This window comes from Heterodontus francisci, chromosome 2, assembly GCF_036365525.1.
Source record: "Heterodontus francisci isolate sHetFra1 chromosome 2, sHetFra1.hap1, whole genome shotgun sequence".
Classification (NCBI taxonomy): domain Eukaryota; kingdom Metazoa; phylum Chordata; class Chondrichthyes; order Heterodontiformes; family Heterodontidae; genus Heterodontus; species Heterodontus francisci.
The window spans coordinates 8,116,377-8,238,272 of NC_090372.1; the positions used below are offsets into that span (position 1 = coordinate 8,116,377).

At 44.0% G+C, this 121,896-nt stretch overlaps 1 protein-coding gene across 4 annotated transcripts; it reads left to right on the plus strand.

The window, feature by feature from the left end:
* The first annotated feature begins 58,993 nt into the window (after positions 1 to 58,993).
* Positions 58,994 to 121,604, plus strand: LOC137381430 (zinc finger CCHC domain-containing protein 2-like). Of its 4 annotated transcripts, none has more exons than XM_068054019.1 (14): positions 58,994 to 59,797; positions 70,694 to 70,799; positions 76,649 to 76,725; positions 78,585 to 78,656; positions 82,047 to 82,159; positions 94,418 to 94,512; positions 95,645 to 95,728; positions 96,901 to 96,955; positions 97,824 to 97,956; positions 103,117 to 103,181; positions 107,290 to 107,390; positions 112,265 to 112,390; positions 114,768 to 116,171; positions 119,299 to 121,604. In XM_068054019.1, the coding sequence occupies exons 1-14, from the start codon at positions 59,177 to 59,179 to the stop codon at positions 119,349 to 119,351; spliced, it is 3,105 nt and encodes a 1,034-aa protein (XP_067910120.1). In that variant the 5' UTR covers positions 58,994 to 59,176; the 3' UTR covers positions 119,352 to 121,604. The 4 variants fall into 4 exon arrangements, with proteins under 4 accessions (XP_067910120.1, XP_067910128.1, XP_067910145.1 ...); XM_068054027.1 differs by having other exon boundaries at positions 107,293 to 107,390; XM_068054044.1 differs by lacking the exon at positions 112,265 to 112,390.
* Positions 121,605 to 121,896: the final 292 nt, after the last annotated feature.

Consider the following 121,896-nt stretch of genomic DNA (forward strand, 5'->3'; position numbering starts at 1 on the left):
CTTAGACTTTGTCTTTTCACCACAGGTGCCACCATGTAATGAGTTCTTTATGTTGTCTGATACAATGTAAATGAGATGCATGGAGTCCAGTTTACTGAAGATCTCAAACAGGTTTATTAATAGCTAAACTATTATATATAGTACAGAGCAAACTATTTACAGAACCTTCGCCTAGGTGTCACAGTTGCAGAGTGACTATGGTTTGTAGTCACACGACTACATCCTGGTACTTAGCTCATTAGCACACTGAGTTCTTAAAGGGACATCACTCTTAAAGGCAATCATACAAAAATCTGAAAGGAGGAAAGTGAAGTGGAGAGGCGGAGAGGTGTTGGAAGGGCATTCCGAGCTTTGGGCCAAGGAAACCAATGGTGGAGCGATTAAAGTCAGGGATGCAGAAGAGGCCAGAATTAGAGAAGTGCGGATATCTTGGAAGGTTGTGGAGCTGGAGAAGATTACAGAGATAGAGAGAGGCCATGGAGGGATTTGAAAACAAGAATAAAAATCAAGATTTTTTTTATTCTCACATGGGATGTGGGCATTGCTGCCAAAGCCAGCCTTGTTGCCCATCCTTAATTGCTCTTGACAACTGAGTGGCTTGCTAGGCCAATTCAGAGGGCAGTTAAGAGTCAACCACATGACTGTAGGTCTGGAGTCACATGTCGGCCAGAACTGGTCAGGACAGCAGATTTCCCTCCCTAAAGGACATTAGTGAATCAAATGGGTTTTTACAACAATTGATGATCGTTACATGGCACCATTACTGAGGCTAGCTTACAATTCCAGATATTTTTATTAATTAAATGAATCCGTGGCCCCAGGCCATTAACCCGGGCCTCTGAATTACTTGTCCAGTGACATTACCACTATGCCACCACCTCCATTTACACTGCTTGACCGGGAACCAATGTAGGTCAGCAAGCATAGGGGAATGGGACTCGGTGCGAGTTAAGACATGGGCAGCAGAGTTTTGGATGACCTCAAGCTTACGGAGAATAACATGTGGGAGATCAGCCAAGAGTGCGTTGGAACATTTATGGCTAGAGGTAACAAAGGCATGAATGAGGGTTTCAGCAGCAAGTAAGCTGAGACGGGCAAAGTCAGACAATGTTATGGAGGAGGAAATAGGCGGTCTTAGGGATGGCACGAATAAGAGGTCAGAAGTTCATTTTGGGGTCAAAATGTTACACCAATGTTGTGAACAAACTGGCTTAATCTCAGACTGTTGCCAGGGAGAGGGATGGAGTCCTTAGCTTAAAAAATGGAGTTTGGAGCGAGGACCGAAAACAATGGCTTCAGTCATCCCAATATTTAAGCAGAGGAAATCAGAGCTCACCAGCTCTGTGCTAGAGCAATATTGCATGGCCTAGAGAGCAATACAATTAGGATAAAGGTAGATCCGGAGTGGTGGTGGGGAGGAGGGGCGGTTATGATTGTGTTGAGGAAAGGTGTGAACCTAGGGCATTGGCAGCCCACATTATTTTCGTAGAGCCTGGAGGAACACTTTTGCTTCTCCTGGCCCCAAAAATATAATTTATGCATTTACTTTTTTGGGCCTCTTCTGCCGTTCTGGCAAGTTTTACTCAGCATAGCAACACACTATCCAGTAAAATGTTAAAAAGGCATTAGAGAGGGATGTACATAGATTAATGTGGCTCCGGTCCAATTCAGGTGAGTGATGGAGCAAGAACAAGGATGGTATGTCTACCATCTGCATTTTATCTCTTACACAGCCCTGTCTCCCCCCAGCTGAGGGTATCAAAATCTCCTGAGCCCTCACACATGGCAAGATTCTTCACATTCCAGGAGCATACATTGGCATGTTGTACACTTTGGAAGCAAAAGTAGCTGTAGCTAGTTAATTAGGTAGCTAGCTTAAACTGGTTTCTGAGCTCGAGCAAAGCTGGACATCATTGTTTTCAGAGAGTATAAAGTCAGAGGACTCTCAGCGTTGCTTGTCTACATTGAGCACTGCTGGTGGGCACAGAGTGTGAAGAAGGGAGTTTGGTAAGGAGGGGAACTATAAATTAATTAAGAAAAATAAATTTAATTAAATTAACACAATAAAGATGGCAGAACATGTGATAGGTCTCGGCTGCCGTATGTGGGAGCTCCTGGATGCCATGGCAATCCATGACAACCATTTTTGTAGTAAGTGACTGTGGCTTGAGGAGCTTCGACTCAGTCAGTGAGCTGGAGGCTGAGCTGTAGACACTGCGATGCATCAGGGAGGGGGAAAAGTTACCTGGACACTTAGTTCCAGAAGGCAGTCACACCCCTCAGGATAGGGTCATCTGTTTTAGTCAGTGGTCAGGGACAGGAGGGTGTGATTGCGAGTCAGACAGGTTACGGGATCGAGAAGGTGGGAAGGGAGGAGGCTCAGCCTTCCAACTGAGCAAACAAGTTCGAGGTTCTTGCAGCTTGTAGGGACAAGAACAAGGGCTATCGTGTGGATGAGCAGACTGACCATGGCACCATAGTACAGGAAGTCGTTCATGCAGGGGAAGCAAAAAGGAATGTAGTGGAAGTAGGGGACAGTATAGTGAGGGGGGTTGACAATGTTCTCTGCAGCAAAGAGCGAGAGTCCAGAAGGCTGTGTTGCCTGTCAGGGTTTGGGACATCTGCTCAGAGCTGAACAGGAATGTACAGTGGGAGGGGAAGGATCCAATCATTGTGGTCCATGTAGGTACCAACAACATAAGCAGGACAAGGAAAGAGGTTCTGCATAGTTAATATGAGGAACTAGGCACCAAATTCAGCTGCAGAACCTCAAAGGTAATAATCTCTGGATTATTACCTGAGTCACGTGCAAATTGGAATAGGGCAAATAATATTAGAGAAATCAATGCATGGCTCAAAGACTGGTGTGGCAGAAGTGGGTTCCAGTTCACGGGGCACTGACACCAGTACTGGGGAAAGTGGGGCTGTACCGTTGGGACGGTCTACAGGTGAACCATGCTGGGACCAGTGTTCTAGCAAGCCGTATAACTAGGGAAATAGAGAGAGTTTTAAACTAAATAGTGGGGGCAAGAGATCAAATTTGGAAAGATGTGGTAAATCAAAGAGTAGAGACAACGCAAGAGAGAAAGATATTAATATGGAAAAGATAAACAGACAGGAAGGGACAGTGATTACAAATCTAAGAGTAAATCAACAGACAAGGCTAGAGGTTACAAAAATAATAAAAGGACAAAACTAAAGGCTCTGTATCTGAATGCACATAGCATTCAAAACAAAACAGATGAACTGATAGCGCAAATAGAAATAAGTAAGTACGATCTTATAGCCAGTACAGAGACATGGCTGCAGGATGACATAGATTGGTACCTGAATATTGAAGGGTACATGATAATAAGGAAGGACAGGAAGCTAGGAAAAGGTAGTGGGGTGGCTCTGTTAATTAATGTATTAGCACAATAGAGAGGGATGATCTATGTTCAGGAAACCAGGATGTAGAAGCGGTTTGGGTCGAGATGAGAAATGATAAAGGCAAGAAGTCACTTGTGGGAGTGGTGTGCAGGCCCCCTAACAGTCTAACAGTAACCACATGGTAGGATGGGGTATAAAGAAAGAAATAATGGGTGCTTGTCAGAGAGGTATGGCAATAATCATGGGGGATTTTAATCTACATATAGACTGGAAAAATCAGATGGGCAAAAGTATATGAGGAGTTCATAAAATATTTTTGGAATAGTTTCTGAGAACAGCATGTTCTGGAGCCAACCAGAGGGCAGGCTATACTAGACCTGGATTGTGCAATGAGATAGGAGTAATTAATAACCTCATAGTGAAGGCACCCCTAGGGAGCAGTGATCATAATATGATTGCATTTTACATTCAGTTTGAGGGACAGAAGAGTGGGTCTAAGACTAGTATTTTAAATGTAAATAAGGGCAATTATGAAGGCATGAAAGCAGAGCTAGCAAAAGTGAACTGGCAGGGTAGGTCAATAGAGATGCAGTGGCAGACATATAAGGGGATATTTCAGAATACACAAAATAAATACATTCCAACAAGAAAGAAAAATTCCAAGGAGAAGATCCACTATCTGTGGTTAAATAAAAAAGTTAAATATAATATCAAACTTAAAGAAAAAACATATAATTATGCAAAGATGGGGTGGTGGGTCAGAAAATTGGACAGAATATAAAAAGCAGCAAAGAATGACTAAAATATTAATAAGAAGGTGAAAATTAGAGTACAAGAGAAAGATGGCTAGAAATATGAAAACAGATAGTAAGAGTTTCTGTAGATATTTTAAAGATATAAGAATTAACAAAGTGAGCATTGGCCCTATAAAAAGTGAGTCTGGGGAATTAATAAGGGAAAATAAGGAGATGGCAGATGAACTGAACAGGTATTTTGCATTAGGCTTCACCATAGAGGATACAAGCAACATCCCAGATATAGCTGTAAATCAGGAAATGGAAGGGAGAGAGGAACTCAAGAAAATTACAATCACCAGGGAAGTGGGACTGAGCAAATTGTTGGAGCTGCGGGCTGACAAGTCCCTGGTTCCTGATGAACTTCATGCTAGCGTCCTAAAAGAAGTGGCTAGTGAGATAGTTAATGCGTTGGTTTCAATTTTCCAACATCCCTATATTCGGGGAAGGTTCTATTAGATTGCAAAATAGCCAATGTAATTCCTTTATTCTAAAAGGGAGGGAGACAGAAAGCAGGAAGCTACAGGCCAGTTAGCTTAACATCTGTCATAGTGAAAATGTTAGAAGCTATTATTAAAGATGTTATAGCAAGGCGCTTAGAAACATTCAAGGTAATCAGGCAGAGTCAACATGGTTTTGTGAAAGGGAAATCATGTTTAACAGATTTATTGAAGTTCTTTGAAGAAGTAACAAGTGCTGTGGATAAAGGGGAACTGGTGGATGTGTTGTACTTAGATTTCCAGAAGGCATTTGATAAGGTGCCACATCAAAAGTTATTGCAGAAAATAAAAGCTCATAGTATAGGGAGTAACATTTTGGCATGGATAGAAGATTGGCTAGCTAACAGGAAACAGAGAGTAGGTATAAATGGGTCATTTTCTGGTTGGCAAGATGTAACAAGTGGTGTGACACAGGGATCATGCTGAGGCCTCAACTTTTTACAATTTATATAAATGATTTGGATGAAGGGACCGAAGGTACGGTTGCTAAGTTTTGCTGTTGACACAAAGATAGGTAGGAAAGTAAGTTGTGAAGAGAACGTAAGGAGGCTACAAAGGGATATAGATAGGGTAAGTGAGTGGGCAAATATCTGGCAAATGGCGTATAATGTAGGAAAATGTGAAATTGTCCATTTTGGCAGGAAGAATAAAAAAGAAAGCATATTATCTAAATGGTGAGAGATTGCAGAGCTCTGAGATGCAGAGGGATCTGGGTAAACTAGTGCATGAATCACAAAAGGTTAGTATGCAGGTACAGAACGTAATTAGGAAAGCTAATAGAATGTTATCGTTTATTGAGGGGAATTGAATACAAAAGTAGGGAGGTTATGCTTCAGCTATACAGGGCATTGGTGAGACCACATCTGGAGTAATGTGTACAGTATTGGTTTCCTGATTTAACCATGGATGTAAATGCGTTGGAAGCAGTTCAAAGAAGACTTTCTAGACTAATACCTGGAATGGGCAGGTTTCTTATGAGGAAAGGTTGGACAGGTTAGACTCGTATCCGCTGGAGTTTAGAAGAGTAAAAGGCAACTTGATTGAAACATATAAGATTCTGAGGGGTCTTGACAGGGTAGATGTGGAAAGGATGTTTCCTCTTGTGGGAAAATCTAGAACTAGGGGGTCACTGTTTAAAAACAAGGGGTCGCCCATTTAAAACAGAGATGAGGAGAAATTTTTTCTCTCAGAGGGTCGTGAGTCTTTGGAACTCACTTCCTCAAAAGGCAGTGGAAGCAGAATCTTTGAATATTTTTAAAACAGAGGTAGATACATTCTTGATAAGCAAGGGGGTGAAAGGTTATTGGGGTAGGTGCAAATGTGGAGTTGAGGTTACACTCAGATCAGCCATGATCTTGTTGAATGGCAGAGCAGGCTCGAGGGGCCGAGTGGCCTACTCCTGCTCCTAATTTGTCTGTTTGTATGAAAAAATATGATTTCAACAGACGGAAAACCAAGGGCAGTGGTCCACAAGCTTCTAAAGTGCACTTGCAACAATCAAGGCACCTCGCTGTGAGCATGGACATGGAAAATCTATCCTGAAACATCTTCTCCAGTCACTTGACCAACTGCCAACTATGATGTTCTAACTACAATATCATGATCTCACGTGTATTGTGGGAGGATATAATAGAGGAAATTGTTTGCAGTTCAAAATACCTCTATAAATGGATTAGCAGAATAATGCATGTCGTGCCTTAGTGCTTATTCCCAATTGTCCCTAACTCTACATATCATGTTTGCAAATGACATTAGATGACAGTCCTGTGACATCAGTAACTTCCATCAATTTACAGTTACAGTGACACAACAATCTTTCACTATGGCATCGACAAACAAATAAGTATTTATTCAAATAGCAGGTGTTGTGGATACTGGAACCTACATGATGTAATTGGAATGTGTTTTTGTGATGTAACTGCTGTTTCTCTACAGTTGCAAAAATGCTTGGCAACCACTTGGTCACTGAAGAGTGAGGCACCTGGAAAACACACCACAGCAATGTGAATGTCACCTGTTTAACAAAGGTAGTTACTTACCAATATCATTTTGATATGTTCCCTTTGATTAATAGCAGTGCTTTGTCACTACAGACTTTTTGTTAACTACAATAATATACTTAATTGAGGAACCACAAGACCTATGGTACAGGCTAAGGGAATGAAGAGTGTTTTCTTTGAGAGGAAAACCAAGTGATTATAGTTCAGGTTTTTAATACAACAATGGAGGTTCAGCAAGTAGAAACCAGCAATGCTCATATGTCATGCATCAGCTTCCTGCATACAACACTCTTTCCCATGTCTGTAAGCACATTAGCCTCGATCTTTAATAGAGGTCCTTAAAATTTATGAAGGGCTTTGATAGGATAGGCATAGAGAAGATGTTCCCACTCATTGTGGTATCCAAAGCGAGGGGACAGAAATATAAGTCACTAACAAATTCAATAGGAGCAATCTCTTTACCCAGAGAATGATTAGAATGTAGAACTCGCTACCACAGGGAGTAGTTGAAGTGACTAGCATAAGATGCATTTAAGGGGATAAGTATATACCTTAAATGAAAAAAAAAAGCACAAAATACTTCAGGAAGGATATGAAAGTCCTTGAGAGAGTACAAAGGAGATTTACACATCCTATTGTCCTCAATTTGTTTTAAGACTGTGAACAGACCTTCCAGTGCTACTTGCATCCTCTGTTTGTAGCTTGAGTCTTTGGGGAAGGGAATTTTGATATTAGACTGGGTATAGCAGCTTAAAGGGACATTGTTATCATTTTGAAAGTGGGAGCAATGCCTTCACAAACTGAGACCAGAAGAAGTATGTCTGTTTTGCCACAGATCGCCAAACCCCTGGTTTACAGATTCTGTAGAGGTTTTATTTGCCGAAATCAGGGAAAGGAAGAAGTTATTTAGCAATGAAGCCAAAGAAATGGTATAATAGCAACAAGATGATTTTGGTAGTTAGTACGACTTCCCTCAATCCTGTGTGGCAAAACAACAGTGGAAGGTGTTTAACTTCTTTAATGGGAACACCAAGGTAAAAGTGATCAGCCACGCCTCTTAACAATACAATACAGAAAGCATGGTTTATGTTACTGTCCATTTGGCCCTCACTGTGTCGAACATCATCTACAACTGAAATCTGCATGAGGTACTGCAGCACTCTTCACATCTCCTTCCTTCTCCTGCCTTCACTCACATCCTAACGGGAAGGCAAGCATGAAAAGCCTATGTAGCAGTAGCTTTCCTATATCTGCTTTCACCCACATGAGGGACTGATTACCAATACCAGGTCGCCATTCCAAAGACACCAATTGCAGAACATTCAAGCCATGCACCTTCTTCTCGGGAGTAAATGGCCCACTAGCAATACCAAATGGTGAAACCCTGAACTCTAGCCTCTTACCCCAGACAAGGAAGAAGCCCTGGAATTTATCAGCAGCCATATGGGAGACGCCATGGGAGACAGGAAAGCAGGTGAGAAGTGGCAGTTGTACTGCTCACCTATCCCTGCGTTCTCTTCTTTTTGTGCCCTAGTACATCCATTCCAGCAACAAACAGAGGAATAGTAGCAACAGAAACCTGGCCATTCAACTTTAGCAATGCCTAGTCCATTGTAGTCTCGAACAAGGCCCTTGCTGTCCATAACCTTATTGTGGATGGCTGTATTGGCTTCAGGGCTTTGTCAAAAATTTGCCTTGGCCCTTACTGAAGCCTCCCTGCCTAGCTGTACTCTCTACCATCTTTCATCACCCAAACTAACACAGTGGTGAGCACATTGCCCTAATTATCCCATGCTCAAGTCCGTGGACAGAGTGAGAGTTTTTTTAACATCTCATTAATGTTTTAAGGAGATTTGAAGACTGAGGTCTTGATGATAAGCAGCACACTAGAATACATCAAGTTCATGAGCTTTTTCTTTCATCTAAAAAGTGAAGAGGAACAATAAAATATGAAAGTTATCCCCCCAGAAATCTCCAATAAATCATTTACAGTTTAATTAAGAACTCCTATTGGCAGAGGTTTTGGTTGACAAAACAAATGGTTCTCAATTTTTTTTCCAGAATTGAGAGCAGATTCAGTAATGAGTGCAACGAACAACAACTTGAATTTACCTAGTGCCTTTTATGTTGTAAAACAGGGTTGTCCAACCATTTCACGTGGGGGGGGGGCACATTACAATTTTTGTCTTACACAGGGGACCGATGAGAAAATTTCAGAAAGATAAAGGCATTAAAAATTTATCTTATTATTAATCAAAACAACAACAAATGTGCATTTTTGTGAAGAAGCTTTAAATGAGAAGATTAATTTATTGACTTACTATCTCATCACTATGTTGGACACTGATTTAGTGATCGTCCCCCACCCCCTCTCTCTGGCAGTTTTTTGCTTGCACATCAATGTTTGCCTGCACACTTCTTGTAGCAAGACGGAGTATTCCAGATAGATGTCTGTATGTCAGGAGTGATCTTGATCACTCTCTCTCCCTCTTCGCTCTCCCTGTGTCCCCCCTCTCAGTGTCATCCTCACACTGTGTCCCCCCTCTCTGTTCCCCTCTCTCTCCCTGTCCCTCCACATATCTCTCTCTCCCCCCTCTCTCTCTCCCCCTCTGTCTCTCCTCCCTCTCTCTCCCTGCCCCCCTTCTCTCTCTGTCCCCCCTCTCTCTCTGTTCCTTACTCCGCTCTCTCTTCCCCCTTTCCCCCTCTCCCCTCTCTCTCTCCTCCCCCTGCTCTCTCCCCTCTCTCCCTCTCTCTGACAATTGCAGGGTGCGGGTGTGCTAAGCACAGCAGCTTTGTGGTTGGTCAATTTTTGTTTTAAAAATCGAAAGTGAGCTTCACAGCTGACTGGTGGTGACGTTGGGAACAGAGCTTTCCCAACTTTGGGCAGATTTGGGGTTTTTTAGGGGGCTTTTAAAAGAAAGTCGGCACCCACCAGAAAACCATGAAAATGTCCGAATTTGGGAAAGCGCTGTTCCCGATGTCAGCACCTGTCAGCTGTGAAAGTTTTAAAAATCCAGTCTGAAAGAAGAAAACAATGGAAAATTTCTCATCTCTGAAATACATCCACGGGCCGGATGGAAACCTTTGGTGGGCCGGATACTGGCCTGCAGGCCATATGTTGGAAAACCCTGTTGTAAAACTTCCCAAGGTACTTCACAGGAGCGTAATCAGTCAAAAACTGACACCGAGCTAAATAAGGAGACATTCAGACAGGTGACCAAAAGCTTGGTCAAAGAAGTAGATTTTAAGGAGTGTTTTAAAGAAGGAGAGATGGAGAGGTTTAGGGTGGGAACACAGTTTTACAGTGGTAGTGTAGCTGACATTTACTCTCACCTTCTATGCTGTTGATACCCAGAATGTAATCTGACAATTAACAGTCAGTTTGCTATATCCAAATGAATAAGCCAGTTGCACTGGTTAGAGTGTAAGACCACAATATGTATTTCCTGACCATTTTCAGCAGTATTAGAAAAATGGAAAGAACAGGATTTTTATGCGTTGCCCATGCACGTCATTTGTGTCCAGTCCCCCTTGCCTGCCTCTTCCATGAAAGCAACACTGCTGCCTGTTACTGTCCGTGTGTTACTATACCATCTAGTGTTACTGTACAGATAAAATAATCTTGCAAACCACAACAATCTGTACTCAAATCTAGCATCTGTGTTTAAAAATTTGTGAGAAAGAAAAATTCTTTCAGATATTAGATTCAAACTCAAGAAAATAACAAGAGGGTCGTGTATCTATCCTTAAATGGCACTCTAATCAGAGTTCATGTTTTAAATCAATGCTGATTGACGAAAAGGAAGAAAAGAGAGACTTACATTTATATTAGGGAATTAATTAGGGAAGGGCTTTTTCCCAAAAATATACTTTATTCATAAAAATCTGTAAAAAATACATTACAAAACACTTCAAAACAGCACCAAGTTGACATTCCAAAAAGTGCAAAGGAAATCAGTTTTCTTCAATACAGGAATGAATTGCCTCACATCCCTTCAATTCCATTTTACATGCCATGTACATTTTACAGCAAACTCATATTTGGTGTATACAGCCCAAGGGGTTTCCCATGGGTCCAGCCCCTCAGTTCACTTTGGTGGGAGGACCTTACACAGTGGTCTTTCCCCATTGAACCTTTGCCACAGCTGCACCAAGCTTTAGTGTGTCCCTCAGCACGTAGTCCTGGACCTTGGAATGTGCCAGTCTGCAACACTCGCTCATGGACAACTCTTTGTAAAACAAGCATTCAGGCAAAGTAAATATGTTGAGTATTTGTCTGGTCATTCATTCTGCCCTGTCCAAAATGCTACCATATTAAAGTGAAATAAAAACAAGAAATGCTGGAACCACTCAGCAGGTCTGGCAGCATCTGTGGAAAGAGAAGCAGAGTTAACGTTTCGGGTCAGTGACCCTTCTTCGGAAGTGACAAATATTAAAAATGTCACAGGTTATAAGCAAGTGAGGTGGTGGTGGGGCAAGAGATAACAAAGGAGAAGGTGTAGATTGGACAAGGCCACATAGCTGACCAAAAGGTCATGGAGCAAAGGCAAACAATATGTTAATGGTGTGTTGAAAGACAAAGCATTAGTACAGAAAAGGTGTTAACGGACTGAATATTGAACAGCAGCAAGTGCAAACATGAAAAAAAACAGTGGGTAAGCAAACTGAACAAACTAGGATGAAATGAAATAAATGCAAAAAAAGGTTGTAAAAAATGTAAAAAAGAAAAAAAGAAAAAAGAAAAAACAACTAAAGATGAAAGTAAAATGTGGGGCTGTCATGCTCTGAAATTATTGAACTCAATGTTCAGTCCGGCAGCCTGTAGTGTGCCTAATCGGTAGATGAGATGCTGTTCCTCGAGCTTGCGTTGTTGTTCACTGGAACACTGCAGCAATCCCAGGACAGAGATGTGAGCATGAGAGCAGGGGGGAGTGTTGAAATGGCAAGCAACCGGAAGCTCAGGGTCCTGCTTGCAGACTGAGCGGAGATGTTCCGCAAAGCGGTCACCCAGTCTGCGCTTGGTCTCTGGCTTGGTTAAAGTGATGTGCCTGGAACATTTTCTGTGATAGCAAAATAGCTCATCACCTGTGTGATGCAAATTTCCTTGGATTCTGACACATTTTTATTTTATTCCAGTCATCACTTCATAAGCAAGTTGAGATGGGGTTTGCAGTTAGGTATTTTCCCCTGTGGATGAGGATGCATGACAATGGCTAAAGTCTAAAACTCTGGCTGTTGTTACCAATGCTCTATTCCCATTCTAGTAAAGATAATAAAGTGTTGTGGACTAAGTCACCAGACATTGGACTGAAGGAATATTTGGCTGTCCTGCTATCTTGATATTGCTGGTATTTTGGATTGATATACGATATGCTACAATTTTCTCTTCAAAAACAATGTATCCCCCAATGAAGTGCCACACCTTTCATTGGTTCTTTTGCCATCTAGTGTAGAATTCTTACTGTGTGTGAAAAGCTCAAATCATTGTTTTTCACAGCTTAAATTAATGTATCATTAGTCATAATCTTGTGACTATGTTTAACCCCTGTTTTACACTGTTATTTCTTAATAGCCTAACATGATGAATTTGCATATCACCATCAACAATTGTGTGGGTATTGTTTTAGCCAGCCTTTGTTCGGTCTGGATACACCCAAATTGGTAAGTTAATATCATTCAAACATAGAATATGTACAAACTCAAGGAACAACAAAGGAGAAATGCTATTCAAGACAAACAGCACCAAGTTAAAAAAAAAAGTTACTTTTCAGCTGACAGGTGCAGCAGCTTTCTAAATGCTTGCCGCTTCTGTTCAGTCCTTGTAAACTGAAGATGATTGCTCTATTTGTGAAGATGGAGGTTCTGGCCAGAAAGAGCCATGAACTATATGGCTTTTAAGCCACATTACCATTTAGATAATTTGGGCAATCAGGTAAACTTTGGTAACTTGTAATACATTCAATAATGCAGCCAAGTACTACAAAATGGGATTAGACTAGTTAGGTGCTTGATGGCCGACACAGACACGATGGGCCGAAGGGCCTGTTTCTGTGCTGTATAACTCTATGACTCAATGTTTTTGAGACTGCCTCATGCCTTTGCCATTTGCACACATATAATTGCCTAAGAGAAGTCATTGCAGACATTGACAAAATCCTTTTATGGATCCTTGAACTTTGGGGCAATTTTTTTATTCATTCACAGGATGTGGCCATCACTGATGAGGCCAGCATTTATTGCCTATTCCTAATTGCTCTTGAAGAAGTGATGATGAGCTGCCTTCTTAAACTGATGCAGTCTGTGTGGTGAAGGTACTCCGACGGTGCTATCGGGTAGGGAGTTCCAGGATTTTGACCCAGCAATGATGAAGGAATGACAACATATTTCCAAGTCCAGATGGTGTGTGATTTATGGGGGAACTTGGAAGCGGTGGTGTTTCCATGCACCTGCAGCCCTTGTTCTTCTAAATGGCAGAGGTCGCGGGTTTCGGATGTGCTGTCAAAGAAGCCTTAATGAGTTGCTGCAATGCATCTTGTAGATGGTACACAGTGCACTGGTGGTGGAAGGAGTGAATATTTAAGCTGGTGGGTGAGGGCGGGAGGGGTGGGGGCGGGCGGGGAGCAATCAAGTGGGCTGCTTATTTCTGGATGGTGTAGAGCTTCTTGAATTGTTGAAGCTACATTTTTTAAAATTCAATCATGGGATGTGGGTGTCGCTGGCTAGGAGAGCATTTATTGCCCATCTCTAATTGCCCTTGAGAAGGCGGTGGTGAGCTGCCTTCTTGAACCGCTGCAGTCCATGTGGGATAGGTACACCCACAGTGCTGTTAGGAAGGGAGTTCCAGGATTTTGACCCAGCGACAGTGAAGGAACGGTGATATAGTTCCAAGTCGGGACTGTGTGCGACTTGGAGGGGAACTTGCAGGTGGTAGTGTTCCCATGCATTTGCTGCCCTTGTCCTTCTAATTGGTAGCGGTCACGGGTTTGGAAGGTGCTGTATAAGGAGCCTTGGTGAGTTGCTGCAGTGCATTGTAGATGGTACACACTGCTGCCACTGTGCGTCGGTGGTGGAGGGAGAGAATGTTTGTGGATGGGGTGCCAATCAAGTGGGCTGCTTTGTCCTGGATGGTGTCGAGCTTCTTGAGTGTTGTTGGAGCTGCACCCATCCAGGCAAGTGGAGAGAATTCCATCTCACTCCTGACTTGTGCCTTGTAGATGGTGGACAGGCTTTGGGGAGTCAGGAGGTGAGTTACTCGCCACATTCCTAGCCTCTGACCTGCTCTTGTAGGCATGGTATTTATATGGCTACTCCAGTTCAGTTTCTGGTCCTTGGTAGCCCCTAGGATGTTGATATTGGGGGATTCAGCGATAGACATGCCATTGAATGTCTTGCACTTGTATGGCACGAATGTTACATGCATCCAAGCAAGTGTAGAGTACTCCGTCGCTCTACTGACTTGTGCCTTGTAAATGGTGGAAAGACTTTGAGGATTCAGGAGGTGAGTCACTCGCCACAGCATACCCAGCCTCTGACCTGTGGCCATATATTTATATGGCTGCTCCAGTTAAGTTTCTGGTGAATGGTGGCTCACAGAATATTTATTAATGATGGGTAATTCAATGATGGAAATGGCACTGAATGTCAAGGAAAGGCTGGAAATGGTCATTGCCTGGCACCAGTGTGGCATGAATGTTACTTGCCAATTATCACCCCAAGCCTGAATATTGTTCAGGTCTTGTTGCATACGGGTATGGACTGTTTCATTACCTGAGGACTTGTGAATGGAACTGAACACTATTCAATCATCAGTGATCATCCCCACTTCTCACCTAACAATGGAGGGAAAGTCATTGATGAAACAGCTGAAGATATTTAGGACTAGGGTGCTGTCTTGAGGAACTCTTGCAGAAATATCTTGGGGTCAAGATGATTGGCATTGAACAACCATAGTCATCTTCCTTTGTGATAGGTATGACTCCAGGCAGTGGAGAGTTTTCCCTCTGATCCCCATTGACTCCAATTTTACTAAGGCTCCTTGATGCCAAGGGCAGACAATCTCACCTCACTTCTGGAATTCAGCTCCTTTGTCCATGTTTTGACCAAGGTTTGGAGCTGAGTGGTCCTGGCAGAAACCAAATTGAAGGTCAGTAAGCAGGCCATTGGTGAGCAAGTGCTGCTTGATAGTACTGTCACCGACACCTTCCATCACTTTGCTTGATGATTGAGAGTAGAGTACTGGGGTGGTAATCGGAAGGATTGGATTTGTCTTGCTTTTTGTGTACAGGCCATATCTGGGCAATTTCCACTTTGTCGTGTAGTTGTCAATCTTGTAGTTACATTGGAGCAACTTGGCTAGAGACGCAGCTAGTTCTGGAGCACAAGTCTTCAGCACTACAGCTGGGCTGTTATCAGGCCCATAGCCTTTGCTGTATCGAGTGCACTCAGCCATTTTTTGACATCACGTGGAATAAATTGATTTAACTGAAGACCGACTTGTGTGATGCTGGGGACCTCAGGAGGAAGCTGAGATGGATCATCTGCTTAGTACTTCTGGCTGAAGATGGTTGCAACACCTCAGCCTTCTCATGTGGTGGGCTCTGCCAGCATTGAGCCTGTTTCTCCTGTTAATAGTTTAATTGTCCACTGCCATTCATGACTGGATATGGCAGGACTGCAAAGCTTTGATTTGATCTATTGTTTGTGGGATTGCTTACCTCTCCATATAGCATGCTGCTTCTGCCGTTCAGCTTGCATGTCGTCCTGTGGTGTAGCTTCACCAGGTTGGCCCCTCATTTTTAGGTATGTCTGATGCTGCTCCTAGCATGCCCTTCTACATTCCTCATTGAACCAGGATTGGTGCCCTGGCTGGATCGTTCTGGTAGAGTGAGGAATATGCTGGGCCTTGAGGTTACTGATTGTGGTAGAATACAATTCTGCTACTGTTCATGGTTCACAGCGCCTCATGGATGCCAATTTTGAGCTGCACGATCTGTTCTGAACCTTTCCCATTTAGCACGGTGGTAGTGTCACACAACACGATGGAGGCTGTCCTCAGTATGAAAATGGGACTTCATCTCCACAAGGGCTATGTGGTGCTCATACCTACCAAGGACTGTCAAGGACAGATGCATCTGTGAGGACGACATCAAGTAGGGTTTTCCTCCGAGTTGGTTCTCTCACCATCTGTTGCAGGCCCAGTCTGGCAGTTATGTCCTTCAGGACTCAGTCAGTAGTGGTGTTGCTGAGCCACTCTTGGTGATGGACATTGAAATCCCCCACCCAGAGTACATTCTGTGCCCTTGCTACCCTCAGTGCTTCTTCCAAATGGTGCTCAACATGGAGGAGCACTGATTCATCAGCTGAGGGAGGGCAGTAGGTAGTAAATATTCTCCTCATTCTACATTGTTCTTTGACCAGCACCTGATCCAAGCAGTGTCCATCTTCCCTATCATTATCAGTCTTAATTAAAGAAAGTAAGAGTTACATTTATATAGCATCTTTCGCAAATTCAGAATGGTTATAAAGTGCTTTGGGACAATGAAATACCTACATAGTGTTATCACAATTGTAATGTAACTACCTCTTCATGTCAGCCAAGAGCGACGTCTCAATTCATTCCAGCTTCGCTGCCTCAGGAGAATCCTTGGCATCAGGTGGTAGGACCGTATCTCCAATACAGAAGTCCTCGAGGTGGCCAACATCCCCAGCATATACACCCTATTGCGCAAGTGGCGCTTGAGATGGCTTGGCCATGTGAGCCGCATGGAAAATGTACATTGTACAGCGAGCTGGTCACTGGTATCAGACCCACCGGCCGTCCATGTCTCCGCTTTAAAGACGTCTGCAAACGCGACATGAAGTCCTGTGACATTGATCACAAGTCGTGGGAGTCAGTTGCCAGTGATCGCCAGAGCTGGCGGGCAGCCATAAAGGCGGAGCTAAAGAGTGGTGAGTCGATGAGACTTAGCAGTTGGCAGGATAAAAGACAGAAGTGCAAGGGGACAGCCAACTGTGTAACAGCCCCGACAACCAATTTTATCTGCAGCACCTGTGGAAGAGCCTGTCACTCTAGAATTGGCCTTTATAGTCACTCCAGGCGCTGCTTCACAAAACACTGACCACCTCCAGGCGCTTACCCATTGCCTCACGAGACAAGGAGGCGAAAGAAGAAGAAGAATGTAACTGCCTCTTCATAATCCAACTCCTCCTTTCAACTGCTATCTTGTGAGTCTTCAAGAATTATTCCTGTAGCAGAGATTGGTGTTGATGTAACTCCAGTTAAATGAACTGCAGGAGGTGCCATGTTTCAGTTTATAATGGAAGATGTAAATGGGCTAGTAATAGTCTAAAGCTGGCAACTGGCACCGATGGGGAAAAAAGACAGAAAGTTATTAGAATACTGACAGAGCAAATTCCAGTTCCCACCCAAAGTAGATCCACCAACAAATCAGCGGGAGGGGGGCTAGAAAACCGAGGTCTGATTGTCAGGATTCACATGTGAGGACCAGCCCCTTGGGCAAGGTGCCAGAGGGCTTCTGTTCTTGTGGGTCTGTACTCCAACAAGAATCAGCATTTTCAGGAGGGGAAAGGAGAAAAGTAACAAAAAGATACAACTACGTTGGCATTACAGGCAAGAGTTTTATGATTGTTCCATCCAAGAAAGTGAAATGTTTTAGGAAATCAGTCGGAAAACATTAAAGGGCAATGAAACCTAATATGGACAATAACATGGACCTGAAAGAATTGAGTGCAAGACACAAAATGCAGCATCGGCTATATTCATTGAAAAAAGCCAACTATATTGAAAAGCCAATGGACTTGGAAAGATTACTCAGTTCTAATCCCCATTTTATGGTGAAAGATTTTTGCACAGCTCCTGTGTTTTGTTGAGCAATGGGAATTCCCAGGAAATGTCTGTGTTGCCCATGCATAACCAATTAAGCAGCTTCATTGTTAATACACACATGTTGAATATTACTTGTTTGGCTTAGTTGTCCCTTGAAAGGCAGCACTTCTTATTAGCACCCACAACAGAAGAAGCCTGCATTATCTTCCCCCATGAGAATTCTCACTGTATTAACTTGCAGATTGCACCAGCAGTACGAAAAGCGCTGCTTGAATCTGGCCTGCAAGCTCCTTCAACGTGACCCATTGATCCTATGGGAGTTGTGTGTTTGTGTGCAAGGAATGTTTGGCAAAAGGTTGCTTCCTGAATGGTCCATTTAGCAGCCTGAAGCAGCAGCCAAGAGCAGAAAATGAAGGACCAGGCCAAGTAGTTGATAAACACACAGGAGCATAGAGTTCAGGCTACAAAGAACAAAAAACACAAGTGAAGTACAGTTTTTGTGTGTGTTTTGTTGGGGGGGGGGGGGGGTGGTGTGGGGAAGGGGCAGAAGCAGAGAACTTAAATTATTTAATCTATTGTCATGCAGGCCTCCACCTGCCAAGAATGAGGCACATTATTTTCACCACATGGACATTAAATTTCAAATTATTGCTGGGAAGAAGAGAAGGCCTGTTACAAGAGGTTTGCCAGGCCCCTGGCTGGAAAGACATTTTTGCATACTAACAGACAGTGTGTGTAGGCAAAGGACCATTCCCTGAACACACACAATACACAAAGCCAGAAGTGGTTATACCAGTTGGTCACGTGACTACCCTGCTGGCCAACTTGGGGAGTTTTAAATTGTAGAGACAGTGTTTGAACTAGCAAAAAGCAGAAAGCTCTTTGCTCCTGGATTGAAAAGACCTCTCCTGGCTGGCTTGCCACAGCCTCTCCTGTCTGCTCCCATCTCTTTCTCACGGAACTCCAAAACCCACTGAAGACACATGGACCCAAGAGAGAAAGGTCTCCTGCAGTGAACAAGATTTAAGAAGAATACTGGACCCCAACGAAAAGCAAGATCTACCTACAATCAAGGACTCTACAGTGAGCTCGAAGAACTGTAACAACAACTCTTCAGATACTGCCTCAAACCTTTCCACTTTATTTTTTTCCTCTGCTCTTTCTGACCCTATCTGCATGTGTGTATTGCGTATGCATGCTAGCGTGGGCACATTGTGTATTAACCGAATTAGAGTTTAAGTTTAATAAATTTCAATCTTTCTTCTTTAAACCTAAGAAAACGTGTGTGTGTGTGTGTGCGCGCGCGTTGGTTTCTTTGCCTTATAATTGGAAAGCAGTGAACAAGGATTCACCAAAGGGGAACTAAAAACACGATGTGTTTAAAATAAAACCCTGTTACAGTATGACCAGGTGAAGGCTGAAAAGGAACCCTAGACCTCTTTCTCACCTGGTTGTAACAGAAAGCTTGGCTTGGATTTTTAGTGTGGCTCACTCCATGGTTGTAACATGTGGATTTGGCTCCTGTTCTAAAAGGTTGAACACCCCTGGATTGCACATTTGTTCACTTCATGAACAGGATGTTGAGGGATTTTGAGCAAGTGAGCATTCTCATAATACTTTAGATGGAGGACCCAAAAATCCATGGGAACCTCTACTCCCTCCTCCACAAAAATTTGCAAGGTCAGAGCTAAGTATCCTAGTTTCAATAATCCAGACAGCCACAATAGCTGCATCTTGGTTCTCTAATGTGGGGGAAAGAAAGTGGGAATGAAGGCTGGGCAACCATGTGTGAGACTGCCATTATCTCCAGCCCTGCAGCAATCTTTTGAAATGCTCAACAATCACCTCAAGAAGGGGCAAAGCAGCAATGCACTAGACTCAATCAGATGTACCAGCCCTTCTTCTTCTTCTCCTTCTTTGGCCTCAGAAGGAGGAATTTTCCTCCACACAAGATCAGATGTCACGTTGTTCAACCTTGCCCGTCTAAGAGCGAAGACCAAAGTATGGAAAGTCCTCCTCAGGGAACTCCTCTTTGCTGATGATGCTGCATTAACATCTCACACTGAAGAGTGTCTGCAGAGACTCATCGACAGGATTGTGGCTGCCTGCAATGAATTTAGTTTAACGATTAGCCTCAAGAAAACGAACATCATGGGATAGGACATCAGAAATGCTCCATCCATCAATATCGGCGACCACGCTCTGGAAGTGGTTCAAGAGTTCACCTATCTAGGCTCAACTATCACCAGAAACCTGACTCTCGATGCAGAAATCAATAAGCGCATGGGAAAGGCTTCCACTGCTATGTCCAGACTGGCCAAGAGAGTGTGGGAAAATGGCGCACTGACATGGAACACAAAAGTTCGAGTGTATCAAGCCTGTGTCCTCAGTACCTTGCTCTATGGCAGCGAGGCCTGGACAACTTATGTCAGCCAAGAGTGATGTCCAATTCATTCCATCTTCGCTGCCTCCGGAGAATCCTTGGCATCAGGTGGCAGGACCGTATCTCCAACACAGAAGTCCTCGAGGCGGCCAACATCCCCAGCATATACACCCTACTGAGCCAGCGGCACTTGAGATGGCTTGGCCATGTGAGCCGCATGGAAGATGGCAGGATCCCCAAGGACACATTGTACAGCGAGCTGGTCACTGGTAGCAGACGCACTGGCCATCCATGTCTTTAAAGATGTCTGCAAAAGCGACATGAAGTCCTGTGACATTGATCACAAGTCGTGGGAGTCAGTTGCCAGTGATCGGCAGAGCTGGTGGGCAGCCATAAAGGCGGGGCTAAAGTGTGGCGAGTCGAAGAGACTTAGCAGTTGGCAGGAAAAAAGACAGAAGCACAAGGGGAGAGCCAACTGTGTAACAGCCCCGACAACCAATTTTATCTGCAGCACCTGTGGAAGAGTCTGTCACTCTAGAATTGGCCTTTATAGCCATTCCAGGCGCTGCTTCACAAACCACTGACCACCTCCAGGAGCTTACCCATTGTCTTTCGAGACAAGGAGGCCAAAGAAGACTAACCACCTTTCAGAGCGGCAAGAGAATTTGATGGACACCCTACATGATCTCCTGTGCAACATGCCATAATGAAGGGGTATTGGTGGATCAGTGTCATGCTAGCTCATTCACAGCACACATAAAGATGCTGCTTTCAATTCACAAGAGGCTTGATCTGCCTATAGAAATCATCTCCCTGAGTACAGGGCAAAGAATGGCAGTATCTTTATTCTGAGGTGGACAATAGATATAATGTTAAAAAGAGAATGAGAACTGTCAATGGTTTCCGTGCTTGAATTGGTCAGAGGACGCTTTACAATGTGCTTCTGAATTTGTTAGAAAAACCATGATAGCCTGTTGCATGCTACAATATTGTAAAGGAAAGAGGGAATTTCGTTATTGAGGTACCACACATGGAGCTCAACCGAGAGGAGGAAAATGATAAAAAGCAAGCAGATGTAGATGATGATTTGGCGTAGGAAAGAAGCCATGTTTGTTGATTTTGTTGCTCATTGAATCAAACGCTTTGTATGATAGGGCAAGATTGAGAAGCAGCAAGCCACATTATTTATTTCTAATAACATGCGATTGGGCTGATAATGCAGTCCCAGCACACAGGAACCAGTGTTACGGTCAGGTGAGGAGGGGTTCTCAGGCTCCCAAAGAACAAAGAACAGTGCAACACAGGAACAGGCCGTTCGGCCCTCCAAGCCTGCGCCAATCTTGATGCCTGCCTAAACTAAAACCTTCTGCACCTCCAGGGACCGTATCCCTCTATTGCCATCCTATTCATGTATTTGTCAAGATGCCTCTTACACGTCGCTATCGTACCTACTTACACCACCTCCCCCGGCAGCAAGTTCCAGGCACTCACCACCCTCTGTGTAAAGAACTTGCCTCGCCCATCCCCTCTAAACTTTGCCCCTCACAACTTAAACCTATGTACCCTAGTAACTGACTCTTCCACCCTGGGAAAAAGCCTCTGACTATCCAATCTGTCCATGCCGCTCATAACCTTATAAACCTCTATCATGTCGCCCTTCCACCTCCGTCGTTCCAGTGCAAACAATCTGAGTTTATCCAGCCTCTCCTCATAGCCAATGCCCTCCAGACCAAGCAACATCCTGGTAAACCTCTTCTGTACCCTCTCCAAAGCCTCCACATCCTTCTAGTAGTGTGGCGACCAGAATTGCATGCAATATTCTAAGTGTGGCCTAACTAAGGTTCTGTACAGCTGCAGCATGACTTGCCAATTTTTATACTCTATGCCCCGACCGATGAAGGCAAGCATGCCGTATGCATTCATGACTACCTTATCCATCTGCGTTGCCACTTTCAGTGACCTGTGGACCTGTACGCCCAGATCTCTCTGCCTGTCAATACTCCTAAGGGTTCTGCCATTTACTGTATACTTCCCACCTGTATTAGATCTTCCAAAATGCATTACCTCACATTTGTCCGGATTAAACTCCATCTGCCATTTCTCTGCCCAAGTCTCCAACCGATCTATATCCTGCTGTATCCTCTGACAATCCTCATCACTACCCGCAACTCCATCAACCTTTGTGTCGTCCGCAAACTTACTAATCAGACCAGCTACATTTTCCTCCAAATCATTTATATATACTACAAACAGCAAAGGTCCCAGCACTGATCCTGCGGAACACCACTAGTCACATCCCTCCATTCAGAAAAGCACCCTTCCACTGCTACCCTCTGTCTTCTATGACCGAGCCAGTTCTGTATCCATCTTGCCAGCTCACCTCTGATCCCATGTGACTTCACCTTTTGTATCAGTCTGCCATGAGGGACCTTGTCAAAGACTTTACTGAAGTCCATATAGACTGCATCCACCGCCGTTCCTTCATCAATCATCTTCGTCACTTCCTCAAAAAACTCAATCAAGTTAGTGAGACATGACCTCCCCTTCACAAAACCATGCTGCCTCTCGCTAATGAGTTCATTTGTTTCCAAATGGGAGTAAATCCTGTCCCGAAGAATCCTCTCTAGTAATTTCCCTACCACTGATGTAAGGCTCACCGGCCTATAATTTCCTGGATTATCCTTGCTATCCTTCTTAAACAAAGGAACAACATTGGCCATTCTCCAGTCCTCTGGGACCTCACCTGTAGCCAATGAGGATACAAAGATTTCTGTCAAGGCCCCAGCAATTTCTTCTCTTGCCTCCCTCAGTATTCTAGGGTAGATCCCATCAGGTCCTGGGACTTATCTACCTTAATGCTTTGCAAGACACCCAACACCTCCTCCTTTTTGATAACGACATGACCCAGACTATCTACACTCCCTTCCCTAGACTCATCATCTACCAAGTCCTTCTCTTTGGTGAATACTGATGCAAAGTACTCATTTAGTACCTCGCCCATTTCTTCTGGCTCCACACATAGATTCCCTCCTCTGTCCTTGAGTGGGCCAACCCTTTCCCAGGTTAGCCTCTTGCTCTTTATATACCTATAAAAAGCCTTGGGATTCTCTTTAATCCTGTTTGCCAATGACTTTTCATGACCCCTTTTAGCCCTCCTGACTCCTTGCTTAAGTTCCTTCCTACTTTCTTTATGTTCCTCAAGGGCTTTGTCCGTTCCCATCTTCTAGCCCTTACGAATGCTTTCTTTTTCTTTTTGACTAGGCTCACAATATCCCTCATTATCCAAGGTTCCCGAAACTTGCCAAACTTATCCTTCTTCCTCACAGGAACATGCTGGTCCTGGATTCTAATCAACTGACATTTGAAAGACTCCCACATGTCAGATGTTGATTTACCCTCAAACAGCCGCCCCCAATCTAAATTCTTCAGTTCCTGCCTAATATTGTTATAATTAGCCTTCCCCAAATTTAGCACCTTCACCCGAGGACTACAAGTACCTTAAAACTTATGGAATTATGGTCACTGTTCCCGAAATGCTCCCCTACTGAAACTTCGACCACCTGGCCGGGCTCATTCCCCAATACCAGGTCCAGTACGGCCCCTTCCCTAGTTGGACTATCTACATATTGTTTCAAGAAGCTCTCCTGGATGCTCCTTACAAATTCTGCCCCATCCAAGCCCCTAGCACTAAGTGAGTCCCAGTCAATATAGGGGAAGTTCAAATCAATCCTGTTGCCCCTTCCTCTTATTTGACCGCAACAGGATTTATTGCTTTTAAACAGTGGTTGTGCTTACCACCTCCATGAGCATTTTACCTTTTTCTTTTACTGTGATCACGAAAGAACTAATCAGACAGGTTTTCTTGAGTTTAAACAAGAGGTAAGTTTATTATACTTAACACTCTAACCCGATCTAAAAATATGCTACACATTCACACACACATTCACACGAGAATCACATGCACACAAATAGATTACAGGAGGGAAAATAGATTTGGTGGTTGGATTAAAGTCCAGAATAAATGGAACTTAAATACAATCTGTAAAATGGATGATCCGGTAGTCCCCGTCTGAAGCTGTATTCTTGAAGTTCTTGGTTGGTCAAAGTGATTTTGGCTGGCTTGCTTTGCTCAGGGTTTTCCTGAAGGCAAAATCTGTAGCTGGCTCTCTGCTCCTGGTTGCTGGCTGTGTCGGTCTGTAGGCTTGGAGGATCTCCCAGTTGCAGACAATTTTCAAACTTGATGTTTTCTGGGTAGAAAGATAGAGAGAAAGGGAAGCATGCAGCTTTCTGCTGCTGCACACTCTGTTACTGCTTGTCTTCTGTCTGTGTAACAACTCCTAGTTTCTTCAGAGATGACGAGATGGTCACATGGCTCTTTTTTTCTCAAAAATATACTTTATTCATAAAAATCTGTAAAACAAAATACATCACAAAGCAGTTCAAAACAGCCCCAAATTGACATTCCAGAAAGTTCAAGGGAAATCAGTTTTCTTCAATACAGGAGTGAGTTGCTTCACAACCCTTCCATTCCATTTGACATACATTTTACAGCAAATCCATATTTGGTGTATACAGCCCAAGGGGTTTTCCATGGGTCCAGCCCCTCGGTTCACTATGGCGGGAGGACCTTACACAGTGGTCTTTCCCCATTGAGCCTTTGCGGCGGCTGTCCCAAGCTTTAGTACGTCCCTCAGCACGTAGTCATGGACTTTGGAATGTGCCAGTCTGCAACACTTGGTTGTGGACAACTCTTTGCGCTGGAAGATCACTAGTTTCAGGCAGGCCAAAGAGCGTCTTTCACCGAATTGATGGTCCTCCAGCAGCAGTTGATGTTTATCTCGGTTTGTGTCCCTGGGAACAGCCTATAGAGCACTAAGTCCTGCATTACAGAGCTGCCTGGGATGAACCTCGACAAATCCACTGCATTTCTTTCCACACCTGCTTTGCAAAGGCACATTTTAGAAGGAGGTGGGCAACAGTATATTCCCCACCACAGCCATTTCGAGGGCAGCAGGAGAAGGCGATGAGATTCCAGGCATGCAGGAAGGATCTAACGGGGAGGGCCCTTCTCACCACCAGCCAAACTACGTCTTGGTGCTTGTTTGAAAGTTCTGGTGATGAGGCATTCCGCCAAATGACTTTGGCAGTCTGCTCGGGGAACCATCCGACAGGATCTCCTTTTCCCGTTGGGCCTTGAGGACATTCCGTGCAGACCACTGCCTGATGGATTGGTGGTCAAAGGTGTTTCTCTGCACAAACTTTTCCATGAAGGATAGGTGTAACGGCACGGTCCAACTGGATGGAGCGTTCCACAGCATTGTGGCCAGACCCATCCTTCGCAACACCGGAGACAGATAGAATCTCAGCATGTAGTGACACTTGGTGTTTGCATACTGGGTCTCTATGCACAGCTTGATACAGCTGCACACGAAGGTGGTCATTAGGATGAGGGCAACGTTGGGTACGTTTTTTCTGCCCTTATCCGGAGGTTTGGTGTCCCTCTGGACCCAGCCTATTTTGCATCTCCAGATAAAGCGGAAAATGCCTCGGGTGACCGCTACAGTACAGGAGATGGGTATGGGCCAGACCTGCGCCACATACAGCAACAATGTGATCGCCCCGCACCTGATGACCAGGTTCTTACCCACAATGGAGACAGAACGCAATTCCCACATGTTCAGTTTATAGTGTACAAATCCACTGCATTTCTCCTTCCAGGTTTTGGTGCACGCCTTCCAAACCATATCCCCAGCACCTTCAGGTAGTCTGACCTGACGGTGAAAGGGACAAGGGATCGGTTGACCCAGTTTCCAAAGAACATGGCCTCGCTCTTGCCGCGATTTACTTTGGCTCCCGAGGCCAGTTCGAACTGGTCGCAAATGCTCATCAGTCTGCGAATGGACAGCAGATCCGAGCAGAAGACAACGACATCATCCATGTACAGGGAGGCTTTGACCTGAGTGCCTCTGCTACCTGGGATTGTCACTCCTCTTATGACGCATCCTTCCTAATGGACTCAGCAAAAGGTTCAATAAAGCAAACTAACAAGGCTGGACAGAGAGGACAGCCCTGTCTGACTCCAGATTGGATCGGGAAACTTTCTAATTCCCACCCATTGATTGAGACGGCACTGCTGATGTTTGTGTGGAGCAGTTTGATCCAATTGCAGATTCCCTCCCCAAACCCCATTTTGGAGAGCGCATCCATCATGTATGTATGCGATATCCTGTCAAAGGCCTCCTGGTCCAAGCTGATGAGGCAGGTGACCACCCCCCTGTCCCGTACATAGGCGATCATATCCCTGAGTAGCATGAAACTGTCAGAGATCTTCCTGCCAGGTACAGAATAGGTCTGGTCCCAGGTGATCACCAACTCCAGAGCAGTCTTGACCCGACTGGCAATGGCTTTGGACATAATCTTGTAGTCTACATTAAGCAGTGAGATGGGCCGCCAATTTCTGATTTCTGCCCTCTCCCCCTTCCGCTTGTAGATGTGGGTGATGATGCCCTTCCTTATGGATTCTGACATGCTGTCGACCAGAAGCATATTCTCGTACACCTAGCAGGTCTGGGCTGATCCAGTCCCACAAAACCGAATACAACTCAACCAGTAAGCCGTCACTTCCGGGTGTTTTACTCATCTCGAAGGACCTGACGGCCTTTGGCAGCTTATCCAGAGTTAGGGGATTGTCCAGACTGTCCCACATGCTGTCATCTAAGACCTCCGTGATAGATGACAGGAAGGACTAGGAGGCTATGCTGTCTGTGGGCTTCACGTCGTACAGCCCAGCATAAAAGGATTTGCTAATCTTTAGCATGTCAGACTGTGAAGACGTTACCGAGCCATCATCTTCCTTCAGGCTGCTGATCACAGAACTCTCTCTGTGTACCTTTTGGAAGAAGAAACATGAGTACATCTCATCCTGCTCAATGGAGCAGATTTTGGACTGGAAGATGATTTTGGAGGCCTCCATGGCAAAGAGCGAGGCCTGTGGCTCTTCACCCCTTGGAGATCCTCCTTGACCTAGACCTCCATTGACTGGAGCAGATTTTGCATTCTTTTCTGGAATCGGGACATTTCCCTCTCGGTCTCTCTCTTGCCCTCTGAACACCTTAGAGGATAAAGAACCTTGTGATGTTCTCCTTGATCGCCTCTCACCAGTGCACCAGAGACTCAAAGAAGGGTTTCACAGTTCTCCAACCTTTGTAATCCCTTTTGAGTTCCTCAATGTTCTCTGGGGTTAGCAGTGTAACATTCAACTTCCATGTCCCCCTGCCAACCCGCTGGTCATCCTGTGAGTGACAGTCGGCCTGTAGGAAGCAGTGGTCAGAGAAGAACATTGGCTTGATGTCGGTGGGATCTGACCGTGAATGCACAGGACACAAACAGGAAATCAATCCTGGAACGGGCAGACCCATACAGTTTTGACTGGGTGTATCTATGCTGTGCTCTGCCTGCAGGTTTGCTGAAGACGTCATGCAGCTTGGCATCTTTTACTGTTTCCATTAGGAACCTGGACGTAGTGTCCAGTTTGCTGTCATCACTGCCGGATCGTCCAGCTGCATCAATAATGCAATTAAAGTCACCGGCAAGAATGACCGGCCTGGATGTTGCCAGCAGCAGTGGAAGCTGCTGGAGGACAGTCAGTCGCTCGCTGCATTGAACCAGGACGTTCATTGTTTAACTGGAGCGGAGCATTGTTGTACATTACATCCACTAAGAGGAGGCGACCGCCCACCACCTCCTTAACTTCAGAGATGGTGCAGTTGCCTCCCCGCAGCAGAATACCCAGGCTGGAGGAACAAGAATCATTTCCCCCGGACCAGATCGATGGCCCGTGGGACCACCATCGCGACCATCGCCTGTAAGCACTGAGGTGTGGGATTCCACACTCCTGCATAAACAGCAGGTCGGCTTTGACCTTGCCGAGGTAGTCCAAGGTCGAAACACATCGCATAGTGGATTTAATGCTGCTCACATTAATCGAAGCAATCTTTATACCCATTTTAAAGTTGGGTGTTGCTTACCACACCAGGTATCCTTGCTAGTCCCAGTCCTTGGGTATGTTCCTGCATACCCATAGTGTACACAAGCTGTTTTACATTCGTTGGGCTTAGAAACCCCTCCTGGTTACTGATGGGCTTTTGTTCTGCTGGGCTGACATCCGGGGGGTGGGGGGGGGGGGGGGGGTCTTGTAAGCAGCAAGGTTTGAGCTGTCCTCTGCTTGTGATGTCTTACCCTTCTGTCCCTCCTCGAAGACATCACTGCTCCCAGCTTCCCAGAGCTGGAGTGCGCCAGACGCTTCGCTGCTCTCGGTCTCCCGGAGCTGGGTTGCGCTGGGCATCTCGCTAGTTTCGGTGCTTTGGGGTTGGGGCGCGCTGGGCCCGTCACAGCTTCCAGTGCCCTGGAACTGGGGGCCTTGCTCTTCCAGCTCCTTTGAGTTCTGCTGCTTCTTCTACAGGTGCTGTCTTTCGGGCCCTTCCTTGTCCAAGGAGGAGGAGCTGCTGTAGTCTGTCTCAGATGGTAGCCTCCTCTTGCCATTGGTTTGGGTGCTGATCTGTTCCTTTCTTGGAGGCTTCTTCTTTGTGGTTTTCCTTTTTACCACTTGCCACTGACCAGTTTGTCCATCTGCTGCCTCCTCCTCCATTGATTCTGTCTGTAGAGGAGCAGTTTCCAGGCACAGGGTAGGTGTTGTGTTGTTGGGTGCAGCTGCTTCCCCTTTCCTCTCCTTCTCAGATAGACTTCCCTCACTGTGGGGAGTATGGCTTGTCTCCCTCCCAGCGCCAGATACGTTCACCGTTTCTTCTCCTGGCCTTTCCTTGGACCTTGCCGCCTGTTGTGCATAACTGAGGCAGCGATTGGGCCAGGTTTTGTAGAGGTGGCCTGTCCCACCGCACAGGTTGCAGCACTTGCTCTGTTAACAGTCCTTGGTCTAATAGCCTTCCTTCTTGCAGTTCTTGCAGATGACTGTGCTGCGTTTAGCCGCCATTTGAACAGATTCACCACATGTACGACAAGCTCTGGGCTGCCTCGCCTAGACCAAGAAGCCTCTACTTCCCCCGATGGTGAGGTGAGAGTGACTGCCCTTGTCATCAAGGCAGCATTTGACCGAGTATGGCATCAAGGAGACCTAGCAAAACTGGAGTCAATGGAAATCAGGGGAAAACTCTCTGCTGGTTGGAGTCATACCTCGCGCAAAGGAAGATGGTTGTGGTTGTTGGAGGTCAATCATCTGAGCTCCAGGACATCACTGCAGGAGTTCCTCAGGATAGTGTCCTAGGCCCAACCATCTTCAGCTGTTTCATCAATGACCTTCCTTCAATCATAAGGTCAGAGGTGGGGATGTTCGCTGATGATTGCACAATGTTCAGCACCATTCGCGACTCCTCAAATACTGAAGCAGTCCGTGTAGAAATGCAGCAAGACCTGGACAATATCCAGGCTTGGGCTGATCAGTGGCAAGTAACATTTGCGCCACACAAATGCCAGGCAATGACCATCTCCAACAAGAGAGAATCTAACCATCTCCCCTTGACATTCAATGGCATTACCATCGCTGAATCCCCCACTATCAACATCCTAGAGGCTACCATTGACCAGAAACTGAATCATAGCAGCCAAAGACTTGCAGGTTGATAGGTAAATTGGCTATGGTAAATTGCCCCTAGTGTAGGTAGGTGGTAGGAGAATTGTGCGGATGTGGTAGGGAATATGGGATTAATGTAGGATTAGTATAAATGGGTAGTTGTTGGTCGGCACAGACTCGGTGGGCCGAAGGGCCTGTTTCAGTGCTGTATCTATCTATAATCTATGATCTATATAAATACCATGGCTACAAGAGCAGGTCAGAGGCTAGGAATCCTGCGGCGAGTAACTCACCTCCTGACTCCCCAAAGCCTGTCCACCATCTACAAGGCACAAGTCAGCAGTGTGATGGAATACTCTCCACTTGCCTGGATGGGTGCAGCTCCAACAACACTCAAGAAGCTCGACACCATCCAGAACAAAGCAGCCCGCTTGATTGGCACACCATCCACAAACATTCACTTCCTCCACCACCGACGCATAGTGGCAGCAGTGTGTACCATCTACAAGATGCACTGCAGCAACGCACCAAGGCTCCTTAGACAGCACCTTCCAAACCCGCGACCTCTACCACCTCGAAGGACAAGATCAGCAGATGCATGGGAACATCACCACTTGCAAGTTCCCCTCCAAGTCACACACCATCCTGACTTGGAACTATATCACCGTTCCTTCACTGTCGCTGGGTCAAAATTCTGGAACTCCCTTCCTAACAGCACTGTGGGTATACCTACCCCAAATGGACTGCAGCGGTTCAAGAAGGCAGCTTACCACCACCTTCTCAAGGGCAATTAGGGATGGGCAATAAATGCTGGCCTGGCCAGCGACGCTCACATCCCATGAATGAATCAAAAAGAAAATGTGCATTGTCTTTTCCCATGTGCATCTTAATGCCCTAGTTCTTTTCTGTAACCTTTATTAGGGTTGCAAATCCTCCAAACATCTCCTGAAGTCTCCAGGAATTAAAAGTTAATCTTCTTGACACTGCCGCAAGTTACCTAGGAGAAAAATCATGAGGCATTTTTTTTTTAAAGTGTTTCATTTCCTTTTTGTTTTGAGCACTTTTGTTTATCAGTTATAAAAATATTGGAGCTGGCGTTGGAGGGGAAAGGCTGTTTGATGGACAGTCATCAATTACCAAGTGGATAACGAAAAGTAAGTTTGCTTTTCAATTGGCGTGGGAAAGTGGTGCATGGCAAGGGTGGGTGTGTCAGGTGACCAATGGCAAGAGCATGGGTGGGGACTTTGGAGGTCAGGTGATGAAACCTTCCAAAATACGTCCAACCCGTGTTGATAAGCCTACCGCTTATAGAAGTGTTACGTAGCTTACCTTGTGCTCTGCTCCCAAGCAATGTCACTACAATGAAAAAGGCAGATGTTCTGGCAGCCTGGGAGAGCCGTTGTCAAATCTTTGCATTGACAGAAGACAGCAGTGTTACTCACATGCAGTGCAGTTGGCACATACTGCAAGCCAACCTGCATGTTCTGCATGAGGCTAAATCTTCGCAAACATTCCTGATCCCCTGGAATTAAGACCTCTTGCCTTCCACAAAATATATGAAATCTTATCTCAAAGTATCCTACATAATTTCACCAAGGGAACAAAACCCAGCTGTTATATCCATGGCGATAGTAGTCAGCATCATTCGAACATACGAATTAGGAGCAGGAGTAGGCCATTTGATCCCTCAAGCCTGCTCCGCCATTTGATAAGATCATGGATAATGTGATTGTGGCCTCAACTCTACTTTCCAGTCTATTCCCTATACCCTTTGATTGCCTTGTCAATCAAGAATCTATCTAACATCATTTCTAATGTTCAAAACTTTCTGCCACTGAGCTGGGCATGCTGGACCCTGCTCCGTGGTAGCAGACACAAGCCAAATGCTGGACACCATGTTACATTGAACATCTTGCAGCCTAATTTCTACTGAGTCAAGCAATTAACACATATTTTCACGATTCTATAAAATCCTCCTCTTGAAAGGAGGACCTAAGGAACCTAAAATAAAAACAGAAAATGCTGGAAATATTTAACAGGTCTGGCAGCATCTGTGGAGAGAGAATCAGGGTTAACATTCCAGGGGAACCTAAATCTTGAATAAACTTTGTTGGGCCCATGCACATATCAAGCTTCTGTATATTATAAGCAGGCATTATTTCACCACCAACACTGTCCCTTCAGTTCACCCTCATGTCCCTTATAGGTATATATCTAAACTGGTACTTGTTTGGCTCTAGGATGGTGATGTGTACTATTGCTGAGCAATGCCTTTTGCTGTTACGCACATGGCTTCCCAGTGGGTTCTAGTATTTCTGGAAAGAGAAAAATCAGCATCATTTGGATTGGACAGCATTGTCTTCTCTATTTCCCTCATAACATGGTAAGAACATATTAAAAGAACAGAACAGTGCAACAACAATATTTCAGTTCAGTTTTGATTAGCTTTATGGGCAAAATATATGGTGGGGGGGTGGGGGTCAGGGGAAGGAGGAGAATTCCCACATGGTTCTCCTGTAACTTTTGATTCCTCCATTCCCTTATTGGACTCGATGCCCATCATCTTCATTGGGCTTGCTTGGAAGAAGTGTAAACTTTGTGTTGAAAGGGGCCACCACCTTCATTGTTCATTGCTCAGTGTTATTGAAGACTAACTTAACCCAGGAAGAGAATAATATGGCTTACATTGAAGCAGATGTGACAATGAAATTATACAGCATAGTTTATTAACTCTACTTGTACTGCTTAATATAGGGAATTGTAACATTGCTGATCTGCTGCAGATAAAATAGTTTTAATTCTTACACTACTGTAAATTTAATCTACTGTACAGCATGCTGATAACAAAGTGGCTAATAAATTTAGAATACCTGTACAAACATCACTAAAATGTGGTAGTTTTTCTGAGGTCCAAAAATTCTTCCTCGCTTTATCTCAAATGCAACATGTTCTGAACACAGTATTTACTTTATGATTTGCAGCCATGCCTGGCAAATTATGTTGGGCTCATCAGGCTATCCCAATGAGCCAAAAATCACACCTTTGTGATGATCCATCCCATGAATAACTGCCTGCTGGGAGTCAGCCTCCACCTTTTTGAGATCTTTTCCTTATTTGTATTATTTCCAGTGCAATACAGCCTTCTTTGGAAACAAACTTCTATTTATATTGATTAACAGCCAATTTATCAATATTCTTCAGGGGATTAAAAACCTAACAGCAGCTGTTTGCAGTTGGCTTCTTAGGTTTGTGTTACTGCAGATGAATGTGAGATTCAGAAAGGAAAAGGGTAATCTCTTTATGAAGGTATGGTACATATTATTTTGGGACCATAGTATTTTATGTACACTTGATCTAATATAAAATGTTTCACGACAGAAGATAAGAGATTGTGAAGGCTGAATCACTCTTGGGTGTTTAGCAGTTGGATCTTTTCCAGCCTTTACTTTGACAAACTCAGGCACCAGCCCAGATGTAAACATTGGCTTTTTGATATTTAAATTAACTCCTTTTGTCTCTGGACCACCACTTCACAGTGCTTCCTGTAATTCTTCTGATAGTTACTTCAAATATCACATCTATTTTATTAGAAATTATTTGCAATGCTTATCTTAATTTTATTTGACTGCAAAGTGAAGTATCTTTAGAACCAAATATTACTTTTCTTATTTTCAAGTCTCTTCCAGCAGGAATTCATGTACCTCTTCAGGAAATGCTCACAGCCTGTCATTTTCTTTCCCAATTTATGCTCTATTTTAAACTTTACACACTTGGACAGATTAGAGGTTGTGTTTATAATCTACATAATCAGCATCTGTGTAATAAAAGCTCAATTCCAGCAGGATGTAAGGACCGCAGGCTGTTTCATCATTGCCCGCAATAAAAAAACAACTTACACTTTTATAACCCTTTTTAAAAATAGGAAAGCATGCCAAGGCACTTTAACTACTGACTTTCTGTTGCTGAGTCCCTCATCATCAACTGCTCGAAGATCACCACTGACCAAAAACTAATATCGGTACCATGACTTCAAAATAAGGGCAATGATTGGGTACTATGTGATGGAGGTAACCCACCTCTGGATCACTGAAAGCCTCTCCACCATCTAGGAGGCTTGTCAGGATTGTGATGGAGTACTCGCTATTTGCTTGGATGAGTACAGCTGCAGCAATACTCAAGAGTCGGACAACATTTGGACAGGATGGTTTGCTTGATCAGCACCACTGCCACTGGACTCGATATCCACCACCAGCACACTATGGCGGTTGTATGTAGGATCTACAGGATGCACTTCAACTCACCGAGGTTGCTTTGATCGAACAACTCTTCCTCTGCCACAACCTCTACCACTAGGACAGAACAGTAATGTTACGGGAACAAGATCCTCTCCATGTTCCCCTCTAAGTCACACATTTGGACATATAACATTGTCCCTCCATTGTTGCTGGGTCATTATCTTGGCATTCCCCGCCTAATACTATCATAGCAACACCATCACAAGGACTGTAGTGGTTCAAGGAGAAGGTCTATCTACCTTCTCAGCATAGGGATGGCAATAAATTTGGCTTTTCGAGTGTTGTGCACATCCCTAGAACAAATACAAGGCAATTCAATAACAATCTCACAAAACTGACTAACTTGCATATTTACAATTCTTAGCAACTAGATAGTTTAAACACTAAATGAGTTCAAAGCTTGGTAATCTGTTTATAGGTATTGGAAGCAAAGGGCTACAGCTTGATGCATGTAGTTCTATCTGGCTTTCTCCTACATACCGCAACATGCATGCCCCCCTCACTCACTCTCTCTCTCTCTCTCTCTTGTTTCCATAAATCTTAGAGAAGTCTACTGCTGTAAACTGATGGAGAAAGATGTTTGACTTCTTTTTGTTCTCTCTCAGTGTACACTCTACTTGCTTTCATATTATTTAAGTCCACCTGATGGAGGGAGACGCTCAACTGCACTCGATATTATAAACTAGTCTAGCTAACCTATCTCTGACATTGCAGATCTACAGAAATGTGGGCCTGCAAATGCTATCAGGATAAAGGTGCTGGTTTCATTCACCTAAAATGGAAAGCCAAACCTGCACATTCACCCTCTGTGCATCTCCACATAAAAGTGGAACCAAACTTGCTTATTTATAATGGCTATCTAATCTCAAGAATTGGGAGCACAACCTGTGGACCTCCTTCTCCTAATACCAAATTAAGTTACATACAAATATAAAAATACCTCAAGCCAGAATCTACCTCCTGTGGATCTGGTTGACAGGCTTTTGAGAGGAAGTGCAGTTTATCACTGCTGCATATGGGTCCTTCGATTGTTTCGTTACTTAGAACCCAGTTACAAAGGCCCTGTGATTACTTACAGCCAAGCCTCTGGAGGCGACTTTGAAACAACTGCCCATACACCTCTTGTCCAGTTGTTGCAGCTGATTTCTGAATCAGGGCCACAATATAAATGAGATGAACTCAGAAAACATGCCAACATACCATATTGCAAAATTTGACTGCATTATATCGACTCAAATTTCTCAGGCTGTAAAGTTCACCCATCCCATGCTCCCAGCATTGAGCTGCAGTCAAGGGAAGTATGGGTCATGAGATTTTGGCTGCAACACTAGCTTGCCAATCTGCTCTCTCCAAGTGCAGCTCAATGCTGGGAATACTAAATTTACCCTATAATTGTACGTTACAGGTATAAACTTTAGTAACTTTGGATGTACATACGATAGAAACAAACTGTAGGCAGCATATGAAATCATAATTCCTACTTTTTTAATGTTAATGCTGTGCTAATGATGCTGAAACAGATTGAAAATGGCAACAGAAGAAAAGGCAAACTGTTGGAAAACCGGATTGAAACAAATACCACAAAAAATGGTAGTTATGCTGAATCCTGGAAATTTGAACTGCATTTTGTTTAAAACGATATAAATTACCATAATCCCCTTCCAGCATTCCGAAGGGATCGTTCCCTCCATGACACCCTGGTCCACTCCTCCATTACCCCCACCACCTCGTCCCTGCCCCATGGCACCTTCCCCTGCAATTGCAGGAGGTGTAATACCTGCCCATTTACCTCCTCTCTTCTCACTATCCCAGGCCCCAAACACTCCTTTCAGGTGAAGCAGCGATTTACTTGTACTTCTTTCAATGTAGTATACTGTATTCGCTGCTCACAGTGTGGTCTCCTCTACATTGGGGAGACCAAGCGCAGACTGGGTGACCGCTTTGCGGAACACCTCCGCTCAGTCTGCAAGCCGGAGAGCTTCCGGTTGCTTGCCATTTCAACACTCCCCCCTGCTCTCATGCTCACATCTCTGTCCTGGGATTGCTGCAGTGTTCCAGTGAACATCAACGCAAGCTCGAGGAACAGCATCTCATCTACCGATTAGGCACACTACAGCCTGCCGGACTGAACATTGAGTTCAATAATTTCAGAGCATGACAGCCCCCCATTTTACTTTAATTTTTAGTTGTTTTCTCTTTTTTACATTTTTTACAACCTTTCTTTGCATTTATTTCATTTCATCTTAGTTTGTTCAATTTGCTTACCCACTGTTTTTTTTCATGTTTGCACTTGCTGCTGTTCAATATTCAGTCCGTTAACACCTTTTCTGTACTAATGCTTTGTCTTTCAACACACCATTAACATATTGTTTGCCTTTGCTCCATGACCTTTTGGTCAGCTATGTGGCCTTGTCCAATCTACACCTTCTCCTTTGTTATCTCTTGCCCCACCCCCACCTCACTTGCTTATAACCTGTGACATTTTTAATATTTGTCAATTCCGAAGAAGGGTCACTGACCCGAAACGTTAAATCTGCTTCTCTTTCCACAGATGCTGCCAGACCTGCTGAGTGGTTCCAGCATTTCTTGTTTTTATTTCAGATTTCCAGCATCCGCAGTATTTTGCTTTTATTATAAATTACCATAGATTGTGGTGTATAAATCAACCTGGTGAGTATAAGATGACCCCATTTTTCCAGCCCCAAAAATCATGTTTTTGCATATACTCGGACTATAAGTCTAACCCCCTTTTTAGCAACGACATGCTATACTCACATTAGTAATCAACCTCAATTTTTCACCTCATAAATGCATGTTTTATTTACCTTATAACTGGGCGCAAGGGAGCAAGCAAGTAATACAGGCTGTGTTGCGAAGATGCGTCGGAATTTAAGAAATGCCCACACAGAGCAGACCCCGCATGGCGAATGACAAAGAGAAATGGGTCCTCCAGAAACACGAATGAAGTTTGAAGCTGATTTCAAGCTAAAAATTGCAACAGTTTCTAACTCACCAAATAACTGCTGCAGCCAGGGAATTTGGTGTTAGTGAAAAACTGGTATGAGAATTGAAGAAGAAGAAATCCGCCCTGAAGAAGGTGCCCAAGACCAAATGTGCCACGAAAACAGGGACCAGTCACTGGCCTGATCTTGAGAAGCATGTATCGGAATGGGTGCTCGAAAACCGTCAGAATGCTTACAGCGTCACCAGAAATGCAATGCACTTAAATGGGCCAAATCAAACACTAGGTCCAGCAAAGATTTCAGAGCAACAGCTAGTTGGTGTAGATGCTTTATGGAAAGAAAATGTCTAGTGTTGCAGCAGAAGACTAAGATTGCTCAGAGACTACCAAAAGATCTCGATGCCAAAATTACCAGTTTTCAGCAATTCTTCATCAGACAGCGGCAAAAACATGAGTACCCATTATGCCACATTAGCAACATGGATGAAACGCCCATGAATTTCTATAATGCCAGAACTGTGGAGTAGAAAGATTCGAAAACAGTTCTAGTGAAAACTACAGGATATGAGAAGACAAAATTCATAGTGCGTGGCTGATGGAATGAAATTAAAGCCTATGTCAATTTTCAAATGTAAAACCATATAGAACATCAAGTTCCCTGCAGGAGCTTTTGTGCATGTCCATGACAATGTTTGGATGGATGAGGACAGAGTGAAGTTATGGATCAGTAACATGTGGAATAGGCATCCCAGTGGTCTATGTAAAGAATGCAGCTTATTAGTGTGGGTCATGTTCAGATCCCATATAACCAATGAGATCAAGATGTGACTGTGAAGAAATAACACCCATGTTGCCGTTATACCAGGAGTCTAACATCTATAGTTCAGCCTTCGGATGTGTGCCTCAACAATCCATTCAAGGATCATGTTTGCGCCAAATAGAATAGGTGGGTGGTTGACGGAGAAAAAACCTTCACCAAGAGTGGAAATATGCACGCTGCCTGCTTGATGTTTTGTGTGGTTTAGTCATCAAATCATGGGATGCTATTAGTGCACAAACTGTGATGAGATCATTCAAAAAAATGCGGAATATCCAATTCAATGGATGGAGAGGAAGATGATTTGTTGTAGAGGGATGGTTATGGAACTGAAAGCATCTCATCTGATCTAGAGTGGGATCCTAACAATGATGCCATAGCCAAAGTGACTCAGACTGAATTCGATGAACTCTTTGCGTCAAATGCCAAAGGCAATGAATTTGATGGGTTTTAGAATGCTTTGATTGTGGTTAAAGGTATCTTTGTAGAATTAACTTATTCAATAAACCGTGACGCACCACTAATTAATTTAATATGAATTAATGTTTTTTTACATTTCAAAATGACGACCACTCACACTGGTGGATCACATTTTATACTTGGCATATAAGTTTACCCCCATTTTTGGAACGATAGTTGGAGGCTTCAAAGGTTGACTCATATGCCGAGATCTACGGTATTGTTTTCATATGCTGTCTAGTTTCCTTCTATCTTGTGTACATCCAAAGTTATTAAAGTTTAAAGTTGCATAAGGACTTTATAAATGCCTTGCATTAATGACAAGACTTTGGTTTTCTGTAGGAATAACACTGCTTTGACAACCTTTAATGTCAAATGGCGTATGTGTATTTATTTTACAGTGTCTCCTACTGATGTGATTTCTACTGCTGAATATTTCGCAGGGAAAAAAAATGGAACCTTAATGTTAGTGATAAATCTAGCAATAAAGGCTGAATCACAGGTGAGTGAGAATATGCAGTTAGTTCTAACAGCACTGCACTAATTTCTAAATTAGAACCGTCACAGATTTCTGTGAGGGAGAGGAAATGAGGGCAAAACAGGATGTCCGTTCACCATTGAAACTTTGGGATGGGCATCAGGGCTTGTAGTAGCATAACAGAGGCATCCACCCAACTGAAAAGGTGGAATGCTGCTCTGAAAGAAGACCCCCAAGGCCCAAAGTGCCCAAACTTAAAAAAAAGAATCTCAATTCATCAAGGAGCAAATGGATTGATTACCTATGTTTTGGTTTTGTTTCTTTTCTTTGGGCTCTCAGTTGGCATAAGACCCACTGGGCCCATTAGGAGCAATCTGGGCAGAATTCCCAATGTAACCAGGAATGCCCCCCAGATCAACCTATAAAAGCATTATATTTGGGCTTTCAAAATAAAATGGCGGTTTTTCAAGCTCTCTATGACCTGGAGGTAACTGGCATATCTGCAACATATGATTATCTACTTAAGAGACTTCCTTACCCTCTTAGTAAGATGTCTTTGATCTTAACGACAACATGTGTTTTGGTTCTCAGCTATACCTGGATGTAAGGACATAGCTGAGGTCATAAAGCAAATTTTCTCTCCATTTGTAAAATCTACATTGTCATGCCAGAATATAGGAAAGCGTTGAGTGGATTTCCACAGCAGCTTGGACTTATGGACTGAATTTTATGAATACCTCCAGGGACAGGCAGGGGGCCCATAAAATTGGAAGGAAAGGCAGGGATGGAGTGCCTGTTGCTTTTCTGATGCCATTGAATTTAGTCTGGGATGGGGAAGGTCGAGGACAGCCTTTCACCCAAAGGCCAATTGAAGCCCTTAAATGGCCAATTAATGACTCCTTAAGGGCCTCTTCCTACTACCGCTGGCATTTTACCACTACCCACCCACTCAGCCCTCAACAACCCAGTCCCCCCCACCGGGGTCTGCCTGACTGGCCCCAGTGTGTCCGCCTCCACTTATCTGCAGTCCGGGATTCCATCACTACTGCTGGTCTGGTGACTGCTGCAGTTCCAACAGTGTGGCAGAAGGTGGAATTTGAATTCAATTAATTTTAAAAATCTGGAATTAAACAGCTAGTCTAATGATGGCCATGAAACCATTGTCGATTGTTGTAAAAACCCATCTGGTTCACTAATGTCCTTTAGGGCACGAAATCTGCTGTCCTTATCTGGTGTAGCCTAAATATGACTCCAGCCCAACAGAAATGTGATTGACTCTTACACGCTCTCTGAAATGGCCCAGCAAGCCACTCTGTTGTATCTAACCGCTACGAAGTCAATAAGGAATGAAACTGGATGCACCACCCAGCATCGATCTAGGCACTGGAAAAGACAATGGCAAACCCAGCCCTGTCAACCCTACAAAGTCCTCCTTACTAACAGAGAACATAGAACAGTACAGCACAGTACAGGCCCTTCGGCCCACGATGTTGTGCCGAACCTTTAAGCTACTCTAAGATCAAACTACCTACCTACCCTTCGTTCTACTATCATCCATGTACCTATCCAAGAGTCGCTTAAATGTCCCTAATGTATCTGCTTCTACCACCACCGCTGGCAGCGCATTCCACGCACCCACCACTCTCTGTGTAAAGAACCTACCTCTGACATCTCCCCTAAACCTTCCTCCAATCACCTTAAAATTATGCCCCCTGGTGATAGCCCTTTCCGCCCTGGGAAAAAGTCTCTGGCTATCCACTATATCTATGCCTCTCATCATCTTGTACCCCTCTATCAAGTCACCTCTCATCCTTCTTCGCTCCAATGAGAAAAGCCCTAGCTCCCTCAATCTTTCTTCGTAAGACATGCCCTCCAGTCCAGGCAGCATCCTGGTAAATCTCCTCTGCACCCTCTCTAAAGCTTCCACATCCTTCCTATAATGAGGCGACCAGAACTGAACACAATATTCCAAGTGTGGTCTAACCAGGGCTTTATAGAGCTGCAGCATAATCTCGTGGCTCTTAAACTCAATCCCACCATACGCCTTCTTAACAACCCTATCAACTTGGGTGGCAACTTTGAGCGATCGATGGACATGGACCCCAAGATCCCTCTGTTCCTCCACACTACCAAGAATCCTGTCTTTAAGCCTGTATTCTGCATTCAAATTCGACGTTCTAAAATGAATCACTTCACACTTTTCCAGGTTGAACTCCATCTGCCACTTCTCAGCCCAGCTCTGCATCCTGTCAATGTCCCGTTGCAACCCACAACAGCCTTCCACACTATCCACAACTCCAACAATCTTCGTGTCATCGGCAAACTTGCTAACCCAGCCTTCCACTTCCTCATCCAAGTCATTTATAAAAATCACAAAGAGCAGAGGTCCCAGAACAGATCCCTGCGGAACACCACTGGTCACCGAGCTCCAGGCTGAATACTTTCCATCTACTACCACCCTCTGTCTTCTATGGGCCAGCCAATTTTGTATTCAGACAGCCAACTTTCCCTGTATCCCATGCCTCCTTACTTTCTGAATGAGCCTACCATGGGGAACCTTATCAAACGCCTTGCTAAAATCCATATACACCACATCCACTGCTCTTCCTTCATCAATGTGTTTTGTCACATCTTCAAAGAATTCAATAAGGCTTGTGAGGCATGACCTGCCCCTCACAAAGCCATGCTGACTGTCTCTAATCAAACCATGCTTTTCCAAATAATCATAAATCCTGTCTCTCAGAATCCTCTCCAATAATTTGCCCACTACCGACGTAAGACTGACTGGTCTATAATTCCCAGGGTTATCCCTATTCCCTTTCTTGAACAAGGGAATAACATTTGCCACCCTCCAATTATCCGGTACTACTCCAGTGGACAGTGAGGGCGCAAAGATCATTGCCAAAGGCGCGGCAATCTCTTCCCTCGCTTCCCGTAATATCCTTGGGTATATCCCATCTGGCCCCGGGGACTTATCTGTCCTCATATCATTCAAAATTTCCAGCACATCCTCCTTCTTAACCTCAGCCTGTTTCACGCTGTCCTCACATACGACCAGGTCCCTCTCACTAGTGAATACTGAAGCAAAGTATTCATTTATGACCTCCCCTACCTCCTCCGACTCCAGGCACAAGTTCCCTCCACTATCCCTGATCGGCCCTACCCTCACTCTGGCCATCCTCTTGTTCCTCACATAAGTGTAGAACGCCTTGGGATTTTCCTTAATCCTACCCGCCAAGACTTTTTCATGTCCCCTTCTAGCTCTCCTAAGTCCATTCTTCAGTTCCTTCCTGGCTACCTTGTAACCCTCTAGAGCCCTGTCTGATCCTTGCTTCCTCAACCTTAAGTAAGCTTCCTTCTTCCGCTTGACTAGCTGTTCCACATCTCTTGTCATCCAAGGTTCCTTCACCCTACCATCCCTTCCTTGCCTCATCGGGCAAACCTATCCAGCAGTCGCAGCAAGTGCTCCCTAAACAACCTCCACATTTCTGTCGTGCATTTCCCTGAGAACATCTGTTCCCATTTATGCTCCCCAGTTCCTGCCTAATAGCTTTGTAATTCCCCCTCCCCCAATTAAATATTTTCCCATCCTGTCTGCTCCTGTCCCTCTCCATGACTATAGTAAAGGTCAGGGAGTTGTGATCATTATCACCGAAATGCTCTCCCACCGAGAGATCTGCCACCTGGCCTGGTTCGTTGCCAAGCACCGTCCAACATAGCCTCCCCTCTAGTCGGCCTATCTACATATTGAGTCAGGAAACCTTCCTGGACACACCTGACAAAAACTGCTCCATCCAAACTATTTGCACTAAGGAGGTTCCAATCAATATTAGGGAAGTTGAAGTCACCCATGACAACAACCCTGTTACTTCTGCACCTTTCCAAAATCTGCCTCCCAATCTGTTCCTCCGTGTCTCTGTTGCTATTGGGAAGTCTATAGAAAACTCCCAACAAAGTGACTGCTCCTTTCCTGTTTCCGACTTCCACCCATAATGACTCAGTAGACAAACCCTCCTCGACGACCTCCCTTTCTGCAGCTGTGATACTATCTCTGATGAGCAATGCCACTCCCTGACCTCTTTTCCCTCCCTCCCTATTCCTTTTGAAACATCTAAACCCCGGAACATCCAACATCCATTCCTACCCCTGCGATATCCACGTCTCCGTAATGGCCACAACATCGTAGCTCCAAGTACTGATCCATGCTCTAAGTTCATCACCCTTATTCCTGACACTTCTTGCGTTAAAATAGACACACTTCAACCCATCATACTGGCTGCAACTTTGTCGTGTCGATTGTCTAACCTTCCTCACAGACTCTCTGCACTCGGTATCTGCCTGTTCAACAGCTACCCCATCCACTGATCCGTAGCTCCAGTTCCCATCCCCCTGCCAAACTAGTTTAAACCCTCCTGAAGAGCTCGAGCAAACCACCCGCCCAGGATATTGGTGCCCCTCCAGTTCAGATGCAACCCGTCCCTCTTGTACAGGTCCCACCTTCCCCAGAAGGTATCCCAATGATCCACATATCTGAAGCCCTACCTCCTACACCAGCTCTGTAGCCACGTGTTCAGCTGCACTCGCTCCCTGTTTCTAGCCTCACTAGCATGTGGCACCGGTATCAATCCTGAGATTACTACTCTGCTCGTCCTGCGGTTTAGCTTCCAACCTAACTCCCTATATTCGCTTTTCAGGTCCTCATCCCTTTTCCTAGCTATGTCATTGGTACCGATGTGTACCACGGCCTCTGGCTGCTCCCCCTCCCCCTTAAGAATCCCGTAGACTCGATCCGAGACATCCCTGACCCTGGCACCCGGGAGGCAACATACCATCCGGGAGTCTCGTTCGCGACCACAGAATCTCCTGTCTGTTCCTCTAACCATTGAATCTCCTATCACTATCGCTCTCCTATTCTCGCCCCTTCCCATCTGAGCCACTGAGCCAGGCTCAGTGCCAGAGACCTGGCCGCTGTGGCTTTCCCCTGGTAGGTCGTTCCCCCCAACCGTATCCAAAACGGTATACTTATTATTGAGGGGAACGGCCACAGGGGATCCCTGCACTGTGCGCCTATTCCCTTTCCCTCCCCTGACGGTCACCCAGCTACCTTTATCCTGTAACATAGGTGTCACTACTTCCCTATAACTGCTCTCTATCACCCCCTCAGCATCCTGAATGATCCGAAGTTCATCCAGCTCCAGCTCCAGTTCCCTAACGCGGTCTGCGAGGAGCTGGAGTTGGGTGCACTTCTCACAGGTGAAGTCAGCAGGGACACAAGTGGTGACCCTTACCTCACACATCCTGCAAGAGGAGCATGCAACTGCCCTAGCTTCCATCCCCTCCGCACTAAATTGACAACAGAGATTAAAGGAAAAGGAAAACCTTACCTTACCAAACCCTCCACACAAGAGTCCTTTTTTTTGGTTAGAGGAGGAGGATGGGTGGGAGACACTACACGTGTAGTGTTTCGGGTTTAGCCACTGCCCGAATATATAAGTTTATTTACCCAGCAGTCCCCATGTCCGCCGAAACAAAAGGTAAGTTACTTTATACTGAAACTTACCTTCCCAGCTGCCCCTCTGCTCGCACTGTCGCTGATCCAAAAGAAGCTGCCGAAACAAAAGGTAAGTTGCTTTATACTGAAACTTACCTTCCCAGCTGCCCCCTCGCTCGCACTATCGCTGATCCAAAAGAAGCTGCCGAAACAAAAGGTAAGTTACTTTATACTGAAACTTACCTTCCCAGCTGCCCCCTCGCTCGCACTATCGCTGATCCAAAAACATCTGGGGGCTTATACCAAAGTTGGGAGAACTGTTCCACAGACTAGTCAAGGAAAAGCCTGACATAGTCATACTCACAGAATCATATATTACAATGGCCCAGACACCGTCAACGCCATTCCCAGGTATGTCCTGTCCCACGGGCAGGACAGACCCACCAGAGGTGGTGGCACAGTGGTATACAGTCGGGAGGGAGTTGCCCTGGGAGTCCTCAACATCGACTCCGGGCCCCTTGAAGTTTCATGGCATCAGGTCAAACATGGGCAAAGAAACTTTATTATCACCTACAGCCCCCCCTCAGCTGATGAATCAGTACTCCTCCATGTTGAACACCACTTGGAAGCACTGAGGGTGGCAAGGGCACAGAATATACTCTGGATGGGGGACTTCAATGTCCATCACCAAGAGTGGCTCGGTAGCACCACTACTGATCGAGTCTTAAAGGACATAGCTGCTAGACTGAGTCTGCGGCAGGTGGTGAGGGAACCAACAAGAGGAAAATATATACTTGACTTCGTCCTCACCAATCTGCCTGCCGCAGATGCATCTGTCCATGACAGTATTGGTAGGTGTGACCACCGCACAGTCCTTGTGGAGATGAAGTACCTCCTTCACAATGAGGATACCCTCCAATGTGTTTTGTGGCACCACCACTGTGCTACATGGGATAAATTTCAAACAGATCTAGGAATGCAAAATTGGGCATCCATGAAGCGTTGTGGGCCAGCAGCAGAATTGTACTCAACCACAATCTGTAACCTCATGGCCCAGCATATCCCCCACTCTACCATTACCATCAAGCCGGGGGACCAACCCTGGTTCAATGAAGAGAGCAGGAGGGCATGCCAGAAGCAGTGATAGGCATACCTAAAAATAAGGTGTCAACCTGGTGAAGCTACAATAAGACTACTCGCGTGCCAAACAACATAAGCAGCATGCGATCAACAGAGCTAAGCAATTGTATAACCAACGGCAGTCCTGCCACATCCAGTCGTGAATGGTAGTGGACAATTAAACAACTAACTGGAGGAGGTGGCTCCACAAACATCCCCATCCTCGATGATTGGGGAGCGCAGCACTTCAGTGCAAAAGATAAGGCTGAAGCATTTGCAACAATCTTCAGTCAGATGTGCCGAGTTGATGATCCATCTCAGCCTCCTCCTGAAGTCCCCAACATCACAGATGCCAGTCTTCAGCCAATTCGATTCACTCCGTGTGATATCAAGAACAACTGAAGGCTATCAGCTCTGACAACATTCTGGCAATAGTACTGAAGGCCTGTACTCCAGAACTTGCCATGCCCCTAGCCAAGCTGTTCCAGTACAACACTGGCATCAACCTGGCAATATGGAAAATTGCCCAAGTATGTCCTGTACACAAAAAGCAGGACAAGTCCAACCTGGTCAATTACCGCCCTATCAGTCGACGCTCAATCATCAGTAAAGTGATGGAAGGTGTCGTCGACAGTGCTATCAAGCGACACTTGCTCAGCAATAACCTGCTCAGTGACGCTCAGTTTGGGTTCCGCCAGGGCCACTCAGCTCCTGACCTCATTACAGCCTTGGTTCAAACATGGACAAAAGAGCTGAACTCAGGAGGTGAGGTGAGAGCGACTGCCCTTGACACGAAGACAGCATTTAACCAAGTATGGCATCAAGGAGCCCTAGCAAAACGAGTCAATGAGAATCGGGGGGGAAAACTCTCCACAGGTTGGAGTGCAAAGAAAGATGGTTGTGGTTGTTGGAGGTCAATCATCTCCACTCCAGGAGTTCCTCAGGGTAGTATCCCAGGCACAACCATTTTCAGCTGCTTCATCAATGACCTTCCTTTAATCATAAGGTCAGAAGTGGGGATGTTTGCTGATCATTGCACAATGTTCAACACCATTCGTGACTCCTCAGATACTGAAGCAGTCCGTGTAGAAATGCATCAAGACCTGGACAATATCCAGGCTTGGGCTGATAAGTGGCAAGTAACATTCGCGCCACACAAGTGCCAGGCAATGACCATCTCCAGCAAGACAGAATCTAACCCTGACATTCAATGGTATTACCATCGCTGAATCCCCCACTATCAACATTCTAGGGGCTACCATTGAACAGAAACGGAACTGGAGTAGCCATATAAATGCCGTTCCAACAAGCTATTCCATCCTCTTGCAGAAAGATATGGAGGGGTTGGATGAAAAATAGGAGAGAGACAGAAAAAAAAAATCACCCACTCTATTTCAGAAGTCAACCTGGGTTGTTCATGGGTTAGTTCCCACATCTAAATTGTGCAAGTGAAAGCAGAGAATAGCAACAGGACAACAAGTTGTATGTAATTTCAGCTTTGTGATGGAGAGAATTTAAGACCTCACACACAGAGAAAAAGTTAAATGTGCAAGCCCAAATTTTGCTGAAAACATGTGGGTAAAGAGTGCATGTCATATTATGCAAATTAGCCAACAAATTGCAGCGAGGAAGAAATATCACATGAATTGCGAATTGCCACAAATTTTTGGTCAATTTTCACTCAGAAAATACTGGGGATCAACATAAGAAATATGAGAGTAGGTCATTCGGCCCTCAAGTCTGCTCTGCCATTCAGTACAATCATCGCTGATCTTCAACCTCAACTCCCCTTTTCCACCCAATTCTCATATATCCCTTGTTTCCCTTCGGGACCAAATATCTATCAATCTTGGCCTTGAATATACTCAATGGCTGAACATCCACAACTTTCTGGGGTGGAAAATTCCAAAGGTTCATAATCCTTTGAGTGAAGAAATTTCTCCTCAGCTCAGTCTGAAATGGCTATCCCCTTATTTTATGTCCCTTAGCTGTAGACTCTCCAGGCAGGGGAAACTACCTCTCCGGATCTGCCCTGTCAAGCCCTCTCTCTTCTAAATGCCAGAGATTATGGGCCCATTATACACAATCTTTCCTCATAGGACAATCCTCTCATCCCAGGAATCAATCTTGTGAACCTCTGTTGCATCACCTGTTACGACCGACCGCTCCAGTCAAAGCCCCCAATCAAAATATATGGTTCTGATTGTGGTGGGAGAAACGCACTATTAATTCAATCCCGTCGCTCCACAGATCACCTAACATATCATTTGAAACTTTCCAAATTAAAAAAAGACCCAGCCAAATTGGACCATCTGTTAACCCCCGAATGAGGCTAACCAAACCAGGTGTCTTTAAATTAACAAATTAACTCTTTAATTAGAAGAACTAAATTCTTAAACACTATGAAGCTATAAACAACATTTAAAATAGAAAAAATTAGAGTCCTTGCAAATTTACAGTCCAATGTTGCTTGAAGTCCTCACAGCAGTCTGATGTGGAACGTAGGTTCTTCCGCAGTAGAACAGTGTGTAGTCTAGAACAGTGTGTCCTAGGCCCAACCATCTTCAGCTGCTTCATCAATGACCTTCCTTCAATCATAAGGTCAGAAGTGGGGATGTTCGCTGATGATTGCACAATGTTCAGCACCATTCGCGACTCCTCAAATACTGAAGCAGTCCGTGTAGAAATGCAGCAAGACCTCGACAATATCCAGGCTTGGGCTGATAAGTGGCAAGTAACATTTGCACCAGACAAGTGCCAGGCAATGACCATCTCCAACAAGAGAGAATCTAACCATCTCTCCTTGCCATTCAATGGCATCACCATCGCCGAATCCCCCACTATCAACATCCTAGGGGCTACCATTGACCAGAAACTGAACTGGAGTAGCCATATAAATACCATGGCTACAAGAGCAGGTCAGAGGCTAGGAATCCTGCGGCGAATAACTCACCTCCTGACTCCCCAAAGCCTGTCCACCATCTACAAGGCACAAGTCAGGAGTGTGATGGAATGCTCTCCACTTGCCTGGATGGGTGCAGCTCCAACAACACTCAAGAAGCTCGACACCATTCAGGACAAAGCAGCCCGCTTGATTGGCACCCCATCCACAAACATTCACTCCCTCCACCACCGACGCACAGTGGCAGCAATGTGTACCATCTACAAGATGCACTGCAGCAATGCACCAAGTCTCCTTGACAGCACCTTCCAAACCCGTGACCTCTACCAACTAGAAGGACAAGGGCAGAAAATGCATGGGAACACCACCAACTGCAAATTCCCCTCCAAGTCACACACCATCCTGACTTGGAATTATATCGCCATTCCTTCACTGTCGCTGGGTCAAATACCTGGAACTCCCTTCCTAACAGCACTGTGGGTATACCTACCTCACTTGGACTGCAGTGGTTCAAGAAGGCAGCTCACCACCACCTTCTCAAGGGCAATTAGGGATGGGCAATAAATGCTGGCCTAGCCAGTGACGCCCACTTCCCATGAATGAATAGACAAAAAAACTCCAGCAGTAAGTGATGCTTTCCTTCTCCAGCGAATTTCAACAATTAACACTTTCAATAGAATCAATCTGACTTTAGGGTTTTTGAGGGATAAAAGATTGTCACAGTCTAACCTCCCTTCCTTCAGTTCAAATTATCAGTTTTGGCTTGGCTTTTTTTAGAACTTGGAGAGATAATAATTAAACAGACTAAAATCCTATTCCTTCAGTTTAAATGGATGAGAGCTCTTTGTTCAGGTGCTAAACACCACAGCTGTCTGTCTGTGTGTCCTCTGTGTGTGATGTTAGAACAAACTGTCTTCAATGAAAAAGCCAGTTCAAAATTGAATTGTAACAGCAGCTTGATACTCACTCCCAGTGGCTGTATCTATGGGAACGAGAATGCACCCTTTGAATCGCAGTCTCCAAATGGTTGCTTCTATGGCAACAAAAGTGCACCTTCCTATAAACTCCTGAGGTTTGCTGTTTCTTAAAGCAATACTGATCCTTTGCAAGCCTTAAAGGCAAACTGCATATTCCCGGAAAAAAAAACTACAGGACCATGACACACCTCTAAGGCAAATATATCCTTGGCTGGGTACAGAGACCAAAACTGTACACAGTTCTCCAAAGCCCGATACATTGCAGCAAGCCTTCTTTACTCTGCTACTCTAACTCCCTTGCAATAAAGACCACACACAACTTCCCTTTCATAAAACCATGCTGACTCTATCTAATCATATTATGATTTTCTAAGTGCCATCTTACCACTTCAAACTTGGGACCTTCTGATCTACATGGCTCATAGCTTTACTGAGTAGTCCATTGACCTGCTAAACCATCAGGTGAGCTACCAGCTTGTATTTACAATCATGCGCTTCTTCAGCTGGTGCTATTTTCAATTGCACTTCTTAATTAATAACATAACGACTGTACTGTAAGAGATCCTAGACAGTGGTTCTCAAAGTTGCAGTGACTGTTAATTTTTCAATGCTTTGATTTTGTTTTTAAAGAAACTATTTAATACAATTTTCATGTTCTGTCATTCTTCTGGAGATTAGTTTTCTTTTTATTCTGATATCTCACTGGAACTATAACTCTCTGTGGACAGCATGAACAGACGACTGCAACATTTTTATAGCCTAATGCTGATTTCCACAAGGCACATGGGACTGCATCTATCACTCCAGCTGACCCAAAGCCAGAATTGGGAAGGTTGAACCAGCTGGATAGAGGGAATTAACTTTGCAATTATTTAAATATAATGTAAAAAGTAATTCAAATTACATAATTAATAAAAGCACATAAAACATTGAAATATATATTTTAAATTAAAATCAGGTGTAGGAGATACATTATGAACAGGATATAATTTATATTTAATATTTTATCAGGTCAGCTCACTCATGACTGTCAAACCTGAGTTATCTGGTCATCATGCATGAGGTACAGATCATATCTCACTGGCACCCATAATGCACTTTTGTTAAAATTACATATTAAACATCAGGGAACGAATTGGGTTAATAGATGAAAATGTTGGTTTCAGTATCATTGCAGTTGTAGCATTGTGGGTGGTGTTACGACCAGGTGAGAAAGGTGTCTAGGGGTCTTTTACTGTCTTCACCTGGTCTTATTGTAACAGGGTTTCATTTTTAACACACTGTTTTGAGCTCCCCCTTGGTGAATCCTTGTTCACTGCTTTCCAATTATAAGGCAAAGAAATGAACATAACCAGGCTTTCTTAGGTTTAAAGAAGAAAAGTGAAATTTATTAAAACTTAGACTCTAATTCGGTTAACAGCCTATGGATACACGCCGCGCCCATGCTAGCATGCATAAGCGATACGCAGAAGAAAAAATAAAGTAGAGAGGTTTGAGGCAATATCAGAATAGTTTCTTGTCACTGTGCTTCGAGCTCACTGTAGTCCTTTTGTAGGTAATTCTTGCTTTTCGTTAGGGCCCAGTACTCTTCTTAAACCTTTTTCACTGTAGGAGACTTTTCTCTCTTGGGGGTTCATGTGTCTTCAATGGTTTCTGAAGCTGGTGTGAGTGAGATGAGAGCAGACAGGAGAGAGGTCTTTTCAGTCCAGAAGCAAACAGCTTTCTGAGTTCAAGTTCCCTGTGACAAGTTCAAATTCAAAAAAACTCATGTGACTAAACAGGTCTGACCATGTCTGTTTGTGTATTTAGTCATCTTAGCAGTTAACCTGGAATGCTAGCCTCTCCACCTTCAACGTCTGGTAATCAAAAGCCCATTGTGGATTAAATTGGAGTGGGGAGTGGCCCCTTTGTCCATTCCAAGTACTGTCCGTTACTATGCAAAAAAGGTCTTTCCAGCAAGGAGCCTGGCAATTCCTTGTGATAGGCCCTCTTTTCTTCCCAGCAGCAATTTTAAGTTTTAATGTTCATGTGGTGAAATAATGTGTGCCTCGTTGGGGGGCAGGTGGGGGCCTGCATGACAGTGGCAATTAGACGATTGTGGGAAGTGAATTTAGAATGCTTTAAAAAAAAGGCTTGCATTTATATAATCGCTTTTAACAACCACTGGACCTCTCAAAGTGCTTTACAGCCAACGAATTACTTTTTGAAGTGTAGTCACTGTTGTAATGTAGGAAACGCAACAGCCAATTTGTGCACAGCAAAACTAAAAATTTCTCCTTGAATTATTTTTCAAAGGAAAAGCAACAGTCTTAGTCAATAAAACGTAATACAAACACATCTCCATGAAACAGGAAAACTGTTTATTGTAAATTACACCACTATGTCAATGCACACCAGGCATGTCTGACATGGCTGTGCTTCCAGCGTATGGTCTCACTTGTTGTTAGTGGGGGTTGGAGGATTGGGGCTATAGCGTTATAACCCTGTTGAAATCTGTGCTCACCACAAGCAAGTTTTAGTGCTGGGATCACATTCTCACTGAATTTATCCTGCAGGTTAAAAGTGATAGATATCAAAATCGTTAATCATTAAAACAAAAATAACTTATTTGTATTTCCATTGCTGCCAACATTGGCAAAATGTTTATGAAATTTAGTATAATTTAACAAAAAATAGTCTGATCACAAAACTATTTAAATACATGGGGCTTTTAAAAAAAAAGGAATGCAACAAAATTGGTCACATTTGTAATCTGACAAATGAGATTTGACAAGCAAATCTGGTAGATCTCTTGCCCTCTGCAGTGTACTAAAGATAAAGTGTTTCACAACATTGGAATGTAGCAGATCTAGTGGATCTCTTGCCCTCTCTCCAGTGTCCTAAAGATAAACCACAGGGTCACACCCCAATGGGTCACAACATTGGAATGCAGTGGGTATTTAGACTGAACTCTGGGAATGGTTAAGAAACTAGTTGAAGTGTAAGAAACCACAAGTTAGAAAAGTTATATCAGAGTGGGAGAAATACTGGTATTACTGCTGCTGGGCTTCATGCTGGGACCACCACTGCTGTTTCTAATTCATAAACAACATGGATTCAGAAAAAATGTAAAATGATCAAATTTGCAGAGATGATCAAACTGTGGGCAGTGGAAGAGGCAGCTCAAACTACAGAATTAGTAGGACAAGATATATAAATGGTAAGAACAATGGCAGATGAAATTTAACGCAGTCAAATGCATTACTCATATGAAGAAAAAATTGATGACAGACATGCTAAGGTGGAAACTGAAAGAGACCGAGGAGTCTTGGACTCAACGCTAAATCTGGCCAACTACTGTAGAACAGCTATCAACAAAGCCAATAGCATGTCAACTTATACAGCCAAAAGAGTAGAATATCGACCAAACTTTGTAGAGCTCTAGTCAGACTGTATCTTGAATACTGCATCTAGTTCTGGTTGCCAAGAAACAAGAGAGACATTCAAACATTGGAAGAAGAGTTTACTCCCTAGTACCAGGGATTTGAGTAATGAGACTGGAGGCAGAACTGCAGAGCTGGGGGCGCAGCCAGTTCTAGAGCAAGGGCGGCACAGTGGCGCAGTGGTTAGCACCGTAGCCTCACAGCTCCAGCGACCCGGGTTCAATTCTGGGTACTGCCTGTGTGGAGTTTGCAAGTTCTCCCTGTGTCTGCGTGGGTTTTCTCCGGGTGCTCCGGTTTCCTCCCACAAGCCAAAAGACTTGCAGGTTGGTAGGTAAATTGGCCATTATAAATTTCCCCTAATATAGGTAGGTGGTAGGGAAATATAGGGACAGGTGGGGATGTGGTAGGAATATGGGATTAGTGTAGGATTAGTATAAATGGGTGGTTGATGGTCGGCACAGACTTGGTGGGCCGAAGGGCCTGTTTCAGTGCTGTATCTCTAAACTAAACTAAAACTAAACTAAGTCTCCAGACTACAGCCAGGATGTTCTCGGGGCCAATAACGTCAGTCTATTCAGCTGTTTCTTGATATCACATGGAGTGAATTGATTGTCTGAAGTCTGGTACTTATGATGGTGGAGACCTCAGAAGGAGGCTGAGGTGGATCATCCACTTTGCATTTCTGGCTGAAAATAGTTGCAAATGCTTCAGTCTTTTCTTTTGTACTGATATGCTGGGTTCTGCCATCATTGAGTATGGGGATATTTTTGAAGCCTCCTCTCCCGTTTGCTGTTTAATTATCTGCCACCATTCCTGACTGGATGTGGCAGTACTCTGTTGCTTTGATCTGATCTGTTTATTGGGGGACCGCTTAGCTCTTGTCTATAGCATGCTGCTTCCGCTCTTAGCCTGCATGTAGTCCTGTGTTTTAGCTTCATCAAGTTGGCACCTCATTTTTAGATATGTGTAATGCTGCTCCTGGCATGCTGTCCTACACTGAGCTAGGTAGGGCCCCTGCCTTTATTGTAATGGTAGAGCAAGGGATATGCTGGGCCTTGAGTTTGTAGATTGTGGTGGAATACAATTCTGCAGCTGCTAATGGCTCACTGCCCCTCCTGGATATCCAGTTTTGAGCTGCTTGATCTGTTTTGAAGCTATCTCATGTAGCACAGTGGTAGTGCCATGCAACACTATGGAAGGTGTCCTCAGTGTGAAGATGAGATTTAGTCTCCACAAGAACTTGTATGGTGGCTATTCCTACCAAGGCTGTCGTGCATCTGCAATAGGTAGATTGGTGAGGACAATCTACCTGGAGAGGGAGTCGGCAGCAGGAGTGGACTTGAGAGGATGTGGGAGCAGAAGGGACAGGATAAGTTTAATTCCGTTTGCTAAAGGAAGTAGGGATGGAGATTGCGGAAGGACTTGCCATAATCTTTCAATCTTCCCTGGATGCAGGGGGGGTGCGCCAGAGGATTGGAGAGTGGCAAATGTGACACCCTTATTCAAGAAAAGGTGTAAGGACAGTCCTAGCAACTATAGGCCAGTTAGTTTAACATCAGTGGGGGGTAAAGTTTTAGAGACAATAATCAAGGAAAATATCAACGCACACTTAGAGAGGTTTGAGTTTATTAAGGATAGCCAGCATGGATTTGTAAAAGGCAGATCATGCTTGACTAATTGAATTCTTTGAGGTAACAGAGAAGGTTGATGAAGGAAATGCAGTGGATGTTGTTTATATGGATTTTAAGAAAGCATTTGATAAGGTACCATATATAGGTTGGTTAACAAAATTGAAGCTCATGGAATAGGAGGGTCAGTGTCCAATTGGATAACAAAATTGGCTTCAAACAGAAAACAATGAGTCGTAGTAAATGGTTGCTTTTCAGACTGGAGGATAGTAGACAGTGGTGTTCCCCAAGGGTCAGTACTGGGACTGCTATTTTTGCTGTATATAAATGACTTGGATCTTGGAATACAGAGTAGCATCTCAAAATTTTCTGACTTTACCAAACTTGGAGGTGCGGCAAACAGTGAGGATGATATGAACCGTCTGTAACAGGGTATAGATAGGCTACAGAATGGGCAGAGAGGTGGCAGATGGAATTTAATACTAACAAGTGTGAGCTGATGCATTTTGGCAGAAGGAATAGGGAGAGACAATAAATACTTAATGGCACAGTTCTAAAGAGGGACTTGGAGGTGCATGTGCATCGATCTTTGAAGGTGGCAGCACATATTGTGAGAGTGGTTGGTAAAGCTTATATGATCTCGGGCTTCATGAATGGATACTGTCAGGGAAGTTATGCTGAATCTTTATAAAGCTGTGGCTGGGCACCAACTGGAGTGCTGCGTCCAGTTTTGGTCACCACACTTTGGGAGGGATGTGGGGGCCTTTGGGAGGGTGCAGAGGAGATTTACCAGAATGGTTCCTTGATGGGGGATTTTGTTTGCAGGGTTGGGTTGGAGGGGTTGGGTTTCCTCTCCTTGGAATAAAGGAGTTTGAGGGAAGATGAAATAGAGGAGTACAAGAATATGACAGGCTTCGATAAGTATGATAAGGGGAAAATTTGTTCCCATTGACGGATAGTGCAAGGACTAGGGAACACAGTTGAATGTTTTGAGCAAAAGATGCAGGTGGAATATGAGGAAGATCATTTTTACGCAGTGGATGGTAATGACATGGAACTCGTTGCCCACAAGGGTGGTGGAAGAGGAGATGATCAATAACTTCAAGAGGACGTTGGATGGTCATCTGAGAGAAATAGACTTTAGTATTGCAGAAAACAGAGATATTTTGTTGAAGCTTTTCACCTTGACTCATCAGGCCAAATAGACTTGCAGGGCTATGTGCAGTGGGACTGACTGCATAGCTCTGTGGAAAGCCAGAATGGACTCGATGGGCTGAATGGCCTCCTTCTGTGTCGTAAATGACTGTGACGATTGAAGTATATAAGATCCTGAATGGTCTTGACAAGGTGGATGCAGAAAGAATGTTTCCTCTTGTGGGTGAGTCCAGAACTAGGGAGCACTGTTTTAAAATTAGGGGTCACCCTTTTAGGACAGAGGTGAGGAGAAATTTTTTTCTCTCAGGGTTGTGCAACTTTGGAATTCTCTGCCTCCGAAGGTGGTGGAGGCGGGGTCATTGAATATTTTTAAGGCAGAGGTAGATTGATTCCCTTGCCTAACAAGAATCTAAGGTTATCGGGGTAGACGGGAGTGTGGAATTTGAAACACAAACAGATCAGCCATGATCTTATTGAATGGCGGAGCAGGCTCGAAGGGCCGAATAGCCTACTTCTGCTCCTAGTTCGCATGTTCAGCCTGGAAAGGAGGCATCTGAGACATGCTTATATAGACATATATAAAATTGTTAAGGATATAGAAATGTTTAATCTGGAATATTACTTTAAACTGCGAGAATAGAACTAGGGAACAAGGTTCAAACAAAAAGAAAGGAACTTTTAAGACTGATATCCCAGAATTCTTCTTCACATAGCTTAATCTGCATGTTAAATAAATTTCCAGATACAAAATTGGAGTCAAAACACTGTAATCATTTAGGAACCAATTAGATGCTACAATGCAGGGAAAGGGAATAAGGATTTCTTTGGAGCAAAAAATCAAATGGTCTTCCTTATTAATAATTATCATGTGACCCTGTGAATACGGCTCATCCCATTGAGCATACTCTGTCAAAGATGAACCACATATGTATTAGAGATAAACCATGGTGGATACTCCTTGTATTAAAGGGAAGTTTTATGTTTTAAATCTGCCGATAATGGTAACTTCGTTTGTTCTAGCAGCAGCAGAGACTGACTTTTTTGTGTGTTCCAGAAGCTACTGCTAGATATTTATGGGGGTGGGGTAAGAATTGTAGCGGCCGTAAAATGCAGGTAATGAGAGGTCCTGTTGATTTTTTTTTTCTCTCAGTTTCCCAACTGGTTGCCAGCCAGATTCAGACAGCCAGGAATTGGAGAGGAGGGAGCGATCGTGAGGTGACAAACGTGGGTTGACTGAATGCAGGGAGAGAGGCCGATCGCAGCAGATTAGCTTGAGGGGCTGGGAGGAAGCACTCTAGCTACTCATGACCCTCAAGCAGTGCTGGGAAAGCACTTAGCTGCTGGATCTGACCAGTCTCGCCTCTCTTCACTGCTGGGATTACCGAGTCCTGGGGAAACTGCCTCTAACTGTGAAATATATAAGTCCATTAAAACCTGAGGCACATAGTCTTATTAGCATACTAAAATCACTGAACCACCCCGCCCTGTTGTGCATCTTCATGGCGGGTTGGGGTCCGGTTTCAGATTTTTCCGAATTTACTCTCCCTCCCACCACCCTGAGGGTTAAAATTCCAACTTATGCAAATATCTGTTTTTTTGCCTCGGCTGATCTCTTATCAGCTGCTTGTCCTTGTCTTTGCTTTTCACTTCACTGGAAATGAAACTGAAACCTACATTTCTAGTCTTCCAAAAGAAACGTAACTGACAGCCAAAAGCAGAAAGTAGAATTAACTCTTCCCTTATACTATTAAACCTAAAACATATTTTCCCTCCTTGTTGTATTAAAGATAAACTGCAGGTACCCTTCCCCACTCAATGTATTAAAATGTTTTTATATTAATAATCTATAGGTGTCCTTCCCCACCCTTTTGATTACACTTCTATTCTACGTTAAAGACAATAAAAGAAAGATGGATTTACATGTACATAGTGCTATTCACAACCTTAGCATGTCCCAAAACTCTTTACAGCCATGAAGAACTTTTTAAGTGTAGTCACTGTTGTAATGTAGGAAACATGGCAACCAATTTGCACACAGTAAGGTCCTACAAACAGCAATGAGATCATGACCAGATAATCTTTTTTTAAGTGATGCTGACTGAGGGATATATATTAGCCAGGGAAACCCCTCCCTGCTATTCTTTAAAAAAGTGCCATGGGATCTTTTACGTCCATCTGTTTCCTGTCTCATCTGAAAGATGGCACTTTGTACGTGCAGCACTTACTTAGTACTGCATTGGGAATGTCATCTATATTTTGCGCTCAAGACTTCAGCCCAGGACCTTCTGATGCAAAGGTGCCCTTCTATACAAACAGGAGTGGGCCATTCAGCCCTTTGAGCATGTTCCATCTTTTTAAGTCGATCATGGCTGATCTGTATCTTAACTCCATCTATTTGCATTGGTTCTACAATCTTTAATAACCATTGTCTAACAATAATATCAATCCTAGTTTTGAAAATTTTCAATTGATTTAGTAGTTCAACAGTATTTCTTGGGTGGAAAAGAATTCCAGATATCCATTTACTCTTTGTGTGAGGATGTCCTTCCTGACATCACCCCTTGAATGACCCCAGCTCTAATTGTAGAGTTGATTTTTTCCCATTCCCATGACTGAGTTTTGATGGCAGGTACCCTTCCCCTTCTACTAAAGGTAGATTTAGAAACACTGAAACATAAAAAGATTAACTGCACAAAAGGAGACCATTTGGCCCATTGTATCTGTGCCAGCCGAAAAAGAGCTATCCAATCTAATTCCACCTTCCAGCTTTTGGTCTGTAGGCCTGTAGGTTATGTCACTTCAACTGGATATCCAAGTATTTTTTTGAAATGCGATGAGGGGTTCTGCCTCCACCACCCTTTCAGAAAGTGAGTTCCAAACTCCCAACACCAGCTGGGTGAAAAAATTACTCCCCAATTTTTCTCCAATCCTCCTCTCAAGACCAAAGTTAACATAGAATTATAGAATAGTTACAGCACAGAAGGGGGCCATTTGCCATCATGTCCTTGCTGGTTCTCTAAAAAAGCAACTCACCTAGTCCCACTTCCCTGCCTTTTCACCGTGGCCCTGCATTTTTTTTCTTTTATAGTTATCCAATTCTCTTTTGAAGGCCTCGATTGAATCTGCCTCCACCATACTCAGGCAGTGCATTCCAGATCCTAACCACTCTCTGCATAAAAAGGTTTTTCCTCATGTCGCTATTGCTTTTTTCCCCCCAATCACTTTAATTCAGTGTCCTCTGTTTCTTGATCCTTTTGCCAACGGGAACAGTTTCTCCCTAATATAATATAAAATAAAAACAAGAAATGCTGGAAATACTCAGCAAGTCTGGCAGCATCTGTGGAGAAAGAAGCAGAGTTAACGTTTCAGGTCAGTGACCCTTCATCTCACCACGGATGCTGCCAGACCTGCTGAGTATTTCCAGCATTTCTTGTTTTTATTTCAGAATTCGAGCATCTGCAGTATTTTGCTTTTGTTTTAGTTTCTATCTACTCTATCCAGATCCCTCATGATTTTGAACACCTCTTAATCTTCTCTCAACGGGAAGGGGATGCGGGTGAGTTGGCACAGGAGGAAAAAAAATCGCTGGATGCTGAACATACAAGTTGTGGGGGGGAGAACCCTGGCTTCCATGTGGCCCCAACTCAGATTGGGTGACTTTCATCGAGCTGGTGGCGGGAGAGAGACGGTGAGGGGGAGGGGCTTGCCAGCGTGGGCGGAGTTTGGCGTGGGTGATTGACAGGAGGGAGAGTAGGCGGGCGGAGTTTGGCGTGGGTGATTGACAGGAGGGAGAGTAGGCGGGCGGAGACTTTCACCTCAGTCGGCGCTCCGCTGCCATTACGGAGCTGGACTTTAGTGAGGAGAGGAGACGTGAGGAGGGGGAAAAAAAGCACCAAGCAATCTGCGCTCGGTACCAAAATGTATGGAGTAACTGCTGACAGTTCCAATTGATTAATTACGTGTGTTTTTTTTTTGGGGGGTTGCATCAACTTGATGACGATGAAGATGAAGGTGCTGATGAAGCTGCCAGACCCCGAAGAGGAGGAGGACGACGAGGAAGAGGAGGAGAAAGCGGCTCCTGCCATGCCGCCGCCACTGCTCTCGGAGCCGGGGAAGGAGGGTGTGTACGAGTGGTTCGGCTCGGCTCTTACCTCGGCCCAGCGCCTGGAGTTCTGCTGCGGCCTGCTCGACCTCTGCCACCCGCTGGAGCTGCGCTTCTTGGGCAGCTGCCTGGAGGACCTGGCCCGTAAGGACTACCACTCACTGCGCGACTCGGAGATCCGCGCCAACAGCGTGGCCGACCTGGCCGGCATCGGCGACCCGACCGACGAGGTGGTGCGCAGCAAGCTGGTGGTGTCGCTGGCGCTGCTGGGCTCCGAGAACCGCGAGGCGGCCGCCGTGCTGGCCCGCGCCCTCGCCCGCATCGACTCGGCCGTCAAGAACTGCGGCCTGCCGCTGACAGAGCGCGGCGTCCAGGAGTTCCTGCTGCTACTCACCATGGCCTCCAACCACCCGGCCTTCTCCTTCCACCAGAAGGAGACGCTGCGCGAGCAGCTCGCCGACCTGCAGCGGCGGCCCGGCAACGGCCGCAAGTTCCAGAACGCCGTCGCCAAGGTAAATGGAACCCTCGCCCATTGTGACGGGAGAGCGCGAGCCCAACCTGCTGCAACTGCCACTGCCGTGCGGAGCGCTGACTGTCCCCTCATTTTTAAAAAAAAAATTCCCTTAACTTTAAAATGTAATTTTATACTTATGATTTTTAAAAAAAACATCTAACGACTCGAGCGGTTTAAAAATCGGCGATTTAATGCTTCATTTTTTTTTCTCTAATTAAATGCTTGTTCGGTCCTCCGGCCGATAGGGGGTGGGGCGACACACTCCTCCCTCCCCGTTGCCAATAGGAGCGCTAGGCGCAGGCGCACTCCCGAGTGTGGAAGAGAGGTGGAGTTTCTGGTTATTTTTTGAATGGGCCGTTAGCGCTTGAAAGCAACCAATGGGCTGGCGCACTCGGGTCGTTGTCGGTTAGTTGGTGCGTGGGGGTGGGACGAAGGAGAGAAAGTGTTGTATGTAGAATCCAGATCACAAGTTTAATGCAGGATGTGTTTGATCACTAATCTCACACTAATCTTCATGGAACCCCGCCCCACACCACTCATTCCACTTTTCTTCCTTTCCTGGTTGCCACGAAGGAAAGGTCCGCTGTAATTACATATTCAGAAGGAAGTGTTACTTGAACGATGTGGTAATGGTTAACTTAAAGCTATTGCCTTTAACCTAACTTAAGGTATTGCCTCTCCCGGGTATGCACTGGTATGAAGGTGCTACAGTTAAGTTTGATAAATCAGTTATTTAAAATAGTTTTATTGCACGTTGGATTTACAGGCTAGCTGTCTTCTGAGCACAGGTATCAGCTATGGCTTTGTTGGTAGCAATCTTGCCTCTGAGTCAGAAGGTTATGGTCCATTCTAGGACTTGTGGATCTAGTTTGACACCCAAGTTCAGTACTAAGGGAGTACTGCACTGTAGGAGGTGCCATCTTTCATTGGAGACCAAGGCTCTGTCTGCCTGCTCAGGTGGACGTAAGAGATCCTATTCTATTTCGAAGACAAGGAGAGGAGCTATCCCCAGTGACCTGGCTAATATTTATCCCTTAATCAATATCACAGAAAAAACGAATTATCTGGTCATTGTGTCATATTGCTGTCAGTGGGCACTTGCTATACATATTGCAACAGTTACTACATTTCAAAAGTACTTCATTGACTGAAGTGTTTTAGGATGTCCTGTGGTCATGAAAGGTGGGAGGGGAGTGAGTGTTTCATCAGTAGAGCTGCAGTAGTTGCACCTTTTTATTTTGCAACCCCCCCTCTTTTTCCCCCTCCCCCCTCCCCAAAGTATCTGATATTTACTTGAGGGAAACTGCCCCAAGTGTGTCCTGTACCAGTTGCTTGCCTTGCAAGTGGTATGATTGCACTTGTTCACAACTACAAAACCTCAAGTTGGGTGGCGCAGTGGTTAGCACCGCAGCCTCACAGCTCCAGCGACCCGGGTTCAGTTCTGGGTCCTGCCTGTGCGGAGTTTGCAAGTTCTCCCTGTGACCGCTTGGGTTTCCGCCGGGTGCTCCGGTTTCCTCCCACAGCCAAAGACTTGCAGGTTGATGGGTAAATTGGCCATTATAAATTGCCCTTAGTATAGGTAGGTGGTAGGAGAAAGGTGTGGATGTGGTAGGGAATATGGGGTTAATGCAGGATTAGTATAAATGGGTGGTTGATCGGCACAGACTCGGTGGGCCAAAGGGCCTGTTTCAGTGCTGCATCTCTAAATAAAAATAAATAAATAAAATTAAAATAAAAGTTGTGTTGCTTTTAATATAGACGATGGCTTTTTTATCTAGATCCCTTTCTTCATTCCCCCACCCAAACCAAACCTCCCTTCCTGAAGGTATTGACTGTTTGGTGATGTACAGTTCCTCAGTTACAAGTAGCTTCCAGGATTGCATGCAAGTATCTGATTTTTCATATGTGAAGGTGTACAGTGTTAGTGGAATATTCAAATGTTGGTTGCATCAAAGAGCCCAGTCATGCTCTTTTTGCAGGATGGAAGTTGGGAGCAAAAAAGTGTCACAATATAACTAGGAACACTCTAATGAATGCCCCAGCTTCAGTACTGTGTAAACCTTTAATTACCTCTGTCCTTCGGGCACTATTCTGTGATTTGTCCATGGGGACCGACTCGAGGGCTGAAAGACCTACGTCCCAAAGGTTTATACAGTAATACTGAAGCCTTGAATTCATGTACCTTTTGTGCAGGGCTAGTTTATTGAAAAGCCTTTGAGCCTGTTCCCAGGATATACTCACAGAAGGATTAATTGTGTATGATGGGTAGAGGTTATGAAATGTTTACACGCTACTGAGCATGAGTTATTAGCGTTGCTAGATATATTGAGACACTTCAAAATAAACTAGTTTAGTGAGGACAGAATAAAAGCAAATATTAAAAGTGTAAATACTCATTGGGGTAACTCTTTCTATCCAGTTTCTAAATTATTAAATTTCTCCATTTAAAAATAGCTAAACAGCAATTGATGAACTGTAATCAGCTACATTCTCAGGCTCCCCTTTCATATCTGTGATGGAGGCTTCTATGAATCTGACCTTAGTGCAGAATACTTGATCTGTGCAACTGTTGAGCTGAAAGGGCCTTTAGAGTTCAGGTGTTCATATTTTTCAAATAAGAACAAAAATGCTGGTAACATTCTGGTCAGACATGTGTGGAGAGAGAAATGTCAGGTTAACATTTCAGATTGGTGAACATTTGCAGTTCTAACAAAAGGGTCATCAAGCTCAAATGTTAACCCAATGTATCTCTACGCTGATGCATCCGTCTGTGTGTGTGTGTAGCCCTTTATGTATTTTGTATTTCCAGCATTTGCTGGAAAGAAGCTTCCAGCTTATTATTCACTACCTGACAAAATGGAGAATTGCCCAGGTATGTCCTGTCCACAAAAGCAGGGCAAATCCAATCCGGCCAAATACTGCCCATCAGTCTACTCTCAATCATCAACACAATGATGGAAGGTGTCTTCGACAGTGCTATCAAGTGAGACTTGCTCAGCAATAACCTGCTCACTGATGCTCAGTTTGGGTTCCTCCAGGACTACTCGGCTCCAGACCTTATTACAGCCTTGGTCCAAACATGGACAAAAGAGCTGGACTCCAGAGGTAAGGTGAGAGTGACTGTCCTTGATATCAAGGCAGCATTTAACTGAGTGTGACATCAAGAAGCCCTAGCAAAATTGAAGTCAATGGGAGTTGGCGGGGAAAACTCTCCACTGCCTGGAGTCATACCTAGCACAAAGTAGATTGTAGGAGGCCGATCATCTAAGCCCCAGGCCATCACTGCAGGAGCTCTTCAGGGTAGTGTCCTAGGCCCAACCATCTTCAGTTGCTTCATCAATGACCTTCCCTCCATCATAAGGTCAGAGGTGGGGATGTTCGCTGATGATTGCACAGAATTCAGTACCATTTGCAACTCTTCACAGTCTGTGCCCACATGCAGCAAGACCTGGATGATATTCAAGCATGGACTGGTAAGTGGCAAGTAACATTTGCAGCACATAAGTGCCAGGCAATGACCATCTCCAGCAGTAGAGAACCTAACCATCACCCCTTGATGTTCCTTGGCATTACCATCTCTGAATCCCCCGCCATCAACATCCTGGGGTTGCCATTGACCAAGAATACAGGCCAAGGGCTGGAAAATGGGATTAGAATAGATATGTGTTTGATGGCTGGCATAGACATGATGGGCTGAAGGGCCTGTTTCTGTGCTGTATAACTCTGACTCTAAGAACTTAACTGGCCCAGTCATATAGATACTGTGGCTACAAGAGCAGGTCAGAGGCTGTGAATTCTGCAGGGAGTAACTCATCTTCTGACTCCCCAAAACCTGTCCATTATCTACAAGGCACAAATCAGGAATGTGAAGGAATACTGTCCACTTGCCTGGTTGAGTGCAGCTCCGCCAACACTCGGGATTCTCAACACCATCCAATACAAAGCAGTTCACTTGATTGGCACTCCATCCACCACTTTAAACATTCACTCCCTCCACTGCCAGCGCACAGTGGCAGCAGTGTATTCCATCTACAAGATGCACTGCAGCACTCACCCAGGTTCCTTTGAGAGTACCTTCCAAACCTGTGGCCTCTACCACGTAGAAGGACACGGGCAGCAGATGCATGGGAGCACTACCATCTGCAGGTTTCCCTCCAAGCCTCACACCATTCTGACTTGGAACTATATCACTGTTCCTTCACTGTCACTGGGTCAACAACCTGGAACTCTTCCTATTAGGACTGTGGGTGTACCTACACCACATGGACCACAGCGGTTCAAGATGGGCAACAAATGCTGGTCTTGCCAGCTTTGCTCACATCCCATGAGCGAATCAAAAAAAAAATAAACTTCACTTTTGCAGTAGCTGGTTTATGGCCTTTTTAGGTGCAAGTATTCTTTAATACTTATGGTCAGATCTGGTCATTTAAACAAATATATTTTGGAACTAAACTACATTCCAGTGAAGACCTGATACTGCTTTATATAAGGTATATTTTTTAAAGTATCTGGCCTTTATATGAAGGATCTTTCACGTGTATGGTACAAGAGCAATTGTATCAGTGTGGATAGGAAGTTGGTTGGCAAAGTGAGTGAGGGTGATTGGATATTGCTGGGGTTGGAAATGGTTTATCACTTGGGTCAGTGCTCGGTCTGGTGGTTATATACATGAACTGGAATTAAACATAAGGAAGACCATCTCAAAATTTTCTGACACAAAAGTAGGGAGTTTGGAAAATACTGAAGGGCTGTAAAAGACTTCAGGAATATATGGGTTAGTGAATTGGGAAGATAGCTGGCAGGTGCAGGTGAATGTAGAGAAAGTGGGAGGTGATGCATTTTGGAAGGCAAACCAGGAATAAATATACACCCGAATAGAGAGGTGCTGAAAAGTGTGGGTGAAGCGAGAAATTGAGGAGATCAAACAACTCCTTGAATCAGCAAGTGCAATTAGATAGTGATTTTTTTAAAAACGCTAATAGCATTTTGAGTTTTAAAAATTCTCTAGCCCAGAAGGCTGTGGAAGCTCAATCATTGAGCATGTTCAAGACAGAAATCTGGATACTAATGACATCAAGGAATATGGTGGCAGTGTCGTTGTGGTAGTTAATCAGCTATGATCTAGTTGAATGGTGGAGCAGGCTGAATGGCCTATTCTTGCTCCTTATGTTCCTATAAACAGAGGCTGAGGTCATCCTGTTAACACCAGTTGAACTGGAAGTTCTTAAAATTTCAAGAACATTATAGTGCCTCAAATGGGTCTCGTTATTGGTAATGAAGTTTGTCAAGTGACAGGAATTTCAAGAGTACAGAAGTCTTGTATTTATGCCATAGCTTCTTGCATTTTTTAAACCTCACGACTTAACATAGTGACATTTCTAATCAAGTGTTGCAGCCATTCATATTAAGATGCAACAAATGGTCGAGGCCAATGACCACTTAATCTGCTTTTGGTGCTTGAGTGAAAAATGTTGGGTAGGATAGCTTTAGACAACTCTTCATCAGTCTCTCTCAAATATAATGAATCAGACCAGAGACAAATATACAACTTTGGCCATCTTGTTAATTAGCTGGCAAATTAAGGAAGTAGTTAAATGGATAGAAAATAATTTTTGTTACCCGTTAGTCTGGATATATGCACTATTTTAGCACTCTAAATCTATACATTAATTGTGATCATTGCACTAACTAAAGCTTTATTGGATTTATAAAGTTACAATAGTGTCATAATTATGTATGGCAGCGTATTATAAATGGTGTACATTCTCCAGTAATGTCGCAAAATAAAAGTGGATGTTGCAGCATTTCAAGTTGTGTGACTTAATGATGAGAGCTTGCTGCCTTTGACCTGTAGCTGGCACACAGAAATAGTTTGCATATAAATTGGCTGCACAAGCCTCATGAACATTAGACCGAATAAAGCAGGATGAGTGCCATTATCAACCTTCAGTTGATAAATAAGCTCCAAATGCTTGAAATATGTTACAAATCAGTAGCGAGTTGCTTAATTATCATATATATAGTCTGTTCTTAATTCAGGCGTTTAATTAAAATTATCTGATCATTCAATTTCTTTCACAAACTTAGATTTTCCCAAAGCAATTTACAGTCAATCAATTACTTTTTGAAGTGTAGTCACTGTTGTAATGTGGGAAATGCAGCAGCTAATTTGTGTACAACAAGCTCCCACAAACAGCAACATGATAATGACCAGATTATCTGTTTTGGTGATGTTGATTGAGGAATAAATATTGGCCAGGGCACCAGGGGTAACACCCCTGCTTCTCTTCAAAATAGTGCCATGGGATATTTTATGCTCAACAGAGAGGGCCTTAGTTTAATCATCTGAAAGACAGCACCTCCAACATTGCAGCGCTCCCTCAGTCCTGCACTGACATGCTGCCCTTTCACCTTTTCAATATGTGTTTGAATCCATGCCAGAAAATGGACCACAAATCTCCTAATGTAAAATGAATTTCAGCAATTTTAAGAGTCTGTCTGTAGCACAGAATTGCCCCAAGTTCTAAGCACACTGCATTAAATTAGTAGTTCTGCTTGAATGCTACAAGCCCTGGAGATAACGAGCTGGAGGGGAAATCACATTGGAGTTGGAGGTATTCTATGCTTAGAATATTTAGTCTACACCTGAATGCCAAAACTAAACTACAGTATGGTCATTTCCTTTTTGAAGACAAAATATTTCCCATTGAGGAGGAATTCAAAGCTTAAATAACAGTGGCAAATGGGATTGTAGGGCTCATTTATGTTGGGGAAATGCGATTATTTGGAAGTTCTGTGCTGCCTGTTGGGTTCTCTTTCTAATGTGCCCTATTTGTTGCGGGACAGAATGTCAAGTATGGCTGGCAATTCAGAAACAAGACTACCTGTGTAGTTGATTCAAAATCATGATGTAAGGTCCACAGACAAAGTAAATCTCACTTTCTTACAGGTTCATGGATACAAGAAATGGTGGCCTACAACATCTAACACTGCTGACTATTTACCTTCACTCTTGGCAGGCCTTTTACCTCTGTAAGAGCTTCAAAAATATATCTGCTGAGGTGGTTCTTGGCTCCCCTTGCAGTGCCACCTCATTTATGTTAGTGTTGGCAATTTGAAATGAGAAGTGAATGAATGAATGACTGTATGTATGTATGTGTAAAAGATAAATAACAGAACTTGATGGATACAGTGAAATGAAGATGAAAGTGAAGGATTTGTAAAAGCACCTTTTTGAACTAGTAAGGGTGGTACTTAGCTGCAGGATAGAGATTGGGAAGTCCCAGATTCAATCTCTGGTGTATATTGAGCTAACCTTACTTCAGCTGGAGTATCATTAGGAATGCATTTGGGCTGTTACTAGTTAATTAGTTTGTTGACATTTGCTGTCCAGCTAACACGTGGTGACTGGTTGCTTGGACACAATGCTGGAAAGTGACCAAGGGAGATGTGGGAAAGAAAGTTAGTTGGCTGAGATGGGGGGAGCGGGGGTTGCAGTGGGAGGGTTGAGAAAGGAGTAACATGAAAAGTACGAACTTTTCTTTATGCATTAGTTCAGACCAGGGGTGTTTAGGGTAGGGAGGCTACAGTCTTCACCAATGCAAACATCTGAGCGGGAGTGTATTTATTGTGGGGGTGGGGGGGGGGAGCTGAATCTCCAGTATTTAAAAATGTGAAGCATCCACACTGCTGCTCGCTGCTGTAAACCCATCAGTTGGAAATGAAGTGTGCATGCACCAGCAATTCCTGATAACACAACTCTCCAGTTCCCAGTGGCGCTGAACTTTAGTTGTGGTTCATTGCCTCTTGTACTCAAAGCAGAACATTTGTAGTAGTTACTGAGCTGTGCCACCGGTGTTGGAATAAATTGAAGAAAGGGTACAGTTGTCGATATCCTAGTGAAAGCTAGGACTAGGATCCAGAAGTTCAAATTAAAATCATTGATTTACTACAGCTATGTCTTGAAGCTATTTTGTAAATCACCTATTCTGATAACATCTTAATAACATGCACCATCTTGTTCTCCCACCAAACATGGAATGCTTGCTTACTGTTGTTGAATCATCTTTCCCCTGTCTGTTGGCTACCACCCCCCCCCCCCCCCCACCACCACAAAAATTCTTATCTGCGCCCTTCCTAAAGGTTGTTCCTGCTTGGGGTATGCTTCAACAGCTGCCAGCCGCTCTCCGATACATCATCCAAATGATCACTCTCAAGGTACAGACCAGAATGAACACCAGGCACTCTTGCCATCATGGATATCGCTGCCTAGCTGGACCATTAGTCTATCCTCAAGTTTAGATTCCTCTGTGGCTTCACTGCCTCCCTATCTCTAACTTCTCCAGCCTGAAAACCGTCAGATTTCTGCATGCTTCCAATTCTCTATCTCCTTTTAGACACTCCTTGAAATCTAACTCTTTGATCAAGCTTTTGGTCACCTGTCCAATATCGCCTTGTGTGGCTTGGCGTGAAATTTTGCTTACAGTCCTGTGAAGCATCTTGGGATGTATTACTATGTTAACAGTGCTATATAAATGCAAGTTGTTGCTGTTATACTTTACAACAGAGGTCATGGGATAACAAGTTCAGGAGGAGAGTCCTCCCTGATTTCTTGGATCCACACCGTCAGGAACATTTGACTTGTCCCAGACAGAGTTGGGAAGTCATTCTATACTGGCTTTATTTCTCTTCATTGTAAGCTTATAGCCAAAGTCTGAGAAACTTTATCAAAATGTTACAGAATCTTGATTCTGAGAACTAAAGAATTGAAGGAGGCCATTTGGCCATTGCATCTGGGCCAGCTCTCTGATAAACATCTCGACCTAGTTCCTTTCCCCATACCCTTCTAATTATTTTCTATTTCAATTTTTTTCTCTATCGTGTATTGTAGTGCTGCCACTGTTTCTAGTCAAAAGACATTTTCATGCCCTAAAGACAGTTTATTTTTTTTCTGCAAACCCCTCCCTTTTGGTGGCGGGGGGGTAGTGATGGTCTTAAATTTATTCCATCAGTTACTGACTAATAGAAATGAATTTTTCCCAATTTGGTTATCAAATACCCTCATGATTTTGGACACTATCAGACTTTCTCTTAATCCTCTATTCTAATGAACAGAAGTGTTTTTTTAAAGATTATCCTTATAACTTAAGCTTGTCATTTGTGTATCATAATGAATTTCCTTTGCACCTCTCCATTATAAAAAGCAAAAAGAAATGGGTTGGAATGGCTTCGCTCAATGCTCCATTCATTAGGACAGATTAGAGTTGGGGACCAGAGCAAACCTATCCTACTGCTTTGGTGATCAGTTATCACAAGTATACTGTCACTGATTTGATGACATGCTGGTTGCTAAGTAGCTTGTATCCCAGTTGAGGGTTAGTAAAGCCACAACAATCAACCTTGGCCCTATGTTTGCACAGATGGTGTTTCATACTAGGATGAGTCAGTGTGTAGAGCTAACAATTTAAGTGTGCATTTTTAAGCCAAATCTATCTGCCAGTCCGTCCTTGACTTCTAACTAGTTTTGAATTAAGTTTTGCTGGAGAACATTTTTTTAAAAATTGTGGACCAAACTTCTGAAATACCTGGAGTTATGTAAATTTAAAGTAGACTGAAATTGGACACTATTGGATTTACTCTGGATAAGTAGTTCAGAAGGGGCCAGGGACTGAGAATTTTGATGCAGGATTTTTGGTGCAAGGTTTTGAGGTGGCTTTGGTCCTGCAGTATTGCTTTGGAGAAAGTTCTCGCTTATTTGGCAATGTTAACATCTGGCTATGGTTATTTTGAGGGCAGTGTGGAGAAGTAGAGCTGGGTGTCAGTGTGCATATAGAAACTAACCTCATGTCTGTGGATAATGTAACCATGGGGTAACATGCAGAAAAATGAGGGGGCCAAAGAGGGAGCACTTCTGTGGGAACCAGGTGAGGTTGTTCCCAAGAGATACACAGGCTATGTTGTAACAGATGAAAGTGCAACCAAGTAAAGCCAGTGCCAAAGAGGTAAAATGAAGGAGAATTGAGTGTTCAAAAGTATTGAATGCTTCAGGGGTCAAGGAAGATGAAAAGGGGTAAAGCACCATAGTTGTGGTTGAGAAGACTATTGGCTACTTTGATCAGGGCAACCTCAGTGCAGCTGGCTGTGATGTTAAACTGAAGAGAATCAACCCTACTGGTTGGAGAGGCAAATGTGAAAATTGGTGGCGATGATGCACTTTCAAGATTTTCCAGATAAAAGGGAAATGAGACAGGAGGCATGGTGGAGAGGTCACATTCAGGTTTTGAGGATGGGGTGATGTACAGCCTGAGAGAAGGGTGCCATTGACAATGTCAACAGTAAAAGATAGTTGCATGGTCTGAGAGGGATTGGGAGGGTAGTAGAGAGTACAGAAAGTGGGGTGTCCTGGAGGAACTGATAAAATGGTCTGTTTTACTTGCAGGCAAATATTGCATTGTTCTGAACCTGCAGGAATCTCTTAATTGTCCACTGGCATCTGCTACCTGTGTGCTGCACAGTTTGCCACCAGAATCAATTTAATATTCTACGATGTCGCATTAAATAGTGTTCTTAAAATTCTTTGGGATTTTTTTAAAGTACCTTATGTTGATCAATATTTGGGAAAAAGTTACTTGCATCAGCTGGTAGGAGGTTGTTCTTAAAGTAAGCCCTTGAAGAAAACCTCAATAAGCTGGTTAAAAATTGCTGCTCCTGACTATCAAAATTGTTGACGTAGCAGCTTTCAAAGTAAACGTGCATTATTTGACAGTAAATACAAATCCCATATTTAAAAGAGTTATTTCATCTTTTGGGAAAAGAAGTTGTGAAAATTGGTTTGGTGATTCTATAAAATAGCTTTTGGTGATATGTATTTCTTCTTTGCATCTTTTTTTAAAAGGAGCGTCTCTCCAGGAAAAATTGTTCGTTAGGGACAGAGAGTAACTACTATGAAAGAACTTCTCCATCATCTTGTGAAGGGGCAGAAGCAATTGCTCAGCGACCAGGTAATCTTTAATCTAATTTAAATTGCTACATCCCACTTAAGTTACACTCTCTATTATTGCCCATTAGTCGATCAAATCTTTAGATTCAGAACTGCTCAGTATTTCCATGGACCACTTTCAAAATAATTGGGGTATCTCTCCAAGGTATGATTGTACATTTGCAGAGAAAAAGAATTTAGGGAGCTAGGTAGCAGATTAAAAAGTAGACTTCAAGGGTTGTAATCTCTGGATTTCTTCCAGTGCCACGGGCTAGTGAGTATATGAATAGGAGGTTAGAGCAGATGAATGCATGGTTGGGGAGATGGTGCCGGAGGGAGGGCTTTAATTTCCTGGATCACTGGGCCTGTTTCTGGCGAAGGTGGGATCTGTATAAGATGGACGGGTTGCAACTGAACCTGAATGGGACCAGCATCGTTGCTGGGAGGTTTGCTTGTGCTGTTGGGGAGGTTTAAACTAATTTGGCAGGGATGGAATACAGAGTGGAAGCACAGTAGGGGGTGTTGTACAATCAAATATAAATGAGAAGCTAAGTCAGTCTGGAGGGCAGAGTAAATGTAGATCTGTTAAGGCTCAAGCAAATAATACGAGGCTGGATTGTATCTATTTTAATGCAAGGAGTCTTACTAGTAAGGCTGATGAATTGAGGGTGTTGATTAACATATGGGAATATGATATTGCTATCACTGAGACATGGTTGAGGGAAGGGCAGGACTGGCAGCTTAATATCCCAGGGTATAGAATCTTCAGATGTGATAGGGGAGGGGGTAAAAGAGGAGGTGGCATTGCACTGTTGGTTAAAGAGTCAATTACTGCACTAAGGAGGGATGATATGTTAGAAGGTTCCTCTAATGAGGCCATGTGGATAGAACTTAACAACAAAAGGGGCCTATCACTTGGCTGGAAGTGTACTACAGGCCTCCAAACAGTCAGGAGCAGATATGTAGGAAAATCTGAGAGGTGCAAAAATATTAGGGTATTAATAGGGGATTTCCACTTCCCCTATATTAGAGGGGATAGTATTAGTGCAAAAAGCTTAAAGGAGGCAGAATTCTTCAAATGCATTCAGGAGAGCTTGTTGAGCCAGCATGTAGCGTGTCCTACAAGAGGAGGAACGGTACTGGACTTAATCCTAGGGAATGAAGCCGGGAAGTGGTAGAAGTGGCAGTGGGGGAATATTTTGGGGATATGACCATAACCAGATTTAAGGTTATGGGAAAGGACGTAGAGGGACTGGAAGTGAGTAGTGAATTGGGGTAAGGCAGATTTCAATATGATAAAACAGGATCTGGCCAAAGTGAACTGGGAGTAGCTTCTAGGAAAGTCTACATCAGACCAGTGGGAGTCACTTAGAAAGGAAATTGTGAGGGTTCGGGTCCTGCATGTGGTCCTAATAAAGGTGAAGAGAACCCTGGATGCCAAGGGATATAGAGGATTGGATTAGGAAAAAAAGGAGGCGTGTGGCAGATTCAGAGTGCTGAAAACAGCGGAGGCCTTAGAGGAGTATAGAAAGTGTAGGGGGAGTACTTAAAGTAATTAGGAGAGCAAAGAGGGGGCCTGAAAAATCACTGGCAGACAAGGTGAAGGAAAATCCCAAGGCGTTTTATAAGTATGTTAGAGGCAAGGGGATAACCAGGGAAAAAGTGGGGCCCATTAAGGATCTAAGAGGCAATCTGTGCGTGGAGCAGGAGGACATAGGTGAGGTTTTGAAAGCTGAAAAGTAATCGGTGTTCACTATGGAGAGGGACGATGTCGGTGTAGTGATCAGCGAGGGGGGTTGTGATATACTTGATCAAATTAGCATTGAAAAGGAGGAAGTATTAGCGGGTTTAAAGGTGGATAAATCCCCAGGCCAAGATGAGATGTATCCCAGACTGCAGACTGCTATATGAGGCAAGGGAGGAGAAGCGGGGGCTCTGACACAAATTTTCAGATCCTCTCTGGCCATAGCAGAGGTGCTGGAGGACAGCGAATGTGGTACCATTATTCAAGAAGGGTAGCAAGAATAAACCAGGTAATTATAGGCCTGTGAGTCCAACGTCAGTGGTAGGGGAATTATTGGAAAGAATTCTGAGGCAGGATTAATCTCCATTTGGAAAGGCAGGGATTGATCAAGGATAGTCAGCATGGCTTTGTCAGGGGGAGATGGTGTCTAACAAATTTGATTGAATTTTTCGAGGCAGTGACTAGAGGTGTAGATGAGGGTAAAGCAGTTGATGTAGTCTACATTGACTTCAATAAGGCTTTTGATAAGGTCCCGCATGGGGGATTGGTTAAGAAAGTAAGAGCCCATGGAATTCAGGGTAATTTGGCAAATTGGATTCAAAAGTGGCTTAGTGGCAGGAGGCAGGGGGTTGTTTCTACGAATGGAGGCCTGTGACCAGTGGGATCCTGCAGGGATCGGTGCTGGGACCCTTGCTGTTTGTCGTGTACATTAATGATTTAGACGTAAATATAGGAGGTATGATCAGTAAATTTGCAGACGACACAAAAATTGGTGGTGTCGTAAATAGTGAGGAGGAAAGACTTAGATTACAGGGCGATATCGATGGGCGGAGCTGTGGCAAATGGTGTTTAATCCTGAGAGATGTGAGGTGATGCACTTTTGGCAGGACTAACAAGGCAATGGGATATACGATGGATGGTAGGACCCCAGGGAGTACAGAGGGTCAGAGTTGTCCATGGATGACTGAAGGCAGCAGCACAGGTAGATAAGGTGGTTCGGAAGCCAAACGGGATACTTGCCTTTATTAGCCAAGGCATAGAATATAAGAGTAGGGAGGTTATGATGGAGCTGTATAAAACGCTGGTTAGGCCACAGCTGGAGTACTGTGTACAGTTCCGGTCACCACACTATAGGAAGGATGTGATTGCAATGGGGAGGGTGCAGAGGAGATTCACCAGGATGTTGCCTGGGCTGGAGCATTTCCGTTGAGAGACTGGATAGGCTGCGCTGGTTTTCCTTGGAGTGGAGAAGGCTGAGGGGGGACCTGATTGAGGTATAGAAAATTATGAGGGGCATTGATAGGATAGACAGGAAGAAACTTTTTCCCTTAGCGGAGAGGTCAATAACTAGGGAGCACAGATTTAAGGTAAGGGGCAGGAGGTTTAGAGGGGAGTTGAGGAAAAAGTTTTTCACCCAGAGGGTGGTTGGAATCTGGAACACACTGTCTGAAGGGATGGTAGAGGCAGGAACACGCAGGACATTTAAGTATTTGGATGAGCACTTGAAACGCCATAGCATACAAGGCTCCATGCTCAGTGCAGGGAAATGGAATTAGTTTGGACGGGTGCTTGATGGTCGGCACAGATGCGTTGGGCCGAAGGGCCTGTTTCTGTGCTGTAAAACACTATGACTCTAACAGCCTAATAATGATCCTCATTTTTGTCAACCCTTAACACTGTCGGATGAACCCAGAATGGTGAATGTGGAGGACCACTAGATTAATTTCCTGTTTAAAACTCCTTAGTTATTCAAATAGGCTCAACTGTACTTTAGATAAGTGTGGATGTGGGGGTAATTTGATAGTGGTTCACAAAATGATATAGGTGCCAGATTGTGTTTGTGCAGACCAATTATTTGAACTGTATCAGTTAGGAAGGACTAGGGGTCGAGCTTGTAAGTTATGTAGGGCAGGACCGTGTTGGACATTGGAATGTTCTTTTTCCAGAAGACAGTGGATCTTGGAACAGCCAGGCAGCTCATGCAAGCACTGATTCACTGTAGTCCTTAAAGCAAGTACTGGACCTGTTCTTGGGGTTGAGATCGCTTTACGTAAGTGGTAGTTATCCTGCTAACATAAATCAGGGTCAGTGTGATCTCCTGGACCAGTTTTCATCACCTAAGGGTGTCATTAAGGAATTGTCCAGGTTTTCTTTGCCCTAGCTGGTCAGAGTTTTTACCTTTTTTATTTTTAACTCAGAGATTACATTTCTCCAAGTGGCTAGGGAGTGTCTGTGTTATGTATAAGGCAGCATAACTGTAGGACAGGCTGGCTGAACCAGTAGCTCTTTTTTGTGTGTCTGTAAAGTATAATTACTGTTGGTAGAGATGGTCTAAGATGCGCATCTGCTGACGTGTCTCCGTACATCACCAGAAAAGATAAGGAGCAGATTGGAGACCTAAATATTGAGTCATTGGGGTTGACGAGAAGTGGGTAATTTTATTAGCTCTTGACAAGCAGATGATGTAGTGGTAATGTTTGGTATTTTGTACAGAAAGTACTTCCATTAGCTTTTCCTTCTCACTTCAACCAGATTAAATTCTAAAGGATGACCTGCATTTCTTATTGACCATGTACTTCAGTGTGCCACTATAAATGAATAAGGAATTGTCCTTGTTCTCTTTAAACTTCATGCCTCATTAGATGATGTGCCAAGATGTTTCTTGTGGATAAAAGTAAATTGTACACTCCCTCTCTCTCACTCACCTGCCCTGCTTGCCTGCTCTCTCTCCCACCACCACCTCCTTTTCTTCCACCTCAGATACAGAGCTTTGGTTATTTTGAAATTTTCCTCACTTAAGTCTTTTACTGAAAAATTACTACTTGCTGTATAAGCAAGTTCTCAGTTGTTTGAGAGGCATTGCAACAGACGAGAACTACTCTGGCACCATGGCTGTTTAACTATGTCGTAAGTGTGAGGATCATGTGATGCTCTGAGTGAGCAAAGTTCTCAATGGGACACTGAAATGTTTGAGACTAATTGGAGAAAATACTAAGATTTGATTAAATATTAATGTTGACTGGTATATACGCTAAAAAACCATGTTCTGCTCAGAAAAATGTTGTAAAGCAGTCAAAAGGCAGAACTGATGGATTATGTGAATAAAGTTTGAAAGACTTGCCACTGCAATTGCTTAATTGTTCACTTTTCCTATTTTACATTTAACTCATTTAAAGTTTGAAACAAGTTGCCTCTAGTTTTTCTGCTGTTTACAAATTTGAACCACGGCATTTTGTTTGCAAAGTAAGTGCCTTTCAAGTATGAGCAAACCCTCTTTTTAAAAGAAACTGATCAGAATGTTGGAAATGGTTTGAAATTTGCACTTCCAATTTATTGCAAGGATGTTGTGACAACTGCCAGACAAATGTGTATAGCTCTGAGGGAGTTAGTAGAGCTTTTTTGAAGTTTTAGTCCAATTTGGTGGTTTCCTCTTTAATCTAGAGTACCATCTTTTATTGGCTTCACCTAGTGCTGTTTTGACTCTCACAGTTGAGCCGTTCTCCGGTGTAGCAGGGAACTGCGACTGAAGTGGAATTCAGGTATTTTCAGTTGGAGACAAAATTCTCTGTGTTCAGATCAGTGTCAGTTTACTTTTTAAGGTTCCGTTTACACTTCAAGTTCAGCATTGGTGCAAACTAATTTCCACTTTAGATGTTGGCTGAACCTGAGTTAGTAAATATGCAGTCAAGGCCCAGTCCTGACTCCAAAGTGGCATGAGACTTTCTGTGGGGGGAGGGCAGGGGTGGGTTAGGGTCATGCTACTTCAATATGACAGTGTAAATCCAGAGTGGGGTCGCACATGGTTTATAAACCATTTGGTGGACCTGTTGATTTGCAACCCATAACTGCAATGTAAATGCACCATTTAAAACTTAGGCTCCAGAATTCCTATAAATCATTTGTTGTAGAAAAGAAAGAAGAAGAAGAAAGAAGAGTTTCCTGAAAAAGAAATGCACAAATACAGTGTTTCCCAATAGGTCCAGTAATAATAATAGTCACTAAAGTGGTTAAGAATGATATACAAACTGACCGCATGTTCATTTCCTTGTGTCCTAGCGGCAGAAGTTATTTCCAGCTGATCATTGACCCTTTATTTTGCTACTTAGGTTTTCTGTGTTTTTTTTCAGGTGTGCAGATTGAAAATATTACCTTCAAAACTGTGTCAAAAAAGAGATCGGACAACTACTGGGAGTACACATTTGATGTAAGTAAAAGATGATCTTGAATTTGCTTTGTATATTAACAAAAAGAAAAACCGAGCAGATGATGAAAATCTTAAGTAAAAGCAGAAAATGCTGGGATGAGTCAGGTTAGCTGCTATAAATGGTGAGAGTAGAGGAGTTCATGTTTCAGGTTTGGAGCCTTCACTTTCTGCCTAACGTTGACATTAGTTGAATGGAAATCTAGTCAGGAGCTTGTTGCTGTCCAAGATTGTAGGTGGATAAGGATTTATTTGGCTTGTGTAGCTGAACTGAATGATGGCTTTATTAATATCGCCTTTAGCTTCATATGATTAGGATTGATAAGATTGTTACACTCACTGTTGCTCTTTGTAGTAGTGCAGGAACCCTTTGCTACTAAGGCTTTTGAAAAATGACATTGGCGCTTCCAGTGTTTGTTTTGATTTGGTATACTCATGCATCATTGCCTACAATAGAGGAATAAATCGAAGATAAAAATGTTACCAAATGATCTATTGCTCATGAAAAAGAGAATATTACACGGCCATGCAATTTAGACCTGGATATAGCATAGTGACAATTTAGTTGTGTTTTTGCAAGGAGGAAATTTGAACTATCCAATAATTTGAATTAAGCAACATAAGGCAAAGGGCAAGTTGAGTGTTTAAAAATATTTAATTGCTACTTTAGATCAGAGACTGTATGTATTCTGAAAGTTTTTTGCTCTGGAGCTTTTTTAGAAGCTGTACTCGAACCTCTTTAAAAACTTGAAATGTGTAATTGGAGAGAGGAATCTTGACTTAACCAGACATTTGTATGCAATTAAATTAGCCTTTAAAGCACACAGTCATGGATTAAAGGGCACAAGATGGTCACAATATCTGAGATTGACAAGACTCGTGCACATAATTACCACGTTTATTTTAATTTGAAAGTAGCCTCATTAGATCAAGCAATAATTATGGATGAAGAAGATTCTTCCCTGTTCACTCACCCAAACAAATTCAGCCTTGCTCAGTGTTGCCATTCTTCTTTCTGTATCGGAAGGTTCTGGATTCAAGCCGTAGAGACGTGAGCCCATAATGTAGGCTAACACTTCAGTGCAGTACTGACGGAGTGTTGGTACTGTTTACAGAAGAGATGTAAAAGATCCCATGGCACTATTTGAGGACGAAAGTTCACCCAGTGTTTTGGCCGATATTTATCCCTTGACTAATATCACTCAAACGGATTTTATGATTATTTCAAAGCTGTTTTGAGATCTTGCTGCATGCAAAATGGCTATCTTGTTTCCCTTGATTATAACTGTGTGACGACACGTAAATTATTTCATTGCTGTAAAGCTGTTTGACATTTCCTGAGGTTGTGAAAGATGCTATATAAATGCAAGTTCTTAAAGTCCCTATTTTTAGCGTTCACTTAGAATCATAGAAATATGGAATGGCTACAACACAGGAGGAGGCTGTTTGCCATTTGGCCCATCGTGTCCATGCCGGCTCTCTGCAAGAGCAATTCTCAGCCAGTCTTTTGCCTTCTAATCTTCCTGAAAATCGATTCTATGCATTGGTCACTGTCAATATAAAGGAGAAATTCCTGTTGTCAGTCCTAAATTTGCTGTTTACTAGCCTGAATCTGTGTTCCCTTATCCTATCTTTGCTATGTAACTCAAAATAATAGCCTTGATTTTACCTTTTTATTTCCTTTCTTCACAACTTGGATACTAGGGATCAGATTTGTGACTTTGCTCTATGCTGCAGGCAGTGCTTAGATGTTCCCCATGTGTTTCTTTGGGCCAGTGGTCTGTTTCTGTGCTGTTAACTTTCTATGATCTTTGTATCGCATTTGTACCAATATTCACAACGGTTGTAAAATTGTATTTAAGGTTGTGCGGACGGATCTCTCGATGTGTACTGTGAGAAAAACACACCAGGAGCTGCAGGAGTTTTTAACTAAAGTAAGTTTTTTACTCAGTAAAATTTCTAAGTTGCAGGGAGTTGAGGTGAGAAGAAATGATGCATAGACAACTTCCATTGTTCGTGTTATTGTTCCACATCAATTTTAACTTGCATTATATTGGAAAAATTAATACGTGGTAACGTTTTAATTTCTGTCCTGCTAGATATTTAAGAATTTTGTGTTGTGTAGTAATGCTTGATCAATATTATCCACCTTAATGATGCTGGATTTTCACTACATTGTTATAAAAGCTACTCATTTTAGGCTTAGTTCTTCAGATATGGGGTGAGCTAATTGAAATCCATATCTACATTAAGTTCCTCGTTCAAGGTGATTCTCTAGAAGGGGATAGGGAAGCAACTTTGAATTGAGGCAGTTCTTCTATTCTTGGTAGAGAGCTACCAACCTTTGTTAGAGGATTGACATCACTTTATTGCAGCAGTGAATAGCCTAGTATAAGAACATAGGCTCCTTGTCACAGTGCTTGGTTGAGAATTTCTGTCTCCTCCAGACATGAGGACTGCTGATTTCCTTTTGACTGAAGAACTGTTTGAGAACTGGAGGACTGTTACAGGACAAATACGTGATCAGTGGTATCCCTCGTATGACACATAGGAGTATATTCAATGCCGGTGGGCATAGGTGGCCCACCTGCAAGCTGAAGCAGAACAATAATACTTCTGTGATCCTTTATGCAGTCCCGGATTCCCTGAGATAGAGCCCCACAAGGTTGGCGACCCTTTGCTGTTAATAGCTAAATATAAAATGAAATTATGATTTCCCTGACTTGAGCGTCTGAAGTGCTTGATCAGGAGAGCCAACAGAAGGTTTCTTTTGTACATTGAGTTTCTTGGAATTGTGCATTCTAGTCACCTATTTAGTCCTGATCAGAAATCTATTTTGAGATTAAAAAGTTGCCTTGCTTCTTTTTCTAGATTGATGGTTCTAGTTAACTGGGAATGGAACAGATTCTATTGTTACTTCATAGTCTCCCAGTACATTGGGTGAGGAGGTGGTAGAGAGGGAGGTCCTTGATCTCTGGCAATTAAATGGACTACTGAAAAGTTAGAAGTTCGAGTTGTGCTTTGTGTGGTGAACGATGTGTACTTCCACATTATCCCAGAATATTTGCAGTTCACCTTTCTCTCTCTAAAAGTTGCAAATACAAGGCCCATTTCCATGGCCTATGGGCCTCCAAGTGTTTATGGAATATTTTTCCATTGTTGGAATGTATTAGTGTTTCCAGCACTTATGCATCCATTTGTATTTAGATGATTGTCTTGTCAAAAGTTTCTCGAGCCTGCCTAAGCAGCTGTGCCAGTGGATTGGATCTTTCTCTACCTTTCAAGGATTCTGGTTTTATTTATTTTGTTGAAGTGAGTACATGCTTACCAAACAGTTCTAAGGTGAAGGCAGTATATTAGTCCTAGTGTCTGGAGGAGACAAATTCTCAACCAAGCATCGTTTACAAGGAGTCCGTGCTCTTGTTGGAGCCAAAGCAGAACCTAATATTCATTGATGCTTGGCAGAGTCTTATGCCATTAGTCTGTTTGTCATGTTTAAGAGTATGGGTCCTTCCTATTTTGGGTGAGTGGAAGGAATGGGATCTTGGCCAGATCTTAACTCTCTTCATTCCAAAGACAGGTGAGATGCAACAGCTCAGTGAATTTCAGGCATTGACTCACTGAACAGCTGAGCATACCACCCTGAATTCCTATTTTTAAAGTGGTTTCTTAGTATACCATTAGGAGACTTGCTTTTTATCCACACCTAAACTGGTTAGGCTTCGCTCCCATATGATGCTTGTCGGGCAGTTTAAAAAAAATCGCATGCATTGTGCAAAATCTTTGATGTTTGCTTTTTATATTCTAATTAAAAACGAGTGAAATACATTTTAGAATAGAGTCCTCACTGTCTATCACGAGTTAAAGAACCAACATAATTATTCAAAGGACACTCTGCTAGTTATCTTTGCTTTTCTGAACTTTGCTCAGGCCATTCGTTAGGTAATATCTGATAATTCAAAGTGTCCTGTAGTTGCAAATTTTTCATAAGATTTTTTTTTTATTCATTCATGGTATGTGAGCTTTGCTGGTAAGGCCAGCATTTATTGCCAATCCCTAATTGCCCTGGTGAAGGTGAGCCTTTGTATTGTACCCATGGGGATTATGGTGGCATGAAGACCTACACATTTTAATAGCCACCATTCTTTAGCAGACATTGACAAGTTACTACACGAATGATTAATATAGAAAGTACAGGTGTTATACTGGTATTGTAGGAGAGGGTGCTTTTTTTGAAATTGGCATATTGCAGTAAAGGGAATGAGTGTTATTTTTTGTGGGGGGAGTCATAGCAATTTAGCTACACAAACTAGTTGGCTGTTTCTTGCAGCAGTCTCATCTTTCAAGGTGACTCCTATTTCATCTCATTGAAGCATACAAAATTCTTACAGGGCTTGACAAGGTTGATGCAGGAAGGCTGTTTCCTCTAGCTGGGGGGGGGTGTCTAGAACCAGGGGACACAGTCTCAGAATAAGAGGTAGGCCATTTGGGACTGAGATGAGGGGGAATTTCTTCACTCAGAGGGTGGTGAATCTGTGGAATTCTCTACCCCAGAGAGCTATGGAGGCTCAGTCATTGAGTATATTGAAGACGAGAGATCAATAGATTTCTAGGTAGTGTAGATGTCAAGGGATATGGGGAAAAGGCAGGAAATGGCGTTGAGGTAGAAGATCAGCCATGCTCTAGTTGAATAGTGAAGCGTGCTCGAGGGGCCATATGGCCAACTACTCCTCTTTCCTATGTTCCTATTTACCACTATTTGTTCTTTGGTAAAGCATTTTTCTCTGCACTGTGAAGGTAGCAATATATCCCCACATATGATTTTCAGAATCAAATCATAAAGGCTTTTTTGGCCTCCACACCACTACCTATTGGTTAATTGTCTAATTCTGATGAAGTTCCCTATTGAGTTGGCTTGATTCTTTCCCTGAAGGATTGTGAAATTATATTGCCGATCATGTATTGGGAAGTACAAATGGGTACTGAATAATGCTTATAAATGCAAGCAGTTCTTAACTGGTAGATCTGTGCATATTAGCCACCATGCAGACTTTTGGGCTTGTAATAGAGACTACCAGTTGACATAATTTTGTTCTATTCATTCGTGGGATATGGGTGTCACTGGCAAAGCTAGCATTTATTGCCCATCCCTAATTGCCCTTGAGAAGGTGGTGGTGAGCTACCTTCTTGAATGTCACCATTCCCTAATTCGGATGTTTTAGAGCTTAGTTGTATTTCCAGTGGTGGGTTGAATTAATTGTGCATAACCCAAGTCCACACCCTTGTTGTGATTCTAAAACATTATATTCTGTTTTCTCGTACAGCTTCCTAAGGATCTTTCTGTTGATGCTTCTGGCAGGACTGTATTGCGGGCATTAAGTCACAGTTCGCAGATGAGAGAAGACAGGCGGCACTCAGATTTGGAGTCAATCATAAGGTAACCACTGGGCACAGGTATTAAAGTAGTAGTGGAACTACATTAAAATAAAAGCAAAATACGGTGGATGCTGGAAATCTGAAATAAAAACAAGAAATGCTGGAAATACTCAGGTCTGGCAGCATCTATGGAGAGATCGTTTCAGGTCAGTGACCCTTCTTCAGGACTACAGTGGACCTACAGTGCTGATTTTGCCTCATCTTGCATGATCTCCCCTCCATTTATGGAACATACCCAATGCTGTTTTCACCTGGCTGTGCACATCTCCTAAAGCCAGGATTATTCCGTTCAAGCGGCTACTCCAGTACAGCACTTAATGGTTGAAAACAAAAGTTAAATAGGCAGGTCAAAGTGAAACTTTCCTATCAGGAAACATGCAGTTATAATGAGATTCTTATTTCCTAGCCTTGAAATTTGTCAGTTATAGTAGTTCGGCACTTCTGATTAGTAACAGGAGTAGGCCATTTAGCCCCTCCTGGATGCTGTGACCAAATTCCAATTCTGTGGTTATAGGCTTCGAAGATTGTTCTGTAGTAGAATCTGTTTTGATGTAGTTTGCCGTGTGTTCTTTCAAAGATGCAGATTTTGAGGTTTTGTTGCAAGCAAGTGCGAGAAATAATTTCATCCTTAAATATGTTTGGTCTCTTACCATACACATATATCTTTTTATACCTAAATATATTACTTTTGGGGTTTTAAGAGTCATCTGCCAGGTTTTTTCCCAGTTCGATTGAATGGCAAACTTTATATTTCAAATTTCTCCCTCCTGCTTTTGAGAAATACTGTATTCTTTTGCCCTGTTAATTTTCTTCCCTGGCAGTCCTCTCATCAGATGCTATTTTAAAAATCTATTTTCCCTCTTTCCTCCACATCCACTGTGATGCACTCCACTTGCCTGACTCAATTTAGAAACCATAGAAAAGTTACAGCACAGAAGAGGCCATTCAGCCCATCGTGTCTGCGCCAGCTGAAAAATCTAGCCGCCCATTCTAATTCCACCTTTCAGCATCTGGTCCGTAGCCTTGCAGGTTACAGCACCTCAGAGATGGGTCCAATTAAATGAGTTGAGGGTTTCTTCCTCCTCCACCGATCTGGGCAGCGAATTCCAGACACCCACCACCCTCTGCGTGAGAGAGTTTTTTCCTCATGTCCCTCTAATCCTTCTACCAATCACCTTAAATCTGTGCCCCCTGGTAATTGACCTCTCCGCTAGGGGAAACAGATGCTTCCTGTCTACTCTATCTAGGCCCCTCATAATTTTGTACACCTCAATTAAGTCATCCGTCAGCTGCTTTTCTAAGGAAAATAACCCTAGCCTATCCAATCTTTCCTTATAGCTGCAATTTTCAAGCCCTGATAACATTCTTGTAAATCTCCTCTGTACTCTCCCCAGAGCAATTACGTCCTTACTGTAATGTGGTGACCCAGAACTGGGCACAATACTCCAGCAGTGCCTGACCAGCGTTTTATACAGTTCCAGCATTACATCCCTGCTTTTGTATTCTATACCTCGGCCAATGAAGGAAAATATTCCATATGTCTTCACTTTATCTACCTGTCCTGCCATCTTCAGGGACATGCACTCCAAGGCCTCTCTCTTGCTCTACCCCTCTCCGTATCCTCCCATTTATTGTATATTCCCTTGCTTTGTTTGCCCTCCCAAATGCATTAGCTCACACTTCTCCGGATTAAATTCCATTTGCCATTTTCTGCACACTCAACCAAACCATTGTTATAATTTCTGGAGTCTACAGCTATCCTCTTTACTATCAACTACACGGCCAATTTTTGTGTCATCTGCAATTTCCAATCACGCCTCCCACATTTAAGTCTAAATCATTAACAGATAATACAAACAGCAAGGAACCCAACACTGAACCCTGTGGAACGCCACTGGAAGCCGCTTTCCATTTACAAAAACATTGTCAACCATTACCCTTTGTTTCCTGTCACTGAGCCAATTTGGGATCCAACTCGCCACATTCCCCTATATCCCATGGGCTTTTGCTTTTCTGACCAGTCTGTCATGTGGGACCTTGTCAAATGCCTTACTAAAATCCATGTAGACAACATCCACTACACTACCCTTATCAATCCTCCTTGTTACGTCCTCAAAAAATTCAATTAAATTAGTCAGACACGACCATCCCTTAACAAATCCATGTTGACTATCCCTGATTAATCCACGCCTTTCTAAGTGACAATTTATCCGATCTCTCAGAATTGATGCTAATAATTTTCCCACCACCAAGGTCAGACAGACTGGCCTATAATTATTTGGCCTATCCCTCGCACCCTTTTTAAACAAGACCGCAATTGTTGACAATGCGATCGGTAGGTGGCGCTGTTTTGGCACATGCGCAGTTACAGCATGTGCCACGAAAACATCACAGCCTGCGACTGTAGCAGCTGCCAGGACTAAAGATGGCGCGGGTCAAAAAATCACAGAGATGAAACCTAACAAACACGTGGCAGAATACAATGGCCGGAGTGAGAGTGTGGAGCGGGTCGGGGAGATCAGCGCGGGGAGACCAGCGGTAGCGGTGCCGGGGAGGGGGAGGTAAGGAAGGGGGAGGGGGAGAGTGAGAGGGAGGGAGGGGGGAGAGTGAGAGGGAGGGAGGGGGAGAGTGAGAGGGAGGGAGGGGGAGAGTGAGAGGGAGGGAGGGGGAGAGTGAGAGGGAGGGAGGGGGAGAGTGAGAGGGAGGGAGGGGAGAGAGTGAGAGGGAGGGAGGGGGAGAGTGAGAGGGAGGGAGGGGGAGAGTGAGAGGGAGGGAGGGGGAGAGTGAGAGGGAGGGAGGGGGAGAGTGAGAGGGAGGGAGGGGGAGAGTGAGAGGGAGGAGGGGGAGAGTGAGAGGGAGGGAGGGGGAGAGTGAGAGGGAGGGAGGGGGAGAGTGAGAGGGAGGGAGGGGGAGAGTGAGAGGGAGGGAGGGGGAGAGTGAGAGGGAGGGAGGGGGAGAGTGAGAGGGAGGGGGGGGAGAGTGAGAGGGAGGGGGGGGAGAGAGTGAGAGGGAGGGGGGGGAGAGAGTGAGAGGGAGGGGGGGGAGAGAGTGAGAGGGAGGGGGGAGAGAGAGGGAGGGGGGGGAGAGTGTGAGGGAGGGGGGGGGGAAGAGTGTGAGGGAGGGGGGGGGAGAGTGTGAGGGAGGGGGGGGAGAGTGTGAGGGAGGGGGGGGGGGAGAGTGTGAGGGAGGGGGGGGGAGAGTGTGAGGGAGGGGGGGAGAGTGTGAGGGAGGGGGGGAAGAGTGTGAGGGAGGGGGGGAGAGTGTGAGGGAAGGGGGGAGAGTGTGAGGGAAGGGGGGAGAGTGTGAGGGAAGGGGGAGAGTGTGAGGGAAGGGGGGAGAGTGTGAGGGAGGGGGGGAGAGTGTGAGGGAGGGGGGGAGAGTGTGAGGGAGGGGGGGAGAGTGTGAGGGAGGGGGGGAGAGTGTGAGGGAGGGGGGGAGAGTGTGAGGGAGGGGGGGAGAGTGTGAGGGAGGGGGGGGAGAGTGTGAGGGAGGGGGGGGAGAGTGTGAGGGAGGGGGGGGGAGAGTGTGAGGGAGGGGGGGGAGAGTGTGAGGGAGGGGGGGGAGAGTGTGAGGGAGGGGGGGGAGAGTGTGAGGGAGGGGGGGGAGAGTGTGAGGGAGGGGGGGGAGAGTGTGAGGGAGGGGGGGGGGAGAGTGTGAGGGAGGGGGGGGGGAGAGTGTGAGGGAGGGGGGGGGGGGAGAGTGTGAGGGAGGGGGGGGGGGAGAGTGTGAGGGAGGGGGGGGGGAGAGTGTGAGGGAGGGGGGGGGGAGAGTGTGAGAGGGAGGGGGGGGGAAGAGTGTGAGAGTGAGGGGGGGGGAGAGTGTGAGAGTGAGGGGGGGGGAGAGTGTGAGAGTGAGGGGGGGGGGAGAGTGTGAGAGTGAGGGGGGGGGGAGAGTGAGAGTGAGGGGGGGGGGAGAGTGAGAGTGAGGGAGGGGGGGGAGAGTGTGAGAGTGAGGGGGGGGGGAGAGTGAGAGTGAGGGAGGGGGGGAGAGTGAGAGGGAGGGAGGGGGGGGAGAGTGAGAGGGAGGGAGGGGGGGGGGAGAGTGAGAGGGAGAGAGGGAGGGGGGGGAGTGTGGGGTGGGAGGGGGGAGGGGAGGGGAGGGGGGAGTGGGAGGGGAGGGTGGAGTGGGGGGAGTGGGAGGGGGGGGAGGGAGTGGGGGGGGGAGAGAGTGGGAGAGGGGGGGGAGGGGAGAGGGAGGGGGGTAGGGGAGGGGAAGTGAGAGTGGGGGAGAGTGAGAGTGGGAGGGGGGGGGAGAGTGGGAGGGGGGGGGAGAGTGGGAGGGGGGGGGGAGAGTGGGAGGGGGGGGGAGGTTGGGAGGGGGGGGGAGGGGGAGTGGAGGGGGGGGGAGGGGGAGTGGAGGGGGGGGGAGGGGGAGTGGGAGGGGGGGGGGAGTGGGAGGGGGAGTGGGAGGGGGGGGGAGTGGGAGGGGAGGGGGGAGGGGAGAGGGGAGAGGGGAGGGGGAGAGTGGGGGGGAGGGGGGGGGGAGAGTGGGTGGGAGGGGAGGGGGAGGGGAGGGGGGAGGGGGGGGGGGGGGAGGGTGGGGAGGGGGGGGTGGGGAGGTGGGGGAGGGGGGTGGGGGGAGGGGGGGGAGAGTGGGAGGGGAGGGGAGGGGGGGGGGAGTGGGAGGGGAGGGGAGGGGGGGGAGAGTGGGAGGGGAGGGGAGGGGGGGGGGGGGGGGGAGAGAGGGAGGGGGGGGAGTGGGGGGAGGGGGGTGGAGGGGGGGGGGGGGGGAGAGTGGGGGGGGGGAGTGGAGGGGAGGGGGGGGGGGGTGGAGTGGGAGGGGGGGGTGGGAGGGGAGGGGGGGTGGGTGAGGAGTGGAGGAGGGGGGGGAGTGAGGGAGGGGGGGAGGAGTGTGAGGGGGGGGAGTGAGAGGGGGGTGGGTGGGGGGGATGAGGGGGGGGGGGGGGGAGTGAGAGGGGGGAGGGGGGGGGTAGTGAGAGGGGGGGAGGGGGGGGAGTGAGAGGGGGGGAGGGGGGGGAGTGAGAGGGGGGGGAGGGGGGGGGGTGGGTGAGAGGGGGGGAGGGGGGGGGGAGTGAGAGTGAGAGGGGGGGGGGGGGAGTGAGAGTGAGAGGGGGGGGAGGGGGGGGGAGTGAGAGTGAGGGGGGGGGAGTGAGAGTGAGAGGGGGGGAGGGGGGGGGAGGGAGAGGGGGGGAGAGTGAGAGGGAGAGGGGGGGAGGGGGGGGAGAGTGAGAGGGGGGGAGGGGGGGAGAGTGAGAGGGGGGAGGGGGGGAGGGGGGGTGAGTGAGGGGGGGGAGGGGGGGGAGTGAGAGGGAGGGAGGGGGGTGGTGAGAGGGAGGGAGGGGGGTGGTGAGAGGGAGGGAGGGGGGTGGTGAGAGGGAGAGGGATGGAGGGGGGGTGGGTGAGAGGGTGGGGGGGGGGGAAGAGAGTGGGGGGGGTGAGGATGGTGGGGGGTGAGGAGGGGAGGGGGGGAGTGAGGGAGGGGAGGGGGGTGAGAGGGAAGGGGGGGTGGGAGGGAAGGGGGGGTGGGAGGGAGGGGGGGGGGGGAGAGAGTGATGGGGGGGGGGGAGAGAGTGAGAGGGAGGGGGGGGGGAGAGTGAGAGGGAAGGGGGGGGGGGAAGAGGGTGGGGGGGGGGGGGAAGAGGGTGGGGGAGAGGGGGGGGGAGGGGGGGGGAAGAGGGGGGGGAGGGAGGGGAGTGGGGGGGGGGAAGAGGGGAGGGGAGTGGGGGGGAGGGAGGGGAGGGTGGGGGGGGAGGGGTGGGGGGAGTGGGGGGGAGGGAGGGGAGGGTGGGGGGGGAGGGGGGGAGTGAGGAGGGGGGAGGGTGGAGGGGAGGGGAGGGGGGGAGTGAGGAGGGGGGGGAGGGAGGGGTGGGGAGGGGGGTGGGAGTGAGGAGGGGGGGAGGGGGGGGAGTAGGGAGGGGGGAGGGAGGGGAGGGTGGGGGGGGGGGAGGGTGGGAGTGAGGAGGGGGGGGAGGGAGGGGAAGGGGGGAGGAGGGGAGTGAGGGGGGGAGTGGGGGGGGGGGAAGTGAGAGGGAGGGAGGGAGTGAGAGGGGGGGGAAGTGAGAGGGAGGGAGGGAGGGGGGGGGAAGTGAGAGGGAGGAGGGGGGGGGAAGTGAGAGGGAGGGGAGGGGGGGGAAAGAGGGAGGGAGGGGGGGGGAAGAGGGAGGGAGGGGGGGGGAAGAGGGAGGGAGGGGGGGGTGAGTGAGAGGGAGGGAGGGGGGGGTGAGTGAGAGGGAGGGAGGGGGGGGGAAGAGGGAGGGAGGGAGGGGGGGGGAAGAGGGAGGGAGGGGGGGGGAGTGGGAGGGAGGGGGGGGGAGTGGGAGGGAGGGGTGGGGGGAGGGGACTGTTTGGTCCCTGCATTTTGCATGCTCCCTCTCCCACCCCTCCCGGCACTCCCCACCCCTCCCCCTCTTCACCCACCCCTCCCCCTCTTTTCACCCACCCCCCCCCTCTACCCCCCCACCATAGTTGAATATCTGAAGTGCAGTTGCAAAGTCGGGGAAATAACATGCAAAACAAAACCTCAACAATTCTGGGTAACTGTGTGTCCATGAGCACTGCTCTGATGGGTGTAGGAGCAGGTAACTGTGTGCCCATGAGCACTGCCCTGATGGGTGTAGGAGCAGGTGACTGTGTAACTGAGCAGCAAGGAGAGGGCACCGCAGGTAGGGGAAGTGGAGATTTGAACAGGCAGGCATATGTATGGTCCATCAGATCATTAGGCCAGGGGGTGAGACGCTCAGGATCCAGGGTTTGTGACACGTGACTGATGTCCAGCGCGCGGCCACCTCCATCCGAAGGTGCTTCCGGGCAATTGTTGGGCATAGTAAATGGCTCCATCTCATCAGCCAGTCCTTGCTGCCAGCGGAGAGTCTGTTGCCGCAGCCAGTCCAGTCTCCTCATGAATGCTGCCATTCCACTCTGCAGAACGGCCTGTTGTAGCTGGTACAATTGATCTGAAAGCAAGCGGTATTTTTCATTGTGGCTGAGGGGCCTTGGCTGTTCCTCTGTAATCACAATGGCAGCAGCCATGCCTGTCGTCGTTGGTGTCTGCGATGCATGCCAGCGACAATTGGGGGCGAGCCTGTCCAAAGGCAGACCCAGATGCCTCTGCACAACAACAGCATATTTGCAGGGCAACAAAGTCTGAATGGAGAAGATGCAGCTGCAGGTAGCCTGGCCATCATGTATCTGCAGTGTGTACTGTTTGGCGCCAGAAATCACAGTCACTGTGCCTTCATCCTGCTACATGCGGTGGCCCAGACAATGGAAATGTTTTCAGAGCAACTCACAACAGGGACTGGAGAACATGCGGTGGCCCAGATAACGGAAATGTTTTCAGAGCAACTCACAACAGGGACTTGAGAACATGCGGTGGCCCAGACAATGGAAATGTTTTCAGAGCAACTCACAACAGGGACTGGAGAACATGCGGTGGCCCAGATAACGGAAATGTTTTCAGAGCAACTTACAAAGGCAGAGCAGCTTACCTTGGAACAATCTCCTGTGTCAAATAAAAATGAAGCAAGTCTCCAAAACGAATAAATAATTCAGATAAAATGCGAGAAAATGCCCGACGAAACCTCCCCTCCTTCCACTTTCAAAAAGTCGCGCCGAAGCTTTGACGCATGCGCAGAGGCCAAACTGGCGCGTCGGCGAGGAAGACGAAATAACGCGATGACGTCATCTGCGCATGCGCACAACGGTCCTGGCAGGTCGGACCGCAGCGCATGCGCAGAGATGAGGAGACTGTGTGCGCATGCGCGTACCGCGTCGTATGCGCAAAGCGGTCCTGGTAAGCCGGACCGCAGCGCATGCGCAGGGGGCATGAGACCGTCTGCGCATGTGCGCACCGCGGCGCATCCTGATGACGTGTCCGATGAAGTAGCGTTGTCATGAATTACTTTGTTTAAACAATGGTACAACGATCGCAGATCTCCAGTCCTCTGGTACCTCGCCTGTATCCAGTGAGGGTTTGAAAATGATCCTCCGAGCATCTGCTATTTCCTCTCTGGCTTCCTTATACGTCCTGGGATACAATCCATCCGGCCCTGATGATTTATCCACTTTCACAGATGTCAGACCCTCTAGTACTTCCTCTCTCATGCTTATCGTATCTAATATTTCACACTCCTCTTCAACTACAATGTCTGCATCATCCCTCTCCTTTGTGTAGACAGACAAAATATTCATTAAGAACCCTGCCCACATCTACGCATAAGTTATCGTGTACATGTCTGATAGGCCATATTACTGTTTCATATTACTCTGAATTTACTCTATTTAAATTCTTCAATTTTTTTCCATGTGGCTGAATGAACTTGTGCTTTTCTGAATTTCATATAGTATCCATGCTGTAAGGAATTAAATCTCTCGTTTGCAGTGTTTCAAGTTAGTTGCTGTACTGGTAGGTGACCCTTTGACAATGAGAAGGGGAAATCTATAACTCTTCACTTGTGTTATGATAAGGACTGAGTTCTTGGTGTGAGCTACACCTAACGGACATGTTGTCTCCTAAGTGGTATTGGCAATTTAATTTAGTGGGTCTCACCTGGGCTATTGCACTTGCTCGTGTTGCCAGCAGGTTAAGAAAATTTATTTCTTTTTAAATCCAACGTCTTGACTCATTTTTGAAGTTTGGTGACATGTTGCTATGACTGATTATTTTCTCTTGGCCTATGTTTTTGTTGTGCTGGTCAGTTTTTGAATCTCTTCAGACTTATAAAGAGATTAGTGAGCTGGAAGGGGTGTCCTTATTTACTGATTACCTCATTTTTTGCATTTTAATTCCCCTTTCCTTTAGCTAGATTTTACATTGCTTTCTTGCTTTAGTTCATTTGCTATTTCTCTTCTGTCTTTAGCTGTATCTTTCTCGTCTAATTTTTGTTCCATTTTTTTTTTTGTAGTTTATTCTGCCTGTTAGCATCGACATTTCCAGCACTCTACTTTCAGCAACAGGCCTTTACATGACTTTAGAATTTGACTCGTTGCTATTTTTCTACAACTTGAGTTAAAATTAATGATGGTAGCCATTTTCCCCCCTCTTTGTTTCCCTCTCATCAGCTGCCCTTCGTCCATATTTGGTCTAAAACGCTTCTCGCGGTACATTTGAGCTTCTCTTCTGCACTGGTTGACTTGTAGGGTTCTTTGCCCAAGAGAAGATTCTCTAACTTTGGGTCTACTTCCTTAGGTGTAAGGAACATTCCAGCCTCTAAAATGGTCTTTTGCAGTCCTCTACATCTCCTCGGAGACTAAATAAGTACTTCCATCAATTATCCAGTTAAGGACTATACTTAAATTTGTCAGCCCAATAAGAGCTATGACCAAATTACACCGTCCTTGCATCGAGCTACTGCCAGGATAGTAGTAAGGAATTTCTCGGACATCTTGCATGCAGCTAAAATAGTATTGAGCAAATCAATTTTTAAAAAACTACAAATAGATGACTCTGCTTTCTTACACAAGTGGAAAATGTGAACTGTGCTGTAGCGTGCTTGCAAACTACTTCATACTGAGCTGTCTGACAGCCTTCCCTAATTTAGCAAGAAATGGTGAGAACTGCAATGCTTTTAATCTACCCTCAGGAGAGAACATAAGCTCCTTTTTAGGAGGGAAAGGATTAAAGTTGTTTCCACTATTTATATTTCAGATGCAAATGATTTCTGTAGTATTTTGTTAACTGTTGGCTGTCTGAAAGTATCTAAAGACACAAAAAAACTGAAGGGAAAACATTAGACCTTTAGCTGTCCTTTTTTTGGCTGTGTATAGAGGTTAATGTGTGGTAAGACTTTATTCTATAAAATAAACTCCACTTCTCTGCTTACTGGTTATCCCTATTGTCATGGTTAGAAATGAATGTTCTGGTGCTTATTGTAAGGCCTGAATCTTTAAATGCTACTCTATAAACTTGCTGGAAAAACAGTTGGCCAAAGCAAGATGCATACTACATGGGACCAGTTGAAAATGGGTCAGATGTAACATCAGATCACAAAATGCATTGTCATTGAAAGATGAGCTAAAAGTATAAGCATAGGAATGTACAGGACTGGAAAAGTTCAATTTCAGTCAATTTGGCTGGCCCCAGAGTTCAAAAGCACAATGCAGAATTCATTACCTATATGTCTCAATTGATTTTCTTGCCAAATGCCTGTCTAACATCCATTTAAAATTGCTGTTGTTACTGGCCTTGATTGCTGTCCTGGGAGGTCCATTCCAAATATGAATTTCTGGCTTGTGTGAAATAGTTATATTTGATCTGTCATTCACCATCCCTCTTCTGAGCTTCATCTATTTCACATTTTTCCTTTGGGTGGTGACTATCAATGCAGTTGAGGATCTTAAATACCTTGAATAAGATCCCATCTCTCTCTTCTCCAATGGAAACACATTCATCTCCCATAGTTCACTTGCCTAGTGCCAGGGATGGTAAAGGTAACAAAAACAGAATGCTGGAAATACTCAGCAGGTCAGGCAGCATCTTCAGCCCACCGAGAGAAACGAAGTTAAGCTTCAGGTTGTGACCTTTCATTAGAACAACACGCACACACGACTGACCATTCGCCTAGTTGCTCAATCTATCCAAGAATCCTCTGTGCACAATGAGCCTGCTCTTGTTTGCAACCCTTCTGCCCATCATCACCTCTGTCGTGTCATGATCAAACTTTTACTTCTACTTACTGCTTCCCACTTCCAAATCATAAATGTACAATGTGAGTAGCAATGGTCCAAGCACTGACACTTGAGCACCTAACTAGTCACTTTCCTCTGTTCTGTTATGCAGCTCATGGCAATGCACTTCAATAACTGCCATCCTTTTTCATACATTTCTACCTTTTTGACCAACCTGCTAAGTGGCACTAATTGATGAGCAGTGCCCACAAAGTCTCCTTTGTCCACAAGCTTTGGTACCTCCTTTAAAAAAAAAAAAAAAAAATTCTAACAAGTTTATCCAGAATCACTGCTGTGGCAAGTAGCATTCGTGCCATACAAGTGCCAGGCAATGACATCTTCAACAAGAGGGAATCTAACTATCTCCCCTTGACATTCAACAGCATTATCATCGCTGAAACCCCCACTATCAACATCCTAGGGGCTACCATTGACCAGAAACTGAACTGGAGCAGCTGCATAAATACTGTGGCCACAAGAGCAGGTCAGAGCCTGGGGATTCTGTGGCAAGTAACTCACCTCCTGACTCCTCAAAGTCTGTCCACCATCTACAAGGCAAAAGTCAGCAATGTGATGGAATCCTCTCCTCGAGTGCAGCTCGAACAACACTCAGGAAGTACAACACCATCCAGGACAAAGCAGTCCACTTAATGGGAACCCCATCCACCACTTAAAACATTCACTCCCTCTGCCACTGATACACAGCAGCAGTATGTACCATATACAAGATGCATGGCAGCAACTCACCATGCCTCCTTCAATAGCACCTTCCAAACCCAGGACCTCTACCAGCTAGAAGGACAAGGGCAGCAGATGCGTGGAAACACCACCATCTGCAAGTTCTCCTCCAAACCACACACCATCCTGACTTGGAAATATATTGCCGTTCCTTCACTGTCGCTGGATCAAAATCCTGGAACTCCCTCAGTACTGTGGGTATACCCGCACGAGGTGGACTGCAGTGGTTTAAGAAGGCCACCACCGTCTCGAGGGCAATTGGGGATTTGCAGCAAATGCTGGCCTTGCCAGTAGCGGCCATGTCCTATAAAACAAATAAATCTAAATCCTTCCCTCCTGTACTATGTAGCCACACATTTACCTGCCTAATCCTATGCTGCTTCTGCTATCCAACACAAAGTTCATGAATTGATTGGATTTTTAAAAAAATCTTTTGATAATCGTTCGTTCTGAATGGAAAGAGCAAACTGTCCTGTTGATTATCTTCAGTCAAAACGAAATGTAGACGTGCATCCTAAATGGCAGTCACCATGCACTTGAATGCACATTAGTCGAGCCCTCCAATCATTGTAAGCACATAGTATACCTGTTACTACAAAAACAGAGCTTGTACTTTGTAAAACTACAGCTTGAGGACTGTAAGTAGAAATGCCATCAGAAGGGGATTCTCGTTTCTAGTATTGTACCCTAATAGTTGCTTTGCAGAATGCTGAGATGGCTTTCTTGATGCTAATTTGAGGATCAATGCTGTGACCCTATGACACTATAACTAACTATAATTTAGACCAGATTAAGTGCTCATTCTGTATGCTGTATTTTGCTTCTGGTGTGGGATGTTGCCCAACTCTAATTGTCTAGTACATACACTAAAGTTATCTCTTATCTTTATCCATTAGGCAACTGTTTTCGTCTCCATCTCGAGCTTTCTTAAAAAGTGACCACGTTCGTGAATTCTTCTTTGGGAAGTCATCTGACTGCAGTCAGCATCTCAGTAAGTGACCAACGTTCTGCGGGATTGATGAAATACTTTAATAAAATAAACATATGGAGTATGTGCGTCTTCATCTGTTTCCTACAAGGAAAATTGTAAAATAAAATTCAACTTCATGGTTATTTTTTTAAATCTTGGGCTCCCTTTGATTCAGCTAGTTAAAACTGAGTTCTTTAAACTGGAAATCTGAAAAACAATGCTCGAAATCCACAGGTTAATCAGTACCTGTAAAGAGAAATGACTTCAGCATTTCAGGGGTAGCTCTTCATCAGAACAGAAAACTCAGAAAACTAAAAGTTAAGCAAGTACATTAGTAAAGTCAGGAGGCAGGGGCAGCAACAAGACACTCCAATCACAGACGAGGAGTTAATGATCTTCAAGTTGCTTAATGGAAAATTGTTGCATGACTATTCTACTTACTAAATTGCTCTGTTTAATCAGTATACCTGTTTTCCCTGATCTTTTTTTTTTACCGACCTTCCTAAAATGCTTGCTTGTCTTTGCTCTATGTTAAAGGCACTGAAAATAATGTCCCAAGACTTCACTGAGGCATAAAGAAAAAAACAGATGCCAAGCTAAAGGAGGAGATATTTGGTGGGGATGGCCAAGGAGCGGGAGTTAAGAGTTGGAAAGGTTTACGGTGGAATTCTAGAGCACTGGGGCTTAAGTTGATGAATGTAAGGCTGCCAGTGATGGGGTGAAGGAAGAGTGGGCATCTGAAGCTAGAGTCAGGAATGGAGAGTGAGTTTGTAGTACTGAAGGAAATCAAAAAGATGGGAAGGAGCAAGGCCATGAAAGGGAGTGGGGAGGATTTAAACATAGGATGGAAATTTTAAATAAAAACAAAGTGCTGGTAATATTCAGCAGGTCTGGTAGCATCTGTGGAGAGAGAAACCGAGCTAACATTTCATGTCGATGACCTTTCAACAGAACTGATGGGGGTGGAAGAAAAGCTGCTTGAATGAGAAACATCTCAATCTTTTCATTGCATACAAATTAGACTTTTTTTTACATTTTTGTATGAACCTCTAATTAGCTTGAATTACCATAATGGGCTTTATTGTTTCACTGGAGTATTATAAACATGGTAAGATGTTAGTTTTTTTTAAATTGCATCTAATTTCTCCTGCAGCAAATTTACAGCCAGTGTTAAAGTTGTCTAAATCTGCAGAACACTTCAAAGAAGACAGTTCTGAGGCTTCCAGCCAGGAAGAAGGTACATGGCTAGTTTACACACTGTGCTCCATGTGCTTTTTAACCCTTGCCCTGCTATTTAATTGGGAACTCTAAAGCGGCAATATTCAATAAGTGTCAGCAATTTGTAGTTCCTTCTAGCTGTACTAATAAAGAAACATTGCCTGACTTGTGGACTTTTTGTATCAAACGATTTACAACAATAGCTTTGTCCAGGTCAGATAGGTTGGGGAAGAAGCGCAGCCAAGTTGACCGCTGTTCTCTTAATTGGATTGTGGGGCCCTTGACATGAAAAGAGAACCATGCGGGGTACAATCAATGCAATGTAAAGTGGCTATTTTCAGTTAATAGTATTTGTTTCATTTTTTTAAAAAACACTTCTTTAACAAATCTCTTCTGGGTTTTTGTTCCTTTGAACTTGAGTCGGACATAAGAAGCAAATTGATGATGCAAATTTTTTTTGGTGTACCCCTTTTTCCTCCCACCTTAACCCCCACACATAAATCTGTAATTTGTCATAATTATGAATGCTTTGACATTTCTGGGTAGGTGAAGAATCCATTAAATACATGTATTTAGCTACATGGCAGTTGCCAGGTTATGCAGTTGAAGTTAATATTGTAGTTCATTTGATTAGCTGGTGATGCTGTTGCATGAAAAACATTAGTAGGTTCCAATTGCATTTTTAAAGGAAAGATGCTGAAGTTTTACTGTTTTTTTTTAAAAAGTAGAGCTGAGTCTTGTGATTGTGAATCTGTTCTGTCTCCACACCCATCACACATCAAACGTGGCAGTCTAGCTAGCTAACTCATGAGGTGAAGTTTAAAAATTGTGTGTCTGTGCTTTGAAATAAATGCAGCATTGAGCTCCTTTTACCATAAATTGTTCATTTCAGTGGTCTATCTTCTCTGCTCTCATCCAATGTTGTCAGTATCTATTGGTCATTTCTCATCCTGACTTTCCAGTCCTTCCAAGGCTTTTTTTGTGCAAGGGAGCAAGTACAAAATGCAATTTGAGGCTACCTGCTTTGTGATCAGAAAACTGAATTAAGAGCTACAGATAATATATTCCTGTCACCAGAAGAGCCTTTCATAATGGGGGAGGGAAATGGAAATTGGCCCTTCAGGATTAGTTATTTTAAGCTGCGACAATTTGGTACATCAATTATGAAGGTGACTTTTGATGTTTTTCTAGATGGACAACAAGCGATTCATCACAAGAAAAATGCGGGGAAATCTATAGGTTGCAGGTAAGTTTAAATCTAGATTTTTACACATCCTGATATATAGGAATGATTCTGGTTAGGGCTGAAGTCATTCTGGCAGCTCTGTAATTCAAAACAATGTTTGAAAGAAATTTTCTGAAATTTTAAACTTTTTTTTATCATCGTGGTTACTTGATTTTGTGTTTAATTTATTAATACTCCGGTACTTTGCCTATAGTAGGGATTTGTTGTACTGGTGGAATATTCGGTATGGTGTGTATACCAGTTTGATATAAACGCTGTACCTAAAAATTTGCTTTAGTAAAAATGTCCTGCATTTTAAACAAAATGGATTTATAAGCTGCAGAAAAACTATCTTCAGTTGTATGAATTGATTTTCTAATTGTTCTTCAAAAGGATGTATTTTAAACTTTTCAATGAAAATGTAAGAAAATTTGCATTATCACTGCTCCTAGTAACTTATTAACAAATGCTCAGTTGATGCCAAAATTCTGATCTTCGTTTACTCTTTTTATGTTTGTCTGTTTTAATATCTAAACTCTGGGTGAAACTTTCTTGCAATTTGTGCAACTCGCTGAGTCTTTTCTACTGTCTAGTAGCAGTAACTGGCTTTCTGTAGGATCAGCACGCTTTTTAAAATTTTATAATTTCGTAAATTCAGTAGAAATGGGGTTGGAAGCAGAGAAGGATAATATCTTTAAAAAAATATAAACCTGTAAGAGGCCTGAGGCTAAATTCAGTATTTATGATGTGTACCTCCACTGCCCAGTGCACTGAGTTGAAGGTTTTTTATTTACAGGAGATGTTGTCATAGTCCTGATACTGCAGGTCATGTTTCAAAATCATTCTGCTGTGGTTTTTCTTTTCCTGAATATTTCTATTCTCTTTACAGTGTCTCTGGTGTAAAATCTCTAGGGGTTGGTGTGAGCTTACAGCACTCTGAACAGAATGGTGTACTGGACTGGAGGAAAAGGAACTACAGCACAAAACGCAACACCGAGCACTGCACAGCTGTGATAGAACATGTGGGTGTGAAATTTTGCTTGACTAAATTCTTTATTCTTCTAAAGTGCTCATTGAACTCAAGATGCTGTAAGGCTATCTTTCATATCTGCACGATTACTATGTCCACAGGATGTGAGCATTGCTAGCAAGGCCAGCATTTGTTTTCCATCCCTAATTGTCCTTGAGAAGGTGGTTGTGAGCGGCTGCCTTTTTAACTGCTGTGGTCCATGTGGTGTAAGTACACCCACAGTGCTGTTAGGAAGGGAGTTCCAGGATTTTAACCTAGTGACTGTGAAGGAATGGTGATACTGTTCCAAGTCAGGATGGCGAGTGACTGGTGTTCCCATGCGCCTGCTGCCCTTGTCTTTTTTTTTGGGTGGTAGAGATTCGCAGATTTGGAAGGTGCTATTGAAGGAGGCTTGGCAAGTTGCTGCAGTGCATCTTGTAGATGGTACACGCTACTGCCAATGTGTGCTGGTGGTGCAGGGAGTGCACGTTCAAGGTCATAGAGTTATACAGCACAGAAACAGGCCCATCGTGTCTGTGCTGGCCAACAGGCACCTATCTATTCTAATCTCATGGTTGATAAGGCAGCGTAATCAAGCAAGCTACTTTGTCCTGGATGGTGTCGAGCTTCTTGAGTGTTGGAGCTGCACTCATCCAGGCAAGTGAGAAGTATTCCATCACACTCCTGACTTGTGCCTTGTAGATGGTGGATAGGGTTTGGGCAGTCAGGAGGTAAGTTAGTTGCTGCAGAATTCCCAGCCTCTGACCTCTTGTAGCTACAGTGTTTATATGGCTGGTCCAGTTAAGTTCAGTACATGCCTTTTCACCTCTGTCCTTCTCACCCTTGTTCCCCCTGAATTTTCTTTAAATTGAGTAATCTTATTTAGTGACTGAATTGTTTCTTTCCCTGGGGACACCTGTTTTTTTCAGGGCTATACAGTCAGTTGGTTACAACCGATTGGTTGCCATGAACTACAAGACTCATCAATGAGTGACTCCTGTTACTCAACTAGTGCTCAAATGTCCGCCTAGGGCACCTTGCCACACCAGAACTGGAAAGAGTACATATTGTAGTTACTGCTTATAAGGTTGAGCTCTTCAGGTTCCTAATCTTGGATGATGCTGTTTGATGAATTTTGGTGGACTGAAAGAGATCTAAAACTTCTAACAAGTACTGACATTTATTATTTTAAAGTGTTCTTGTCTTTCCCCCTCGTGCGCTTCTCACCGCACCACCACGAAACCTCCCAAGCTTGTTTGGATTGGGCTAAGTTTATTTTGAAAGTACTACTTCACTCTTATCCTCAGGCACACACTGTTCTGCCTCCCTTAGCAATGCTGCCATTCCAGACAGCATCCAGTGTTGCCAATGATGACAGAAAATGTCACACGTAATATCACTTCTTGTTTCATTTAAGAGCACCCACCCATATTTGATCAGATACTTCTGACCTCTGGTGGAAATGACAACTAGAAAATTTGACTCTAGCAAAGAAATGGGTGAAGATGTGCTTCAACTGATCCCGAAACTGATTTTCTGCCACTATCTGTCCCAGTACTGTCCAAAAACAGTTGAACCAGCAGTGGGAAACACTACCTAAATTGCACGATAGGAGCTAAACCAGTGTCTGCACTCCAGATTTAAATAAAAACAAGTCTTGCTATGTTTTGGCTTGAGGGCTGCAGTGTTCAGTGTGTCCTATGGCTTCTGTGTCTTCCTGCTGAACACCTTGTACCCAAAAATAGTCTACTTGAAAGCTATTTTGGAACATACACGGAATATTTCAAATCCCAAAAGTATGATTTGTATTGTGAAAACGATTATGCATAGTCCTAATGTTGAATTGAAAACTTGATTTTCCAAATGCTGCAAACTCCGCCCAGCATCTTGATGCTTGAAATTGATACCATATGCCAGCAAGGACTAGCTTCGATAGATTTCAGCATGGGACTTCTTGGAGTTGATTTTTCTCTTCATTTCCTCCCCAGCTTCCGTTGCTTACTGCTTACCAGTAAAACAATTCGAGATTTTTGGGTTTGAGCCTGGGTTTAACTATAAATGTAATATGAATGTTGGCACTGAGTTAAGAACTCTAATGTGAAATTATTCGGCAGTCTAGGACCCTGTGGTTTGTCTAACTTGGTTCAATTGTTGATTTTGGTGGGCACGACATGCAAGAGGGGAATGTCCTTAAGTTGTGGACCAGGATTTTATATTTGCTGGCCAAAAGCAAACATTACACCTGTAACATGAAGAAAAGCGTAAAGAGGGAGACTGGAAAAAAAATTGGTAAGGAGGTGGAATTGATAAGTAGGTATGTATATCTGGAAAATTGCATAGTGTTTGGCTGGACATACAAGGAAAAGGTGAAGAGGATGCATTGTCCTGGCTGGAAGTATTTCATCCTCTGCAGAAGAGACATGTATCATGGGATGTAAACACAGAGGCTGGGATGCAACTAGTAATTCGTTAAGGGGCAGCGTGTTGGAATCCGGTGCAAGTACTGAAGTAGAAGCTGGATGATTTGGAGTGTGCTGTGCAAGGGGAGATTAGTGAGAAGTGAGTTGAATGCTGTAGTAGCATGATGATCACATGTGTAACTAACTGAAGAACCCCTCCTAAAGAGCTAGAGCTCATCAAGTAGGCCTCATAGAAGGTCAAAGCTGTTGTTGTAATGACTAGATGGGTGTGGGAGCTGGTGGAAGGGTAGAGGAAGATGTCACAGTCTTGCGGTCTGTGACCGGCTTGTTTTATATTTAATTATTTGGTCTGGTGTAATATTGACCCATATAGATCAGTAGATTCCCAGTCTCTGCTCTATTCGTTAATGTTGGCTAGGGTGACTGCTATCGTTTACTCTGAGCAAAGGAAGGGGGATAGTCAGCCATGGATCCCATTCCTGATTAGCCAGACAGTGACCCTACTGGTGGGTGTGTATACACCTGATGAGGTTTTGGCCTGGTGCCCTCGCACTTAAATAGTCCATTTAAAAGCATAGAAAATAGGAGCAGGAGTAGGCCAATCGACCCGTCGAGCCTGCTCAGCCGTTCAAACAGATCATGGCTGATCATTACCTCTATGCCATTTTTCCCCACTATCCCCATATCCCTTGATAACATTAGTGTCCAGAAATCGGTTAATTTCTGTCCCTTGAACATGCTCAATGATTGCGATTCCATAGGTCTCTGGGGTAGAGAATTCCAAAAGATTCACCAGCCTCTGAGTGAAGAAATTCCTCCTTATCTCCGTCTTAAATGGCCTGCACCTATTCTGAGACTCTTGTCATCTGGTTCTAGACTCACCAGCCAGAGGAAACATCCTATCCATATCTACCCTGTCACGCCCTGTAAGAATTTTGTACGTTTCAATTAGATCACTTCTCATTCTTTGAAACTGTAGAGAATACAGGCCCACTTTCTGCAATCTCTCCTCATAAGACAATCCTGCCATCCCATGGATTAGTCTGGTGAACCTCTGTTGCACTCCCTCTATGGCAAGTATATCCTTCCTTAGGTAAGGAGATCAGAACTACACAATACTGCAGGTGCAGTCTCACCATGGCTCTATACAATTTCAGCAAGCCATCTTTACTCCTGTACTCAAATCCCCTTGCAATGAAGGCCAACATGCCATTTGCCTTCCTAATTGCTTGCTGCACCTACATACGAGCTTTTAGTGACTCATGAACAAGGGCACCCAGGTCCCTGTGGACATCGACACTTCTCAATCTCTCACCATTTAAGAAATACTGTGCCCTTCTGTTGTTTCTACCAAAGTGGATCAATTCACACTTATTCACATTATATTCCATCTGCCATGTTATTGCCCATTCATTTAGTCTGTCCAGGTCTGCTTGAAGCCTCCTTGCATCCTCCTCAGAGCTTGGATTCCCACCTAGTTTTGTGTCATCAGCAAATTTAGAAATATTACATTTTGTCTGCACACCCAAACCATTTATATAGATTGTGAACAGTTTATATGGATTGCGATGCTCGCTGTCTCGCCTCACATGAAGAATGGGGACTTCTGTGTGGTACCAGAAAACTGTTGTCTCGTAGGGCTATAATACCAAAATCAGTAAAATTGTTGCCCATCCTGCCTATAACTCTGTGCATCAGACTAGTTGCCAATGTGGATACAGTCTTGCATTGTTTGCTTGTATGTGTATTCTACAGGGCAGACCTAAAACATTTGACACAGTACAAAAGGAGGCCATTCGGCCCATTGTACCTGGTAGAACTATCCAATTAATCCCACTCCCCCACTCTTTCCCCTCAAATATTTATCTAATTCAGGCAGTGCATTCTAGATCACAACAACTCATGGGTATTTTAAAAAGTTTCCTCATATCGTCTCTGGTTCTTTTGCCAATCACGTTAAATCTGTGTCCACTGGTTGCTGACACTTCTGCCACTGGAAACACAAACTATCAAAACCATTCATGATTTTGAGCACCTCTATCAAATCTTATAACCTTCTCTGCTCTATGGAGAAAACCCCAGCTTTTCCACATAACTGAAGTCCCTCATTCTTGGTACTATTCTAGTAAATCTCCTCTGCAACGACTTCAAAGCCTTGACATCCTTCCAAATGTGTGGTGCCTAGAATTGAACACAACACTCCAGCTGAAGCCTAACTTGCTTGCTTTCATACTCTTCTTCCTTTTATTAATAAAGTCTAGGAATCCATATGCTTGCTTAATAGCCTTGTCAGCTTATCCTGTCATCTTGAAAGATTTGTGTACGTACACCCCCAGGTGTCTTTGTTCCTGCAACCTTAAGATTGTACCATTTAGTTCATAATGTAATGTAGAACTGCAAAAACGTTTAAGGAAAGAATTGTGCGTGGCTTTGTGTCACACTGTATAAAACATCCACAGGACATTCTAAACTGGCTTCAATTTACAGCAAATCCTTGGTACCATTTTGATTGACAGGTGTATAAAACATCCACAGGATGTTTTATACACCTGTCAATCAAAATGGTACCAAGGATTTGCTGTAAATTGAAGCCAGTTTAGAATGTCAGACTACAGAGTACACTGGAAAAAAAACAGCAGTTCTAATTAGACAGTCGTTCCTGTGTCTTAGCTGCTGCTAATTTTTATTAACTGTGTCTCCAGATATTTAAATGGATTCTAATTTTGCATTTTTTTCCCCTCCGTCCATTGTAGTGTTTGTCAGAAGATAAAAGAAATACTTCATCCGGGATTAAGAAGTTGAACACTCAGGCAGACGTGTATGTATTAGTAAAGATGCTGGAAGAGGGTTAAATGTTCTCTTGTTTTCTTTGTTTAAAGTATTTAAGAGAGGTTAAGAATTCCAACTTGAAGTTCCTGAGAGAGTCTGAGTTGGAATAGAATGGTGTAAGTCTTTATTTCAGTACGGAGAGGAGGAAAAGGCAAGTAGTAAGTTGGATTTCAACAACTGACTTTGGTGTCATCGTGCTGGGAAGCTGAAGTAACAGCCAAGTATCCTGGTCCTAATTGGTGGCCACAGACCTCTGCTGGATAATCATTAGATCAAAGTTGGCTGCACTACCCAACATGGTTTTAGGAGGCTTCTATTGCACTTGCTGTTTAAGCTTATCCATGAAGAATGGCACTGAGGTATTGGCTGATAGCTGCAATTCAACTATAATCCTTGAACATGAAATAGGAGCAGGAGTAGACCACCCGCCTCCCTCTACCTGGACCCCTCCCCCTGGCCACTTACCCGCTCTTGATCTCTTCATTGAAAACTGTCGGCAAGACATTGGTCATCTCAATTTCCCTGTCCCCCTCTGAACTTGAGGCACTCGGTGTTCTCAGGTCTAACCCCGACATGGTCATCGACCTGCAGACAAGGGTGCTGCTGTTGTTGTATGGCGTACCGACCTCTACCTTGCAGAAGCTCAACGCCAACTCACGGACACTTCTTCCTACCTCCCTCTGGACCATGACCCCACCACCGAACATCAAGCCACCGTCCAAAGGACTGTCACTGACCTCATTTCCTCTGGAGATCTTCCCCCTACAGCTTCCAACCTCATAGTCCCACAACCCCGGACAGCCCGCTTCTACCTCCTTCCCAAAATCCACAAACAGGACTGTCCCGGCAGACTCATTGTGTCAGCCTGCTCCTGCCCCACTGAACTTATTTCTTCCTTTCCTGACTCTATCTTTTCTCCACTGATCCAGCCTCTTCCCACCTACATCCGTGACTCTTCTGACGCCCTACGTCATTTTGACAATTTCCAGTTTCCTGGTCCCAACCACCGCCTCTTCACTATGGACGTCCAATCGCTCTACACCTCCATCCGCCACCTGGATGGTTTGAGGGCTCTCCACTTCTTCCTGGAACAGAGGCCCAACCAGTCCTCATCCACCACCACCCTCCTCCGCCTGGCTGAACTTGTTCTCGCATTGAACAACTTTTCCTTCAACTCCACGCACTTCCTTCAAGTCTCTATGGGTACCCGCATGGGTCAAAGTTATGCCTGTGTTTTTGTGGGATATGTCGAGCATTCTTTGTTCCAGTCCTACTCAGGCCCCCTCCCCCAACTCTCTTTCCGGTACATTGATGACTGTATTGGTGCCGTTTCCTGCTCCGCCCTGTACTGGAAAACTTTATCAACTTTGTTTCCAATTTCCACCCTTCTCTCACCTTTACATGGTCCATCTCTGAGACTTCCCTTCCCTTCTTCGACTTCTCTGTCTCCATCTCTGGGGATAGGTTGTCTACTAATATCCATTATAAGCCCACCGACTCCCACAGCTACCTCGACTACACTTCTTCACACCTTACCTCCTGTAAGGACTCCATTCCATTCTCCCAGTTTCTCCGTCTTCGACGCATCTGCTCTGATGATGCTACCTTCCATGATGGTGCTTCTGGTATGACCTTTTTCCTCAACTGAGGATTCCCCCTGACTGTTGTTGACAGGGCCCTCAACCGTTACTGGCCCATTTCCCGTACCTCTGCCCTCAACCCTTCCAGAACCGTGACAGGGTTCCCCTTGTCCACACTTTCCACCCCATCAGCCTCCATATCCAAAGGATCATCCTCCGCCATTTCCGCCACCTCCAGCGTGATGCCACTACCAAACGCATCTTCCCCTCCGTTCTCCTGTCAGCATTCTGAAGGGATCGTTCCCTCCGCGACACCCTGGTCCACTCCTTCATTACCCCCACCACCTCGTCCTCGTCCCCGTCCCATGGCACCTTCCCCTGCAATCGCAGGAGGTGTAATACCTGCCCATTTACCTCTTCTCTCCTCCGCTCAGTCCGCAAGCAGGACCCTGAGCTTCTGGTTGCTTGCCATTTCAACACTCCCCCCTGCTCTCATCTCTGTCCTGGGATTGCTGCAGTGTTCCAGTGAACATCAATGCAAGCTTGTGGAACAGCATCTCATCTACCGATTAGGCACACTACAGCCTACCGGACTGAACATTGAGTTCAATAATTTCAGAGCGTGACAGCCCCCCATTTTACTTTCATTTTTAGTTGTTGTTTCTTTTTTTCTTTCTTACATTTTTTACAACCTTTTTTTTGCATTTATTTCATTTCATCTTAGTTTGTTCAGTTTGCTCACCCATTGTTTTTTTTCATGTTTGCACTTGCTGCTGTTCAATATTCAGTCCGTTAACACCTTTTCTTTCCAATGCTTTGCCTTTCAACACACAATTAACATATTGTTTGCCTTTGCTCCATGACCTTTTGGTCAGCTATGGGGCCTTGTCCAATCTACACCTTCTCCTTTGTTATCTCTTGCCCCACCCCCTCCTCACTTGCTTATAACCTGTGACATTTTTAATATTGGTCAGTTCCGAAGAAGGACCACCGACCCGAAACATTAACTCTGCTTCTCTTTCTACAGATGCTGCCAGACCTGCTGAGTGGTTCCAGCATTTCTTGTTTTTATTTCAGATTTCCAGCATCCGCAGTATTTTGCTTTTCTATGCCCCCTTGATCCTACTCTGCCATTCAGTGCGATCATGGCTGATCATCTGTCTCCACTGTCTCAATTTCATTTTCCTGCCCTATCGCCATATACCTAGATTCCCTTAGTGCCCAAAAATCTATCGATGTTTGCCTTGAATATACTCATTGCCTGAGCATTCACTGCTGTGTAGGGTAGAGAATTCCAAAGATTCAGAAGCCTGTGAAGAAATTTCTCCTCGTCTCAGCCTGAAAAGGCGACCTCTTATCCTGAGATGATTGACTCCTAATTCTAGACTCTAGCCAGAGGAAACAACCTCTAATTCTACCCTGTAAGAATTTTATACATTTCAATGAGATCACTGCTGTTCTTCTAAACTCCAGAGAATATAGACCCATTGTACTCAATCTCTCCTTGTTTGACAATCCTCTCAGTTTAGGAACTAATCTAGTGAAACCTTGTTGCAACCCCTTTAGGCAGGTAAATCCTTTTGGAAAGGGGCCCAAAACTGTACACAGCACTCCAGGTGTGGTCTCACCCAAGCCCTATATAACTGCAACAAAACTTCCTCCTTATACTCCAACCTCCTTGCAATAAAGTCTAACAAACCATTTCCCTTCCTTATTGCTTGCTCTACCCACAGAATTAGTTATAGAGTTGGATATAGTTCTTAGGGCTAAAGGGATACAGGGAGAAAGCGGGAAAAAGGTACTGAGTTTGGACGATCAGCCATGATCATATTGAATGGTGGAGCAGGCTCGAAGGGCCAATTGGCCGACTCCTGTTTTTCTATGTTTCTATGAATTGTGTCTGCACTGGCTCTTCTAATAAGCCACATGTTAACTTTCTGTAATTTGTGTACAAGAACACCCAAAACCCTCTGAACACTAACGTTCCTCAATTTATCTATAAAAAAAAAATTTGCTTTTCGATACTTCTACCAAAGTGCGAGTTCGTACCTGAGGGGGTGGAAACAGGGGGTGGTGGAGGGCAGTGTGGTTTGTAAGAGGAAAAAATTGGGCAGGATGAGGTAAAATAACAGTCCTACAATAATCATAAATATTTTGAAGACTTAAACTGAAATTGTACATTATGCTGAGAAAAATTGTAAGATTCTAACACAGCTTAACAGATCAACTGTGTGCTACAGCTATTCTTGTCAAAATTTCATGTTGATTAATATAGTAAGGTTTGTTTGGGGAGGGGGAGAGAGGGAGCATAATGGAGGGAACTTGTGTTTGTATGGCAGCTTATGCTAGATAAGAGGCTTAAATGTTCTGCTATATTCACTAATGTAACAGGATATTATTTTGGCTTCCTTTTATGCACGGGCAATAATTAAGATTTATTTTTGGGTTGGAAGAGAAAGGAGTAATTAGTCTTTACTGATTTCATCCCTAATTGTTTTAATTTTTGCTTTTTAACAGCAGCAAACATGTGGTGGATCGAGGGAGCCACAGGACACCTGTTGGCAATGGTATTCTTAGAATTCCACCTGTACAGCATGTGTGGGCTGGGTCAGGAAAAGGTAAGGACTTTAATCATCTATTTCACTCCCTTAACAACTTATGATTATACATAGAAGTCTAGAATAAGGATAATAGTCAGAGTTAGAGAGCATGGGTGAATAATTGATCCAAAGTTTGTTTGGAGATGGGGGTTTGGAATGGGAAGATCTGATAGAAGGGAAGGGGGGCTGATGAACTTTCTCAACTGGTGGATCAGGGAATTAACACTTTCAGGGAGGTTGGGCTAAAGCCAGCAAAATGGCTTACTGGGGGTAGGGTGGGGTCAGTGTCGGCTAAGTGCCTGAGCAAGGGGAAAGGGTAGGGAAGCTGTCACAGTGGCTTAAGTCAGGGGAACTACAGTCAATTGATCAATGTCAAAATCACAACCCTGGTTGTGGTGGGCTAACAGCATGCTTAAGACCTTTACGATCAATAACATCATGCTCAACAGCCTCCATTACATGATGTCAAGTGGTGTCAAAGACTTCCAGCACAGGTGACCTCCAGCCCGTCTTTCATTATAAGCGCAGGTGGGGATAAATTGTCCCGTACCAACTTTTAACGCTGTGTTAATGGAACGGGAACTCTTTGTTCAGCAGATCACTTCTAGCATTTGAGGAGGGTGTGATAGGGGTGGGGCACAACATTGTACCCTGAGTTTTATGATCACTTGATTGGGGGGGGGGAAGTGTTTTGCAAAATCCAAATCTATTGTAAGCAGGAGGAGGGTAAAGTTGGGTTCTGAGGGAAGTGGACTTGGGACGTATGGGTAGTGAATTCTGTGTGTACGTGTTTAGGGGAAACTGTTCTTTGGTGTTGAGATTTTATAGAGGAAAGACAAGCTGCCTGCCAATTTAGAGTCACCTGAAGGAGCATTGGGATTGACAGTCCTGCCAGTATTACAATAGTCTGCCGTTACAAATACAAGCATGGCACTGGCCAGAGGCATTTACAGGTATTTCAGGTGACTGGTTTTTAAAAATGGATTTTGCCCTTGAGGGGGCCTGAACTAAAAGTTTTCAATGTATTTTGAAATGGAATATTGTAACCTACTCAGCAATTTTACTATTTTAAAGATATCTAGATGTGAGCATAGAGGCATGCAAACTATCTTGAAGAAATATAAAAGCAAAGTATGACAGATGCTGGAAATCTGAAATAGAAAATTTTGGAAATACTCAGCCAGTCAGGCTCCGTGCCAGAGCTGTTGAGTATTTCCAGTATTTTTTTCTCTTTTGTTTCTAACCAATATTTGTTATGTAGGTAAAATGTATGGTTGTGCCTATGGTCACATTTATAAAGAAGTTGTTGGGAATGTTAATCCAAAGCTGTTGGCTAAATCTTTACTGTTAGATTGGTTTGGAAGCTGTGTGTTGATACTGGTCAAGCTCACCTGCACAGATTGCTTCAGTTGTGCACTGTATTTCTTAAGCACAAGGTCGTGGGTATTCAAAAATGATTCTTTTTTATTGTTGCACTGCATATGGTGAAAGAACTTCCAGACAAATAAGCCAAATCTCTCTCTCTTTGTTCCCCCCTGGACGTTTCTTTACAAAAGACAACAACTTGCATTTATTTGGCACCTTTTAATATAATAAAACGTCGCAAGGTACTTCACAGGAGCGTTATTTAATAACTTTCTGTACATAATTCATTGTATTTTCTTTTATTTATCAAGTAATGAATTTTATAGGAATTTCACTTTTTATAAGAACGCCATCTTTTTTTTAAAAAAAAGTACTCCAAGTACCAACGTTAATTTCAGCCCATTTGATAGTCATATGGCATAACACTAACTGCCGTTGATTCTGCTTTTCTTAATCTTTATAAAGTGTTGACATCTCAGATATTTGTATCCTCTGGAGTATCTTTTTTGGGGCTAGTGTGGGGGGTGGGGGGAGATTGTGGAAATTTCCTCAGATACCAGTCTGTTTAGTTTAGATTAGAGATACAGCACTGAAACAGGCCCTTCGGCCCACCGAGTCTGTGCCGACCATCAACCACCCATTTATTCTAATCCTACACTAATCCCATATTCCTACCAAACATCCCCACCTGTCCCTATATTTCCCTACCACCTACCTATACTAGGGGCAATTGCTAATGGCCAATTTACCTATCAACCTGCAAGTCTTTGGCATGTGGGAGGAAACCGGAGCACCCGGAGGAAACCCACGCAGACACAGGGAGAACTTGCAAACTCCACACAGACAGAACCCAGAATTGAACCCGGGTCCCTGGAGCTGTGAGGCTGCTGTGCTAACCACTGCGCTGCTCTGATATTTCAGTAATACTGAGGTTTTAGCTTTATTACAGTGAATATAGATGTAAATTTCGATTAAAATCAGTCACTTTTAAAAACATTACTCTTTATCACCTCTCTATTCTTTTCATTTTCAAACGTGTTGCCCCTTCGCTTGCTGACTCTCATTTATTTGCAGAGCAGTGACATCACTTAGTTTTCAGCTTGGCTAAAAAAAATCAGTTTCCTATTCTTGCATGGTTTATTGAGGTTTCATTTGATTGTCCATCATTGAAAGGGTGCAATCGTTGGTGTTGGGGTGGGAGATGGGGAGAGCGTGAGAGATTGTGGTGAGAGGCAGGTGGATGGTTGTGCTGGGAGGAGATGTTTAAACTCGCAAGCAGTGCGATCCAGCCTTTCTTGCCTCTCTACCAGTTGTGTTTCCCAAGGCCAGGGAAACTTGGCAGACTTGAGTTTAAAAATAGAAAGTTTATTAAAAATGGAGGCATGCAGCCTCCTTAAAAGCTTTCAATGACCGACTCACCACCTGAGAGCAGATTGGTAATTTTTCCCATTAAAAGTGGAAGTGGGCAGGTTGGGTTTGAATTTCTTCTTTAAATTTTAACTTCCCACCCGACCCAAATCCACCCTTTTCTTGGGGGGTTAAAATAACCCCAATTAAATTCTGCAGCTGGCTGAGTAAGGACATTTGCCAAAATAAAAGGAGTGGTATAGCATAATATGCGTTGCCATTTGGGGTCTGCAGCTTAATCTACCTGTGTCCCAACTGGCTTACTTTAAGAAATGGAGTATAGCATTATGGTGCTAGGTAACAAATTACTTTTACATTAGTTCAGAGATTGCTTCAATTGCATTTCTCTATTCCTTGAACGCATGTTTTCTAAAAGATTTTTTGCTCTATAAATGTTGGAAGAATGTTCAAATAAACAAGCTGAAACTGCTTTTTCTTGATATTTCTTAACATAACTCGGAATTGCACAGTCTGCTGCACCATCTTTGCTACATTTCCATTTTAAATAACCAGTAAAACTTTAGAAGGTAACTTTAGAACTGAATTGTTGAAACCCATGTTATTGCTCATCAATTTTATGATACATAATTTACTGACAGCTATATTTTATATTTATAGAGAGTTTGCAAAAGTAGTGATTTTGTTTTACTTTTGTTTTGGTAAGCTGTGGTTTCAGAGGAATCTATGCAAATAAGAGCTGACTAAGTCATTGAAGCAGAAAGTGTTAATAATTCCCCAAAAAATATTGTTAAATCAGAGTGTGATTAAAATTTGATTTCAGTTGGTGTAAAAATTTCATCAGAGTGGAAAAGATACCATTGTAACTGGACAAGTAAGACTAAGAAGATTCGGGAAAGTTAGTGCTTCACTGGCGCTTGCCTTGCAATATATGAGCAAATGGTTGTATCTTCAGTACTGTGTGGAAACCCCAGAGAATTGGATTTTTCCAGCAAGCTGAGAGTTGGCTCCTAATACCACTGGAAACATTAGCAATGAGAGAAGTGTAATTTTATTCAACAAAACAATTTCAGTTGTTTTTTTCCCCATTCTAAAGTTGCAATTATTTAATTACCGTAAAGATTAAATGCTGTATTGTGGTTCATGTGTTGTAAAGCTGACTGCAACCTGATTATACTCCCTTATGGAAAATGTTATTCTATATCTCAAGTGAAATTGCATTGTGAGGAAATGAACAGTATTCTAACTGATGGCTGTGGAGAAGCTGCTTGTACCATCCATCCAGCGATCATCCAACATTATCATATGTTGATTTCCTCTCTCCCTCCTGTGGCTTTCACATTCTTTAGGCTTTCGTAGCAATCCAGTACTGCTCTTGTGCAAACCTTTAGGAAGTCGAGGCGGTGATGGAAGCCATTGTTTCTTCTGTCCCTCTGTGGTGGGGAGGCTTGGTGGGGGGAATACTTGGTTTCTGCTCAGCATCTGCATTGACCAAGTTGAGACCATTAACTCAAGGTAGGAATATTGGCTGTGAACCAGTATCCTACCATCCCGTGGTGCATTGAAGTTAGTGGGCAATACGCCCAGTAATAAGCCATTTTGACATTGAAGTTGTAACACCACCTAGTGGCAAAGATTTAGTATACCATTAACTTTATTCTAACCTTTGAGAAGTTCCCTTTGATCCAATACCAGTGAAATATTTGATAATTTGTTCACATCTGATGTAATCTACTTGCAGATTGTCTTTTTCTTTGAATTTAAAAATTAATGGTTGTCCTTTATGGTTACATTTCAGTATGCTTTTGCCATTTTAAAATTGTATATTTTTGGCATGTTTTGCAAAATCATCTGGTGGTGTAGCTGTTGAGATGGAGGGTGGTGATGTAATTAACAGTTGGGTTTCCACATCGCAGGAATTGAACTGGTTCCTTCAGTACACCTCCAGTTGTGGAGTGGTATTGGTGGCAATGGAGGTGTAGCCCAAACTGCACATTTAGCTGACGGATAGGGGATGAGAGAATAAAGAGATGCAAACAAAAGGTATTTTGCAAAATAATGCAATGGGCTACGTGGTCTGCACCTGTGCATCATCATGCCACAGACAAAAAAGGTGATTGGCTTTATTTTATTACTCAATGGCACCTACCTGATTGTTTTAGAATTAAGGGATGTTGGCTCTGGTCTAGAGGCACGTGGAGACAGCTCTTCAGAAAGTTATAGTTCTCCTTCCAGCCCAAGACACGATGGGAGAGAGAGTTGTGAAAGTGAAGATGAGAAAGACAAAGGTGAGTTTTGAATTTCTAAAATCCCTCTAGATTGGTTTTTAACTATTTGCAATTAAGCAAGCCACCATTTGACACCGTGTGGATACTGAAATAGCTTGACTGCAAATCATGTATTTTATCTTAAAGCACATGATAGAAGTTGGTCAGTTACATTGTGGTGGGTTAGTTGAATCTCAAGTGGGTATTTGGTGCAACTAAAATAGTTGCAAACAGTGTCCAAAAGGATTTTAGCGCCAGGTTTAAATTTTTTTGCTGCTGAAGGTGAAATGCAAAACAGTAAAGAATTCTAGCTAAAATGTGGGAGAGGGTTTTTATTTCTGTGAACTAATATTTTGCTGTGCCATGTGTAACAACTACCATGAAAATAATGCCAATTTATAATTGCCTTTAATCATTTATTACTTTAGTATGAAATTGAAGTATCAAATTGTCCACATTTATTTAACAAAAAATTAAATCTGTTTTGCAAAATTTTCTGGACCAGTTCAAGTAATGTGGTCATAAATGACCTGAATGCAAATGCATCTTTGTTTCCTGTAGCTAGCAGCCATTTGCCTTCCCACCCCCAATTCTCTTGCTGGGATTGGCATCATATTCTCTTCAGTGCCTTTGTGCTCAGTGTGGTTTAGAATGGTAACTGAGCATAGTGCATCAGGCCCTTTTGCCGTACCTGCAATTTTCACACCTATCTTGGTTTATTGATAATGTGTTAATCCATCAAAGGTCTCATCTCTCACTATCCACATGCAACCGTGAGTCCCAGCCTGCAACTTGTGCTTCTCCAACATTGGATTGTTTCTGGTTTCTTGTTATCTTTTGCTCCATTGACAACTGCTCCTTTGGCCATTATGTCCTTGCTCTTTTTTCCTTCATTCCTTACTATCTTTCTCTCACCTTGAAAAGGCTCCTAATATTAAAACCATTCTACTAACCCAACCCTTCCCTTCTGCTATGCAAGTGTTGTTGTGAAAATAAGTTGTGCCTGTTGTCAGATCTGCCATGAATTGAATGCGCCGATTTCTGTTGATCAAAGTGACCATTGGTTAAGAATGCCATCTTGTAAAAGTGATGCTTAGTCTTTCCAACAAATGAGCGGACTTGGGAGTAAGAGAGCTTGAGTCTTACACCATGATTTTCAGAATGTACTGAAGTGCTTCACAGAAAATTAATTACTTTGAAAGTGAAATCACTGTTGCATAGGCAAACGTGGTAGCCAGTTTGCACACAGCAAGATCGAAAGAGTAAATGAGACAAATCACCAGTTCAGCGGTTTTTGGTGCTGTCGGCTGAGGGGTAAATGTTGGTCAGGATAAGGAAGAGAACTCTCTGCTCCTCTTCAAGTAGTGCCATGGGTATTTTGCTTCCACTGGACAGACGGGGCCTTGGTTTAACACATTCATTCGAAAAATGGCACCTCTGATAATGCTGCACCCACCTCGGTATTGCAGTTGAGTATCAGACTATATTATATGTATAGGTTCTGGAATGGGGCTTGAACCCACCACTTTGTCTCCGTCGAGAGTGCTACCATTGTGCCAGACTGGCGCTTACAAAACAGTTAATGTAGCATTTTCAGATATCTTCAACAACTGGAGTTATGTTCAGTGTTCCATGATTTTCTCATAGAATATTTTTTCTTGCTGTCGTAGCAAAAGTTCCCAGTCTCTCTCTCCAGCATTAGTATGCTGGCAATATGCAGTGTGTGACTCTGATTTTACAATAAAAAATTACAATCTGGGTAGGCCTTGAGAACTTGGCTTTAGATGTTTTTTTTAAACTGAAGCATAATGGGTTCTTTCTGTAACCAAATGTTATCTTCCTAAGCTAACTTTACAGTCAGTTCTTTGCAACCATTAGGAGAAAATATTTAAAGTGACATGCATGCAATAAAGCACTAGTTTTGTGCCACATACCTAATTTCAACAGAAATTTTCAAGACGGAGATCGACAATTTTTATTAGGTATGGGTATCAAAGGATATGGATCAAGGGCAGGTAAATGAGAGTTGAGGTACATATCAGCCATGATCTAATTGAATGGTGGTATAGGCTTGAGGGGCTGAGTGGCCTGCACCTGTTCTCTATTCCTAAAGCATATTTGTACCAGATTAGTCTTTGAAAATTGGTCTTTTTTCTTTATGGTAAACATCAATTTCACTTTACCATACAATTTCTTTTCCAGCTTATATTTGACTATTTATTGGAGGAATGCAACAATTTTCTCCCACTTTGCTTTGCAGTGGGTGTTTTTGTGAGCATTAATCAATTTCTATCAGCTTTTGTATGATTTAAAAAAAAAACTTTAAGCAGGATCAAGTTGATCTTTTTATTTTTGTTACAATTGTAATGCATTACATGCTTCTATTTCTTTTCTATAGACTCTGATAGCACTTCGGAGGATTCTGGGAAAGATAAGCAGAAAGAGAAGCCCTCCTGTAACCCGGTCCGTGGAAGTACCACAAGGCCAACTGCTCAGGTCGCTCCAGTGCAGAGCGAGAACTGTACTATTCCAGGGAATCTGCCTGCCCCTTTTCTTCCTCGCATTCCTTTAATGCCTCCTATGCACTACATGATGCAAAATGGTGGAAAGAAGCCAGACTATGTTGCTCCTGTAGACAGTAAAACTGTTGGGATGATTGTAACCGTCCCTCCCGCTGCCGCCTCTCTCCGAGATTCTTCACATGTAACGTCAGTTGGTGCTGCTGAAGCAGGGAAGAGAGTGGACCTAATCCCCTCACCTCTTTCGATGGCGACTCCTTTCCTTGTGCATTCTGCCAGTCCTGCTCTGCATCCCATGGCGCATAGACATAAAATGACAGCATCACAAATTAACTTGGAGAACTGCCATGTTCCTGGACTCCAGACACCAGCAGGCACTGTGAACATTGGATCGGCCAACACTGCTTTCATCCCAGTTCACAGCCACTCTCCATCTGGGAAACTATCAGGACCCTCTGTTTTGGACCCCACTGCTAAACCTTCAACACAGAATGTCGTAGGACTGAACGCCTTGGCTGATGGAAATATAGGAACAGTACCTGAGTCTGCCAGTTTAAAAGTAATGCTTCCTGCAGCTGGCCTGCTGCCACCACCTGGCTCGTACAACTTGAGTGGAACTCCAACCAGTGTTTTGCCTTTGCAGGGAACGGCAACCTCTCCATCTCCTGTAGGCCAAATCCAGTCCACTGGATCTTCAGTCCCCACCCACACACCGGGCCCTGTACCAAGCCTCAATACTGCGTTGACTCATAGCACAGCTCAGAGTGACAGCACCTCTTATATAAACACAATAGGAAATACTAGTACTAATGGGACCATGCAACCAGCTCAGCAGCTTGGCTGTGGGACTTGTAGTTCCTGTGGATGCCGAGGTAGCTGTGGGACCAATAGTAACCCTCTGTTCAACTACTACTACCCCAACACGATGCCTAGCCAGCTTATCAGAGTTCCTTTTATCCCTTTCAGTGGGATAACCTCTCTTTGTAATGGTAGCTACCTCAACCAAGCACATCAAAACAACGGAACCCAGATGCCCTTTTATCAGCACCCTTACACTAATGGACTAATGCATGATCCTATGGCAAACCAGACCAACTATGGGATGCAACAAGTGCCAGGATTTGTCCGAGGATTTCCATTGATGTATCAAGTGACCAACATGGTCACCAATGTAAATGGGTTGGGACCTAAAAAGAATGGAAATGCATCCTGTTATAATTGTGGTGTAGGTGGCCACTATGCACAGGATTGTAAACAGCCATCCATGGAGGCCAGTCAGCCAGGTAAGCAGAGTGTTCAAGTTAACAAAAACAGTAATCTGTTTTGAACATTTTAGATTGAATATGGTGCTGGACTCTTGAATTGGCCTCAATTAAGCTATGACATAGCCTCATTTCTAAGTTTGCAAAGCATTGAAACTTGCTGGTGGGTTAACCATAATCATGTGATAACCATTGAACTCTGTTTAGAACTCTTGAGTAGATCTGATATCCCCAGGTTACTGAGTAACCAGTGCATTATTGAGTTGGAAGTTGAATATGTACTCCATACATATTGTGAGGGTAACTTTTGAAAATTTACAGTGATTAGGATGCTTGGGCTGAGTAATACATTTGAAACCTCCACATAACAAACTGTTTTCAACATTAGCTTTTTTAAATAAGAAATAGTATTTTGTTTTTCTCTTTTGCTATCCTGACTACTGCAGAGCTGCGATTGGGAATCCTTGACTCAGTGTAACTATGTGCTCCACCATATTGTTTGGTAGGTTGGTAGGTAAATTGGCCATTATAAATTGTCACTAGTATAGGTAGGTGGTAGGGAAATATAGGGACAGGTGGGGATGTTTGGTAGGAATATGGGATTAGTGTAGGATTAGTATAAATGGGTGGTTGATGGTCGGCACAGACTCGGTGGGCCGAAGGGCCTGTTTCAGTGCTGTATCTCTAATTGTGTCACAAGCCAGCATTCAGATTTTTAAAAAACTAATTGGAACAAAATTTTTTCATTTATAAGGTTAGTTGGTAGAAGATGCTTGAAGGCGATAATCCCTATTCCTCAGGTAGGGAGAGACTGAAAGATTCCTGTGAGTTTTGGCAGTGTTAGCACTGAACATACTAGAGGAGCACACGGCCAAATGAATGGCATGCCGAGCTGTATTGTGGAAATTAGCAAAGCACAAGTCTGAGGCTGTCTTTCTTAAGCTGGAAAGTCTGGCAGCGCCTTAAATGCTGCATCCAGTTCTGATCAATGGGACTCTGGGAAGGACTACAACGATGATTCCCAAAAGTTCATTTTACAAATGGCACATTTCTGGGTGCATGCTTTGGGAAATTGCAAGCATTCTCCCAACAGTGTTCTGTCTGCTAAAATGATTGCAAGGGTGCTCCTGGTTTAATGACTGAAGGAATGGGGAAATTGTGGGGTTAGGGTTAGTGTTTCAGTTTACGTGCTGCCAGGTTCCACACCAGCAACACAGAATTGTCCTTTGTGTATTTGTAACATAAAGAGAAATGGGTGAAAACAATTGGATAAGTTCAGTACTGATGTTCGAAAGCTCCTGTTGCCTGTGAATGATGCTTGGAAATGACTGCCATGTGTATTGGCGTCAAAATCTTTGGAAACATGTAAGATCTAATGGGAGAAACTGTGGAAGAATGTGACTCCCTCATGTTCACTGTCTTCAAGACAGTGATGAAAATTTGAATTGTGTTTTGAGTGATGAGGCCACGCCATGTCATTGAGCAGACCAGATTTGTTGTGCTTTTGTTCCATCTCAAGTATTGAGTTTTCACAGGCAGGCTGTAGACAGGTAGAAGCTGCACAAACCAGAATGTGGATCTGAAACGGAGTGAATGAAGTGGTTGTTGTACGGTTGGCAGCCATTTTAATTGGGGTGGAGTAGATTCTTGCAGGAATGGACTTGGGTGCTTGATTGTTTTTGGAGAGCGACCTCACTTTCTCCAGTTGTTCACGTCATGCCTGCAGGAACTACAACCGAAGGCATATACTGCACCAAGATCTTTTGTGGTTTAATGTGATGCTAAGCAAAATGCCGCTTGTATTTATTAATGGGACAGAAATGTGGGGTGGGGGGGTTCCCACTGCAGATTTTAGAACAGCTTCTTAAATCTTTAAGTATGTGCTACCAGCTGGTCTTTTTGCATCACAAAATATTGCTGTACTCTACCTGCAAATTGCTGTGGGCTAACTCAGGTGTTCCAGAACTAAATGCCCACCCTCTGAGAAAACCCATTCCACCTCTCGAGTTATTCAGCAAAGCAAAAGCAAGAATTGAAAATACTATATTTCCCAAGTGCACCCGACATTAAAACATTTAATTGGGGAAAAGGAAATCTGCAAAGCCTAGGATGAGATTGTACAGAACCTTTATGTTTGGGGTTGCTAGCTACATGATGTATAGCTGCACAAAAATTATTTACCTAGTAGTGTCTCTGTATACAAGGCACATTAATAAGAAAACAAATGGAACTTTAAAACAACATTGCCCTTCCAAAAGCAGTGTTTCAGGTCAGCTAATATATAATGTAGTTAAGCTTAATACTTTAACCTACCATCTGATTTAGCTTTTCAATGGGGACAGCTGCAAACTCCTGTATGTAACTCATTCTTTGTATGGACCTCAAAACTACGGAAATCCTTGCCTCGCTACAAATTTCGGGTGTTTAAAACTCCGAGCCACTGCTTCCTGATTGCCCCATTTTCTCTTTTACTTATTCTTTGGTGTAATGAATTGTGAGCCCATTCTCTTCACTTTTGGTTTTTCAATTTAAAGTATAACTGGATGTGATTCATTTGGAACATCTGTGTGGTTCTTGCTCTTGACTGGATCAGGGTGAGAAGGACGAGCAGAAGAAACTCTCTGCTATCTCTCGGACTCTGATCCAAATGCCATCTTTCACGCTAACTGCCCAAGAGTTAGAAATCCTCCCACAATCATGCCACGTGAGTGAAAGTGAGCAATGATTTGTCCAAGTACCTGTCAATCAAAAGCAAAAAATCTATGGGTGGAAGCGAGGTTGGCAGAAGGCACTGTTCTCTGCCTCAACAGGCTAAAGGAATTTTAAAAAGTGGTGTATTTCTTTCTCACAATCAACTAGAAAACTATTTGACCTCTGTTGTTTGCAAACATGCCGCCCCCCCCACCTCCATCCAAAAAGGGTCCTTTACTGTGTAAGCTATTTGACCAAAGTAGTATTTTTGCAGTCTCATTGCTACCGTATTGCAATGTAGTGCATAAACTGTAGCAAGATATAATTGATAGCAATGAAAACTTTCTCCCCAAATTAATGACTTGGCTTTTGCAATGTTCTGCTACATATCTTGTAATAAATGATTGGATCATGCTGCATGGTCTTTTAATAAAACCAATGTTTTTCTCATTTTCAGGTGCCTTCAAATTAAAGTTTGCTCCATCTCATGATTTGGATTCAGCCGACTAAGCTAGAAAAATTTATCAACTTAGCAATGAGCCTGAATACGTGGGTCTGACCCTAACAAAACACTTGATGCTCTGTTAGTCCAGCAAAAATGGTTTTCTCCATTAGATTGGGATTACTACATGGTCACTGAAGTCTGGGTTGTCTTGAACTTATTGTGGCATTTTTTCCATATACGAACATGACCTATTTTGGCTGCAGTGTTCATGAAGCAAACAGAGCAGTCGGTAATGACCTAGAAATGCTTACAATATTGACCTCTTGTTTTGCACTGATGAATGTATTATATCAAGTGGCACGTGCAATGTTCACTGTTTGTTTATAATTTATGGCAGTGTTTGAGAACCAACCTGTCCGATAAAGACACTGGGCTGGAATGAGCAGACTGCTGCCGGTTAAAATGCCAGGTCACATCTTGCATCATGGTACATCTTCTGTCTGCGTCAAATTGTCTTCAAATTTCAAGTCTCTCTTCCCTTTCTGTTTCAAGGTTTTTTTGTTTCTCTTTCAGTTGATGTAGAAACCACTCCGCTTTCAAAAGTAGATGCATGAATTTAAAGTACTTCTGTTTGGCATAGTGGATAAAAGAGTAAATATAGACATTGACATAGGTAATGCCTTTTAGATTGTTTTTCTTGAAGAAAAGAAGCTTTGGAAAATTATGAGTGCCTGTAATAATCTAGATAAAAATAACAGGAAACACAATCTTCAGAATGTTGTCTGGTTAGTTTTTCTTTTCAGTAGACTTAAAAAAACAGATTTTAAAGCATTTTATTTAGAGCAGCTAAATACCTTTGTTTAATTTTTGGTGGTGATATTTATATTACGACTGTTTCAATTTGACAAAAGTCTGAATGTTTTTAATTTGTCTTTGGGTAGAACCATTCATGAATAGCCACAACCATTTTTGTGAATCCCATCTGTATACTGTACCATAAAGTTACATCAGATATTACTTGATTTTCTTTTTTTTAAAAGGTTCTAGGTTAAAACTGCTATAGGGGCAGTGTTTACTTAGATTTTAGAATGTAGAACAAATTTTATTTTACTTATCGCTATACACGGAAAAGGTTACGCGTCTCCATGATGAAAAACAAAAACCACTTTTAGATATTTATTATAGGTAGTGTGATCTCTACAGATTTGACATTGTAGTGAATTCACCGTTTCACATGCATTTGCCACTACTATAATGTGAAGACTGATGCGTGATATTTGTAGATGGTATTAATCATGTCAGCGTTGTCAGTAATTTATGCTGCTGCTTTTTTTTAAAAGAGAGAGATAAAAGCCAATATGCACTATTCTGCTTCCAGGTTTATTTAAAAGTGCACTGAGGTTATTTGCAAGATGATGGCAGTTTTGAGGGTTGCTGCATCCTACAGCATAAGTTTGAATTAGTGCTGTCTAAGCTTGACCCTTGGCATTCCTTTAACATTAATGGGAATATATGGAGCTGTGATATTGGCATGCAGCAGTCTGCTTTTTGTAAATGTATAAAGTCCACTCTCTTTTTGAGTGGATTGATGTATTTTGTTGACTTGAAAATGAGTGAAAGCGTCATAGGAGTTGAATGTGTTTTTGTTTGTAGGCTCTTAAGAGGCCTTTGTCTTGTCTTAAAGCCCCAGTGTCAACAAAATGCTCATCAAATAGATTTTTTTTTTGGTTTTTTTAGAAAAGAAAAATTGCAGCTGACCCGATCTATCTATGGTTATTCTAGTCGAGCTGCTTTGAGTAGCTAGGACCTTGTGTGCAGGACATTGACCCAAACTTATTGCATGTAAGAAATATCTGTTGACATTTAGGCCTTTTTAATGCCACCCATATGAATCAATTAAAATTCAGTTTTATCCAGATCTCTAGAGGATAAAGTGTGGCATTTATTTTCCTTAAAGCACATTTCTTTTACTTTCGTCTTTTTTGGATGACCAATTGAATACAAAGCTATCTTGGTGCGACTGTGCTGTTTGAATTCTTTAAAACTAGATTGAAAAAAAAAAATGGTAAGCCACGTGAACCTGTAAGACAATGTGTTGTAAATAACTTGGCTGTATTGGAACTAATTTTATGGTTTAAAAACTGTACTGTATATAGGAGGTATGCTGCTACCTTCAGTTCGTTCATATGTTTACTGTATTCTTTGATATTCAGATGTTATGTACTGGAAAGGTCACTTATATTTCTAGAACAAATTTTTGGATTTTATGCAACTTTTTCCCCTGAATTAACAGCAATAAAAATTATACAAATCTTTTACTACTGTCTCTTCTCATTTTAAGCACTAATCTTGTACATTGTATGCATAAATCTCATAACTAGAATTGTTTTGACATTATCTGTCCAGTAACTCCATTAACAAAAGACTGGGATGACACTGGATGTGAGTGTTTGAATCCCAACCTTGGTTGACATTACTTGCCTCAGTTGACAGCTTTGCTTGTTCCAATTTAATGTTCTGTCAACAGCAGAAATGGTTTCTGATGCCTGGTCCATCTTTCTCATCCATGTGCAGTTAGTGATGGTAACCATGCCCATGTCTGTGTGACCT

Excerpts from the sequence above, each read along its gene's own strand:
- LOC137381430 (XM_068054019.1), top strand. The coding sequence starts at position 59,177 with ATGACGATGAAGATGAAGGTGCTGATGAAGCTGCCAGACCCCGAAGAG. Across the intron at positions 94,513-95,644 it reads TGACTGCAGTCAGCATCTCA|CAAATTTACAGCCAGTGTTA; the intron begins GTAAGTGACCAA and ends TTTCTCCTGCAG. Across the intron at positions 95,729-96,900 it reads GGCTTCCAGCCAGGAAGAAG|ATGGACAACAAGCGATTCAT; the intron begins GTACATGGCTAG and ends ATGTTTTTCTAG.